The following is a 127,846-nucleotide window of genomic DNA, read 5'->3' as shown; positions in this document are numbered from 1 at the left end:
TTCTGGACAGTTTTCCATTCAATTTGAAGTCTGCCCATCTAGTTCATAGATGACTTCATATGACTTGGCCATAGGTAGAGTATGGCAGACGATGACAAAGTGCATGCTAACCATCCACTGCTGTCCCCACATCATCACAAAATGCCACCAGGTCGGTCAGGCTCCACTGGATATTGATCCACGCACGGTGGCTGCTCCTCGTCACCTTCTGGTCCTGAACTGCCAGCACATGGGCTGAGGGATGAGGAACACCAGGACCAGCACCCAAAGCCATGGGCAGCATGCACAAAAGTTGCTTTCTTTCAGACATCTCACCTGCCATTAGGAACATAAATTAGTTAATATACAATTAATATGCAACTTGTAAATTGATTACTTAATATGTAACTTTTAATATGCAGGTGATTAATATGCAAGACTCATTATTTGGAGGTGCTAAGTGTAAGAGGAATGCACCTGCATCAGCTCCACGTCGCAACCCTGTGATAATAATGGCACAAAAATCCCTTCCAACCCCCCAGCTCTGTTCCTGTTCAATTCTGCAGGCATCAGCTGAAACCACCCAGCATTGTAAGGGTGCTGACACTCCCCTGATGTGAGTGGAAACACAGGGGCATTTTTTGGAAGGGCATCCAGCTGTGCACCTTCATTCACCAGAGAGATGGACAAGGAATGCTCCTTTATTCTGGCTTTAGGGTGCTTTTTTGGTGGTGGTGGTGGTCTGTTTTATGGAAGGCTTTTAAACAGACTTTGGTCAACGAAAGTGTGATCCTTTTATTTTGGGAGAACAATGGGGGAAAACACCAAAACTGGGTTTAGAGTTCCAGCAAATTGTCACATATTTTCCTAATGGGAAAGAAGATCCTTGTTTGAATTTAATGGGAAAGAAGACCCTTGTTTGAATTGCTCCCCACCTTTGCACATCACCAAGCCCCAGAATGGTCGAGGTGGGAAGGGACCCCTGGAGATCATCTAGCCCAACCCCCTGCCCAGCAGGATCACCTAGAGCTGTGCACAGGATGGCAGCCAGATGGGTTTTTAATACCCCCAGAAAAGGAGACTCCACAGGCTCCCTGGGCAGCCTGTTCAGTGCTCTGTGACCCTGACAGTAACAAAATACTTTCTCATATTCAGCTGGAGGCTCCTGTGTTTCACTTTGTGCCCATTACCTTGTCCTGTCACCAGGCATCACTGAAAAGAGACTGATCCCATCCTCTTAACACCCTTCCTTCAGATAGCTACACACGTTAAGACCCCTTCTCACTTTTCTCTTCTCCAAGCATATTTCCATGGAGCATTTATCCCATCACTTAACTCATCTCCTTTCAGCTCCTCTTACCGTGCCTGCCAGTACTCCGGAGTGGCATTCCCAGGCACCACAGAAATGAGTGATCTCTCTCCATGTTCTTGCACTAGCAGTTGCTTTCCTGAACTCCAACTCATTGCAGATCTCTTCATTTGAGTGGATTTCCTGAGATACCCTGAACAAAGGTCTCTAAAGCGAGATGAACTGAAGTAGCAAGGAGTTATTTATCTACCTAGAAGCTACAGCATTGCAGATATAAACTAAAGGAAGAGCTTTATATCAACTAACAAATATTTGAAACTATAGAAATAAATTATTGATATACTGATTAATAGGTTGAAGTGACCTGCATTTGAATGAAAACACAAACCATGAGTATCAGGCATGATACCCGTCCCTTCTCACCCTTTATGAAGCCAACAGCCAGCTCTTCCAGAAGGATGTCTTCCTCCCTTCAGTCCCTCCAAAGATTAGGGGACTGTGCTTTAAGGAGCAATTTCTATTCATGTGATTTTAAAATAGAGAAAAATCTTTGCTCGTGCTTGAAAAGTTTGTATCTTTGAGCTCCAGAGTTGTTCATCTAAATTCTAGGTTGAAAGCAAAAGGATTCCAAAGTGATTTAACCACAGCTTGCAGAAAACAAAATGAGCTGTGCTTGTTTTTCCTTCAAGCAATCAATGAAATTCTTTGAATTGCTCTAACTGGCAAGGCCTAGGGCATTAAGTCTGATTGCAACATTCCTCTTAAGTGCTACATATTTTGCATAAAGAGGCAGGTTTTCATCAAAAAAGAAAAATAAAACAACAGTAACAAAAAGAAACAAAATACAAACCTCTTTCTCCCTCCAGGAGGTTTTTGTTTTTTCAAAGTGATGCTGCAACAAAAGTCTTAAAAGGTGTCACCTTTTTCCTTCTCAATGTATTTAGCTTTCACAGAAAATGACCATAGTACAAAGGGAAAATTAAGTATTTGAGGAAAAAAAAAAAAAAAAAAAAGAACAGAGGTACTGGATTAACTTTTTTTTTTAAAGGCATCTTTCCAGAATTTGAGAAAAAAATAATTTGTGGACAGACAATAACAAAAAAACAAAATTGACACATGCTTGCCTGGCTTAGTATTAAAGGCTTCAACAACAACAACGAAATCATACAAAGGTTCCTATGCCATCTTTTTCTGTCTTTTCCTGCCCTTAACATTAAACCTCTTTCTATGCAGAAAATATGAAACATCTGCCCCATAACTTAACCTTATATGCCCTGAATAGTGATTCTGTGAATAAGAAAGACACTTCGTGCCCTTCTGTTCTGGCAGGAAGCCGTGACGTGGCTGCAGACTGCCACCTCCACTTACCTTCTCTTTGGCCTTGGCAGACCCAGTTCTGACCCACCAGTGATTTTCCTTCCTCTCAGCTGGACCAAATCCATCTGTCTGCATGAATTTTATGCGCGATGGCCAAAGCCAGGCAAAGCCCCTGGGGAAGCAGACCAGCGGGATGACTTGGGCCTTGCTAGAGACTGCCAGTCCCTTTGGGCATCCCTGAATCACAGAATCATCTAGGTTGGAAGAGACCTCCAAGATCACCTAGTCCAACCTCTGACTTAACACTAACCAGTCCATCCCGGGATGGACTCTGCTGTTTCACAAGAGCCGGGCATTGCTGATCCCAAATCTACTCGTGCTTCCTAGTAATCCCCAAATCCTTCACAGAACTGCACCTAGACAAATATACCCATGCTGTCACTGAGCACTCAATTGTTATTAACGCCTTCCCTCTCAAAGAACTTCATATATTTCTCAGACCTCTTCTCAAATCCGTGATTGTGGAGCTCTAAATCTGACTTGCCAAGGTCATGATACACCCTGTCAGAATCAGGTTTTCAGAAAAATGTCAGCGTGCCCACAGCAGAGCCTGCTCCATAAAGCCTTTTGTTCTGACACTACGTCACACATCTGGCTGCAGCCTCCTTTTACTGGGTAAAAATAAAAAGTTTCGAAGATGTTTTTGACACCTCCCCTACTTTACTGAATGTTCAGCCAATCCTTTCCTCAATCTTTTTTTATCATTCATGTAATTGTAAAATGTTTATCATCATTGAATCGCTTGCTCCTTGCATCTTTTTCACACCACAGCTTTTCTTGACTATTTCTCTAGGCTCATTCCTGTTCAGGCACACGCGTACATCCCAGCTAGAAGCCTGACCTTACAGCCAAGCTCTGTTTCTAGGTAGCCTACAAACCTTCCTTGATTACCTTGGCTCCATCCTGAACAGGGGTGCCAGCATTTCTCTATGCATAACTAAAATCCTTCTGCACACAGCAGCCCCATCCATTATACCTAAACTTCTCCCAGCCTCCTGCATATGAGCCCAGGTGAAAAGCAAGCAAGGAAGTGCCTCCCTGTACAGCTGTATGTAAAGTGCTCCCACTAGTCTTGGTACAGCTGATAAACTTTTGAAGGAACATTCCCCAGTACCCACTTTCCATTACACAATCTGACATTCCTCCTAAGCTCTACCGACACATACCAGAACCCAAAGGGTAGGGAGACAGAGCTGTAACCGACATGGCCAGACTCTTCTGATAGATAGAGGAAAAGGACAAGACACAAAGAAGAGTCACAAGGAGAAGCCAGACTGGATACAAGAAAAATGAAAGCCTTCCTTATGAGTGGTGCAGCACCCAGAGAGGCTGGGGGACCTCCATCCATGGAGAAATGCAGAATTGGAGTAGACAAGGTCCCAGGGTATGAAATTGGCCCTCCTTAGAGCAGGCACAGAAGTAGATACCGTAGAAGTCTCTTCCAAGCTTATGTATTTCATGATCCTGAGCTAATCAGTTCTTCTCTTAGGTTTTGTACAACACTTCTGTCCCTGAAAGTTGTCTAATACTTCCTAGATGTTACATGGATCATTTTTGATGTAAAGGGAATAAGAGGAAGATTAGGCATCATTAGTTTCTAGACTGATTCATAAAGAGGACAAAAATGCACTACTAGAGACAGGCACTGGATATATTTCTTCTTGTACACCAAGGGCAGTGCAATTGTCATTGCTAAATAATATTATTTGTAGAAAACATTCACTTCTGAAAATAAAATTGTCCTCATAAAACATTTCCATTGCTTTTAAGATCTCACTATGTCTTCCATGGATGTTTTTCTTTGTATTTTCTCTCATCCCTTCCTTTCTTTTATAATTTCACCTCTTCAAAACACTCCCTACCTCCTGAAAACATGCATTCTTGAAGAGCAGAGGTAGTTATTTATTACCCTTTTTTTTCAAAAAGCAGCATTTATTTCTAAGCACCTGACATTTTCATGAAGGCAAGGGTCCAAAACATTATCATAGTAAGCTCCTATGACTAAGTGTTTTATCACTGAGTGTCAGTAGTTCACTAGCTCTTGCCTTGCCAATATAGCAAAGTTAGAAGCTTTTACATTGGATACATTAAAATTTAATCCTGATGCAGGTACGATTTTGCTTATCAACAGCTTTTGAGTGGTGAAGATCTTCAAGAATATGCAAACACCTTGGACCATGCACAGACAACTGAAGAGACCATACAGAAGCTGGTCAGAAGCTTTTGTATATAAATATTCAGACAATACTGGACTATCAGGAGAAATTAGAAGCTGATTTACTTTATGGGATGCCTGTCCCATGAGAAGTTTAATCCATTTCAAAGTTACCCCAAAGTAATGTCTATTTTTAAGCATTTAAGTAGCACCACTGATGTCAATGGGATGAGTCAGATGCTCGAAGCTAGTCGTATGTATAAAGCTCTTGCTTGATAGTGATTTCAATTAAGAGGTGTCAGCATTGATAAAATGGTCTCATTTTCTCATCCCAAACCTTCTTCAGACCTTACCCAAGGCTTGTCCCAGTGCCTCCAGAACACTGGTGTTTGACCATCACCTCATTCCTTCTTCTGCCTCTCCAGCTCACCCAACTGTTGTACTTCATCATTAGCTGAGCTTGTAGTGACACAGACACCATCATCCTCCTGCTAATACACTGCCTTGTGATAGGTGACCATGAACATTTTACTTAAATATTCTGATAAAAACCTCTGACACCAGCAAGATAGTTTATTTCCCTCCTCAACACCTGCAGTTTCATATGGCTAATCCTTCCAACTAAGCTTTTTCTTCTTCTGGACATTTGAATCTTGATGTAATTGCCCTACAGGCTCTGTTATGGTGACCTGACAGGATAATGTAAAATCATCTTTTGCACTACAAGCCCTATGCAAACAGGCTAGGCATTACATATTGGTTGAAAACGTGCAGGTGGATCACAGAAACAATGAAGTGGTGCTCCATCAATTCAGCTAGATTGCTTTTCTAAAACTTTTGATATTGATTGTCCACACATCTTTAAGGTTCTGATAAGTCTTTTGGTGAGAAATCCTATTTTTCACCTTGAGTGATTCTGCATTGCAGTATTAACCAGAAGCTTTTAGTGTCACGCTGATACAACTACACTGACTTAAACTCAAGCAGAGCTTGTGTCCTCCCATATTTACATCAAGAATTGTCATGCCAGCCTCCCTACCACAGAAACCAGAAGGAACTCTTTCATTCAGTAAGTCTGTAACACTGTGAGATGGAAGAGGGAAATCAGAAGTGGGTCCTGAGAGTTATGTAATATATGAGCTTCTAGAAGATTAGACAACTACATATGCAACACTGCCTACATAAGAACTGAAACTCACTCTTACCTACAGAAGCCACTCTTTTCTTCTACTTATTCATGGAAACATAACCCTGCAAATTTCAGAAGCCCTTAATCTCATCTACATTTCTCAGAACAGCTTATAAGCAAATTTAAAGCTCATGCCGTAAGGAATTATTTCAGTAAGTCAGGATGCCCATACAGCTCCTCCACATTGCGTGTCTTGCATGCAGGGCTCTGCACAAAACCAGCTAGCTGCGAGTGAACAGGCAGTGGGAAGCCTGGCCTCTAATGCAATCATGCTAATAAAGAAGGAAACAGAAAATGAGAAATATTATATTTGTTTCAAACAAGCTGTAAGCTCTGTGAAGAATTGTCACTGAAGATGTATTTAGGGAATTTCCAGATTGTCAGTCACTTGGTAGCCAGTTGTTCTGACACATGTGCACTCTTGCACTCACAAAACCATACAGAAATTTAAAAGCGGATTTTTCCCAACAGTGATTTTGCCATTAGAGCCCATATTCCAGCTACCTCCATCTATAAAGTCACAGTAGGAACTACACTGGCTCCTGATTTGTGTGCAGACCTGTGAAAAGAAAATAAATATTTGAATATTATGTATTACTATATTATATGCAATATTATACTGTTTATTTTGCTTTCTTGAACAACAAAGTGAAACAATAAAACGATGGGACTGAGTTAAAAATCTTATGTTATGTTAAAAGCAAAAACCTACTAGCCTCACATTCAAGTTCACAATTTGTGAAAGTTTTTTTTTTGTTTGTTTTTTAAAATGCAACATCAATGGTTTGCTGTGACAGATTCTTTGACCACCACCAAAGACTTGAAAAGTCACAAATGGAGGTGGAGGCAAGGAAAGGGGGGTGGAAGGAATAAGGGAGAGGTGGTGAAGAGCTGCATTTGAGTTATATGTTATGTACTACCTTCAGTAATGGCTTACCCAAGGCAGAACTATCTGGGAACTGTATATTGAAAAAAAAAAAAAACAACAAAAAAAAAAAAACAGCAGAAGCTACTTGGCAGGCTGAAAGGCCCATCTGAAATAATGTTTTGTAATAAAATTGATGAGGCAGTCAGTGGCTCTATTAGGAGGAAAAAAATCCCAACAGCTGGTACGCTGGTACTCCTATTGCTAGGACAAGCTAGATCTGTTTCTAGGACAACACATTAGTGAGGAAATTAAGACGACACTGCCACTTTTCTGGTTGGTCATTACTTCCCTTTTAACAGCTAGACTGAGGTCTTTATGCCAAATCTGTTTTCTTCATTCAGCACATCCATCTTCTGCTTTCCAGGCACCAATCCTAAACAAATAAAACAAATATTTCAGTTTTCCGTTTGCTTATGATCTACTTGCAGTATCATTGAGCGCAACAATTTTTATTCCTTAAGCAGTGTAAAGGAATGATGCTTCTTTTAGGAAAATATACAGTGTAACTGAATTCCTCACTTACTGGGCTGTGTTTATCTTGCAACTCAACACTCATGAAACAGAGATCTAACTATCTATACACATCATGATTCATCAGCTAGAAGTCAAAGGTCTTCTCAGGAACTTTTACAAGCTAGTACCGTGGAAAGTGTTTTTTATATGAGACTATTACTCAAATTCTAACAGTAGAACAAAATTGAATGGCTTTGTAAAATAAAAACCAAGCTACCAAATGCATATTCCACATACTTTCAGTTTACATTATTTAACGACCACCGTTAGATAACCAAACGTTATCAGACTAATAGGGGGGTGAGTAACAGACCAGAACATTTCACTGTGGTTGTTTTCCAAAGTATCTTCCCAGGCAAGTTGCCAGCATGGTTGTACTGAAATAGCTGCGACTATTCCATTACAGGTGTTTTGGAACAAGCATCAAAGCAACCCAGCTGTACTTGAGCAAAAGTAGAGATACTCATCAGCAGAGGCACGTTCCTCTAAAGATGTGATAAATAACAGTGCTTTGGAAATCCTGTTCTCTATGTAAAAGGAAAAAAAAAAAAGTTTCTTTTAGTGACCCCAGAGCAACAGAAACCTGCTGAAAATAAGTGAATAGAGCTGGGGTCCAGAACCCAGACAGCTGCTTCCATTACCTCAGTAGGCATTTTTATAGGAAGACTTCAAATGTTTCTCTTACGTTATCATGCAAGCCATCACAGCTGTAGTGGCACTGAGGTTGTTTAGTAACCTAAATTCCTATGGCTTGCCAGAAGTGACATCCCTTGATCAATCCCCAAGCAAAGACTTCAACCCAAACCCACGCAGGTGCAGCGGGATGCCTCAGGAAACCACTGCGACCTCCCTCCTCAAGCCACATCTGACACTGCTGCTGTCATTCTGAGCCTTCACGTACATGCCCTGGGTGCCACAAGAATCTGTGCAATACAGGAAATGCAAGAATTTGGGGATTTCAGAAACAAGAACCAAATTAGTTTGTAGAGCTTTGGTTTTGGTGGAACTCTTGCAAAGCTGAGCTATGGAAAAAGAGCTCAATGACTTCATGTTAAGGTATCTAACATACATAAGTCATTTCAATCTAGAGATGTGCTGCTTGCAAATTGCAGATTTGTATTATTCAAAGCACCATCAAATCTTAATACAATTGTTTTTAGTGGAACTTTTATTCTTTTCCTGCATGCCACCAGCAAAGAAAATGCTGTAAGAAAAAGTTTTAAACTCTAAACTAAGGAACATTTATTCCTTGCGAGGTTTGAAATTTCACACTAGACTCCAAAAGACAAACAAGCTGAATCCTTACATTGGCTGTGCAAGGCTTGACTTGCTACCAGTAATATATCCATGAAGTATGCAAGACAGGATTAATCTCATCAGCAACATAAGTAACAAGAGATAGTCAACTTATGCCCCATCTCTAACTAGGGGAAAAAACATGGGCCCTTTCAGCCAATGTGACCTGCCAGGCTCACATTACATGTCTACGTGTTGTCGAGAGAAAATCACCCTTGACCCTTACAAAGTGTTCAGCTATTATATGCAGAATAGATAGGATCCTTGAAAACCCGTAAAGAACTGCTGACCCAGTGTGAATAAAGAAAGTGTTCATGATTTAATAAAGAAAGTGTTCATGATTTAATCAACAATATATATATATTTTTATTTTTTAAAATGTTTAAACTCACCTGATGTGCACACACAGACACCCTGTCAATGAGTAAGCCCAGAATTTAAAGTTTCCACGTACCTGAGATTTGCCAAAAGTCATCTTGCTGAGGGCACAGGGGGAAGTACAGATCTGCGTGTCCGTGACTCGCAAAGCACAGTCTTTCAGTGCCTTTTAGGATATTCAGCACACAGGAATTGTTGCTGCTTGTAACTATTTCAACACACCAAGACAACCACGACACTCGGTAGTATGGTTCGAGAAACGTGCCAAATTCATCAGCACTTCCCACCCAGCCCCACCCCAAGTAATGCTGTGTGAAGTGATGAGTACAATTTACTGGAAGTACAACTAAAGATTATTTTATTTTCAACTCTTTGATGCAATTCTACATTCTGAGAAAAAGCTGTATGTGACCTCACATACAGCTCAAAGGGTATTCCTTAGACCCAGGCACAACAAACACTCAGAACTGCCCATTCTTCACCCACAGAGTTTGCTAAAGGAGTAAGATCAGTGTCATAAAACATGAAGAGTTTTAATTTTTGTAACTGTGTTAAAGCAGAACGCATAACATGTCTTTTTTGTGACAGAATTGCCCAAAAAATAATCCCCATGGAGAGCAGCAGCTGATAAATAGTGTTGAACTAAACGAAACAACGAGCTGTAACTATTTATTAGGGACATCCATACAACACAGTTGATTTTTTAAATAAAAGGAATCAATCGTGTACATAAAAAGACTAGAAAATTACACTGGCCATGATTTATTACAGAATTCTCATATTTCCAAGACTTTCACACATGTAACACAAACCTCATCTCTCGACTGCTATACCTTTTGCTCAACAGAAACGGTGCGTGAATGTGCACAGCTTGCCTGAAGCTACTTTACACGAGTGAACAGAACCTAGCCTCAGCCACAAGGCATCCTAGTGTTCCACGTGAAACTACTAACAGGAAAAAAAAAGAGAAAGCACATGAAATTCACAAGTTCAGGTGTACCAACTTTCTGTAACGTCAAAGTACATCCCAAAGAGATGTGTGAAGTATAATTTTAAGAACATCACACAAGAGGTAGAAGTAAGATTTCTGCAGCGTTCATTCAACATCCACAGTTGTTTTTACAGAAATACTTAAATAAGCCAAAATTGGCCAACGATTAAAATCTTTTATAATCAGCAATTGACCTTTTTTTTAAGCTAAATTATACTTTCACATATTTCTGTTGGGTCTATCGCACGGATCAACTCACAAAACCCTCCTGCAGTAATACAACACCAGCAGTGTAAAATTTACTACTTTAAGTAAATGAGTTTGACCAACAAGCATGTAAAAGATACTTCAGACACCAAATAGTATATTAAAATATAGACACTATTAATCTTTGTATATCCGCCATAAAAAATAAAAGGAAACTTATTTTTCCCATACATATCAGAAATAGCCTAATTCTGTGAAAAAATTACGCTCCTTAAGTTATTACTGTGCATAAACAAGTTTTGAACTGGTTGTATTTTATACAGTAAAAAAATGTAAAGCAACTTTCATCTGGCAATGATTTTATGTTGACTCTGGTTGATTCTTTCTAACAAACTTTTGACACACTATTTGCAAATAATTTCCTTTTTAACGCTCATTTGGCAAACAAGCAGAGAGGATTTATAGCTCCAGTTCCTCAAGTTTTTTAAAAGTTGCTCCTAACCCCATACACTTCCAATCTGTAACAGCACAGACAAACATTAAATGCATCTTTTTTTTTTTTTTTGCACCTTTGATTTCAGTATTGCTAACGAAGAAAAATAAACGACCTTCCATTTTATGCAACTGATAAAATCGATCAGGAAAGTGTTTTTGTTTTCTTAATTAGAAAGTAATCTACGAGGAGGTGCCTGATTTGTATAGAACATTCCACAAGACAAAAAAGTGCTGGTGACAGAGACCAATAAACTGCACAGGAAATAAATCAAGGTCTTGGTATGCTTAAGGCTCTATTTTCCATCCAAGCGAGTCGGGATAAAACAAGGTGCAAAATTCTCAGAAACCCACAAATTCAACCCAGCCAAAGCTTCAGCTGTGGGTACATTCCTCAGCTTTAAAAGAAAGCAAACCAACCCTGCTAATCCCAAGTTTGTCAGCAGAGGGAGAAACCTTATCAAAAAGGTCAGGAACACATCCTTCCGGAGTTTCTCAATATCAAATGTTCAAGGTGAACTACTAAGGCTGTATTTACAAAGAGCCTACCTAACTCGAGCTACCATGCCAGGAGAGTGACAAAGACAGATAAAGACAAAAATCTGTTAAAGCTGCTGGCTTCAGTGGAAGCAGGACTGCACCCATCCCCTCAGTAGCCTAATTGCAAATGCATCTACTTAAAAAAAATAAAAAATATATATTCCAAAGTCATCTGCTCTCATATATTCACCAAGGTGCCATATACCTTATTCGTGTCCAACATAATGTACAATCTTGAAAAGTTAAATAATCCCGAACTCAATTTTTTCCATTTTAATGACATTATTAGAAAAAAAATCTATAGGATATCATGGCAATAAAATTTTTATCATATATACTCTCAGAGCAATAAAGATACAAAGAACAAAAAACTCAAAGCCCTACTGCTTTGGGTTGCTCCAAAATGCAGCATTCTGACATCACAGTTCCCAAACAGAGAATAAAACAAAAAGTCGGCTCTCAGAAAAGGTAAGAAGGTAACTTTTAAACAAATACATTTTACTTTAAGGTTTGTTAGTTGCATAATCTTCACAGCAATTAGACCAAAAAAGTCCCACATCCTAGATCTAAAGCTATGACTTCATATAAATCAGATACCAGATACATCGTGCTGAGCAGAGCTGAATGCTCTCACTTGGGGAATAGCTGCTTAAAAAACGAACCCACAACCAGATAGCTCAAGGGAAGTCTCAAGCTAAACCACACAGTGATTTTCTCCTCTGGAAGGAAGGCTTCCAGTGGCTCAGTGTTCCCTTCCTTCTGGTGGCTCCCCTTTCCTTCTGTATTTCCCCAAACTGAGCATGAGAAGGCCTGGACAGCAGATCGAACAGCCCCAGGAAAGTGTGCTCACTGTCACTTCTGGACAAGTGCATAGGAGTAAGGCTAGGAAGCTTTCCACTACAGTCTAGAGCATTTCCACACTGCTCTGAAGACACAGTGAAGGCCAAAAAGCCAGCAAGTTCCTCAAAAAGCCTTCAGGTCAACCAACCTACATCTGCCGTGCGTTTGCTACACTACTGGGAAACATTAACAGGAATCCAAAGACTTCATGAAGCCCAGAGCAACAGTTCCTAAGCTGTAAGGCAAATTGTTTCCAATTATACACATCCAGGCAGGGAGGGAAAGAGGTTAGCAGCAGTGGTAAATACCAATACCAACGAAGAAGAGTCAGTCTGGGAAGAAAAAACAATAGGGCTGGCTTAGGAACTACACAACCTGACACACGCTGCTCAAAAAGCCCTGGCAAAACAATCTCCCTGTGTGGTGTTCTAGTAAGTAATGACAAACTAATACCGACTTCTTCAGTTTTGGTTTATGTAAATCCCATCAGACTAACTTAACTGCCATGGGGACTCCGTGGATACAGAAGAAAAGCAGAGGTATGAAATGTTACCAGAAGAACATTTGGTCTTTGAAGCAAGACCAAATCCCCTTTCTTCTGGGAAACCGTAAGGTCGAATCATCAGAGGACTCCAGTTATTTACACAGGCCACAAAGTAACTTGAATTCTTTAAATCCACCTTGTATTGGAATATGAATCGGAGATTTTAAAGCATTAAGGATCCATTGCTAATTTTTTTTTTTTTACCTGATTGCTTTACAAATGGAAAAAAATAAAAATCAATCCCAAGTCCAAACCAAAACCATCTCTGGCTGAAGTGTAACCTAGCACCTCAACTCTGCTCCCAGCAAAGTCAATAAAACATGAACAGGATTGGCCCCTAAAAGCAGAAGTGTTATACTCATTCATACCAACAATTCAGTGCAATATGTACACAATTTGTGCCTTGTTGCACAATTAAACACGAGGCAGCTAAAAATATTTTATGACTGCCAGAGCTACTGCAACTCTAAGTGGCAACTCGATAAAATAGAGAGCTACTTCCCCTGAAATATAAAAGGGTGTGAAAACAATGGAACTGAATATTCTGAAATAGGTCTTCATAGGTCCAGTGCTATCTATATTTGAATAATTTAAAGAAATGGCCACAAAATCATTTTGATATGAAGACCTGGGGTTTCGAGGAAAGCAGAGCAAGGCAAAGTGAAGCTTGAGCACATGGTGCTTGCATGTGTGGGGCATGATGAGGGATGTCCCGTACTGAACACATTTGACCCCAATAATTCTCTGCAGCCATGGAGCTTTGTGCTGGGCAGTCCCACGAGCAATGGGACTGAGCGTGCCAGGTGCTAGCTGCAGCCAAACGCAGCCACCGTAACCCTTTTTAAGGGAGGTTTTAAACTGCAGTGGAAAAAACAGAGTGAGCACAGTTACTGGTTTTGAAAACTGAGACGGCTGAAGGCACATTAACTATGGTATGAACCAATTAAGACCACATTCCCTCACAATAATAATTAACACACAAGCGATACAGTATAGGACCTACCACGCCCTGTACATCCACCACCACAAAGCAATCCCGCAGGACCACGATTGTTCTGTAAACAGAAAAGCAGATCAAGGCTTCCAAGTTCTGACTTCCCGTCAGCACAGTAACCATAATTAAAGATTAGTCATTAACTGAAATACTGCAGACTCCACTTTCTAAACCGTGAAGTATAGTTAATTAGTTTCACAAAAGCAAATTCTGAAATTAATTTGTGCAAATAAACTGCACGCACACAAGGAAAACACTAAAAATAACTCTTCAGTACCTTTTCTTTTTTAGGCTAAGGCTGTAAATATTCATTTAAGTTGAATTCACTTTCTTTAGGAAAAAGCGATCTTGCTACACTAAGATTCTGATTTCCGTCAACACCAGCTTTTGAGCTTTATTCAGTGCATTACAAAGGGGCTCGTGTAACCTTGCATCTACGGGGTTCTGTGGTTACTGCCTCCTTCCAGTTAAGGATGGGACTACTGAGTCTGTATCTGTTCTAGAAACATTCACAGATCCAAAACTACTGAACATTTTGCAAGTGCATATATATGGAGACAATTCTATTTATCCACAAAGTGTTGAATTTAACATCGAACATTATGGAACACAAATAAGTCCTTATTTTTGTCTTTCAACCTTTCTTCATAATTAATAGACTTTTAAAACAAGACCTGCTCTCCAAAACCACCTGCCAATATCCCAGCACCCAGGAGCCGCAGCTGGTTACAAGCGCATGTTAAGAGATCCTGTCCCATTAAGACAGCTGTTAAAGCATTAAAATATTGACGTGCCCTATGAACAAAACTGGAATTCCTCTTTCTAGTTCTCACCCTGAACATCCACACTGACACACGACACTTCTGATTGTCTAAGCCACAAAACGGAGACTAGTTAACAGCAATTAAGTGAAAATCTTCCATGCGGAAAATGAATTAAACAGCTTTGGTAATCTAGTACATAGTTAGCTTTGCGTAAATATTTTGCAAACATCCCTTCCCACCCAAAATCCCTATATACCACGTGTGTATTTATATTATAATATACATATTTCCTGAGTAAATTGTTAAATCTGATTATTCGGAAGGTTTAGCAAAAGATGCAACATTATATTACTAAAATCAAATTTTAAATAAACATTCAATAAACATATTAAAATAAATATGGAATGTTTCTGAAAAATTATAGTACCACGAACTTCCATTAGTAACAAAAAATATTTTCTAATTAAGTGCATATTATGTTCTCTAGTTCACGGGTCTGAACCCAGTGAGAAATCAATACATCTAGTTTTTAATCCTGAGTGACAATTTTACATTGCCTACTAATGCAGTGCTTACTGCACATCTACAAAATCTTTTTTTTTTTTTTTTAAGATGTAAAACGTTGTTATATGGAATAAAGGATATGAAATCTCAGTCTACATTGGTCTAGGTAGAAACTGAATCAGCAGCACAACTGCTGAAGCATCTCATGGAATCACCAGGAAACACCAATTGTTCTCGTTAAATTCAGCAATAACCTGAATGATCAACGACTCCTGCTCACAGAAACACTACAGGAGGTGGACTGCTCTGTGACAGGATATAAACTACTTACTGATCACTTTGGCACTTCAAGAAACTACATCATGGTGCAAAAGAATCAAAAGAAAAAAACACCTGAATTAAATACCTTTCAAATGTGTTGCTTTTTCTTCTTTTAAGTATGCTAAATTAAATCATTAACAAAAGAATTAAGTTTGGTCTCACTGGTTTCTCGGGTCATGGCTTGAGTCACAGCTGATACAGAGCTTTGGATAAGCAGACAAGGAAATGCTCAGCTACTGTTTAGTTCCTCTTAATAATAAAATTCTTATGTAGCAGACATTGCAAAACCAGCAATATTAAAATTGCATTAACACTATTACAGGATGTGTCTCTCAACACCAGAATCACAGTAATAGAATTGCAGCACTGATTGGTTATTTTTAACCCTTTTGCTTTCCGATAGCCCATCAAAATGCCCCCCTCAGTACTAGGCAGGCCTTTTGCCCTTCCCTCTCAATCCTCATCCCTATTCCTCCCTTCAAGTATTTGTTATTAATCCAGAATCCTCATGGGTTCCTCAGGTTGTTCTTTTTCACTTCCTTTTTCATGCTCCACGCTGTTTCTTTCTTGTGTGCTTGTGCTTGGGGGACGAAGCTCTTGCAAGGCCTTTTCAATGTCATCCTGTTGTACTGGGCCGCTTAAAGAGGTTTTTGGCAAAGTCATCTGTAGTGCACACCACAGCGCAGTACGAGCCTTGCGCGTGGAAGCAGCCAACTCTCTAATGGCAGCTGCCAGAGCCAAAACATCTGCAACCAAAAAATATATTATGGGTAAAACTAGCACACAAGCCTGATAATATATTGAAAATACACAAAAGTTGACCAAGAAGCAGCTAACATTGCACCCTGTTACTGCAACAGTTGAATTCCAGCAGTTATTCCCCCTCTTGCAACCGATAGCTCTAACATCTCACACTACGAGCAACCATAATCATGTTTAAAATTCACTGGCATAATCACCATGCCTGCGATAGTCTCCGTTGATAACATTAATTAGGCTTAATTATTCTATCTACAATGATATTAAACAAGTATGATAGTAAAGTACCTAGTTCAGGCCAGCCAGAGGAGCTGGAGGCAATCCCTTTTTCCTCCTTTGCCTACCTGCCAGCAGCACTGACCTGCTGCCGAACTTTGGCTACCTAATCAGCAGCAGAACCCAGGGCAAAATTATTTCACAGCAGAAAACAGACCTGAGGCTTTTCTATGTGCAATTTAGACTAAACTTTGACAAGCAACAGCAGCACAACTCTTCTTCAGAACCATATCAACATTAGAAACGTCAGTGTTAGCGACAGAAGTAATTGCAATTCTTAACTACAAGTGCAACACAGAACAGCTGACATAATGGTTCCACGTAATTTGACTGTGTTGTCAAAAAAAAAGTGTTACAAAAACATGGTTGGTGTTGGGTTTTCTTTGTAAGATGTTTACTTCCTGCCCTATACTTGCATTTCAAATCATATCATACAACTTTCAGAGTATTTTTTTTTAAAAGTGGTTTGCTTACAGGACTGTTACTTTTAAGTATATGACATAATTAAGAAGATGCTTGACACCTAATTCATGAAAACTAAGTATTTTGACTCTTTACAGTTAAGCTTTCCCCTCCTATGAGGAAAATTATCCCACAAAGCCGCAGGCCAGCGCTGCGCATGGATCCATATGAGGCCAGGGAAGTGGAGTCCCCTCTGGAAACCTTTTCCTGAGATGGGTATTTTCTGAAGAAAAGTAATGATCTGCACCTTTAAGCATTGAGGTTTTGGAGGTAGCAGCTGTACAGTCATTACACTGAACAGCAGTTACCATGTACCCTACTCTATTAGAAGGGAATACAACTTCTCCTCGTTGTGCCTTAGTACTGATAAATTAGTAGTAGATGAAAATGTTTGTGTTATGAGCACATTTCCTCCAATTAATATGCCACTTTAGCAAAGTCTGCTTTGTCCAACTCGCAGAAAAATTAGTATGTAAAGCATAATTCCCTCAGTTCTATATCGTATGGCTACTTTCTAAGAATTGCTTGCCAATAGCAATTTGTAATATGTAACGAGATACAGTTTGTTAACTTTTTAGCAATTAATATGCTTTCAAAGTCAGTTAGAAAACAGACTTATGGTAAATTCTTGAAGTTAATCTTTTAGTTAAATAGCAGCTGTGACAGTTGAGAAAAACACTGCAGAACAGCACACAATGTCTCTACAGAAATACATGTTTCTGCTGCAAATTATTCTGGCTTTACTTTAACAGAAGTTAGGAATTAGAAAGTCTAATTTCTGGTGGTTTTGTGACATTGATAAGGTAAACACCATGAAGTAGCACAGCACCAACACATTTTTTATCTTATAAGCTAAAGAGAAAAAGATTTAGTCAAACAGCACTTATAAAAAAAATAAACTTAAGAACGAGTACATTTTGATTTAAGAACTACATCTGGTTAGATAATATCACTAATCAGATTTTATATCTGTCTTTTATTAAAGAGGAGAAGGCCTCAAAGTGTTTAATGTAGTAACAAAAAAAAGCTCTTCAAAAAACAATTTTACCTAAGTGGCAGGTTTAGACTTTTTTTTACAACTGTTTTTTTTCCCCTGAAGATAAAATAATTGCTGCATAATTCAAATAATTTATTTTCATAGTTAAATCTTTGGAAAATATTTTCCAAGAACTACCAGATGGAAAGTATTTACCTTTCTCATTATTATAGCGCAGCGCTCCTGGTCTCTGCGGATTAGCAGCATTAACAATCTCATCCTTACGCCTCGCTTGTGTTACGTGGATGGCTTCCCTGTGGTGTTCCAACGTCGCGGGTATGTTACCGTGCACAGGGGCACCACGAAGCCTTTCCATTCTCCCTATCAAGGTGAGCACCTACCAGACACATTGAAAACACCAAAATCGCTAACTATTTATAACCCTCTATTAAAATTAAAAAAAAAAAAAAAAAAAAAAAAAGAGAAATGAAGCATTTAACCAGGTATTAGAACTCACCAGACAATATTTCAAGAAATCTTACCCTGGCCTGTTCTCGAAATTGGTCAACGATCAAGCGATCGACGCGGGATGGGTTAGCAGGCAGCCGAGACACAGGAGTGTTGTTTGAGCTAGATACGCGCTTTCCTGGGAAGTTTCTTGCGAGGTCAGCCTCAGTCTGAAGGGGAAATGAATACCCATTTTAACTGTCTGAAAGCAGCACAAAATTACAACCAAGGTTTTCATTTAAGAGCTCTCAAATGCATTAGAAGATTGCTTCCTATCTTTGCTTCTGACTGCATTCACAGCAAAAACACTCCCAACTATGGCTAGATGTACAGCCAGCTACAGAAAAAGAATACTTCTCTAATTCAGCTCAACCTTAGAATAAAGTTCTCTGGGCAGCTTTATTTTAACCAACCTTGAGCATAGGCTAAGGCAGAGCCTTTCTTATTCTCTATACCAGTTATTTAAACTCTGTCTCTCACTGCATCTATCGTTGCATATTATGATCATAACAAAAGAAACAGATGGTCACAGGAGCACAAGTTGCATCAGAATTAAACCAGATTTAACAATCTGGTATTGGCTCTGAAAGTCATCAACACAGCTGCCAGACTCTCTGTTGAGAAAGGAGCTGGCCCAAATGGTATACAACACAAGTAGTGACTAAGCACCACCAAAGCTGGTCCTGGATAGGAGCTTCTTGTACCTGGAGTATAAAAAGAGCTAAAACTAGCAGTGGATTCCCTACCTTGGTCTTTCTTCATTGTACAAAAGGGACTGAGGACAAAGATCAGGTATCATGCTGCAGTTCAGGGTAAGGTTAAGTCCACATTCAGACTAAAAACATGTGCTGAAGTCTCTTCCTTCTTGCTTTACTAGCATCCTTACCACTGGGTGTCTGTTTTCTCCTAACACAGGATCATTAAGTATAGAGCTTAATGACTGCACTTACAGTCAACTCTTGAAGTCTGACATTCAGGAAAAAAAAAGTTGGAGAAAGGGTCACGAATTTACAAAACCCCACCAAGTATTCAAGAATAACACTAAAAGTTGTTTCTTAGCTGTCAATCTATAGCCAATTTAATACTGCAGGCAATTCCAAATGGGCAATTAGTAATATTTTGTTGACGACAGATCCCTAGAAGAGGGAGATGTAGAAGAACCACGCTCGCTGTGTCAGACTTTAACACAAGTCCCACCGCAAGGAGTTTGTGCCTACCCTCTTCAGAGAGCATGCAGGCTGAGAACACCAGAAGGGCGAGAACCTCAAGAGCAAACCCTTCTTACAGACAAAGGAAAGGTGAGATGAATATCCTAATGAGCTAAACAACACTGACACAGAGGCCCCAGCACTGTCCTAGCATAGTTCAGACTGTCAGGAGCATGAGAGCAGTTGCTGACAGTTTTACTCCCTGCCAACCAGCATTTGTCCAAACAAGAGCCACAACCAAATTCCTGGTTGACAACTGAACAGGCAGAGAAGAGTTAAGGGCATCCATGAGCAAACAAGACAAGCAGTTCTAGGTAGATCTCCAAAGCTCTAGAAAGAAAGAAGTGCCCTCCAGTGAGCCAGCTGGGTCAGAAGCCTGCCTCTTCTCCAAGGGTTGGGAGACTTCCCTACCAGAGGCAGAAAGCAGGTGCTCAGTGTATCTGCTGGGACTGTAGATAAGCAACAGGGCAGCTGCCAAGACCTGCTGCAGAGTTAGGAGATTTGACTCTTCCTGGGGAAGCAATTCCTGCTCCTTCGGAGCTCAGAGCTTTCACTCCTAGAAGTAAGACATTTATTAGGAGCATGGTCCCCTCACAGACAGAATTTCTTAAAGAGAATCTGAGGTACAAATGGGAACCTCTGGGAGAAATCACATCCACTCAAGACACTGCAGGTGTCTTCTACAGCTGTGTACAGGGTGCCCAGGATTATTTTCCTTCTTTTTTTTTTTTTTTTTCACTAAGCCAAAGATTTAGTAAAAACAAGAAACAAGAAGAAACAAAAACACTTGAGGATGACTGTTAGCTTAATTAAATAAAAAACAACACAAGTTTATCTTGTTTCTCTTTAAGTGACTGCGCTAAGGAAAAGGAGAACCTGGGTTTCAAATACATCACTTAAAGATCTAGCTGTGGAGAAATAGGGTGGGACAAGAAAAGCAATTCCTGAACATAATATAAACATCTACACCACGGAGGTGCATAAAACACCAGTCTACAAGAATCACCTGTGCTAGCACTGGCCCTATTTATCATCACATATGGTCAGTGGCTCCAGAATCATAACAAAAGCGTACTGAATGAGTATCAAGCAGCTGGTGATCTCTTATTGACCATAAAACTAAAAACCAGCATCCAAGCTAAAGATAATTCAGTGCTTTGGCCAGTGACACTTATGTTTGCTGTAGTAAATATTGCAGGTTAATGGAGAAAAATGTCGTGTCAGCAGCCCTGTCTGAGTGGAAAGGGAAAATAAATGTTTCAGATGGCACCTGAAGTATTTAAATCTAACAGTGTGACAACAGAACCCTCTGCTCCGCAGAAGTGCCAGAGCATCTGCTCTCTGTTGATTGTTTGATCCCATCACCAGCTTTGACAGAAAGCTATTTATTTATGGCTTACCTTTTTTCTCTCCTTCTCCAGAGCTCTCCACTGCTCGTAACACTCCTCCAGGTGGGTATGAAGCTCATTAGCGGGTCCGCTGCGATTTCTTGGCGGCCTGTACTTGTTAAACGGCGTCGGAAAGGCAAAGTATGGTGTGGTTATTTCCCCACAAAACAGATCACTGATGAAAGGGTTCAAGCGGTTAAAATCGTCATAATGAAGAAGATCAACAAGTTCTGAGAACGGAAAGGGCGAAGGGGGGAAGTTGAAGTTATTTGCTGATGAAAACAGGTGGTGATTAAACGGAGGGAAGCCGGGATTTTGCTTAAAATCAGCCATCAGTGGGAAGGAGGGGAGAAAAGGAGGACTGATGAGATCTGACATGCCACCACCATTCTGTTCAGGCTTTTTTTGGAACACGCTGAACTGTGGGCGGTTTGGGGTTGCATATCCAAAATGGGGAACCCAGTTCCTTCTGCCTCTTCTATCATCTTTATTACCGTTTTCTTGCGTTTGCTTTTTTTGCAATCTGTGGAATAGCTCGGGGTCTTCGCTCACAGAATTGGGCTGTGTTAACCAGCTGGATGAAAAACTTGTGGGGAATTTGCGGTGCTGCCACTCCTTACTGGTCAAGGACTCGTGCTGCGAGCGTCCAAAGGGTTTCAATTGCTTCTGGTTTTCTGAGATGAAATTAGAAAGTCCCAAATTATTAGAAACACCATTTGAAGGGTGTAACCTTCCATCCTTCCTTGAAGGGAGGACGGGGGAGAGCTGTGAGAAGTAGGAGGAGTGTGTTACAGAGTGATGGGTGGGAGAACCACCAGACATGGTTGAAACCCCAGAAGATGACTGGGGGCTTGTTATCAGCTGCTTTCCATACATAACATCCGATGCAGCTGTTGGACCTGCAGTTTTTCCATCCAGCCACGTGTGGTATGACGAATAACTCCCATTTTGCATATTTATGACAGACAAATCATACTCCGAAGTTTTATGAGAGCACTCTTTAGGACTAGCATGGATCTTAGATTCATTGTTATTAAAAGCATCCCCCAAAGTAAAGCTCTGATGACCATTTTGCATGTGGCTTTCCTGTGGTTTTCTGTTTGTCACTCCAGAAAAATTTTCTTTAGATGGTTGATTGAAAAAATATAGTGATGGGTGAACAGATGACTGTGATTCATGAGCAGCTGTAAAGTTCTCATATCTTTTAGAAAAGAAGTGGCTGTCCTGGGACACTTTATCCCAGGAGTCATCAACAGGCTGGTTGGAAAGATCAGAGGAATATTTAGTTTGTTCATGTGTGTCATTATTCGTGATGTTGCTCCTTGTTCTTTCGATTTTCCAATACTCTTTCTGAATGCTAGCATCGTCTTTAAGTCTGTTTCTAGAAGAAAAATTAAAACGGGGACTGATTTTTTCACAGTCCCCATTTAACCTCGTGTGGTTGTAACTGCACAAGTGCTGATTATAGTCGGCACTGGGAAATGAATACCCTTCTTGGTTAATTGAATTATTGTTCTGGAAAGAAGAGTTGTCAGGATAACTGTTCTTCAGCATGTTATCAGGCTGAGTGCAAGGGCCAGATGGAGAAAGCCAAGACTCTAGGAGATGAAGGTCTTCTAACCCTCTGTGCAGCATCTCCACATCACGCGACTTCTGCAGCTGCTCTTGGTAGTAGTTCTGTGTGCACATCAGGTTTGAAAGATCCTTGTTTTCTCCAGAGTGCTTAGATGAAAGCCCTGAGAATTCACCATTGTTCCCAAGATCAGGTCCCCACATTGGTGGAAACAATCTTGAAAGAGAATTCCTGTAACGAAATTAAACAAAATTCCAGCAATAATTGAACACTTTTTTTATACAGTGCAATAGTTCACATCTCAGGGTTCGTTTCTGCCCCTAACACAGTCCCCCTGTTACATTCTAGTCACACAGAGCTCTCCTACAAAATTTCAGGGCAGGGAAGTTCCTGCTGTAGTTCAATAAGAGATCTGACTGCCAACATCGTCCTCTCATGTTTATAATTATTTTATTTATATATATGTATATATATATATATATATATATTCAGCACTGGAGGTTTTAGATTCAATATTTTAGATTTGACTCTATTTAGTCAAGTACCTATTATTTTAAAATGAAGTTTTTCCTCCAAATGCTTTGAGATGAGACTACAAGTTTTTAACAAGTGGTCAAGGTAAACTGTTAGAAATGAAAAAAAGAAAAAGCTTTCACATCTAAGGACATTTATAAGACCCTTACCTCTAAATTCTATGAAATCATCCAAAATGTATATGGATGATAAAAGAATGCAAGAGTGATATGCAACATAAAAGAATTTTCAGAATAAACTTACCAATCTGTAACTGGTTCTGCCTTGTTTGGCTCTTCTAAAATGCTCGACACGAGCCCAAACATATCAGGGCCACTGCCAGAATAAGGGAGATTTACTTGTGCCCTGAAAAAAATACGAAGTCTACATAAGTATGTCTTTCTCCTACACAAAACATGTAAAAGAAAAAGGTAAAATATTATTTTTGATCTTTAACTTGCATTAGCAGCATCTCTTAAGTGTTCTGAATTTAATATATTCTCAGCAGCAATATACAGAAATCTCTTCCTGCATTTGTGAATTCTATAGCCTAAAACAAGCAAAAGAACCAAGTTCTTTTGTTGTTTCCTAATTGTTAAGTTCTTGCCTCACTGCAGATTTCTCTAGCTGTTACATGAAGAGACAGGAGCACCAAAAGACCTCTTCCCAATCAATGCAACTATTTCATTGAACACAACATTTCTTCAAATCTTGACTGTTCGCTTTGTAGGGTGAATACAATCATCATTCTCAAAATCTTGAGGGTTCTGATTTATTCAATTTTGATATCAAAGATCCACTGTTTTAATCTTAATCACTTTTTAAATGAAATTTTATTTTTAAGACCTATTGAACCACTTTGTAATCCCATGCTGGAAAACTCAGAATTTTGTTAAGTGTTTGTGACAACACCAAGTGTTCAACTATCCCTTCCCTTATACAAACCCAACTCAGGACGTTCTGTGACTCTAAATACAGCGAGATTGATACTAGAAACGCTAGCACCGACAGCAGCACTGGTAGCAAGTGTCAAGAGCTAGTCAGTCTGCACCAACCAGCCCCCAAAATAAAGCAGCATTATACTGCCAGCACGTGTTATTAAGAAAAAAGGAGTGAGAAGCCTAATATCAATTCACTGTTTAAATTATTTCAACTTTTGAAATGGATCAACATTCCAATTTTAATTGTAGTATACAATAAAACCACAGTAGCCACCCTAGTTTGTATACTATGAACTCATTCCCTACTCCTCACAATCCTCATATAACTCATGATTTTACAGAAGTCATGATTTTTTGTCTGCCCACCTGACTTATCATGACCAAAAAGCAGTTTTATTTACTCTCTACTGACATGGGGTAGTCAGTGGACATGGTAGATTTGCCCAGCCTCGTTCTGTCCCTTTAATAATTTTACTGCATTACTAAGACCAGATGGATCACAAGTGCCTGCAATACTCAGGACTCAGAGTGAATTTCTCCAGAGGAATTAAATTGTTTCTGGTTTTGCCTTTTTTCCTTGATAAGTTTCAAAGTGATGTATGTGTCAAATGCTAAAGAATTATGGTGATCTTTTCAGAGATCTACCATAGAGGACTCCATAAGACATCCAAGGGAGGGCTATAACGATAAAATAGCTTTGGTCTTAAGGTTGAGAACCCAAGAGAAGTGCAAATCAGGAAGCCTGTTGTAATTTACAGAGAACTCAGCGATCCTCCCCTCTCTGAGAGCATTTTAAAGCTGTCTGTTTTAATTAGGGGGAAAACAAGGCTTTTAACCTCAGAAGAGAACATTAATCTTTTCCATCAAGAAAAGGAAATTGTGTAGTAAACCAGCTAATTTTAGCTGACTTGAAAGTTCACTTATTTATTCTTAATACATGGTTCAAGTTACTGCATGATGCAAGCCAAAAAGGGCTTTGCATTCCGCCAGCATTCGAAACACATTTTTTAATGTATTATAAAATGAAAACCTGAGTGCATTAGTCAAGGGCACATGAAGACAGTAGGCTGCGACAAGAGCAGTGCTGCACGTATTTCTGCTTTCAGAAGCAAATGGGTACCACTGACATCTGATCTGTGTCCAGCACCCTCCGTACTGCTCATGTTCCATGACACTGCACCACCAGGCAGGATCGTTATGAGCTGCAGCACTGAGTGATGGGGCAAGGAAGGAGAGGGTTTTTGTGTTTGTTTTTAAAGGAGTTCTCATGGCAGTTTCCCATTTCATTCCCTAGCAATGAAGTTGTACTATCCTTACCAAACTTCTAAGTTTTTACATAGATACACGTACACAGACTCCCTCATCTTTTCTCACAAACTCTACACCAACTACTACACAGTAATCTGAGGGTCTATTGAAGACAGAATCACAGAATGGCTTGGGTTGGACCTTTAAGGGGCCTTAAAGACTGCCCTGTCCCACAGGAAGGAGTGCCATCCACTAGACCAGGTTGCCCAAAGCCACATCCAGCCTGGCCTTAAACACCTCCAGGGATGGGGCACCCACAGCTTCTTTGGGCAGCCTGTTCCAGGGCCTCACTGCCTTCTGAGTGAAGAATTTCCTCCTAACCTCTAATCTAAATCTCCCCTCTTCTAGTATAAAACCATTCCCTCTTGTCCTAGCAGCAACTTCCACATAAAAAGTTGCTCTCCATCATTTTTTAAGCCCCCTTCAAGTACTGAAGGGCCAAAATGGGCAAGGTTATCCCATAACCTCTTCTTGAAACAACCCAGAATCCCACTCGTGCTGCTCAGGAACAATTTCAGTGTTGCAGAACACCATCGTAAGATTATGCCAAGAAGGTTCATACCGTTTTTTTGTGCAGTCTTGCAAAGATGTTTTTGTGCTGTTGTCTTCTCCACGTGCTGACCAGTCGCTATACAGCTGGGAAGATTCCAACGAAGGTGGCGTGCTAGTAATTGCCCCTAGTAATGGGGAAAATATTTGAGTGTCCATTTTTTGTTTCTTGCTATTTACCTATGTTGAAAAGGGAAAAATTGTTAACATTAGATGTTTATGCCAGAGAGCAGTAAGGGCAAAGTTAAACTTGTCTTTTATACGAGGAGCTAAATAATTTGTCAGGGAAATGAAACGTAAGTATTATAAAAGGATACTGTCTAAAACTTCTTCCTTTCCCTGCCTTAAGGTAGTCCAAATCTGACAAGATAATGCATCTCCTAAAAATAAGAAAGTAAGAAATAAAGATTACTTACTGTACAATAACAGGAATTCTCTACAGATTTCACACTGTTGGTTTTTGAGTGTGAAGTTGACAAGCTCAGAGTCTTCTAGCCTATATGACTGGAAACGCACATGTCACAGGCATCCACATCCCTTCTGGGAAAACAGTACAGCAGTTACCCCTGCTATACACCCTGAGAACCGAAATATTCCTACAGAGAGCCCCATGTAAGCAGGGAAGGACATCTGTAAACCTCAGAGAAAAGTGGGGTTAAGAAAAGTAACCTCTCTTCGAGTACTGGTCCTGGAATAAAACCTCAAGCTTTCCTGAAAAAAAATATAAATTCATATATAATGTTGTACTGAACTAGGTCCCTTCAGTTCTCCTAAGTAAAGCTCCCCAGTCAAGACAGGGTACTGACTCCTCTTCTGCAAGTGAGGTTTGGGAGTCTCAAACCAACACCAGCAGAAGCAGCCAGCTGTAGCAGAAGCTGCAAGAGGCCACAGGAGGGAGGGAAAGGTGTAAACCAAGGAGAACATTTAGCTGCCTCTTTTCCCCAACCATTTCTAGAAGTATTTCTTAGTAAGTGGTGATTTTTCAAGCACAGAAAAACACCAACATCTCAGCTTAAAAAAAAATCTATCAAGGGGCTTTCCTATTTCAAGATGCGTTTCATTCAAGATGCCACCTTTCAGTTTCTGGAACTCAACCCACCTTCCTGAAACCATCTCAGAAATTCGTGTTCTTGGTAAGTGAACGGTCAGTAGGTAGACTGAAAAAAAAAAAAAAAAACCTTGCTGCATAAAAGGAATCCCTTCCTTACACTAATCTCTCACCACCTTCAGCCCCTCTGTGTACAACCTGTCAGCAGGAAGAATTCGAGAGGCACCACAGCCGAAAGCTTCATCTGAAATCCTAGCACTTAAAAGCCATGCTGAACTCTGGCTACCTGGCTGCAGAGGATGGAGAGCAAGAGCTCTTTTAAGACTGAGGATAAAATACACTTCACCTCCTCCATTTCAAATGCAACTATAGAAAGTACAGAAAGACAGATTTAACTTTTTTTTTTTTTTGGCAGGGAAGCTTTAAAAAACAGAAAAACACCTTTCATCAGCATGGCCAAACTAGCCTTAGATCACACAAAACAAACTGTTTGCTAAATCCTTTTTGAATAACTGTAGAGAAATCTCACCTATGTACTTAAAATCCTGAAAAGTGTTAAAACCAGAATATGAAAGGAAGAAACAGTGCTACGACGACAGGTGGGTCCTCATATTTAAAAACATTTCAACAGATTTACTAAAATCTCATTTTATGGCTTTAAGATTAAAAACTGCACTGTCACTAAAGTCATAGTTACGTGGCCAAAACTGCCAGCTCTGCGAGACTGGCACTTGCTATGGGAGAAATAGCTCTAAAGCTCTCAACAAGCCAAAATGAAACAAAGAGCTTTAGAGAAATTCACATTGTCTGAATGTGAAACTGTGTTTTAAGTCTCTCTAGAGTCACTGACAGGCTTTTTAAAAGTCAGTTTAAACTAAATAATATAAAAATAAACTCAGTATCAATCACTACCTCATGCCTCATCTGTTTAAAAGAGAAAATACCAAGTGAAATTATTTTTTCTCTCTTTATGTGACTATTTTTCAATAGTAGACCAGTGAAACCTTGCTTACTACAACTCTTCAGCCAGAATTTGATTTAGTGAAAGCTGCCAGAGCCTCAGAAGGCTCTCTTCCTGACTCTAAGTCTGAAAACGCAGAGTTACCTGGCAAAGCCTGCTCCTACTGGGAGCAGGACTGAGCAGCCCTTTGACACTGCAGAACACTTGAATGGAAAAAAGCTTAAAGTGAGGGCTTATCAGTTGCTACAACCTTGCCTCACACACCCAAACAAACCCCTATTAAATAACAGGTTATTTTAGAGGTAGTATCATCCTGTAGAGTGGACACTTTCTGTACTGTTCCATTCACATCCCATACAAGACATATTTCATCTCCCAGAGACCCAATGGCCTCTTGTTTAGTCCCCTCGGAATCAAAGCATGGAGATAAATCACACTCCTTGGCTAAAGTATAAAAATACTTTTGCATAGGTTAAAAATAGGACCTGTAACTATTGGATGTATCTTTTATTTTCAGAGCCATTAGTCATTGTTAATGGGAGTTGTGCAGGACAATGTGACTACAGCTCAGCAGAGGAGGCATTTCACGTACCCCACACACATCCCCATCAGTCTGCACTTCCAAAACGCTGAAGTCTCCTTTGATCTGGTTCAACAAAATTCCAAACTAACTGGGAAATCTCACCTGGGCTTTACGTACAAACTAGTAGCAAGTTAGAGTAAAAAATAAAGAGGAAAAAACGTGCTGCCTGATTGTTTTATTTTCAAGCTTCTCTGCTGAGGTTCAGACAGTGATAATCTCCCTAACAGGCCTTGCAATCAAAGGGCTGTCTGCAGAAGCACAAATGTCTTTCATTCCAAATTTCAACCTTAAAAAAAATGTATGAAGTAAATCAATGAACAAAACGCTGTCTCCAACAAAACCAAGTGGCAACTCCTGCAGTCTGGTTCTTACTTTATTCTTCCCACTCTGCAAAGCATGGGAAAACCTCTGCTCCCACTCAACTACCTCTCAAAACAACAACAAGGGACTTGCCCTATCTAAAACCTACACAGACTATCTCAGGGGATTTTTTTTTTTTTTTTCCAAAGCATAACAAGACAGAGCTTCAGTTTGTTCCTGGAAAATGGAAGCATGTATATGCTAAGCTCTCTCTGCAAACATAACTGGGCACACTGTTTTGTTTTCGAGACATCTAATATTGTATCTTCAGATGCACACAGAGGGCTTTCAGCTTCCAGGAAGCTCATCACAACTGAGGATTAAGCAAACTCAAGCATTTACCAGAAAAACATTTGAGCTAAATCAGGAAAAAGTCCTTTTACAGCCATGGATCCTAAAGCTGCAGGACTGGCCCACTGCAGAGCACTGCTCACAGATGCATTTTGTGAGCAGCTGTCAAACTTTATCTGTGATGCCAGTAAGTGACAGCACCACAACAGCATTACTGCTTCTATATCGAGTGTATTCTTCTTTGATTTCTTGGCAGGATAAGCGTTTAGTGTTTATTTCTTGTTTTTCCTGGCAAGAGAAACCAAACATATGATAAAGTATTGTGGGTTTTGTTTGTGTTTGTGACTAAGAACTCTAAGAACTCTTACCTACAGCACACAAACCAGTTAACCGTTCGGGAGGCACTGCTAGTAACTCTCTGAAACAAACTAGTGAAAAAATCAGAATTCTACAAGTTGCCTTCTTGTGATACCTCAAACTAAACAGCAGGGATGCAAACAGGTGACCGGGATACATAAGAACTACAAACGGGGGAGAAAATAGGTCTGTTATTCAGATCTCATGATATTAGGGACAAAAAAAACAACGATGGCAGGTTACTGGAGACTTCCTTCTAAATCTCAATTTCCTAAGGGCCTAGTAGGACAAAAGGGAACGCTCCTTCCCAGCAAAGCATTGGAAACTTTTTCTGAGAATAAGAGAGCTCTGAAAGACTTGCTTCCTTTGACAGCTGGATCAAAATCCTACAGAGAGCACAGCACTGAGATGCTTGCTCAATACAGGGGTCCTATAGCCCCATTAACATTAAGCACACTCAAGGGCTACTGTGGAATTGTTTGTTTGTTTTAAGCACTGACATTTAAGCATGTTCACTTCTTACGGTCAAAGAACTTTTATCCAGAGTAATTTCCAGTAATTGTTCTTCAGAAGACTTTGTGGTAAGTCTCACAAATGCCCTTGAATGTCTCCTGTCAAAGCCCAGCTGGATGAGGAACTGCTGACTGCCATGAGCAGAGGATTAATCTCCTGCACTGACACGCAGTGAGATCTGCTCTGGCTGTAACAGAGCACTCTCTTCATTTTCTGTGTTGGAGGAGTTTTATTTTTTTGTATGCGGTTATTCAATACAAGTAGTTAGAAAAAAAAAACATATTATAGAAGTATTTATTTCTGTTTCCTTAAGCAAACTTCGTCTTTGGACCCACCTGTGACTTGTAAGGACCAACTGTGGCACTTGGCTTGACCATGTCCTTGGTAGCAGAATGCCAGTTCTCTTCTCTGCCGTATGCAGCATTGCCAGGCAAGCAGAAATTTAGATTCTTACGGACAGATTTAGCCTATTAAAAAATATAAAAAAGAACAACCATTACCAGGTCAATGTATTTCTTGTTATGCATAAAACTCTTTTCTAGCCGCCCCTCACTGCTCCTCCCACCACCTTTCCATGCCCACAGCTCCTCCACGATCACCTACATCTCAGATGCTGGCAGAACGATGACAATATCCCTTTCTTGCTGAGATCCCCCATGACAAAATAAGCTCGGCAGCCATGAGCTGCTGACCACGGGTCACATGGAGGCCCAGACGGGGCGAGCAGCACTTGCATTCACACACGTTAAGAGTCTACCCTTCTGTGCTTCCCTTTTGGGAAGCAGATTGTCAAGCTGCTGCTGCTTACTGACACGCCTGCGTCTGTATGTGAGCATCAGCTGCCCGTGTTATGGGATGCAGCAGAGCAGAGCCCACATTTAAACTGCACGAGGCTTGAAATCTCATCTTTTTTGACACAAAGAATTAGTTGGTGGAAGCAACAAGTGGTGCTTTTTGTCTCCATTTAGCTCATTTGGCTGCTGGAAACAAGCAAAGAACTGGATGAATTAATCAGTTGTCAGTAGTCAGCTTTTTGGGGATTCCTACAGCATTTCCATCACCTTTTAGCAGAGAAACATGCTCAAACAGACAGCAAAGTCCACAGCCAGCAGCGGAACAGTGCTGGGAAGCATCCAGTAGGCACCTCGATGCTTCTAGGAAGCACTGAGCTTGCAGCTCTTGCACCAATTGGCCTTCAGTGCACGTTTGATGCACTGATGTCCTCTGAACTCCTGAAAAAAGCTCCGTGGCCCCTACGATGCAGGGTTTAAGCTATGATAGGAGACTGAAGGGATTCAGGTGCACACAGCTGCTCCTGGTGCTGCCTTTCCTGCACATCTTCCTTTCAGGAGAGGTGATGAGCAGTCTCTTTACACCACCAGTGATGGTCAGTACATTTAAGCTGCTAACCTTTACAAAGCTTTTAACTACTTGTTATTTATTAGCTGTTCCCCTGCCAAAGCAGACCTAATGAAACCTGCAGTGATTAGCCGAAATGTTCTCCTCTGTGACACACTGCAACTACATGCAGCTTTAAAAGTGGGATTTCCACAGGCTTGGCTTGAAACACCCAAGTTTTAAATTCATACAGCTGTCCAAAAGAGAGGTAAGAGTGCAATCTCTGTGCCCCAGCCAATACATCCTCACAGAATCGTCTAGGTTGGAAGAGGCCTCCAAGATCACCCAGTCCAACCTCTGACCTAACACTAAACTTTTTTTTTTTTTTTTTATTTATTTAAACTTTTTAAACTTTAACTTTTCCTTTTTTCTTCTGACACTGTTCAAGAACTATGAGCGAAAAGATGAACGACGACAAACACAGCACCTGCAGGAAACCACTCTTCCATCAGCAGAGAACACCAAAGACTGGCTTCCTTCTTTCAAAGACTGGCTTCCTTCCTCCACGTTTGTGCCCTGCCCCAAGACCCCTGTAGGAGCAGCATCGCCCCTACTGCAGCCTTGTGACCTCCCCAATTCTCCTCCTCAGGGCCACCAGCACAGAGCTCGTGGTAATAGGGCTGCATTAGCAGGCCACGATGAATGCCTGAAGTTACTCAGAAGCCTTTCTCTGTACAAGGACGCTCTCTTCTGTGTAAACCTGTCAAATTCTGTAGCATTTACAGAAATCCATTATTGCCGAGACACCTCACCACCTCTCCCACAATTTCAGAGCATTTAATTGATGGTTCAAAGCTTACCAGAGGAAGGACGGGTTCCCCAAATACATAACCTTCAGAAACCTGAAAGAACAGTCCCCCAGCCCTTTATGCCAGTGTAATGTCCACCAGCACTTCTTAAAGTTAACACCAGAAACTTCAAATGAGCCTGGTAAATAGTGAGCCCAGTAAATAGTGAGACCTCTCAAGATATATGCAGACAGTCTGGTTTCTGAGCTTCTGCCCCCACGTGCCCTGAACCTTGGTGAAGACAAGGATAACGTGATCCCCGCTATAATTATATACACGTCTGGCCACACGCTTCGACAACCTTCTTGTGCTGACTGAACAAACTTTGAGGGTGAAGCTTAACTTTGAGCTCCTCCTCGATGATAAACGTGAGCTCTGCCAACCTGAACGCCTGTTTTTCAAAAATAATACAATACAGTGTCTTCTGAAGGATTTACATCGCCCTCCTAGAGAGGCTTCGTGCACATGCACCCATGTTGATGTCAGCATGGAAGAGTATCAGCATCAGGGCTACATCTAAAACAAACCATAGGGGGGAAAAGAATTTGAAACATCACTTTAATATTGTAAGTAGATCATGAAGAGGGCATAAAAGCTTCCACTTCCCCTACCTGAGCCTTTACAGGTTGTAGAAATCAGTTTCCAAGGGTAAAGCGCTAAGTCTGAAGACCCTCATTTCTTTTTTTGACACACCAGGTTTGGACTTTTTAATGTTTAGGCCTGTCTGCTTTACAAAGCCACAAGACTGAAATTCTGCTGCAGGATGGATCTCCCATCTGCCCCTCAACTGCAACTTTATGAAAAGATCATTCCTGGAATAGTATGCCACTACCTCTGTGAGGTGCTTCTTCCTTGGCCAAAAAAATAAATAGAAAATAAAAATCAACACGGAGAACATTTCTACAAATGAAAATAAACACTTAAGATTGTCAATGGCAAGAAATGAAGCCAATGAAGCACCTGGGAAGCCACACAATACAGATTTATCCACAAGAAGTGGGGCTGTGTAGGTGCAAGCGCTGTAGCTTCAACCTTCCCAAAGTTTTCAATTTCAGAAAGTCAGATTTGTAACCTCTCCACTTGCTGCAATTTTTGCTTTATTAATTTTAAAAAATAAGGAATTACTTTGCCGGTTGGTAGCTAAGAAACAAAGTCCTAATCTGCAATTCATTTAAACAAACAAGAGTTACCAGCGTTGTTTTTAATGATCTATAAACTCTAGAACCCCAAGTACCTCAAAGAGCAGAGCCCTACTGATTTCCAAGTCCATCTGCAGGCAGTGACTTAAGCTTCCCATCCTTACCCTGGAGTTTCAGAGGATGTTTTTGTTTATAAAGTCTTACCACACCAATCCCCAATTAAAAAAGAAAACCCACAACTCACAAAGCCCTGACACGAAGTTGCCAGCTGTAAGAGCAGCAGGCACAACTCAGCTGTGGGATGTCCTTAGCCAGAAGGTCAGATTCGGGACTGAGAAGGGAAAGTTTTACAGAAGTAGTGAGAGTTTACTCTAACACCTTTATCAGTGAGCAGGCTACGATACTCAAAATATTTGACAAATATGCTTAAGTATTTTAACTAATAAAATATTAAGCCCACTGTAGGCTTCATGGAAATATAAAGGAACTTAACAGCAGCTACCTCTATTTATTCGCCTTCAGCTCAGTTTTTACCACGTGTCACAGCCATCACCTCCTGGTGGAGCAGGGAAACACAAGGCACTGCTACACAGGCACTGGCTTTTGAACTCCTCACGTCACAGCTAACTAACCCAAAGGTGGTTTAAGCACATTAAAAATAAAAGGCAATATGCAGATGATATCCTTCCAGACATGCTTCTGCAGAACTGCACTGTTGGTACTGACATACTCCCAGTAAACCTCTTTGTTTAGGAATACAAAATTCCTAATGAAGTTAGGAAATATTTTTCCAGATTCATTTGGACAGGTGGACTGTCCACTACAATTTAAACTCCATTAACTGAAAATGCCTTTGCAAACGTATTTTTTAGAGTTATTTTTAAACAGACATATAAATGCTCAAGTTGTCAATTAGTTCATGTATAAAAACAAACTTTCTGAAGTTACAAACCAGCATATGTGGCCAAACTGAATTTTTAAGGTCAGCAGTACAAGGAACTGTAAACACTATATATCATTATAGAGAGATTTGTCTCCTAATTTCATTAGACTGCTATGATTAGATATAAAGCTGCTTTTCCCTCTTGGCCACATCTTCTGTCTGTAAAATTCAAGTAGTAAACAGTCTTCAAGCCTGCAGACTTCAGCAAATAACATCCCAAGGCCATTTAACAGCTTTAAATTGTTAACAGGAATTAAGGGAAAACTATTACCTGCTTGAAAAGTTAAGTGTCTCAGAGTAAGGGTAACAGTAAGCGTTCCCAAGTTTCCGACCCACTTTGTAAGTCCCTCACTGCCACTATAGAAAGCTCAGGCGGTCCACACTGCACAATGTTTGTGTTTGGAGAATTGTTTTTGCCAGGCAGTCGTAGTGTGGGATCTCCTGAAAGGCTGGGCACTGCCAGGCGAGCAAGCGATTAAACTGCAGCATTCGAGCAACCCGAGCAATACTACACTGCAAAGCTGCTTTCCAGCTCCCTAAAACAGCAGCACGACTTCAGACAGAACAACAAAACCCTCTTAATTCTCTCCCTGTTGCGAGAATCAAGCTCCCCGGAGACAAACCTGTGGGAACGGTCCCCCCAAGCCGCTCGTGGCAGCGTTCCCAACCCCGCCACGGGCCACTGAGGACGCGGTGCAGGTGCTGGGATGCTGTGCACCAGCTGTACACGCTGCAGCAGCCGATCCCTGGGCTTGTGAGTCCGCTGGTGTAGCTCAGCCGGTGCCTCCGCTGCACCTCGTTCCCCTTCCTACCAGTGCTGCCATGGGACCGGCGCCGCGCAGCCGGTTACTACACGCAGACGAAGCCGTTGCCAGGCTATGGCCAGCGTCTCCTCTCCACCCGTCAGGAAGAGTGGAAAGCAGAGGGCAAGGCGACGGCCCACCCAGCCCAACTGGCAGCCCGGGCATCAAGCGAGGACTCCACGCAGCTGTCCCGAGACCTGGGGAGTCCCAGAGCTGCAGCAGCACCGCCACGAGCAGCACGGGTGGCTTGCCCTTCGGTGTCACCTCAGGTTTTCTTCAGGTATCAAGCACCTCCGCAGCAAGTGAAATCTTCCCCTGGCAGGCAAAGATTTCTACGCTGCCGAAGGCCCCTGCTCCAGAAGCGAAAGAAACACCGAGCTTACATTTTTGCTCTCCTCGCTTTACAACCAGTCCCAGCCATGCAGCGTCTGATGTCAGCGGAGTGCCAGTATGTGGAAGTACTATGGGAATTGTAGTCTCCTCTCCGTCGTGCGGCAGCCACGAGGCGCAGGAGCCAGGGCTGCAGCCTTTGGAGCAGTCTCCTTCGCACAGCACCTCCCAGGAACTGCCTGGCAAACACAGATGAAGTATTTTAGCTGGGGACTGCTGCTCAGACAGAAAGGAAAAGGGGTCTGGTGCTTGTGAAATGCACCTTATCGTATTGCCCACAGGAATAGCAGTTCCTAGGCAATTGCTTTCAGGTGATCAATACCTCCAAATGCCTTTAAGGTGTAATGAGGAAGTGCTATCACTGAAGAATTAATTGCTATGGGGTATAGTAAAATCCTATTTAACAATACAGGAGATCCTATACCAAGTTCGTTGCCTCTTATACCTCTGTGTTTTTTGCTTCTCCACATGAAAAAATAATTCCCTGAAAGTTTTGTCAGTGGCTATTGTTCACCTGCAACTCCTGTTCTCCCCACTGAAAGCTACAGCTCACTCCAGCTAAATAACCAGGGAAGGATGCAGTGTGAGCAAGCAGAACCCTATATTTTTAATTCTCATTACAGGAAACAAAGGCTATGTTAGGCAAAGGTTTCCTTGCCAGCTAAAGTGCCGTACCTGACTTACCTTCTCCCCACTTTCTGTCAAATTCCTCTTAAACAGTTACATATTATCACCTTTTACACATTTTTCCTTATAAAGATGTTATTTTTCTACAAGTCCTTGCCTTAATTCAGACAAACGGTGAACCCTGATCCTTCCCTCACACCATGTTCTTTCATTCCACAAAAGAAATAATTTGAGCAAATTAAGAAATCCATAGAGACAATGGGAAGTGCTAACAGAGCCATTTTCATCTCTTTTTGGGGAAAGCAAACCAACAAAGCAATCAACTTGTCAGACAGCTATAAATGAAAGCAGCTCAGTGTCTGAGTAGGACAGTCCATCACCAGCCAGGTATTAGTACAGACTCTGGAGACTGGAATAAAAACAAGAAGTAAAGAGCCAGCAAGTCCCTAGCTTTTTTTTTTTTTTTTTCCTAAAAAATCTCAATCTATCCTTCAGCTGAGTTACAATTAAAAATATACATTGCTCACCCCAAGCAATAAAAATGAAGTGTTTGCCATGCCTCTAAATCCATCCTACAAAATCAGAGAAAACTCCTATGACAGCCACAAGCGTTGCATCAGAAATCAGAAAATTGCTTTCTTGAATTCTTGAACAACTTAGTGCAGGCAGACTAAAAACTAAAAAATGGTGAAAAAAAGAGAAACTTCATCCAAAGATTTTTGTTCCCAAGGCATTTTCACTAAAATCCTTCACAATCACCATCACCCTGGCACTTGCCAGTGACAGCACTGCTAGAACACACCCCAGAATTTCCCGCAGCAAGTAACTTTCCCCAGATGTGATTTAAGTCACTCCATATGGTTTTCCTGACACAGCAGCACGTAGGAAATGAGGGCTCCCTTCCTAAAAGCCTCAGCCCCTCATGATGAGGCTGTCGCTGTTCCCCTATCACAAAGGGCTTCGAGGAGGTGGCTGTCCTCCTCCACCCTCCCCAACAGTCGGATGGGGGCATGATTTAAGACCAACAGTGTACATAAATGTGATATAGGAAGCTCTAACAGCCACTTCCACGTTTAGGCTTGTAGAATAACGTATTTGCACTAACGCTGCCAAAAGTACAGGCCAAGCTCGATTGTTTCACCAAGTCTGATCTCAAGCCAGGGATTGAGATCTGACCAAGGATTAAAGAAACAGACAAGGTCCAAACAACTCCAGTGCTACGGCAACACAAACAGTGCTGAAGTACATGAGCTCAATTTAGTGATATGGACACCCCAACGGCTTCAAATGAAGTCTGACAACAGAATTTCACACTCATTTGACCTGGACAAGAGAGGGGACAATACAGAAATCCACACACAAATCCACAAAATCTACTTGGAGGTAAACTATTTCTACTAGCTTCAGAACTGCATGGTATGGCAGAATAAGATGGGCTCACAGTCTATGCCAAAAACAAAAGGTAAATGGTTGATAGGAGGAGTTTTAAGTCAAAACGTAGCAGATCTCATTGCCTCCAGGCAGCAGAACCCATGCTCCCATGAAGGTAATGAAGGAACCAGCACTGGTAGCTGCACCTACACCTCCAAGCAACGCACTGAGAGCCCCTTCTGCCTGTGCAGATGCATTGGCAGAGGTGGGTTTCAGCAGGGACAGCTATGAAAAAGTCAGCATAAGCTGTCAAACTGCTGTGTATTGAAAACTCTGAAGAAAACGTGCCTGTTAGAAAGGCAGGAACACCACATGCTTTGAGGAGGAATGCGTGGCATTTACAACTCACCTGCGCAGCACTCCAACTCAGTAAAGATTTAAAAGGTCTTAGTAAAGTATCAACAGCTGACAAACATACTCTAAATGTTAATAAAGCTATCAATAAGATTGAGCAGGCCACAGCAGTGGATTCATTCAAGTAATGATACGTTTTACAGGGCAGGCAGCAGTGATTTCAATAACCCCACAACCACCTGCATGCACAGCAGACTCAGCACCAGCACTCCTCCTTCGGGACCCCTCACCACACCTTTAGGCTTTTTGTTATGAGAGGAAACTTAAAAACCAGAAACGTGAAACTGAGCATTGCTTCCAGAAACAAACAGAAGAAAAACATAAAAAATAATTAAAAAAAAACACCACTTTTTTTCCTGAAACCAGACATTTCAGGGTATTCCCCTCAACAGTCAGAAAACGACGCCTGCCTTACCCTGCTGGGGTTTCAAGCGATAACGTTTGCTTGCTTCACAGCTCCGTCCTGCTCCCTATCAGGTCAGGGACATCACCCCTTGGGGTGCCAGCACCCCTCACAACCCTTTAACTTCCGACAGATCCCCAGCAGGGCACACGACGGACAAGAAACCCTGGTGCTTTCAGAGACAGTCCTTTATTTATTTACACCACCACAGGGGTTCCCCTCAGCTCTAAGGGAGCCCAACAACCCCACTGCAGTGACACCGCTGCTCCTCACAGGGAAAAAACCCCTTCCTCCCCTCACAACCCCCTCAGCCCCACTGCCCGCCGCCATCTTAGCCCTTCTCCCCCTCCCTCACAGCCCGCCCCGGCCCGCCCACCCTTTGCTGCCACCGCCCACTGAAATGTTCATTTTTTGTATATTTTTTTTTCCCAGAAATTATACGTGCCCCCTTCTCCTGCTGCCCACTGGTCCTGGATGCTGTCCCTGCTCCACCTCAGAAAGCCCAGAAACTTCTCCCGGGCAGGGCCATCGCGATTTTTAAATAGCCACAACAATGTCCCGTAGCTGCGTGTTTACAGATGTAATCTGCTCTGGCTGACGTTTTCTCAGCTATATTTAGTCTGAGACAAGCACCTGGTGTGGGATTCACCTCACCTAGCTTCTGGGGAGGTAAATACACGCAGCTGAGCTCGGTAACCTGGGGCAATGCTCATCCCCTGCTGGCAAAAGCACAAAAACCAGATGACTTTGCACCATAAAAGCGTCTTGTTTCCCTGCAAGGCCATGCTCAGGTGTTTCAGGCTGTCTACAGCTGGCTGGAAATTTCAGAGCAAGCAGTTTGATAAGGATTTTGGCAACTGAGAGCAGTCTGTAGGGAGGCAATCCTCTAATACGTGGGCTGTGCCTAAACCCTGGCTAGGAAGGCATCAGATCACACAGGCAGTGGCCCTCCAGTGATTTATTCCCCAGTTTTTCCTCATTCATGCTGAAATTGCTCATTAAAAGTGCCACTTTGACCCCTTAGTTTATGCAGCTAACAGAAAGGTCAGTGGTTACTCCGTTTTTGACTAGCTTGTATTCGATAGCTTCTTCATTCAGCAGTGGATCTTTATGCCTCATTCAGTTCTACCTTAGCTGAATGAGATTTTCCTTACCGAAAATCAATAGCAGAGTAAATGCCACTGCAAATGCAAGCTCATAGTTATAAAGCTGCGTTGCTGACCTTTCAGCCCAAGCTTGCCCAGCCAAAGCTCTCAGTGATGGAGCAGGCTGTGAGGGAGAAAAGGAAGAAAAAAAAGAAGGTGGCAGGGATGGGGGCTGCCCTCCCAACTTCTGCCACATCCCTTCTCACCTCCAGAAGTGGTCTAGTGCCTCTGAAAATCAGCCTGTGGGCGTATTTTGTGCCTGTATGTTTTCAGTCTGCACTCTGAAAAATGCAGCAGTGGACAACAGAAAAGCCTTTCAACTATTTGGGAGAGAAATGTGTGCGCACCAGGAATGAGCTATTGGGCTTCCCCAGACAGAAGAAATGTGGTGTTTATTCGGGCTGTTGGTATGGCAGTGCAATATAACTATTTTGAGAAGGCTTTGCACAGTGGGTGGCTGAGAGGAAAAGCTGCTTCTGTCAGACTGGCATAAACACAGGCAGCACAGGCTCTCCTTTGTCGCCTTCAGAGGATCCTGAAAGTGTGAAGCATCACAGCTGAATTTATTTTTCCGGCGCAGAGACTTTTTAACAATCTCAAACCCATCAAAGTGTTTTAGGGCTGTGTTGAACTTGTTTCTTGTCGGCAACCAGCCCTAACAGCTCTTCTGTTGTATATCCTTGCACAAGGTAAACAACAGCTGATGTCTCTCTCTCTAAGAGAAGTCGCATTTAAATTACTGATACAATAAACTTTTAATGAGATATTCCACAGATTCATTTCACAGCAAGCTTAATGAGCTTTAAGCAATATGGGCATTTTTTTCACAGATAAATTCCCTTCACAGTAATAGAACACGCTTTGGACGGTTTTTTGTTACAAATATGCATACAAGAGCTTTTTTAGCCACCCGCTAAACTCTCTCAACACCCCCTTCATCACCCATGGAAATACAAGACTGAACATGTAATGGATTTATTGTAATATAAAAATACATAGGGCTCCTATAAATTACCACAGGTTGACAGGCACAGATCTGTCTGGCTTTGGGGCACAGAGAGATGGATGCATCGATTGCAGAAGCAGGAACAAGCTCAAAGAAGAGCAGCAGGAGATAGCAAAAAGCAGCAAAGACACCCTGAAGTATTGGGCTGCTCTGAAAACCCAGAGGGGACAGTGGACGGAGAAAACCTCAGCAAGGGATGGCAGCAGGAACTCGCCCATAACGGGCTTTTTGTATGAGGGACACAGAGAACTACTGGAAGAAAAGTGTGGTGATGAAGCAGCCAGAGAAGTGAACATGGTGAAAATCCAGCCCCAAGCACCAGGCTGAGCACTAACCCCTGCCCCAGAGACTGCAGCTAACGCAGAGGGAAGAGCGAGCACCTCAGTGTGACGTGGGGGCACGCTGTCCCTTCACCAGCTGTGTTACTCCTGCCAAAGCCTTCAGGAAAGTTCAGAGGATTTTTCTACAAGATTACGAGGCATGTGGCCTTAGTGTTTTTTGCATTTAATCACAACACCTTCACCTGGCATTACCTTCATTTGCAATGACTGTGATTCATGTGCAACTACACCAGCGTAACTGAAACACAGCGAGGAATCTTTCCTCCTGTGTAACTGTGCACACATTCATGTACAAATTACAGAGGTGCCAAAAAATCCCCCCCCTCAATTGTTGTTGGCAACTCAATCAGTAACACTGGAGGGAAGGTGCTTATAGTAATAGATTGTTCAGCCAAGCACCAGTACACCAATACAATGGCCACTCCAGGGTGTGCCCCTGCACACCTCATTTCCATAAAATATCACTTTCCTCTCTGAACAGTTGCTGGAGTGAACAAAGCACGCGTGGCCAAGGTGAGCAATGGCACAGGAGCTCGGTGCAGGTTGCTCTGGCTGTGCACCCTCTGCTGGCTATGAGGCAAGAAACAGGACAGGGATACTTCGAGAGCTTTCCCACATTTCTTGCATGATGTATTAAATGCAGATTTGAAAGGAGAAGTACAATTTATTCCTCTTCCTGAGCACAATTAGAAGTTAGAGTGGTGGGAAAAAAAAAAATACCCACCCAATCAGCAAGTTTAATAAGAAGCTCAATGCAATGAGTGTTTTGCAATGAACACTTCAGCCTGAGTATAGCAACGATACATCCTATTCAAGGTTAAGTGCAGCATGCTCTCCAATGAAAAATTATAATACCACAGATTGGTAATTCTGAACACAAAACTTCAGTGCATACAGTGGTGATACTCCTGCCCCATCACTCACTTTGGTCTCTCAATACACACAGCACCCCGTGCAGAATGCAGCTTGATGGAGCAAGCGGTGGACTAAAGATTCAGCAGGAGTCCGAATAAACAAGGGGCACCCTCAGAGAAAGGTGTGCTTCCCTGCGTAAGGGTCTCTGCACAAAGCATTACAGTCAGCAGCACTCACTGTTGGTTTGGGCTCCTGCTGTTTAAGCCCAATTTGAAGCATTCTGCTGACACACCCCCTCACCGAACACCACAAACAACAGCTGAAGGCACAGTCACCTTCCCAAGCTTGTCACACACAAATATTCTCAATAAGGCAAATGTGCAAGCGGCGCCTCCTCATTTATTTGCTAGCAGTTTTTGGCCACCACTCAGGGATCCTTGCGGTGAGCTTCACCTTATCACCCGCTACTTTTAGGCAGAGTGGTTCGTTTATATTAGCCAGCCTCAGCAAAGCTATGCCGAGTTCATCTCCTCCAGCCCGGAACTTGCCAGCTGACTTTCCCGATTCAGTCAAGATCTCGGCACCCTCAGGAATGCTCTCCTGGGGAAGAGGAACTGCGAACTGCACCGGCACCAGACGTTTGCGAATGACACCCATGTGGTGGGTTCTGGCTGTTAACTCCTGTCCCACGTAGCAGCCTTTGGTAAAGCTGACGCCGTTCATGAAGGCCAGGTTGGATTCCAGCGGGAGGGCTACTCCAGGAGGGAGATCCTTCACACCTTCAGGAATTCCTAGGAAAGGAGTAAAACCAACATGTAAACACAGCAAGATCTTCAGTATTTTAGATTTCTGGAGTATGTTTCCTCTGTGTTATCAAATGAGAGGTGAAAAGAAGCAATGTGAAGTAATGAGCTTGCCAGTAATCTGGTCTGGGCCTTAATGAAACCACTACCCATAAATGATCAGGGTTAGCAAAGATTATTTTAAAAGATAACTGGAAAAACTGCACTAAATCCTCATCTTGTGAAGCTTAAAGCACTTCATAGGGATAGTGGTGGAAATTCGAAGCAACCAGAGCAATACAGGCTCCCATAAGAAGGCATCAACATACATTTACTGCTTATGGCAAAATTCTCTTCTCCCACAGGAGAAGAGAACTCATCAATGAGTTATTTTCTTCAAAGCTAGCAAAAGTAATCCAGCCAACTGTCAAACGCTGTATGGGTAGCTATGACTGCTTCTTTTGTGAACAATGACATATCTTTATTATTTTTTTTTTGAAGCAGTGCTGGGCCTGGCTTTTTGTAGTAGCAAGCAAGTCTAGTGCTGATATTTCTGGGAGGCAGCACACCACCGTGGTCCAGCCCACTGTGACCCATTCACAGTTTGCTTTTCTGTACCAGACACTCAGGTTGTGATCATTGTTTATTAGCAGAGGACCCACATCTTTCTGTCTGCTGATTATTTTATTCCACTGTCTATGCGGACATAGGGAAATCAGTGGGAGCTCTGCACAGGCACAGAGGCGTTCAGGACTGAATTCCTTCTCAAGTCAAACATACGCTCCTTGGCCCCCAAAATAACTGCAAATCCAGTCATACATTTCTAGGAAAGTATGTCAGGGTGTTTCCTTGTCCTTCCTTAGCAACAAGAAAAACACGTAGATTGTGGATAACTCCAAAATAATCAAAATGACTCAAACCACAGAAATTCCCTTCTAAGAAAATGAATAATCCCCTTTATCTTTCGCTGACCCACAATCCCACAATTTTTGTAATGGGAAACTGGACTCAAATACTAATTCTGTCACAGGCCGGAATTGTAACTACTGGATGAGTCTTATCCTTAAATTAGCAAACAATTCCTGCCTTTACTAAAAAGTTAAGCACACTGAGGCATTCCCCTGTGGCTTTTATAATTTATTCCACCGGTCTCTGATAATAAGACTCTCATCATAAAGAAATGTATTTATCTAAAATCCAGAGTGCAAAGCAGGTTTTGGCTTTACCTTGCTTATACCTGTGCCTGTGGTAATCCTGAATGCTCCCGATACGACTCCCAGGGATGACCTCTGTCAGATTTGCTCCTTTCTTTGTAACCAGTCTCCACCCCATGACTTCTGTCCTGGGGTCAGGAGTTAAAACCAGAGCCTGGTCTGCACATTGTGCAAGGGAGCCAGAGATGTCTCCAGCCTGCTCCCCAGGGATGACGGCCCACAAAGAAAGGTCAAGGCAGGGGACGATGTTTACTTTCCTCCGGATCTTGTACAGTTTCAGATGTTTCTGTATGGCGTCCAGCACGCTGCTGTCACACTCCAGCAGGATGTGTGGCTCTTCTTCTGGACTCTCGTGAAGCCTAAAAAAAGCAACACCTACAAGGTCAGGGAAGCAAACAGGCATTATTATCTTGAGCCTGGTCCGAAGCCAGAGATCTGGGGAATGCTGCTGCAGGCAAGGACAGCACTCAGCACCCTGTAACAAAGTAATCACAGAACGGCTGAGGTTGGAAGGGACCTCCAGAGATCATCCAGGCCAACCCCCCTGCTCAAGCTGGGTCACCTAGAGCGTATTTTTGACACATATTTTTCTTGTTCTCTTCCAGACCATAAACAGCTCAAGAAGCAGACTGCCAGTTCCATCTTTTGGCCTTCATTTTTGGGCCTTTCATTACTGAGCGAGTGACCTGGCGGTATAAATGGGATGTTTATTCACTGGCTTACACATTTCCCCTCTCACACCTGGTTCAGGTGGCAATGAAGTGTAATTAGTGCCGGACACCCTGCTTGTGCTAATGACCCCGTTAATTGCAGTGAGTGGAGACCCTGAACCCCTTGGGCACCATCCAGACAGATCCTCAGGCACTGGACCTGCTGGGAGGGATGCTTTAAAAAATCAGGTTATTGTAATTTGCTGTGGGATAATTCACAGAACTGACAGCCAGTGAGGAAAATCAGACAGAGGAGCTGCTTTTGGTACTTTTTTTTTTAATTTTTAAAGACATAACGTACAAAGTTTCTTACGGGAGGGTGCGTGACCGCCGCTGACAGGACTTATCATTGTATGATAATGATAAAATAAAATAAATAAATAAATAAATTATGATAATGATAGAATAAGAAATATTGTTTTAAAATAATGATAAAAACTAAAATTTTATGATGGTAAAGTACACTAAAATTATCATTTTATAATGACGATAAAATAAATATCTTTTTGTGGTAATGATCACTTTCTGATGATAAAATAAAACATATCATGTTTAATAACGGTAAAACAAAATAAAATAATTATACTTGTGGTAATGATCATTTTGTGATGATAACATAAAGAAATATCACTTTTAATAATGATAAAATAAAATAATTATAGTGTTATGCGAATGATAAAATAAGATACATAATTAGAATTATTAGAAGAATAACCTTTATTAGAATTATTAGAATATTTATTAGAATATTTTTTAGAATCATCACTTTATTAGAATTATGCCACCACACACCAGGCCGCGCGCCCCCGTTTCCATGGCAACAGCGCAGGCTCCGAGGCTCCCCCCCCCCCCGAGACCTGGCAATGGTCTCGCCCATCTCCCTCAGCCCCCCCCCCGGGGTTGGTCTCACCTGTAGAGGATGAGGTCGTAGAGGCAGCGGCCCTGCACGTTGAGCGCATGCGCGTAGAGCGCCCGCGGGAGGGGGGCCGCGGCGCCTTCCCCCGGCCCTGGCCCCGCCCCCGCCAGCCGCGTGACGTCATTGGTGAGCAGCCCCTGCAGGAAGATGGCGGCCTCGGCTCCCCGCACGCTCAGCAGCGCCCGGCCCGCCGGGAAGCACCAAGCGGCGGCGGCGGCGGCCCCGGCCCCGCTCCCGGCCCTTCTCCCCCCTCCGCGCCCCCACAGGCGCCGCAGGCCGGGCAGGCCCGCCCTCACCAACATGGCGGCGGGGTAACGGGCTGTCAGGGCGGGCCGCCGCCTCCTCCTCCCGCCGCCGCCGCCATCTTGTGTGTGTCCGCCGGGCGCCACCTGCCGGCGGGGCGGGGAGGGACACGCCCCTTGGATACAAGCCACGCCCCTTAGCTACAAGCCACCCCCCGTTGCAGGCCACGCCCACCGATGATTCACGCCCTCGGCGTGTGACCACGCCCCCTTCACTGCCCTCACCCATCGGGTAGACCTGGCCGCCGAATCCCCTAGGGCCGCCAGGTCAACCCAGCGAACTGCTCGCCCACCCTGGTGGCGTTCCTTGGGGTGGCTCCCAAGGGACGGGCGGCTCTCAAGGGCCTGGTGTGGCCCTGGTTGGTCAGCCTGGGGCTCGTCCACCAGCTGAGGGGTGTCTGTCACTTGTGGTTGAGTCCTTTCTGCTGCCCTGGGTATGGCAGGATCAGCTGGCCCCAAGTAAATGGGGTGGCCCCAAGGCACAACACACTGAGCCCTAAAACACGGCTGATGGGGCTGGTGTTTTGGGGGAGCTGCACACAGGGTGGCTGAGCCAGCTGGGGATGCAGAGAAGTGATGCCTCTTGTTGCTTTTTGTTGTGTTTTTAGAGCTGGGCTGAGCCCCCAGGGGTAACAGGCACCGTGTACCCACAGCTGGATCCAGCTTTGGCCCCATGGATGAGGCAGACATGGGGAGCCTCTTGCCCACCCTCCACCTCCCCAGGGACTCCAGGCTGCCCCCAGCCCCATCCAGCCTGGCCTTGGGCACTGCCAGGGACGGGGCACCCACAGCTCCTTTGGGCAGCCTGCACCAGGGCCTCACCATCCTCTAAGTGAAGGATTTTTTCCTCATATATAATCCAAATCTCCCCTCTTTTAGCTTAAAGCCATTCCCCCTTATCCTGCCACTACTGCTGTGCCCACAGCAGCTACCCCCAGCCGCCCACCTGTGGCTCAACGCTGCTGCCAAACATTCATTTGCTCCATTTTTTTTTCCTCAGAGCACACAAACTCCCGTCCACAATTATTTGTTCTGCTGTGTGTAGCACTGCAAAGTGGGTGCCCTACGAGGGGCCTCTGACCACCGGCCGTCCTCAAGGACGCCTCACAGGGTTCCGTTCCCCTTCGTCTCCTGGGGGGAGCGGCTCCTGCTCTGCCGGAGGAGTCGTAGAGACAGCCCAGCTGTCAGAAAAACAGCAAAAAATGCACGTTTCCGCCCCAAATCCGTTTCCTGAAGACTCTTTGGACGGCGGTCGTGAGTGAATGCTCCTGCCAGTTAATGGGAGGGGCGAGGACCGAGGGCTCTCCAAAAAGCAGGTTTTCTCACAAGGGCTCTCCCAGCGTTTGCTCAGCTTCGCTCCTGACTTCTCCCAGCCTCGGAGAAGTTTTCTCACTTTTCGGGGTAGAGGCTTTTTCTAGGCAGTTTCAGCTCCACGCCTGAAGGAGCTGCAGGCAGTGATTCATCAGAGAGAGACAACACATCCCAAACAACCCGAAGGTCAACTGCTTCTTAAGGCAAAAATATTTTGCGGTGATTTATGGCCGTATCTGGGAAAATAGAGGTCTTATATGGTTAAACCGGGCAAATGAGAGGTTGGGAAGAATGTCTTCTCATCAACAGTCAGCCCCCTTCACACGGAAACATCACACGCTCTGCGTACTGTAACAAAATGTAAGTTTTATTCCATTTATTAGTAATGGATGTGGAATAGCCGGTTGAAGAGGCGGGCTGATGTATCCCTCCTTTGCCCAGTGCTTCGTTTTCTAACCACAGCCCAGATGGAACATTTACACTGAAAAAAATACTTAGAGATTCAACCTCATACTCAAAGGTTTTCTAGTACAAATACAGTTAGTACATAAAAAAAAAAAAAAAAAAATTGACAAACCAACAACAAAAAAAAAAATCCCAGAAACTTCATAACAGCACAGACTGGTTATGGCCTCGAGTTAAGTTCAAGTATTTCCCAGAGGAATGCGATGCAAGCAACAAGGTAATCTGGCTTTTACGCGGGACATTCCTGGCCCTGAATAGGAAGAACAGAAACGCGAGGGCGGGCGCTTTACCCGGCAAAGCTTAGCGAGAGTGTCAACATTTATGATTAGTTCAGCTACAGAGCTAAACCCGTCCGGAGCGTGAACAAAATGACCTGCAGGAAGAAAAGCGAAGCGTTAATTATTCTCCTGGCGTCTCCTCCGCGGCCGACGCTGCCAGTCGTCTACTTGAAATTCCTCCGGCTGCCGGTGGGGCTTGTGAGGGTTGTTTTTTTTTGGGCTTGTGGCTCTGTTTGTTTTTTTTTTTTTTTTTTGCCTTCCTTGCCTTCTGCTCCCCAGACGGAGGTGGGCTTGCTCCTCCTGCCCTGGAAGGAGCCGCTCAGTGCGCGCCGGTTGCGTTGCTGGTGGTGGCTCAGTGGAAGACACAACGTCCTGAGGGCTTCAGGGGCCAAACAGCGGAGGAGGAAAGGAGGAAGTGAGCAATACAATAATAATATTATTATAATTATAACCCTCTATGCGTGCCTGACTCAGAGTGAGAGGAGTTAATGGGGCCTGGCAGGATACCCTGCGTCCCTCTCCGGCACTGAGCAGTCCTGCCATGGACTGTGTGCTCTGGTCCCTGTCAAAATGTTTGGAAAAAATAAATAGGGAAGTGAGATCAGCCCCCATATGCAAAGCCTTTGATGCAAGAGAAGGTTTCAAGCCCTGGAGATGAGCAGGGCTGGCTGGGAGGGCGGCCGAGCGAGCGGTTGCCCTGCCCGATGAGGAGCTGGTATCGATCCCCCGAGTGTCTGCCCCGGCTCCAGCACTCGTCAATATTGCAATTATCGGCTCCCACTATGGAAAACAGCGTGTGCGTGTTGCACGGGGTGAGGAGGAGGCTGCGGATCTGCTACAGGACCAAGAGCATCCCAAAACCCCTCTCCTCATGCTGGATCCATGGTGTGAAAATAAAAAATAAAAATAAAAATAATAAAAAAAAAAAGAGAGAGAGACCATCTTCAGGCACCCCAAACCTTCTGCAGACATGAAGGGAAGAAGCAGCTCTTTGTGTCTGCTGAGCAGAGGAGAAGCCAGGGGTGGCAGTGAGGGGTTGGTGCTAGCCTTTGGGGATGTGTTTGATGCTGGCAAGTTGGTGAGAAGATCCTTGTTCCTTTCCAGCCCCATTGCTCTGAGCATCTCTGAACCTGCAGGTGTGGAAACAGATCTATCGTGGGCTCCTGAGAGAGCCCCACGACCTCACCCCATCGCTGGCAGTGACCACCAGGGTCACCAGGACGTGCTCAGGCCACACGGGGGATTCACTCAGTGAGGATTTCCCATCAGTGTGCGGGACAGGTTGGTGTCTGCTGTAATTGCCTGGGGGCAAATGTCCACCTGGAGCTCCTCTTGTGCCTTCCCTGCACCTTCAGGAGCTCACCCACCAGCACCCGGTCCCTCCAGCCGTGTGATATGTGTGTCCTACCACCACGGTGTGAACTCTATGAGCCCTTCATGGAGAATTCATGGCACAAAGCATCCCTCCACGCGACCGGGGTGTGCTGCTCCTGCCCCTTGCTGCTGTGAGGAGGTGCTGATCCTCCTCCTGGATTCGTTTGGGCTTTTTCAAGGGGAAGATCTCCAGCAGCGAGAGCAGGCAGCGCTCCGGGCATTTCTCCAGTGCCCTCAGCGGGACCAGGAACAAGCCTGAAGCTGCTCCCCAGACTCTTCCCCAAAAGCAAGCTGAATATTTGCAGCTGGATACCTCATAGGATGTTTCTTTGCATCTTTTTGATCTCTTTTTTGCTACCAGCACTGTTCCCCAAGGGCATTGCACAGCTCTGGTGCCGTGACCCGGTGCTGACGGCCACCCTCAGGTCCCCAAGGGCTGTCCCATGACAACTGGCACCCGTGAGGCTTTCAGAGACTGATCTGAGGGACAGGAGAAAGATGCCCACCAAGAAGTTACACCCATCCAGTGGATGAGAAATTCATGGGGACTTGCGTGCTGGCACAGCCATGAGGAACAGCACAGCACAGGGATGGTGCTGTGCTCAGAAAGGATTCGCTTCCTTCACGTCAAACATGACCTTGGCCATGGTGGTGAATCAACTGTTTGAGTCTTGCAAGAGCATCTGCCAAGCCTCAAGCATCTGAGGGACGTTTCAGCTCCTGGCATGAAACCATCCTGACAAAGCACATCCAGCACTAGCAGAAGCCTTGGAGCTTAGCTCCTCAAACTCACCCTAAAACCAAGTGAGGCCAAAAGAAGCTGTCCATAAACCAGGGGAAACCTTCTTGCTGCTGGCCCCCAGGGAAGCAGGAGCTGCTGCTGAGCCCCCAGACAAGTGTGTGGAAACCTGCCCGTGGCCCGGTGAGGCTGGAAGGCTGTAAAATCACCAGAGGGTTGATATTACATTTATATCTCTCTCTCTACATCTATATTCACACAGACATGTTCATGGGTCCATGTATATACGTGTGTGCACGCACACCCCATGTACACGCGATGCATAGATCTGCTCTCTGCCACTAGTTAGAAGGGTTTGATTAAACAGAAAAACAAATCTGCCGATGCTGATCTTCCCATCTCTGCTCGAATTAGCAAACCACGTAGTCGAAACCCTTTGCGATTTTGTTTTCCTGGTTGCATAAAGGCACTTTCTGATGATGTGGAGCAGCGGTTTGCTGCAAACACCCTGACCGCAGAGCTTCCCACCGCCTCTGCGAGGGTGGTCAGTTGTAGTTGCTTGTTGTTTCAGCCCAGGGGACCAAAAGATGAAAACCTCCCGTGCTGTGTTTGCGGTGTGGGTGTTGGGCCCTTGCTCGCAGCACGCGTCTCTGCCACCCTTGGCGATGCCTGAGGTCTGCAGGTTCAGGCAGGGCAGCATGTCGTCGAAGTTCACGCCACGGACTGGTCGTTTTCCCTTCCCATGGAGGGATCGGAAGTTAATTTTGATTAAGGGTATTTAGTAATTAAACGCTATCTGACCTACAGCGCTGCGTCCTCGCGCTGCCTGCTCATGGCCGGTCCCGGCGGGATGCGGCGTTTGCGGTTGCTCGCTGGAGTTTCCCAGCTGGAGAACGCGTTGGGAAGAGGAAGGAAATGTCTTTTGTTAATGCACCGGAAGACAGCACTAAACTGGTCTGAATTTTCTCTCTTGACTTCTGTATCAAAGTTGCGTCTGTGCCCTGCGAAATGAACTCAAGACAATACCGAAAACCAGAAACAAAGCAAAATAAAACCGCACGTACGCTGCCCTCTCAAGCTATATCCATACAGACGTCTTTCCATCTTTACTGCTGGAGCTCCCTTTCTCCAAGGAGGCCTTAGGTTTCGCGCTTTGTTTCTCCTGGGCGGTGTTGGCCCTGTTCTGCTCCACCACCGTGCCCCCTGAGGCAGGGCTGCTGGTTCGAGAGGGCTGCGTGTTGGCCTGGGTGCTGCTGTAGCTCTGAAACGCTATGTCCAGCTGCTCCTGGGCCACTCGCAAGTGTTTGTGGAGGGTGGACAGGTCTGCGGGGATATTCTCGTCCGGGCTGGTGCACTGCTGCTCCTGGGCGACGTTCGCCAGGTTCTGCTCGTGAGCCATCAGGCTGTTGGGGATCTTGGTGGACTTCTCAGATTTCACCACCAGGTTGTACTCGGGAGGGCAGGAGATGTTCTTCGGGTAGGCGTAGTTGTAGGGGGGCTGCCTGAAGCTGTTGATTTTCCGGTTGCGAATGGCGTCCCGGATGGTCCCGAAGCCCAGGTGAAACATCTCACACATGTTGAGGAGTAAGCACAGGCAGCTCACGACGTACATCACCAGCAGAAAGATCGTCTTCTCTGTCGGCCGGGACACGAAGCAGTCCACGGTGTGAGGGCAGGGGAGTCTGTTGCAGACAAAATAAGCTTCCACCTCGAAACCATAGAGCAAATACTGCCCTATCAAAAAGCAAACTTCAAACGAAGCCCTGGTAAGTAGCTGGAAGACATAGATTTTCATCAGTCCTTCTTGCTGGATGCGCCTCCGCCCGTCGTGCTTTTGTGGCTCTTTGCTCTTGGGCTTGGCTTTGGCTTTCTCGTGGTCTGCCGTGTCGTCGGAGATCATGGGCTCCTCCTCGTCTGCCTCCATCGGGTCCTCCATGTTGCGCACCGCCTGCCAGTTCAGAGCAAACTGCTTCTTCTTCTTCAACCCCTTGAACTTCTTCTCCTCCTCCGCCGACCGGGCGATCCTGTGGATGGCGTAGCCCAGGTACATGACCGAAGGGGTGGAGATCATGATGATCTGGAAGACCCAGAACCTGACGTGCGACAGCGGTGCGAAGGCATCGTAGCAGACGTTGTCGCAGCCGGGCTGCTTGGTGTTACAGGTGAACTTGCTCTGCTCATCCGAGTAGATGGACTCCCCGCCGACCGCCGTCAAGACGATGCGGAAGACGATGAGCACGGTGAGCCAGACCTTCCCCACGAAGGTGGAGTGATTGTGAATCTCTTCTAGCAGGCGGGTGAGGAAGCTCCAGCTCATGTTGGTCATAAGGGCTACTCAGTTATAACCTGCAGGGAGAAGGGGGGAAGACAACAGAGCTGTAAGTAAACATCCCAGCATCCCAGCTTCACATTTTGTTGCCTGTTTCAAGACATTGCTCAGCTGTAGGAAGGGCTTGGGTGACTAAAAATGAATGCAGTGCACCACGGAGGCCACCTAGGTACCCAAAACATCCGTAACTTGGGATAGTCTCTTGCTTTCATCCCATGGGCTGAGCGAGAGCAGGGGATGCTGAAATGTCTTTCATTAGCAAACCCAGAAAAATGCAAAGAATCAGCGAAAGAATGGGAATATTTATATTTACAGGCTGATGTCCCTTTCAAGTTCCGTTCGAAAAACAAAGCAAAACATGCCTAAATCAAATGCAGACTGCTTTAAAAATAAACCTTCAAAAGCTTGCAAGGAAAACCACGCACGTTTCAAAAGACCTGGACAGCTGGGCAGGAAGAAGAACAGCTTTGTGTTTAGCTTCATTTGTGGGAGTGAGGGCTCAGCCCAAGCAAATTGGGATGCCCCAGGCATCATTAAAGGCAGGCGGTAATTGCAGGAATTTCTGCACCCCTGCGTCCCTGCTCCGGATCACCCCCAGCCTCGGAGCTGTGCCCCTGATGGCAGGTGGTGAACTGGGCACCAGTGAGCCCAGTCCCAGCTGCAAAATGGGAGCGAAGAGGGGATGGTTGGTGGTGGATGACGGAGCTGAGCACGTGAACGTGGGCACAAGCGGGTTGGTGTGGGGTGTGTGATGGCTCCGCAGGTGGAGAACCAAACCTTCCCAAACCTCCCTGCTGCTCCACAGCCCTCATTTACGGGGGTGAATGTCCAGGAGGGAGACACAAAATCCTCCCCTGAGGTTTTCAGGGGAGGCTTGGACCCCAGCACCCGCTCGGGCACGGGGTGGGAGCAGCCGCGAGCAGCAGCCGGCACAGGAGCAGGACACGAACGTGACTCGCTCTGTTCTCCACGTTTTTGCCTTCCTGGAATGTTATTTTGCTCACGCTGCTTCTTAGGACGGGAGCCAAGCAGCTCTGGTTTGCTCAGCGCTCGCCTTTGCGCGGCCGGAGGCATCGAGCTCCAGCTCAATTCTTCCAGGGCTCTCAAGAGCCGGCAGATGGAATTTTCTAACCCTGCTATTTCTAGATCAAACAAAACCTCTGCGAACCCAAAGCCCCAGGTCTTCACACGCCAGGCTGGGACTGCGGGAGCAGCGCAGATGGTGCTGGGGGCTGTAATTCCTGTCCTGCAGCTGGAGGAACCAGGGCAGGGAGCAGGGAAAGAGCTCAGCCCAGCCAGCAGGGCTGGGGATGGTCTCCTCTCTGCCCTCAGCTTACCTGGAGAAGCACAACAGCTCTCAGCGCTACTGGGAGCAGAAATCCTCATCTCCTGCCCCAAAAGTGGCGCCTCGGACCTGATGGTCAATACAGAAATGCTGCCACGGATACAACAGCTGCAGAATAATGTGGAAAGTGACCCCACAGAGCTCTCCTTGCTTTATTGAAGAATTTGGGTTTATCATCGTGTTGTTTATTTTGGGGTGAGATAGGAAAGCGTCCCCTTTGAGCACCTTTTCTTTCTTTCAGGCACACTTAAAAGCATCTCCAACCCTCCCTCTGCATTGTGTCCCTGCTCCTTTAGGGCAAGATGGGGCCTCAGGCAATTTGTAGGATTAATCCCAGTGCTTAGCCAATCTCCAGCTGACAGGGTGTAGGAGGGGAAGGCACCAGGGTGCTGATTTCTTGCTGTGGGACACGGTGCCTCCACTTCTGGAGCATCTGTGTCCGTCCAAGGCTGGGCTGGGGGCTGCACGGAGCACATGGGGACCTGGCCCCATGGTCCCCATGTGGGTGCTCAGCCACCATCTGCTTCCCCAATTAGCTGTGAGCCCCAAATTGGGCTTGTTCTAAAAAAAAATGGACATCAAATGTCCCATAGAGCAGTTCGTTTGTCAGCTCGGTGCTCGCCAGAGGTGGGCCCTGGGGACTATCCAGCATTTTGCAAGGGTCACTCAGGGACTGGGGGGACCTCCCAGCGGCCTGCCAGGGCCTGAAGGGGCTGTGAGACAGCTGGGGAGGGACTCTGGGTAGGGATAGGACAAGGGGAATGGCTTTAAACTAAAAGAGGGGAGATTTAGATTAGATATAAGGAAGAAATCTTTCACTCAGAGGGCGGTGAGGCCTGGCCCAGGCTGCCCAGAGGAGCTGTGGGTGCCCCATCCCTGGCAGTGCCCAAGGCCAGGCTGGATGGGGCTGGGGGCAGCCTGGTCTGGGGACAAGGGGCCCTGGGCATGGCACAAGTTGAAATTAGATGATTTTTAAGGTCCCTTCCATCCAAAACCATGCCATGGTTCTGTGACATGATCCACACAGACTGGAGTCCCCTCCCAGCAGCAGTTTGGCTGGAGCAGCAAGGGCCTGCCCCAGGTAACGGTGGATTTTGGAGCAAACACTCAACTTCGGACCCTAATTATAATAATCCTCTTAGCCAGGATTGTTAGCAAAGCACCCACTGACTCCTCTGGGAGGCAGATTTCAGAAAGGAGCACCCCACAAAGTTGGCATAAAAACATTCACAACCCCCCTGCATCAGGGAGAGAGGCCACAAACCATCAGAAATGGGGCTGGGGCTTTGAGGAGGTGCTCAGAGGATGCCAGCTACGGGGCAGAGCTGTCGGTGCTGTCCCGAACCCTCAGAAACATCTGCAGGAATCAGCTCCTGCAGCCCCTGGACCAGGGGAAACGAGGGCAGAAACCCTCATAGGGCCAGCTCGGTTCTGTTTGCCATGCTTGGCCTGCGACGTGTCGGTGGGGAAGGCAGTGCCGTGGGATTTCAATGCCTTTAATTGCAGGGGGAGAGCATTATACGAACATTTTTAAACCAATTCTAACACAAGCAAGCTTCTGAGGAAGGATTCATTCACTTTTGCTGCTGGGGAGGATAACAGGCAAGGACTGTATCTCATCTCTGCACGCTGCTGGCTATCGAAGCACAACAACTGGATTTTTGCATTTTCCATGTGCTGCAGCCCTCATTCCTCCACTGAGTGGAGAGGGCAGGCAGCCGAGCCCCTGGGGAATGGCTTCCCAGGTCTGCAGCAGGTAGATGGAGGGGATTTGGTGGCTTTTGTAGCTCAATTATCTGCCACGGACATCCCCTGAGAGGACCTCCCATCCCTCCGGCTCGGAAATCCATTCATTCACAGCCACCCGCCTGCACATTTCTCCAGCCCTGCTGCCGTGCACGAGGTGCACACAGGGCACACGCTGCACAGTGAGCGGCTGGACCTCTCCTCCTGGCAGCAGCATTTTAGGATAGCGACAATTTTAGCCAGGAACGAGCTGCTGGCTCCACGTTCCCATCGTGTTTACGTCCCCAAATCCACTGACCCCTCTGTGCAGTCACAGGCACGACTGTTGCGACTGGGGAAACTTGAAAAGCCGAGGCTAAACTAAGCAGAACAGGGAGAAAAAAAAAAAAAAAAAAAAAAAAAAAGAAAAATAGCAGAACAAAACAAGAATAATAGAAGGGAAAAAAAAGAATTTTCTTCTTTTTCCGTGCTCGCTGGACGTCCTTCCTTTCCGCTCGCTTCCCACCCAGTTGTTTAAACTGCAGGGAAGACAATGGGAAACGTACTCACGGAGACATGGTGCTTCTTGCGGCGGCTTGCCCTCCTCCATCAGCATTCCTGCGCCTTGCCCTAGATAAACTCCTGCCGCTGCCACCGCCGTGGTCAAGCCATGCCCCAGCCTCTGGAAACCGGAGCTCCGGGGACGAATTTAAGGCGCTGAAGACCCCGCCTCTGGGGCAGCCCCGCTCCCACCCAGACCTCCTGCTTCCACACCTCGCCGGGTTCTCCCCAAGCCTTGCGAGAAGGTGGAAGTTGTATCCCGGAGGGGAGGGGAAGGAGGTTTTAAATCCAAACAAGCCGCCGGGTCTGGTTTTAGGAACGCTGCCTGGAATTTTGCTGCCGAGCTCTGGAGCCGGCTGGAAGTAAATTAATAGCATCAGCTAGCGGCGCTGGTAACAGATTTGTAAGACAGAGAGCATGACTAATAGGGAACATGTGGAAAACGCGTTTTGGCCAAGGTTTCTCGGGCAGAGAGCTGGTGGAAAAAAAAAAAAAAAAAGTAAAAAAAAAGTAAGAAAGAGGCGAGGCTCAGCAGCAAGGAAAGGCAATGTGAAGGTCCTGCGTTGGTGTTCCTTGAGGCGAGGCTTTCTCTGAAAGATGTGGTGCTCCCTCAGAGCAGCTGGATGGGGGCAGAGGGTAGAAAAAGGATGGGGAAGGGCTTTGGGATACACATTCTGGCTTCGTTGCAGAAGGGAAAAGAAATAAGTGTGGGAATGTGCATAAAGCCTAAGGGAAGTGGAGAAGAAACCCTCCCTCCTGGTGGTCTGGGGGCACCTCTCGTCCCTGCTCTGCCCATGGGGAGTTGTTGGCAGCGGTGGGATCGGTGCTGGGGCTCCAGGTAGCTGCTGGGTGAAAGCAGAGGCAGAAATTCTCCCCAGGAGGAGAAGGAAGCAGCAGCCAGCAAGTCACAAAAAGGATCTGACTCAGCCTTTGAGGGGGGAAAGTGCGGGAGGAGGCACATTGTGATCGAGGGTAATGACATTAGAGAACATGTGGCTCCTCGGGAACTTTTAGCCCAGGAAGGTCCTGACAAAGCAGGATATTTGCTCCAGTTTTCCAAAAAGCATTTCATTTAATTAATCGGTCACTTAATTTGTTGTTCAGAAGTAGCCATCTCTGATAGGCAGGTGGGAAAATCCTTATATTCCAGAAAGTTTGATGTAGGGGTGAACGCACCCTTGAGGGGTGGCTGCCATACTAGGGGAAAACAGGTCCAGGGAGGGATTTCGGGGGGAGTGAAACCCTAAAGAGGTTAAATGGTCATGACCCTAGCTTCATGCTTCAACTTAAGTCCTTAGCATGCCTACAAAGCTTGCACTCTCAAAGGACTTGGGGTGATATGGACCTGGTTCCACCAGGGCTGGAGAGCTCCTCCAGCAATGCCCCGACCTCCCTGGACCACCAGGACCCCACGGAGAAGGAGAAAATTCTCATGGTACCCCTGAGAACATCTCAGGGCTGGGTCTGGCCTCCCGCAGGCTGGAGGGGCAGGGTCCTTCACGTCTGGGGACAACGTGGTGGGACACCTGGTGGGCACCTCCACAGGGGCCACCGCGTGGTCCCTGGGAGCCTTCTCCCATCCGGCTTCCAGCGCGTTTCACACCAGCGACCTCGGAAGGACCGTGAGACCCAGCAGACCTGAGGGATGGCCACCAAAACCTCATTCCCACCGCGGAGCGTGGCAAGACTTCCACCAGCCCCAGCGGGTGCAGGATGGAGCCGCGGAGAAGTATTGTTAGTTCGTTAAAAATAACCAGCTGAGAACAACTTCCAGGCTCTGCAGGAGCGCAGGCAGCGGCTGGGAGATAAAAGGCAGCTCGGCACCGTCCCGGTCCCATGGGTCCCACAGCAGCCTCTCCAGACCCTCTGCTTTCAAACCGTGCGGGTTATTTATACACACAGCAATCTCTCTTGGTGGACGTCTTCTTGGGGCGGCCACACTTTGGGAGAGAAAGGCACCGGCTGCTCTAGTAGCTCCAGCAGCCACACTGGTAGGGATTGTGTGGTTCCCATCTCCCCGAGCCAAAGCATCACCTGGGGAAGGAGGCAGAGAGCTGGAGGCTGAGCGTTTTCTCCTGCATGCTTTAGTTGGGTTTTCACCCTCCGAGCAGGTTGCATGCATGCCAAAACCTTCGCTGCGTGTAGCCAGGGTAATAGCAGAGAACGGCAGGGATATGCGCCCTCATAAACTGCTTGTGTTTTCTTCCTTCCAAGACAGCCACTGGAGACCAAACAGAGCTTCTCTAGCCATAAATAAATGTTAGAGGCTAAAGCAGCAACAGGCACCTCCTGACTCGCTCTGCAGCGTCCCGTGTCCTGGCTCCACTTGGTGCTTGGCACCAAACAAGACACAACGGTGGGGATGGAGGGGAGTGGAAGTAATGCAAGCTCGAGCGCTTTTGGCTGCTGGGAGCCACCTCTCCAGCCAGGCGTTGGTTTGGATGTGTTTCTCTTGGACGTCCCATTAAAATGAGTAACTGCTGCCACTAATTACAGTAATATCTGCTGCTACGTCTCCCTGCCTGCAGTGGTGAGCAGCAGCTGTAGGTAGCCAGCCTGGTCCTGAGTCTCCGAAGCTCTGTGCTGCATTGCACGGGGTTCCTTTTCTTCCCTAATTTGCACCTTTTGGTTTTTCATTTGATCTGTTTCGTGACTGCGCAAAATGAAGAAAAGCGTCTTTGTTCAAATAACAAGCCTGCTCTTTAAAACAAGACCTGGGAAGCAACGTCACCGTGTTGAGACAAATATCGCAAAACTTAAGAGAGAAAAAGGGGTGAGAATTGCAGAGTTACCACTGAATGACACTGACAGGCTGAGGTCTTGTCTTTGCAAGCAGAGGTGACGCTTTAAAACATTGCAGCTAAACAGGGGAAAAAAAAAAAAAAAGAGGCAGGTTTTGATTTCGTTAATGCTTCTGGTTTGTCTGGGCTGCTATTTGCAGCCCCGTGCCTTGAGCAGAGCACCACGGTTCCAGAAACAGCTTTCAATGGAGATTTTTGTCAGATGTAAACATGCTTCAGGGAAGGGCAACCTCCCTCGTCAGTGCTTCCTCCTGTCTCCGATTCCCTTCTTCCTGCCATTAACCTCCTCCTCGTCTTCTGCTCGTCCTGGAGTGGGGCACTGGTGGGGGAGGAGGATAAAGAGGAGGAGGAGGAGGATGAAGAGGACAAGGACAAGGAGGCAGAGGACTGCCTCACGTCTTAGGGACTCAGCCAAAACCTCAAAACAGTCTTACCAGAAAATGTACAGGCGAGGTAAAATGTTATGGCAGTGTCTGTTGCTAAAATCTGCTCCATCACAAATCTCTGCGTGGACTTTTCAGAACTATGGTGAGGTGTAAAGAAGAGAATTTAACCCCAGAGAGCAGAGGCCTCTACCCCTTCATCATTGGGCTAGGTTTTTGGTGATTTTGCTCCCAACTCTTCTTGTTGGATCAACCTGAGAAGGTTTCGATCTGGACCAGGACACTGCGGTGGGTCTCTGCCTCTTGCAAGGACCAAACTGAGAAAAAGAAAACACCCCTTGGCAATGTTGGCTGTGTAATATAAAGGTAACCTTGAAAACAAGGTGGAAGCTGATTTATTTAATACACTCAGAAAATATAAACTCTAGCTCTCAATCACCACAGAGTTTGAACCACGCTTTGGCCTCATTTGGCCCAGAAGATAGGTCAGAAAACAGAATTCCTATTAAATTTGGTTTGGTTGGTAATTGGAGGAAAAAGCCAGATGTGAGCAGGATGAAGAATGTTTCTGCTGCAAAGTGGCGAAATGTTTCCCTGGGATTTCACTGAATCATAACTGCGGAAAGGTAAAAGCACTTCACTTTGAAAAGGAGGAGAAAAATCCAATAAAGGAAAATAACAATAAGATTTAAATCACAAAGCACAAAAGCCCAGAGGAAGCATCTAAGTCTGGGCTGAAGCGCAGAAGTGATTTATTCCAGCCCTTCCCAGCTGAAATTTTCACTGCGATGGACACATTCCTGAGATAAAATTTGATGTTGACAAAACCACTTTTTTTTTTTGGTCTGTCAGGAACACTTTGGTTAATTTTTAAAGGCCGATGTACCAAGAGATGGCAAGAAAGGTACCGTGATGGGGACCTGTGGGGACACTGCTCGGTGAATATCCTTTATAGGATATTTCTCTGCGTCTGTTCTTGCTCCAAAGCAAGCAGACCAAAGGCGGAGATCTGCCTCAACAGCCAGAGGTCCCCGCAAAGGCCAAAGCGAGCAATTATTCCCTTTATTTGCTTCCCTTTCCTGAAGCAGACGGAGAAGCAAAGAGGAAAAGGGGCCATTTCCAACCCCACCCCGTGTGCCGGGGCAGTACCTGGTGCCGGCGCTGAGCCCACGTCTCCCCCACCAACCCACCACGGCACATAACAGGAAGCAATAAACTTCCCAGCCGGCGTTCCCAGCGCTGGCTGGCCGACGGCATGGCCCTGTGAAGCCCCGCCAGGCTGGGCTTGTTGGAGACCTTCCTGAACTTGTAGGAAAAATATTCCAAAAATCCATAAAAATCAGAGGAAGTGGATCTCCCCCGGGCGACAATGGATGTGCAAAAGTTCGCGGCGCATCACCTCCGCCTGTCCTCGCCCCCGTGGTCGTTCCTTCTTCAGCGGTTCACCGAGCAGAGCTGCATCAAGAGGAAAAAGGCCAGGGTGCACGGGAAAGATGAGGGAATGCTGGAAAAAGTCAAGCTGCACCAAAAAACGGACGCATTTCTGGCTGTTCCAGAAGGGTTTTGTTTCCCCTAACACCTGTCAATGGGCAGCGTGTTAGAGGGGAGCTTGGAAGAGCCCCAGGAAAAGGGAGGAGGAAGGTGGGGAGCACAAACACGGGTGGGTTGCTGATGTTGAGAGTTTGCCTGTTTTTGCAGGAGCTCCAACAAGAAGGACGGTGACACCTCCATCACCACGTGCCTCCTCTGTCAGATGTCCGCCTGCCCCAACCACAGCACAGGAGGGAAGACGGCTCTGGAGATGGGATTTGGTGGAGATTAATTAACCCCTGAGTGCAGGAGAAGCCCAGAATGACTTGATCCAAAGTTATCTTTGCCTCTTCACCACCCCAAAAATAACTGTGATTTGCCAATGAACGTATTGTGGATTTGAGGAGCTGTACCACAGCCCTAGTGAGGACAGGGACTCGTAGTGAGCAAGTCCCCACGAAGCTGTGTGGGAATGGGACCCGTGAGGGATCCAACCCAGCTGTGTGAGCCAGGTCCATGCTCTACATGTGGTCACACCTTCACCCAACCTGGTCTACAGGCCACCAGCAGCGAGCCAGGTGCCTGCCCTGTCCCTTGGGCAGGCCTCAGGTCTTAGTGCCTTCAGCAGCAGTATGGCTGAAGGCCCCGTGGGTTGGTTTGGAAGAGCTGCCGTGCTTGTGAGAAGGTGAAGGTCCTTCTGGTGTGGTGTGGCACCTGCTCGGGGTGCTGAGACCCGCTCAGAAACCGGCGGTGGCCTCCTAAACACAGCACCTCCATGAGAGGCCTGTTTGGAGGAGCTGAGGTGGAGCCCAGACCGTCCCTCCCCCCGACAAATCTATCCCTGCTCCCTCCTTGGTAAACACCACACAAAATGTCCTCCCGAGGCCTTCTACACCTGGAGGGCTTGGATCTGGAGCAGTTATTGACCGAGGGATCTCGGCAAGGACACCGGGGCCAGGGAGGAACGGATGGCACCTGCCCCTCCAGAGGAGCAGGGACCCCCCGGCATCCTCCACACACACAATCCATCAACTACATTCAACATCAACATCATCAACTACATAAGGATACTGAAGACAACAAAGTGAAGGGCAAAGCAGAAGTGCCAGGCACCTGGACACGACTTTGTGATGTCTTTCCATCACTATTAAGATTTAAAGATAGTTATAAGGGAAGAGAGTGAGAGACTCGAACGTGATAAATGAGGAAACAAACGGGTTGGACGTGCTCTTGCCAGCTGTTCTTAGATAACAGACAGCACAGAAAATACAGAAGAAAAAAAAAAAAAAAAAGGAAACGTTATTACTACAAGTGCTTTTCTACCCTGCTGGCCAGGGTCCCAGAGTGACCGGGGCAGGTTTCTACTCTCTGACCGAGATTTACAGTCACCCCAGTATCACCAGTAAATATTTAAATGAGTGCTTAGATAATTATACACAGAGATGTTTAAACTGTTGTGTCTACATGCCAAAAAGAGGAATAGAAGAGAGAAATGCCCAAAGGAGTGCCCGGCGCTGGGCGAGCTGTCCGGTTTCTGCCCTGGGGCACCGTGAAGGATGGGTGGTGTGATCTGAAGGAGAGCACGGGCTGGGCAGGATGGGGAAGCTCCCTGGAGAGGTTGGTGGTCCCTGCATGAGGGATCACATCAAAATTCATGTCTAGACACCACCAGGTCCCCTGTGCCAAAGGGAAGGGCCCCATGGCCTCAAGCTGGCATCCAGGTGGGAACGGAGCTGGTCCCATCTGGCTGTGCTGGTTCCTGAAGCACATTTTGGCATCAAGGAGATCTTCAGAGCCAGAGGTCTGAGCCTTGAGCACCCACCTGCCTGTCTGCTGCATGGGACAGTTATCCAAACCAGTGCCAGTGCCACCAGTGCCACCAGATCATACACCAGCACCACCAAACCCTATACCAGCACCACCAAACTGCATGCCACCTCCACCAAGCCCTGCACCAGAACCACCGAATTGTACATCAGTGCTACCAAGCCCTACAGCAGCACCACCAAACCCTACATCAGCACCACCAAACCCTACACCAGCACCACCAAACCCTATATCACCTCCACCAAAAACCTCCACCACCTCCACCAAACCCTACAGCACCTCCTACACCAGCATGACCAAGCCCTACAGCAGCACCACCAAGTCCTACACCAGTACCAAAAACCCTACACCAGCACCACCAAACCCTACTCCAGCACCACCAAACCCTACAGCACCCCACTTGGTGATGTCCCCAGGCTGGTTTGGTACGGCCCCCTCCTACCCCACACGCGGACACCCCACCTTGCTGCCTACCAAAGGATGGACCACGCTGCTGGGACGCCTTCACCCCACGTGGTGCCCGCAGGGAGGCAGCCAGGTCCAGATGGATGCTCTCAGAGGATCCTCCTGAGATGGCACCTTCCTCACTGCAGCATTGCCCTCATGGGCACAGGACCCCAGGAGGAGACCGTAAATCTCTTAGGGGATTAAAATAATCCTTAATGAAGACGTGGGGCCGTGTGGGTGGTCGGTCCCGAGGTGGGAGCTGGCTGCCCCCGGGGAAGCCAGCGGCGGGTTGTGCTCCACGCTCCCGCTCTGCTCTGCAACAGGTTGCTCGTGGGCAGGGAGCAGCTATAAAAAGGCGGAGAGAAGAAAGGGCGATATCGGATCCAGCTGTGAAAACAAAGATTAAAACCCTCTGAGCCTACGACCTCCCTTGGCCAACGCGAGGCAGAGGAACGCGCCAAGGCTAATTCCTCTGTCCGCGTCCGCCCAACAGGCATTTTTTTTTCATGAATGAGCGGGTCTGAGGCGGAAGGGGAGGAGGGGGAGATGCGGGAGGAGGAGGTGGACAGCCCTTCCTCGCCTTTGGCACGGGGGAACCTCTGCATCTGGCAGGGGAAGGGCCGTGGGGCTGAGCCAACGCCGCTCCGGTGCTCGGGGCTGGGCCAGGTGGGAAGCCAAATGAGGATTTCTGCTCTCTGTGCTGATACAACAGGATGCTCCCGGAGGTGGGGATCTTCCCAAGAGAGCGCCAGGTGCATGGTGCAGGTTTGGTAGAGCAACGAGCAGCTGACACCAAACCCTGCACCACTTGCTGGGATGCAGAGGGGCCCGTGGTACCCACAGCATCGCTGGGATGGGCACAGGCCCCAAACACCTCCCTGCCGGGTACTTGGCTGGTCCCCAAGCAGGTTTTCTGCACTGCGAGGCTGAGATGGGACACAGAGGATGCTGCAGTCACAGTTTAATCATCAATAACACTGAAGTCCCCCCGTGACATTCACCGAGCCCCTTCCTGGGCTCCCGGTCTTGTGCTCATGTTTCTTTTCTTTGAAGCTCACTGCCCAGAGCCGGCTCTGTTGATTTCAACATTGCTTAAAGAGTGAAGCAGCATGGAAAATACAAAGCAAAGAGAGTACAAAAGGAAATAAACCCCGATCCTCCTCCACTGTGTGATAAACAGCTCTCAGAAATGCCAGGCCAGGGCACCAGTTACACCCACAGGAGGGTATTGGGATGCTTTTTGCTGCTGGCTGAGCGAGGTTTTCTTCTTCAGCAGGGCTCCAGCAACATCTGGATCCCCCAGCCCACCGTGCTTCGGTATTCCAGGAAACCTCCTGAAATTTTTCTGGAGTGAGCAGCTGCGGTCAGTGACCTGGCCGTTACCAGGAGGTGAAGGAAGATGAAGCTGTGGGAAGATCTTCCTGAAAATTCCCTCCTTCTACCTCTGGCCCTTTCCCTCCCTTCCTTTTCGAGGCGTCCTCCCTTTAGCCTCCGGAGAGAAAAAATGAAGAAGCCTCCACACCTCCTGTGTTCCTGAGAAAGGCTCAGTAACAGCACAGCTCCCTGCCCTGATGGGAACCAAACCCACAAGTTGCTTTCCAGCAGGATGATCTGCACGTGGACGGGCGAGGTAGAGCCCTTCTGGCTGTGCGTGCAGCAAGGAGCTGGAACAGAGCCCCAGAGCAGCATCCATCCCGCTGAGACGTGAGGAGCACAGAGCCTGTGAGCTTCCTTGCATCATTTTCAGAACTTCATCCATCACCGTCTTCTTTCCTGGCTGTTTGTTGGGTCCCTATCGCCCTCAAAACCTTGGAGCCTTCACCTCAACCCTCTACAGCCAACCTCAGAGCTGCCGTGCCACCTCTGTGCCACCTCTGGGGTGACCCCAAGAGGTCCACCTGCCCCATGGTACTATCCCACGTGCCCGTCTTGCCCCAAGCATCTACCCCATTGTGTCCAGCTTGGATGCGCATCCCCCTTCTGCCTACACCCTTAACAAAATGTCACGGCATTGCTCCACCACCATCCCTTTACCTCCAGCCCCAGCAGATTTATCTATTCCACCAGCTCCCATGACCATAGCTCACCAAACCCGTGCCTGGCAAACCTGATGCCACATCTCCCCACCCTCAGGACCCTGCTCTGCTGCTCTCCATTCAGACGTCCTCACTCCATCCCCATTTCAAGAATTCAGCTGATCAAGCATGATTTTTTTTTTCCCCGTTGGCCGGAGCCCTTCTCCTCCTCTCTGCATTTAATCGTCCGGCTGTAACAGCCAACAATTTCCATAAACCCGACGGAAAATTAAAGAATCGGCGCAGGAGCAACACCACCCCTGCCTTGGAGAACAACGCTCTCGTTTCCTGCCGGCCATCCTCTTTCAGGCCCCGAGAGCGAAAAAATGTGGTGCCTTTCCATCCACTAAATCACCCCCTCGGACCTGGAGCGGGGCAGGACATCTACACCTAGTTCCAGCTATTGAAATGACGGCAGCGCCTCCAGCCCACAGGAACTGACCCGCCGCTGCGGCCGAGGCCGGTGGAAGCGCTGATGACATGTGAACGTCAGTGACCCCCTCAATTTTCCAGTGGTGGTGGCTGAAGTTGGAGCCAGAGCAGAGCCAGGGGTGGAAGGGTGTGAGCTCAAGGGGCCGTGGGCGATGCTCAACCCTACGGAGGAGTCAAGGGTTGGGTGGAAGGGGAATTTTGGCTTTGCTCGGGGTAGCCCCACCACTACAAGCCCTACCTGTGCTCAACCAGAATGCTCTGCACGTTGGTGTATCCAAACCTGTGATAACAGAGAAATCCTGAACTCAGAAACTCACAACAGGGTTGTTGAGCTTCATAGGATCAAGAAATGGGGTCATCACCATACCCTCGAATGGGCTCCTCTTGTGCTCGCAGCACTTCACCCTGCAGAGAAGTCCGTGCACGTCCTCAGCCCATCCTGGCCAGCCCCAAGAAGGGCTCATCGCTCCCCCACCAGCTCCCCAGGTCCCTGCCTGGCCCCCACTCGTGGAAGTTTGGGTGCTTTTCCCTGCGATTTGGGGAAATGACCAATTTCGGCATGCCCATCCGTGCAGCAGCCCTGCAAACGCCGTGGAAAAGAAGAGGAATTGGGGGCGCTTTGGGGTGTGAGATGGAGGGGGCTGGGTGAAACGTGCCCCCCCTGGGCAGGCCTGTTTTTAAAAAGCAATTAGTGGCAGGGAAGAGGCCAAATCCTGCATTCCTCAGTGAAGGAATCCGGGTGATGTCACCTCCTGCCCGGGGACAGGAGCGGTCCTGCCGCCGCGGCTCCCTTCGGGCAGCCCCTGCCCGTGCTACAAATATTTGTGTTGGCCTCCCCGCTGGAAGCGTCCCGTTACAAGGAAGAACAGCAGGATGGGCTCTCCTACTCTACGGCTCATTCCTGCCCCCGCACATTAGCAAGGGCCACAGGTTAATAGGATTTCACACATGCCAGACGAGGTTTTACTGATTTTTATTTATTTTTTTTTTGCTGCCGTGCAGTTCGAGATAGCAGAAGCTTCTTAAAATAGAAGGCTGCTTGCTCCAGAAAACCAGTTTTAACCAAATTCGCTCCATTCTCCAGTATGCACACCTAGACTGGAGGCACGTACGTGTGCCTCCAGTCCTCTGGCTTTCTCTTTCCTCTTTCTAGTAGGGCACAACGGCACAAAGCAAGTCAAAATTTCCTAATCGAGTGGCCTGCAATAAAGTGCCTTTTTCCCTGGAAAGGGAGTCCCTGGAGATGCTTCCAGGGAACAGGGTTGCAGGGCTATGGGGCAAGCATGGGGTGACGCGGAGGCAGGACCACGTGCCCGGGGTGGCTTTGCCTCACAAGGGAAAGAGCGATGAGATAGGAGGACACAGCTCAGCTCCCTGCTTCTTGTGTCCATGTCAGAAGGGATAAATTGGCTCCTTACGCCCCAAGATGACCCACTGCACCTCAAGAAGTTTTGTATTTGCAGACCTCAGCTGCAGGTCTAAGGAGAGGGACAGTCCTGCCTCCAGCAGGGAGCTGTAGAAGGGCAGGGAGATGCTTTTTTGTGGGATGTTTGTGAGCTTAGATTGCTCCAAACCCCACAGATGTTGGCGGGATCCCACTAAAGTCACCGATTTTAGTACAATATGAACCGTGCCACTGGGATCCTAGCACTGTGACAAAGCAAGGAGCAACGGGAAGGGAAACGAGCTGAGATTTTCACACCAGCAGAAGGTGCCCTGTATCTGAGCGGCGGATGAGCTGCTTTGCTTTACAGAACAGCACATTTAAGCAATCGCTTTTGGAGGTTTCCCAAGCCAGTATCTTTTCTGCTGACCACGTTGTTCTGCCAGGCCAGGGCCACGGCCCCGCTGGGAGCGGGACACGGCCGTCAGCAGCAGTACGGCCACATCGGGGCTGATCCCACCCCACTGGGGGTGAAACCCTCCTGCCAGCGGGGCCTCCCATCCCTACAGCAGCCTCCCAAGCCCTACAGGAGCCAGGAGGTCCACCCCATTGCCCCACAGCCTCAATCAGCCCTTTTATAATTAGTGCAGGTCAGTCACCAGCACTCCTTTGCTCTCCAACTCCAATTACGAGAGGTTCCAGTGAAGGCTTCAAGCCACAGATAAACCACACCCTGCCAAGATAAACACCGTGAGGCACTCTGCGTAAATCAGAGTTCATCCTCACTCAAACTGCTGCTACAATTTTATGAATAGGCCAAAAAAAAAGTGCTCTGAGCTGCCAGGGGGCTCGGGAGCCACCCGCCAGGGGGAGAAATGCCGGTGGCAGGCGTGGAGCAAAGCTGCTGGGAGCAGAGCCTCCGCCTCGTCCTCCTGCCTTGGGAGCTCGGGGCGAGCCCTGCTCGTGGAGTATCAAATAAATCAGCTCCACACCCACGCACATCCTGGCCAGCACGCAGAGCCTCGCTTGTTTTTTGCTGTTTTTGCACAATATTTCTTGCAGAAAGCTGCCTGCTTTCCTCCGCTGCTCTCCTAGCCTCGCTGCCCCGAGGAGCAGGGGATGTCAGCCTTTTTCAGCCATCTCCTCCCGTTTGCCAGGGCAGCCCTGTCTACAGTAACAGCTAGGAACGAGCTTCTCCTGCAAACGAGCTTCTCGTGGGGTCCTCAGAAGTGCCCTGTTTAACCCAAGCAGCTCCCGCTCATCTACAGGAGCAGAGCAGGAGATCAAAACCTTCCCGGGGGCTCCTCGGTTCGCAGCTCACACCGAGTACAACCCGGCACGGACTCACCAGGCAGTCCCGTCCCGTCCTCCCGTGTCTGCCACCGAAGCTTTCTCCCGTCTCAGGGCAGAAACATCCTCGGTCAGACCCTACAGCTGCGTGGGGAGCCGGGAGGCTGGAGGTGCGGAGCAGTCCTGGTGCTCCAGCCCCAGCTCTGGTCTCTTGGTCGTGGGTTTCGCCCCACAGCGCGCTGGAAGAGCAGCAGCGTGGACGATATCAGCCGTAGGACATCTGGCAGGCCAAAGGGAAGGACACGGTGCTCCTCTCCATCTCCTGAACTCGTGGGATTGTGCAGTCCATCTGCCCTAAGGACGTCTGGTGGAGCTCTGCCGGCCTGCTGGGGCTCCTCATCTCCCTGCTCCCACCCGGGCAGTGGGGTGGCTCATGCCCAGCCAAACTCCAGGTCCATCTCAAGCAAAACTCTGGCTGTGTTCAATTACCAGCAGTGTTGACCTCCTCAGCAAAGACCTCCTGCATGGGGCAGCACGGAGGAGAGCAGAAAGAGGGGTTTCACACACCCCTACCCCACACGCAGCTCCCTGAGTGCCTGGTTCAGCCTCACTCACACCCAGGAGCTCCTGCTCTGTCCCCGCTGCATGAAAAATGCTTTGTCCGTGCTGCTGGGGGCCTGACACCCTCCAAGCGCCTCGTCTGCTCGCAACAAAGCCCCATTGACAGGCAGCCTTCCTTCGGTGCCCTTGGGGAAGTGGCTACATCGGGGACACGCGGCTCCTCCCCAGCCCCACATCGCCTTCGTCCCCCGGCCGCTCGGGCAGCTGGAGGTCTGTGTGAGCCAGCAGCCTTCCCAAAACGGACGGGTTACGGCGAAAATATCTCAAGTGGCTGGAGGTTAAACTATTTCCACCTGGAATCTGTGTTTCTGAGGGAAAGCATTCTTTTTTTTTTTTGTAATGGTGACGTGGCAATATGCTGGGGAGTCGGTCTTGGAGGCTGCCCCAGCCCTGTGCCTCCGCTGATGTGCCCGAGGCTGGATTTGGGGAGGGAAAATGGGGTTTAGGGGAAAACAAGGGGTGTAGGGGCAGAGGGATGGGATGCTTGGGAAGGGCAACGGGGCTGGTGACTGCAGGAACCAGGGCTTGCAGGTTGAAGCAGCTCATCTGGGGGGCTGCACGGAGGCTTGGGGGATGTGGTGTCCCCAGCAGAGGTGCTGGGGTGTCCTGGCTGCCTCCCATGCAGCTACCCCAAACACCTCAAATGGACCTGAACGCTTGTATTTGGGCAACCAAATCCAACCTGAGGTGGCCTGGAGCTGCTCAGCCCTGCTGGTGTCCCACCATTTTCCTAGTGGCTCCATTTATTTGTGCTCAAAACTCTCCTGACCTGGCTCACGCCGTCCCCAGAGCCAGGAGGTGCCGTGCCACTGGCCAAAGCCCCAGGGATGTGGTCACTGACACAGTACCAGGGTGAAGAAAGGCACCTCTGCTCCTGAACCCTGTCACTAAATAGTCTCCTGGGGGGCTGGGAAGGGAAATTGGGTCTTGTAGTAAACCTGGTTAACTATTTCTGTCTGGGAGAGCGGAGGAAATGGCTGGAGAGAGCAGCCAGCAATGCCATTGTCCCCGGCAGGAAAAAGGGGATGATAAAAACGTGCCTGAAGGAATTTGGCTCGGAAACCGGCAGCAGGTTTCCAAAGCAGAGACCGCTGGGTGCATGTTCAGGGGGTTTTCGTGGGTTGAAAGCTGGGGACATCACGGGGTTGTGGTTGGATTGACTCTGCCTCGGGCACCCAGAGATGCTCCTGTGGTCCTCAAGGTCCTTCTCAGCCGTGGTGAGGGAAGGCAGCATCAGCCTGGGGGGCTCGGGCGCTTGCTCCCAGCTCTCCCATTCCCCCCAGCTTCCCACCCTGCAGCTGCAAACTGCCCCGGGGCAGGAAGCACGGCAGGAACATCCCAGCCCTCCTGCTGGGAAGGAAATGGGAGATGCTTGGGGCCAGCAGCGATGCTCCAGCGCGGCGGCTCGGCCGCCCGGGGATGAGCTGCGTTTCCGGGCCGCGTTCCCAGGTTTTATCTGTTTATATCCCGCTGGTGGGAGAGCACCCGAAGCTCTCGCGTGCCCTCTGCGGCCCGTTCCCTGGTGTAGGAAAGGTCCCTGGCACGAGGCACATGCTGGTGAACCTCTTGGCCAAGCGTGTGCCGGAGAGGGCATTAAAAAACTGCAGCCACAAATAACAAGGCAAAGCAAAACTACGGCCTTGGGCGATGCCAAGATCCCTCCGTCCCCGCTGTGTTGAAACAGACCTAATCCCAGCTCAGGTGGCCAGACTGTCTTTAAATTCACCCAGAAATGGGGCGTCACTACAAGGCTGTTGACCACCATTAATGGTGGGGGTGATGGGACCGAGTCTGTGGCTGGTTCCAGCTGGAGGAGAAGCAGCTACATGGCAGCACCACCCAGGGGGACCTCAGCAGGCTGGAGAAAGGGGCTGAGGGGACCCAGGTGAAGCTGAGGGGACCCAGGTGAGGTTCAGCAAGGACCAAGGCAGAACCATGGTCCCAGCAGGATGCAGGCCAGCTGGGAGGAACTGGCTGGAGAGCAGCTCTGCAGGGGTCCTGGTGACAAGTCCTGGTGACAAGAAATGTCCAAAATGGTTGTCCAAGGGGAGGCCGAGTCACCCAGAGAAGAGAAGGGGGAGGTTTCACCGGCAGCAGCTGCCTTACAGGAGGCTGCAGGGAAGATGGACCAGGCTCTCCTCAGAAGCACGCAGTGAAAGGACAAGTTGCAGCCAGAAACACTTCAAATGGATGTGACAAATAAGCATACATATATTTTTTCCATGACAAACGCTGGCACGAGGAGCTGGCGGCATCTCTACCCTTGGAGATAACTCATTTGGACAGAGCCCTGGGCAACCTCACCCACCACCACCACAGGACAACCACAGCCGGCCTTCCCCCGAGGCCTCCTGAGGTACCTTCAGCCCCTGTCCCCTGGGCTGCAGATGGCTCCCCACCATCCCCAGGGGATGGCAGAGCCTCTGCTGGGCCTGAGGACAGCCCTCAGGCCCACACAGAGCCATCTTGTGCCCTAGGGGCAGCAGGGACACCTGAGGCTGGCAGCCTCCATTTCCACATCTCATAACGGGTACACAGACAGCATGCAGCAGCCCAAATCCTTATTTTTTTCTTTTTTTTTTCTGGCAAGGAGCTGGAACGACAGAGGTTTATATGGCTGGTCACCAAGATCTCTGAGCAACACAGAGGGTCAAAGACCTTCACAGTGCCCCAGGGTGGAGGAGCCGGGGGTGGGCGAGCCCCAGAGGAGCTGGAAATGGCAGGGGAGCGGCGCTGAGGGAGCGGAGCCCTTGGGTTCTCGCTGCCGTGTGTCACCGGGGAAAGGGGGGGTCCTCATGACACACACCGATAAACATCCTCTGGTATGTCGGGCCTGGAAAGCGCCCAAGCATTGCCTCAGAAATAGCTCTCGCGGCTCGCTGGAGGACGAGGCGGGGATCCGCCGTGCCCCTTTCCCCCGTTAAATCGCGTTTCCTTCCTCAGGACAATTCCTAAAGAGGCTTTTGGGGGAGGACAGATTGCCCTCCCGTGGATCTTAGAGGTAATTGGGGTGAAAGGAGAAGGTGCCGGCGGCCTCCTGAGCCTCAGAGGGCCTGGGGTGTTTGCCCCCATGGCAGCACAGGACGTGGTGTGTCCTAAAGGAGGCCATTAGGTGGAGATGGAGCCCCCAAAGAGAATTGGGGCCCGGAGGAGTTTTCCAGCCCCCAGGGGACCCCGGTGGGCACCAAGGTGGCTCTGAGGGGACCAGAGAGCTGGGGGTCACCCCTGATGAGAGGGGAAAAATTGTTAATGAGGAGATGAGGCCACCAGCTGCTGCCCTCCCCCTGCCTCAGTTTCCCCAGTTGCTCCAGACAGCCCTCGTGAGGTGCTTTGAGGTGTGAGGATGACAGGCGTGCTCACATCCTTCAATATGAGTATTATTTTAAAAATAAAGCAAACAGCAAGACAAAAGCACCTCACAAAGAGCATCATCATCTCCTCAATGGACCTTTTGTCAGCGGTTAGGGACGCCAGCGGCGAAACCGCAGCTTCTGCTGGGGTCAGCTCGGCCCAACGCCTGTCCCCATCAATGCCCGGGCTTAAAACCCTAAATAAATCCAGGAAAAAGGCCAGCCCGTGCCCATCTGCGAGGGGCCAGGTCCCCACAAACCTCATGGCCAGATCTGCTTCATGCTCTGCAAACATCTCAAGGACTCCATGCCTCGCACTTTCTTAAGTAGCACCGCCATACGAAACCGCTCAGAATAACTTATTTTCCCCATTTTGAGGGGGAGGAATGTCCTTGGGATGGGGGCAGCCAAATTTTCATCCTCTTCTTTTATTTTCCCAAGACGGAGCTGGGAGCCAGCCTGGCCGTGCCGGAGGGATGCGCTCCCAGAAGGGGATTTTGGGGGGAAAGGAGCTGGCAGCACACCCCAGGACTGCAGCAGGAGGATGAGGAGGGTCTCTGCCGCCCTCAAACTGATTCAAAAACAAACTTCAGCCCAGCCTGGAGATTTCTGAGTGGGTTTTGGGTGAGGAAAACATCCTTGCCAGAGTTTAGGGAAATACTCTTTTAAGGGCCCAGCTTGAACACAACCTTAAATGCCTCTAAAAATCTCAGCTGAGTTCCGTCACGGACCTGGAGCAACATCTCTTTCTGCCTTGTTGTGTAACAGTTTCAAGCAAAGCCCTGGGTCCAATTTCCTAAGGGTTGCCCAGCCCCTAAGCAGAGTTTGATTTCTCTAGCTTAAGCCCGCATTTAACATAAAACATTTTATAACCGCAAAAAAGAATACAGCATCCACAGCTCCCAACATCACACGCATGACCAAAATCAGCGAAGGAGTGAGCTGGTCCCCTGCGGGACGAGGACCAGAGCATCTTTTTGCCCCCCAAACCGACACTCCCTCTGAACCCAGGGTCCCTGCCGTACCTCTCACAGCCAGGAAAAAAAGGTGCGGGTCCTCACCGCATAACCGCAGCCCCTGGGGGGAAAATCCCTGCTGCGCCGCCGGCCCCAGCCCTGCAACAAAGCCAAGGAGGAGGCGATTATTGCCGGGCATCTCTCTGCCAGGCACAATGCAGCCGCGGCTTGGCGACGCGCTCAATGCTGTCATTGTCCCCTCCCGGAGCTGCGGCTCCTGCACGTGGCGCGGCTCCTGGATAACATGCTTCGGAGGCACAGGGGTGGCTGGAAAATTTGGGTTGTGACTCACGGCTGTTAAGGGCTCGCTGGTGGAAAGGAGGGATGCTCAGGGTGGTGTTCGGGAGGGATCCTTGCAGGGACTGAGCATGGAGATGCTGTGTCCAGGGAAGGACCCCACGGAGAGGCCACCAGGATGCACAAGGAGAGGATGAGTGGGGTGGAGAAGAGAAGGGGAGATCTTACTACTAAGTGTGGCCGAGCAGGAGGCTAGACGATGGGGAGATATGAAGAAAGCTCAAACCACTCCTCTAGGAGCACCAGGAGCTGCTGCAGGACCAGGAGGTTTGCTTCTCTCCAACCACGGGGTGTGGGATGAGTTGCAAAGGGCTCAAAACGCAGCAAAGGGGATTCATGTTGGATTTCAGCAAAAAAAAACATCAGTGAAGAGCCTGGAAGTGTTATCACGGCCGGGCCACCTGCTTGATTTCTGCTCCTCCAACCCCAGCCCCGGTGCCTGGGGTTCAGCAGCAGGTCCTAAAGCTGTGGTGATGGCTGGGAGCACCAGCGCCCATGCTTGGCAGAGCAGATAGAGCAAAAATAAATGCAGTGCATTTTGAAAAAAAATATATATGAAAGCAAAACAGATTTGGGAGAGCTGCTGTGATGCAGGGGGCAGGGAGGATGCAAGAGCAATGAGCCCAGCGCTCACAGAGCCCAGGTTGAACATCAGGGGCACAACCATGATGATCAGCAAGGACTTGGCTGCTGGGGGTGAGCCTGCCCCATCCTTCCCCTCACAGCAGGATCTGGGCACCAGCATCTGCCCTTTTCTACCTCCTTTCTTTTTATCGCTTCCCCCACCTCTGGCAGCCGGGATGGGGAAAGAAAGAGCCGGGAAAACATCCTGCACCTCCCTCCTTTCATGCCCGGGGAGGAAGGAGCACGGAGCCAGGAGGGGACCGCGTCCCGCCCGCACGAGCATCCTGTTGTACCAGCGGCCGCCCCGCACGCAATCTGAATTGCAGATGGCTTCGGGCGATTCACGGGGATGGAGCCACGTCCTGGACCAGCAGAGGCACAGCTGCTGTTGTCAGAAAAAGCTGAGGCCGGACTGAATTCCCCGTTTGTTTGTGTTTTGTTTTTTTTTTTTTTTTTTTCCTCCCATTTTGAGGAAAATGGGTACCGGCGCCCAGCCGAGCGGCGTGGGCAGCGGTGTCCCCGGGCTCTCCAGGGCTGACACAGCTGCACGGCCGCTCGATGAGGATGACCCAAATACAGCCTGGTGGGGTGGGCACGGCCACCTCCCGGCCCCGCTCTCCTCCTCCTGCTGCGGGCGGCTGCGCCAGGGGCCGTGGGGTCTCCGTCTCCAGGCACCCCGGAGCATCTCATCCCCTGGGTGCTGGAGAGAAACCCGGCCTCCTCCTGAGGGAAAGAAGAGCCCCGGAGGAGCAGCATCCTTTATGGGGACAAATAAGGTTAATATCCCAAATGAGGGTTAATTAGCTGGGGTTTTATGGCACCTACCTGCTCTCTGCGGCAGTGCGGGCGGGTGGCTCAGGGTAAGGCGGCAGCAGCCAGCGCGCAGTGGTCCCCTCGCTGTCCTGCGGGAAGCACAGGAGGGCATCGGTGTCCCCAAGGGGGGGCACAGCATCCCTTGGGGATCAGACACCATCCAGCATCACCCCCAAACTGTCCCCAGTGCTCCCAGGCACAGCCGGCTCCCTCCCGCTGCAAATGTGGGCTTGCAGGTGCTGGATACAGAAAATAAATTTATTTATTTTGAACTTCATTGATCATGAAGTTTTTAACTGGTAGTCTCAGAATCACAAAGCCATCCAGCTTTTAGGATCACCAGACCTTTAGGATCACCAGGTCCAGTCATCAGCCCGCCACAAACCCACATCCACAGCCACCACCCCAAAACCCCGTTCCGGGCTTGTTTTGGGGAACCCGCAGCCCCTTTCCCCGCAGCCTCCTGCCCATTTCTGCCCCCGCTGCCCGATTATTTCCCGGGACGCCTCTGCCCCGCGGGGCCTTTTTGCAGTCGCATGAAGTGAGCCCGAGACTCAGCGCTGCCTCCAAAGGCACGGACGCCGAGAAAAACCTCGGCAAGGACAAGGCTCTGGCCCGGGGGGACACGAGGAGGGGAAGAGCCACGGGGTGGTGGATGGGCCGCGGGCTGATTTCGGCTGCTCGATGCCATCCCCGAGCGTGGCTCCGGCATTTCTTGGCTCCTCCCGGGACGATTTGGGCTTGGGGGCACCTGAAGCGGGTGCCGGGGCGCTGCCTGCCCTCGTTGTCCCTGCCGCCAGCCCCGTGCCACCACCCCGCTCCCTTCCCAGGAGGGATTTGGGGCTGGTGGCCCTGTCATCACCCCAAAAGGAGGTGAGGACACCTCTGCCATCACACACCTAAAGCCACCGACCTCACATTTGTCCCTTGAAACAGGGGCTGAGCCCTGTTGGGTGACTTGTCACACGAGTCACCAGGTGTCACTACTTGAGGTCCCCAGGTGTCACCCCAAGCGGCCAGCAGCATCCTGGAGAAGGAAAACCCCAAAAGCCAGGAGGGGGGTTGGTTTTGGAAGCGTAATTATTAGCACCCCGGATGCTCCCTTCTGAAGGAGCAGAGGGGAAACATCCCAACAGGTGCCTTTGCTCCCCCTGTTGGGAGGAGCAGCCCCAAGCCCGGCCTTTGGGGTCACCTGCACGCCCCAAAACGCCCACGATCCAACAACACCTGCCCCAAAACCTGCACGTTATCTTTTTTTTTTGCTCTTTTTTTTTTTTTTTTTTTTTTTTTGCCCCCAGGCACATCCCTGCCCTCATAACCCCAAACCCGCTGCCACCCCCCTGTCCTACTGGTGGCCCCCCACAGCCAGAAAAGGACCAAACCCCAACCAGCTGCTCTCCCCGTATCGCCACCACTCCTTTATCCCCCAGCACCTCACCCTGGCATCCCGGCAGAGCAGCCGAGGAGCATTTCGGCACGGATAAGGCAGCGCAACGCCCTCCTTGCCCCTGGAAAGGGGGCACCCCGCACCTCCTGGCGGCTGCCGCGAGACCCCAAAAACACCCCGCAGCCCCCCAAATCCCACCTGGGTGGACAGCGGGCAGGCTGAGCATGCAACGCTCGCTTTTTTTTTTTCCCTTCCCCGTGTATTTAGCTGATGAAACCTCCTCTCCTCCACGGAGCCGAGCGCCCAGAGGCCCCGCACGAGCCGCTCGCCGCCGTCCCGTCGCTTCGCATCAGCACGGGCAGCGAGGCGCTGGGTGCAGCAAGCAGAGGCAGCGGCTAAAAGCAGGTCACCCCGTTATAGGGCAGGTTATTTAGGATTCCCTCCCTGCTCCCACCAGGGAAAAAAGGAGCAGCGGGAGTCGTGGAGGCGCAGCTCAAGCGCTCCGCGTGACTTTTCCCCCCGCGCGAAGCAGCGGCTTTGTCCCTGCCTGTTCCGGGAGCCTTCGCTTACCTCTCCCGCAGCCTGGATTTGGGGCTGGCAACCCTACAGCTCGGGGTGCCTCGGGGCTCCGGCTGCTGGGCCCGTTTTTCCATCTGGTTTTCCCATCTGGCCGCGGCTCCTCGGATCCCGAGCGGTGGCCGTGGGGACCCTCGGAGCTGGGCGAGCGCCGCAGTCGCGCACCTCCGCGTTTGAACGCTCCGCAGCGTGGGCCCCCTGCGTTTTCCTGCTGCCCTTTCCGCCATCTAGAGGGGAAATTTCCCCACTGCAAACGCAGCCCACGGAACGGGACCGAGCTCTCGGCCCCCCGGGGAAATGTCACGCAGGGCCCCAGAGCGCTCGGCAGCGCGCCCTTCGCCACCATGGGGACAGCGGGGATGCTCCCAGGGAGGGGAAATTTTAAGGTAGCGTTTTCCTGGTTATTTAACCAAATCCTAGAAACTTGCCCCTTGTCAGCAGAGAGGATTGCACCCTAGACTGCAGAAGATATTTAAAATACCCCAGGAGAGGTAAATGAGAAGCTAATCGGCTTTAAAAAAAGGGCTGCGGGAGGTCAGGTCCTGCCTCACGGGGGGGTTTCAGAGAATTAGGAGGGGGCCAGGAGCAGGGAAAAGCAGAGAAATAGGATATAAAGAGGGTAAGCGCCAAGGTAATTGAGTTAAAAGCATGAGCCTGCCATGGAAAGGCAGTTTTGGTGAGCAAATGAGCACAGCCTGGTGCTGTAGGGTCTGTCTGCTCCTCGTGCACAGCGCAGTTGGTCTGGGTTTCTTTTTGGGGAGGATGGGCAGAAGTAACCACGGGGAGGGTGCCAGCTCTGCAGGATTCACAATTTCTCAAGAATCAAACCCCAAAAGTGTCCGTGGCTTCCAGGAGAGGCTTTGGGACAGCAAGGCTGTGAGCGGAGCCTCGTGCCTGGTGCCTCCCGCACTCACCTCTGAGCAACGCAGCTCAGGGAGAGACTGATCCTGCCCCTGAGGGCCAGGGCACGACGTGAGGGAGGGATCAAAAGGCTCCAAACAAACCTGAAGGCAGCAAAGTTAAGGCTGCACAAAGGCAGGGAAGCAAGGCACAAGGCAAAGCTCTCCCTGGCTCGAGCCAGAGACTAAAATTCATGGATCCCTGCTAGGAAAGCAGATTTATTTCTGCCCTCAAGAGAGCATTTTATGCATCTTCCAAAAAGAACAGGCTGCACAGCTTGGAAATCTTTTTTTTTTGTTCCTTAGTCAGTACATACGTAAGCAACCAAAAACCTACCAGCACCTAAACTGAAGTGGAACACGTGCATTTGAATTACATCACTGCCAAAGCACGTTTCCCCCAGAATGGGGCTGTGGATAGATCCCATCCCACAACCTTTCCCCTTCCCCTCCTGCTTGTTAAACAAACCCGAGCCGTGCCCAGGTGCTGCAAGAGCAACGGAATCAAACGCCAGGAGGCTGGGGATGATCAGAAAAACCTGGAGGAGCTGTGGCCGGGTCTGCACGAGGAAGCAGAGGCAGCAGGAGGCAGCTCCCAACAGCTCTGCCCCTCAGCAGGTGCTGAGAAGTCGCTTCCAGATTGTCTGCGTGAGGTGTGAACCCATGGGAGCACAGCCCGAGCACCCCCAGCGTACAGAAACAACTGAAAGTTGTGGTTTTTTTTTTTTTCCTTCCTTTTAATAGAAACATCCTAGGGGAACTCTGGGAGGAGGGTCGGCCTAAAGGGGAATGTCTCTTGAAATGCAACGCCGCGATGTGGTTCGGGAATGATAAGTTAAAGGGTCCAAGCGGGCTCAGGACTTCCTGGATTCTTGGGTCTTCTGGATTTCCTGCAAGGAGACGGGGAAAACAACTCAGCATCCGTCACTCCCGGGAAGCAACGCGGGGTCTGGCAGATCTGGAGAAGGCTGGGCTGGAAGAGCACTGCACACCAGCACGCCCCTGCAGCTTAAACAGGGCACGAGGCAGAAAAAAAAAACCCCAAACTCACCTTCAGGAGCACCTCCTTCAGTTCAGAATAGGCTTTTTCCAAATCATCGTTAACGATGACCAAGTCGAACAGGCCGGGTTCTTTACCTAGGGAAGGAGCCAAGGGCAGGGGAGTTAGAGGAGGCCGCGTTCTTTCTCTCCCTGCCTCGCCGCTCATGCGTGAGCTGAGCTCCTGCAGCCTTTTCCCGTTCTTATTTCAGCCACTGCCAACGCGCTCCTCTGCCCAATGCCCTCGAGGAAGCCGCGATGGGAAGCGATGCAGCACGATGCTCAGATCCAAGCCAGCTCATGCCCGAGCCCTGCCAGCGCTCCTCGGGGAGCAGAAGCCAGACGTCCGTGCAGAAAGCAGCTCCTCGGTCACCAGCGCCCCCCTCCCTGCTCCCCGGGCACATTGCTCAAAGGCCCCCGGACTTACTCAGCTCCAGATCGACGCGGGCCGCGCTCAAACGCTTCAGTAAACTTTCCTCTGTCTCAGTCTGCCGGTCACGTAGCCTCTTTTCCTAAATCCAATGACAAACGTGTTAAAAAAAAGGAGCATCCCGGGTGCTGCGTGCAGAAAACACCCCCACACCAAGAGCCAGGGCTGGGAGCTGGGATTTGTGGGCCTCCCTGCCACATACTCCTTGCACGGCTTCAGCAAGTGGCACTTGTGCATCTGCATCCCCTTCTGAACCACGTCGGTGGTTCCATTCTGCCAGAGGTACAGCGTGATCGGTATTTTATAGGGCCACAGGAGGCCAGAAGGTGTATAGGAACTCCAATGCTGCAGAACCGGCCTCCTTAGGGTTAAATTCAGCAGCTGGAAGCAGGTCTGAGCACAAAACCTCCCCACCTTAAGCACATCTAACGCGTTTACAGCCTGGCTGTGCTGTAACAGAGCCTAAAATCAACACAAGAAATCTCACTTCAGCATGGAAACCGTGCAGGAGGGCCCCAAACCCAGGGCACGGGAAGGTTTATCACTGGGGTGAGGGCCTGGAGAGTCAGACCGGGCAGGAAAGGAGCGTGCTTGGAAACACCTCCCTGCCCCTGGCTGTGCAGCCCTTAAAATACGAAGATAAATCAACGTGGAGATAAATCTAGAAGGGGGGAAACTGCTCGGGGGATGTGGCTTGAGAGCAAGGCGCCGATTACCTCTAACCGCTACCGGCAAGGGAAGGCAGCCGCTCACCAGGACGTCCATGGACGGGGGCTGCACGGAGATGTAGATGGGGTTCAGGTCCGTCCTCTTGATGTTCTTCACGCCCTGGATGTCGACGTCGAGGACGCAGATCTGGTTCTGGGCCTGCACAGCCTGCACCGCGGCTTTGCTGGGGACAGAAGGGACGGGGAAGGGGTCAGAGCCTTCAGAACCAGTGCTGGGGGCTTGGTTCCCCCAACAGCAGCTCTGCCACGCTCCTGCTGCAAGCACTTCGCCGAGAGCCAGCAGCTCCCAGCGCCCCGAGGAAGAAACCCCAACACCTCCCCTCTGCCCGCAGCCTCTAAGTTAAATAAGTCCTGGCTCCTTCGGGAGCCTTTCAGGGAGCTCTGTCCTTAAAGAAATTCATTTTGGGGTTTTAAATGTTATTATTAGCTGGTGAGACTTCGTGGCATTTCATCACCAAGCTCTACTCTTCCAAAATTACCATCACCAGGCAGAGAAAAGCCAAACCATGTTCCTGCTCTCCTGTGCTGCCTCCCCATCACTGACCAAATAGTCTGAGATGCAGATGAGCACGTGTACCCCTCGCCCCTCTCTGCTTTGCAACCCAAACCCCAACATAATTTAGTTTTTATTTTTGGACAGCGTTCAGGTCTCCGATTCCTTCCTAATAACTCCTGATCCTGTCAGCCCTTTCCGCCCAAGCTTGATTAAACGCCGAAATCTGCAAATTTCGCAGAAGCCAGCCCCAGAAAGGAGCCATCCCCACACCCACCCCGCGACCAACTCGGACCGGGTCAGACATCGGGGAGCTGCCACCTCCTCCACGTGGCAGCCGAGAGGATTAAGCAGGGCACGCAGGAAGGCAGCCAGTCCTATGCAGGATGTACCCGGGGATTAAGGAGGCTGAACTTGGCTTCTCCTTGGTGCCGGGTGTTTGAGGCACGGGGAGCTGCCAGGTTGGGTTCCCCTTGCACAAAAAAGGCACATTCAGGCCCTTTAAATGCAAATCTTCCCAAAACGTATTTCAGGTGACTTTAAATTCAACTAAGCATCCCGGGACACATTTACCTTTCCTTAGCAGGTCCCGGGCTGTAGCGCCACAGTTTCCTCCCAATAATTATGTAAGATATCTGACTTCTAATTAACATTGCAGCTTAACGTTTTATTGATCGCCAGCTCCGAGGCCGGGAGCAATGCTATTTTAAAATCCATCCAACTCTTTAACTCTAGTCAAGAGTGGCACTCAAGGCATCTATTTACGAGTCTGCAAGCACTTGGAAAATATTAAGCAGTGCAAATAGATTGCGAAAACTGCCCCTCTGCAAGGAAGCGTTCAGCACACGAACGACTTCAGCAGCCCCACGGCCCACAGAGGATCTGGTAAGGCAGCGAGGAGCTAATTATAGCGGGGTAATTCTTTGCAGGATTTAACTTTGCAGTCTAATGGTGAGCAAATCAATCCGACGAGTGCCTTGCTACCAAAAGGAAAGGCTTCGTTACAGCAGGAATCTGTGCTTTGGGGAAAAAAACGGTGTCATTAAGTTAAAATTTCTTCTCCTTCACCCTAACCTCAGCTCCACCTGGGTTTGGCAGTGAGCACCCAAGTCGCGTACCTCGTCCCGTACATATTTCCGGAGAACTCTGCGTGCTCGAGGAACTCCCCAGCATCGATTTCTTTCTTCATTTCCTCTCGGGTCACAAAGTGGTAATCTGGATGGGACAAAGAGGAAAAACACCCAGGAATTAACAATTTTGAAGGTAAAGATGATCTTTACCTTCAAAAATGCAGGGATGGGTGCTCAGGGGAAAAGCACCTCAAAACCTGCTTAGTACAACGCTGGCTGTCTGTAGATATCTACTCTCTAATTAACATTTACAGCATCCCCTCGCCACCCCAACCAACCAACACCTACTCAAACTATTCTGGAACTCTGTGGGGCCAGACGTGTTGCTGTGCCCCCTTCTCCACCCGCCTTCCCCCTCCTGGTGCAGTGAGAAACCCGTCTGCAAGCTTCAAAGCCACTACAACGGGACTGCCACAGCCCTTGGTGGGAAAACATTTATGATTAAAGACTCGGATGAGAATGAGAGAGACCGGGATATAAAAGGGAAGATGAAATACAAACAAACATCAATGTCTCTCTATCTTTTGTTATTTTTTTCCCCTTTCACTTCAGAGTGAAAGCTGCCTAAGCGCAAGCCTCATTTGATCCTTCCCTTTTTGTTTCTTCTCTCCGCATCTGGCGCACGCTGCGGAGCAGCAGTGACTACGGTCTCGTGGCCAGCGAGATCAAAACCAAAAGTAAACACATCCAGATGTGTCACTGCTCAATGCTCGCTCCTCCTGCCTGCAGGAACACACCCCATAAACACGTTTGTGGGGCTACCTTATCTGCCCATCGGGATTCGAGCATTTCACACCAAAATTTAGGAGTGTTTGGGGCAGCAACATGGTGAATCGGGCGAGGCACTGATCCGTACCGCACTCACCTTTGCCATTCACTTCTCCAGGTCTCGGCTGCCGCGTCGTATCTGCAAGAAACGGCCTTGATAATTGTGCAGGCTGGCAAGGAAGTCAGAGTACCAAAGAAATAAAAGCACACGCAGCAGATTAGCCCAACCATGCAGCTGCTTCTCTGTTTAAAATGATCAAAGGTTAGGAAACAGGCAGGGTAAAGCACCACGGCATCGTCAGTCAGCCTTTAATTGGAGAATCCTAGATAATCTGAAAGCAATCAGCTGAGATCGTTAGGGGCTGAGCTGTCAATTTGGGATTTAGGAGGCTGGGCTGGGTTTTCTGCTCTGCTACAGCCCCCCCTGTGTGATCCTAAACACATTACTCAAGTCCCTGCCTCGGTTTAGAGGAATAAGTCATTTGGAGTCGTATTATTTTAAGAACATGCCCACAATAAGGCGATGATCACCTCTAGGTTTGTATAAAGCACCAACTACCAAGGTTGGAGCTGCCTACAGAGATTTAGGGAAAAATATATACCACAAGACAACCCTGGAGGAGACAAGGTTTAGTTTGGAGTGAATTCTTTAGCGAGATATTCAGTTGAATTAAAAAAAATAGAATGAAATAAAACATCTGTCATTTAGTGTAAAGTTTTTTCTACCTCCAGTACCATTAAATTCTTCCACAATCCAGGATTTGCTCTTTTATGATTGAGTGAATCTGGATTTCACAGATCTGGAGGCAAGGATTCCACCTGCGGCACCCGAAGGATTAGGGCAGTAAAAAGCATTTTGAAGCGCACGTAATGCCTTGCAGAGCCCCAGGGAACATCAGGTGAATGAGCCATGCGTGGCTGAATAATCTTCAAGGTGTCACCCGAGACAAAGGAAACAATATTTTGGGCAAGCTGCCCAAAGAAAATCCTGTTCTGTGCTGTGATCAGAGAGCACAGCGGAATTGGTGACCCCGAGGTGTGTCATTATCAGCCTACAGCCCTTACAAAACATCCCAGAGGGCACCACGCTGTTTTATAGGATTCAGCAGGAGGGGAAGGGGGTTTTTATGGTGCTTCTCCACATCTTCCACGGCTGGGGGAAGATTTCTCCTGGGTTCTTGCCAAATGGCTGCAGAGCAATGGAGGAGGACTGAGTGTAACGACGGGGGAAAGTGCTTCGTTGATTAACCCCGATACCACGACTCAGCCAGCCCTGGGCCCACTATTTTTGGGACAGGATCGCAGCTACAGACTCGGGTTCTGGGCTAGCGATCCCAAAAATCCCCTACCCCAAACCCTCAGGGATACTCACGGGAGACGCTGAAGCCGAAGATGTTCTCGTAATCCTTAAACAGCTTCTTTATCAAGGTGCTTTTTCCTGCACCCGACGGGCCGCTCAGAACCACCGGCCTTGGTCCCTGCATGGCTGGAAAGAGGAAAAAAAAAAACAAAAAACACAGAGCTGCTTAGAAAAACACAGGATAAAGCGTAGGGGGACCTGTGGGCTGCCACCCACCCGCAGCCTGTAACCCAGAGGTGTCACCACGAGCAAGACGAATCCCTCGGCTCTGCTTTCCCCAAGCAGCAAAACCCCGAAAAAGGCAAAATTTTTAAACCTCGCCGGCTGGGTCCGGCCCCGGAGCCTTTCTGCTGCTAATTAGATCATGGCAAGGGCATCCTGACCTCCCAGATCACTGCTGAAGCATCCTTAAGCCGAGCACGGCCTCTTACAGAGCTGGCCATGGCCCCGCTGCCTAATCCTGCCTCGCTGCCTCCCTGACCTCAGCCCGTGGGTGCCAGATGCCTCCTTATCCCTAAATCCCCTTGGCACAGCTCCGTGGTGTCACAGGCAGCTCTCAAGCCAGCAAATTAGGGGAGTTTTTCACCCTTACCCTGAGGAATCTCGGTGCTTGCCTGACCTGTGCTTATCCAGAGCGAGAGGAAGAGGCTGGCGTGGGCATAAACCCACCCGAGTTCAGTCGCTGGCCAAAAGGGACCTGCTTTTTGGGATATTTTTTTTTGGGTGCTGTAAGATTGGCCCCTCTGTGCATTATTACATTGCTGTTTTAGGCTTTTTCATCCAAAAAAAATCATCAAGGCTGGGCAAACCGTTAAGAAGTGCCCACGGGCACGGCCTGGCGCCGTCCTTCCCTTCGCTCCTTGGCAGTTCCCAAAGATCCGAGAATTATCCCCAAATATCCACAAGGATCATCGAGTCCAAGTCCTGAAAGCGCAGCTTTTCCCTAAATGCTCAGCCCCCAAAAGCAGGAGCACACCCTCTGCACCTCCCCACACCCCTCCTACCTGCCCAAATCTCCTCTCCCTGCTTCTTCCCCTCGCCACAAATCACCCAGGGGAGCGCTGGGGACCCAGTTTATCCTCCCAGTCACTCCAGTATGCCCCAGACACGGCTCCTCGTGTGGCACCACTGCCGGGCATCCCTACCTCGTCCTTCTGCTCCCTTCCAGCTCCTCACGATGGGCTCGCGGGCAGGACCCGGGCTGTGTGTGAGCTGTTAATCGCCCCGGGATGATTTTAAGACGGCCGAGGAAGACCGCCCGCTGCTCTTTAATCTTCTCTCCTGGCTTCTGCTCCGGCAGCTGGCCAAAAGCAGGTCTGGCTGGGGCAGAGCAGCGAGCCTCAGGGAACGCCAAACCTGGCTAACCACGACCTAGGGTTCCTGCTTTGTTGTTTCTAGGAGCCTCCTTTAAATCCTGAAGCTCCCAAAATCCTCAGTGAATGGGAACCGACTGCCCCAAGCTCTTGTTTCAGAGGGTTTTGGCTTCGCAGCACCCCTTTCCATCACAAACCTCCTCTCTGCCCAGCCAGGACTCACACCGAGCACCTTTCTTTGGGGAAAAAAAAGGCTGAGAATAACCCAGAGGACTCACAGACGTCCCCTCCTGCCTCCTCCTTTGCTGCAGAGGAACACACAAGGTAAATTACAGCAAAAAAAAATGTGATTTCCACCGCCTTACAAAGGAGCCTGGCAGCAAACACCCAGCTGGCAAGCTGGGAACCGGGGCCAGCAGGCGGCAAAAATAGCTTTTGGGGCCGGCCTGGCACAGCAAAGCCCCCTGCCCCGACGTGGTTGCAGCTGTGAGAATTCCAGGGATGCTTTGAACAGAAGTTGAATTTGTTTTTTTCCCCCCTCTCCGCTCAGATTTTGACGTTTTCAGTGGGTGTGAGGTGAGGAGAGGGGCAGGGAGCTGCCACCAGGGCGAGGAGCATCTCTCGGGCCAGCCCCGCTTCCTAAAACCACCCCAAATTTCAGCTGGCAGGCGGCACGGAGACAGTAAGGCCCAGGACAGACATCCCAAGAGCTAAACGAAATTAATGCTGATTAGCTGGCAGCCCGTAAGGAGGAGGCAAAGCCCCCCTGGCCGAGTCGAAAAGCAGCTTACAGGACAGTTTCTTTGGAGCCCCGGGAAAGGTCTCCCGGATTAGGGATGTAAAACGTAAACCTGTTCCCTATTTTTAGCAGGTTCTTCAGAGGTGCAACTCTGATTCTGTAAGCGTTGGGACGCTTCCTGAGCGGGCGGCGACAGCTCAAGGCTCACCACATCCAACCGGGGAGCCCCAGGGGCTTTGTAGGGGAATCCTTCCATGCACCGGGGCAGGTTTCCATCAATGGGATGCTCACACAGCCGTGGTCACGCATCCAGCCCCTCAGCCCCTCAAGGGGATCTCACAGGATCCCCCCCAGCCCCTCAGAGCCACCTCCAGACCCTCATTGCCCACCCCTGGACCTTCACAAGTCACCCCTCCACCCCACAGGGGCCTTGCAGAATCCCTACAGCCCCTCACAGGGACCTTACAGGACCCCAGCAGCCCCTCACAGTCCTCACCCCACCAAAAACCCTCAAAGGACCCTCACAGGGACCTTTAGAGCCTCTCGCAGAGTCCTCACAGGACCCCTGGCCCTTCACAGGACCCCCAGCTGCTCACAGGACCCCCAGAAGCCCCTCATAGGATCTTCACAGGACCCCCTGGCCCTTCCCAGGACCCCTCAGCCCCTCACAGGGACCTTACAGGACCCCAGCAGACCCTAACAGCTCCTCAAATGACCCTCAAAAGCCCCACAGGACCCCAAAAGCCACCCCCAGCCCCTCTCAGCACCTGACAGAAACCCCCTGATTCCTCACAACCCCCCAGGCCCCTCACAGGGACCTTATGGGACCCCAACAGCCCCTCAAATGACCCCCACAGCCCCTCACAGACACCTCACAGGATCCCAGCCCCTCACAGGACCCCAGAAGCCCCTCATAGGACCCCCCAGTTCCTCAAAGTCCACTCTAGCGACCCCCTCAGCCCCTCACAGGCTCCTCACAGCACCCCCGACCCCTCACAGCCCCCCTCAGCCCCTCACAGGACCCCAGCAGCCCCTCATAGCCCCTCAAAGGATCCTCACAGCCCCCCAGCCCCTCATAGGGACCCCACAGGACCCCCTCAGCCCCTCACAGGACCCCTCAGCCCCTCACAGACTCCTCACAGCATCCCCGGCCCCTCACAGCCCCCCTCAGCCCCTGACAGGACCCCCCAGCCCCTCACAGAGACCTCACAGGACCCCAAAAGCCCCTCACAGCCCCTGACAGGAAGCCCCTGGTCCCTCACAACCCCCCAGCCCCTCACAGGACCCCACAGCCCCTCACAACCCCCCCAGCCCCTCACAGAGACCTCACAGGACCCCCAGCAGCCCCTCAAATGCCCCTCAAAGCCCCCTCAGCCCCTCACAGGACCCCAAAGCCCCTCACAGGACCCCAAACCCCCTCACAGGACGCCCCCGTCCCCCCTCACCCGCCGCCGCCCGGCCGAAGGCTCCGCGCAGCCGCCGCCAGCTCATGAGGGGAAGGGGGGGGGGGAGGGAGGGGTGGTAGGGAAGCGGCACCGGGAGGGGCGTGGCCTGCGCCGCAGCGAGGCCACGCCCCCCTCTGAGTGAGAGCACGCCCCTTCGAGCCAGGCCACGCCCACATCGCCGAGGCCACGCCCCCTCGCCCCGGCGCGCGGGGAGCAGGGGGAAGGCGGCGGCGGTCGGGGGGGGGTGGGCACGTGAGCGGGGCGAACCACTGGGGGGAGGGAAGCGCGGGGAGGGGGGAGCGCGGGGCAAACCATTGTGCGGGTGCGCGGGGGGGGAGCGCGAGCGCGAGCGCGGCGGGCGCCATTTTGGAGGCTTCTGGGCGTGAGGGCGCGGGCGCCATCTTGAGGCTGAGGGGCGGCGGGGTTTGGGGGCACGGGTAGGGGCTAAACTCGTCGCTGAGGTGTTAATAGGGCTCAGTAGGGCTTTATTTGTGCCTGTGACCGCTGTTTTGGTCCTTAGGTTGTGTGAGGGAGCGGCTTCACATCTCCTCGCACCTCAATGCTGTGCCTGAGCCTGGCCCAGGCCGGGATGGCAGCCCTGAGGAGCTCGCTGAGGTAAAAGTGGAGCCCTCAGCCCTCCTCGCGGCTCCCAGAAGGGCTGGTGCTGACCTGTTGTGTCTCCCTTTACCTCTCCAGCCTCGTGCCACCTCGCCGCCTGCACACTGCCTGCAGCCTGGCCAACTCCAACCGGGTGGCTGTGTCCCGCCTGCAGCGCCAGGCGTACGGCCGCCAGTACCCGCTGCTGCTGGTCAGGACCGACGGCTCCACCGTCCACATCCGCTACAAGGAGCCCAAGAAAATCCTCATGGTAAGGCGCTCGCCTCCCCAGGACCACTTACTGAGGAACACTGTGACAACTGTTTATTGATTTGAAGATCAAAACCAGCTTTTGGATGCTCTGATGCTTCCCAGTGTCACTTTTTAATGTCCTTTTTTTCCCCCTCAGTTACCCCTGGACAGCAACACGCTGCCCGAGGCGGAGAGGAAGGCCCGGCTGCGGCGGCAGTTCCCCACCAAACTGAGGGCCAGGGAGGAGGAGGACGCCTTCGACAAGCTGGATATGGAGAAATACAAGAAATTCTGGAAGAAATGACGGCGTGAAGCCCTCCTCACAGCGTGAGGCAGCGCCTCGGGGGGGGTCACTCCCTTTGCGACGGGGCGGCCGATGGACTGTGACCTAGCAGCGACAAGGAAAAAAACAATAATAATATTTTGTTGTGGAGAATTTTGGGCTGGTTTTGCCTTATTTCTCTCCCTCAGGGGGAGCTCCCCCCGCGGTGGTACAGCCCGATCCCCCCCCCCCCTTTATCTCCCCGGTGGTGGAAGCCGGGCGGGGCTGCGGGGTGAGCGGGGCCTGAGCGGCGCGGGAGGTGCGTGGGGGTGGAGGAGAGGGGGGAGGGGGGGACACCGGGAATAGAGGGGGGGATCCGGGCCCTGCCACCGCCTCCGAGCCCCCAGCGCCTTGCTGCTGGCGCTGCAGCCCCTCTCGGGTCTCCTTGCTGGGTGTGGGGGGCTTCTGGGCTTTGCTGACACCCCCCCAACTCGTGTAACCGCCCCCCCGAGCAATAGCAATGCATCCCTTTGCCCTCCCTCTGGGTTTTCTCCCCGATCTTTGCACACAGGGTTTTGGGGCTTTTTTTGGGGGGTATCCTTGCTTTAAGCCTCCCCCCTCCCCTCAATTATGGGGTGTGGGGGGGTGAAACAAAGGGGGGTGACTCTTGCAGCGCACCCCCGGCACCATGTTCGGCTCGTCCCGCGGCGGCGTGCGGGGGGGCCAGGACCAGTTCAGCTGGGAGGACGTCAAGACGGACAAACAGAGGGAAAACTACCTGGGTAAGGATCCCCCACACCACCTTGGGGGGATGTTGGGGTGGAAAAAAAGGGGCAAAACACTTTGTGCCCCCCCCACACTAATTTATGTCCCCATAGGAAACTCCCTGATGGCCCCGGTGGGCCGCTGGCAGAAGGGCAAGGACCTGACGTGGTACGCCAAGAGCAAGAAGGAGGCCACCCCGCTGTCCCGCGAGGAGGAGCTGGCCGCCGTCCGCCTGGCCGAGCAGGAGGCCATGATGGCAGCACTGTGAGTTCCCCCCCCTCACAACCCTCCCCCAAAAAAATAAATCCTTGGGGCACCCCCCGGCACCCTTTGTCCCTTTTGTTTTTTTGTCGTAGGGGCTACAAGAACGTGAAGAGGCAGCCCACGGGGCTCAGCAAGGAGGTGAGGGGGTCCCCACGCCGTCCCTACAGGTTGGGGTGTCCCCCCCAGCTCTTTTTCTTTATTTTTTTTTTGGGGTGGGGGACGCAACTTGGTGCTCTCCCCCGCAGGACCTGGCCGAGGTGTGCAAGCGGGACGGCGCGGAGCGAGCTGAGAAGGACGTGGACCGGGTGGTGGGCTTGGGCAGCTCCAGGTGGGCACCGAGACGCCGCCTCTCAGAGCAGTTTTCTATATTTTTTTTTTATCCTTATCATCATTTTTCACGTTTGTTTATTTTTTTTTATCATCATTTTTCACTTTTCTGTCCCCAGCGGCAGTGCCGGCCGGGTGATGCTCTCCAAAGAGGACAAGGAGGCGGCCAAGATGGGGCTCTCCGTCTTCACGGTACGTGCGTTTCCCGTTGTTCTCGACAACAACAAGTGACAGCTGCGGGCGTTTCAACTTGATCCCAAAGTTAATTTCCCCCTTTTAAGGGAAAAAGCGCCTGTTTTGGGTAATTCAGAGCTTTGGGCAAGCCCGTGGACTCGCTCCACCTTTTTTTCTCCCCAACCTCCAGCACCAGAAGGTCCCTGGCAGTCCTGAGGCGTCCGGCTCCAAGAGGAAGCAGGACAAGGAGGAGAAGGCGGAGGAGAAGCGGTGAGGGCTGGGGAAGTCCCAGTGCCACCCAAGAATCCCCAAACCTTTGGAAATCCACCCCCAACCCCTCTGCTTTGACCCCAAAAGCCCTTTTTTTCCCTGCAGGCCTCTCCTTTACCGGGGGACCTGCAAGGGGAGTCCTTGGAGGGAGGGTTGGGGATGGGTTTTTGGGGAGAGGAAGGGGTTGGAGGGTCATGGCTGATTTCACCCTGACCCCACAGGACGGAGAGCGGCAAGAAAGCCAAAAAGGAGAAGAAGAAAAAGAAAAAGAAAAAACACAAGAAGGAGAAGAAAAAGGACAAACACCACAAGCGGGCGGCCTCCCCTTCCTCCTCCTCCTCCTCTCCAGATCGCGACGAGAGGTAACGGGGACACAGCAGGGCCGGGATGTCCCCAATGGGCGTCCCCAGCTCTGACCTTGCCCCTGTCCCCACAGACACCACCGCAGGAAAGCCCAGGAGCGCCCCGAGGTGTCAAGACAGCGGCGCCGCCACGACACCATGGACTCCTCCTCCTCCTCTTCCTCCTCCAGCAGCGAGGAAGGCTCGGGCAGGAGCCCCTCGCGCCGCCCAGCCCGCAGGAGGGCAGCGTCCCCGCGCCACAAGAGCAGGAAGAGGAGCAGGAGCCGCTCTCCCCGCTCCCGCGGCGGGGCCAGGCAGCGCCACGACCCTGATTTGGATGACTGAGGGGCTTGGGGGGGGAAGAAACGCCGGAGATTTTCTATTTTTTAAGGTTATTCTGGAAATTAAAGCCACGGCTCTGCTGGCACAGCCTGCTCGGGAACTCCGGCACGGGAAAGCGGGTGAATGCTGGAAAAAAAGGAGCAAAACACCCAGCGGGGGGACCCAGGCGCCCTTTTCCTTGCTCCACGGGTCCGTTACCCCAAATTAAAACCCCACAGGCCTGGTGTAGCACTGGAAGCAGCACATGCGTCTTGGGGTTACATAGAGGGGATTTGGGTGGTTACTGTTTTTTTTTTTATTTTTTTTTTCCCCTTTTGATGCCCTCGAGTGCTGGCAAAGCCTTTTTTAAGTTTACGAGCTGCAAAATAAAGGTGAAGCAGAGGCCGAGCAGGCTCTCTGATGCCGTGGGTGCTCGTTGGGGGTGCCCCAAGCAGGCTGCTGCTAGGAGAACCCCCACCCTGACCCTAAATTCTTTGATTTGGGGAGGTTCAGGCACGAGCCGCCACCTTCCCAGCAAAGGAAAAAAAAAAGGAGCGAGGGACGTGCCTTTTTTTGGCTGAGAAACGGCCTCTTTGGTTAAAAAGGAAACTACACAAATTAGAAATACTCCCTCTGACGGAGAGGAGGAGCGGGATGGGGCTGGGGCGTTTTGCCCCTGCAGGATTTTAAACCTCAGACCCCAACCAAGGGGGATTTAGGTGAATCTGTGGGTTTTAAATCAAATCCTGGTTGCTGGGGAAGGGCTCATCTCGACAAGGGCCTCGTTTGTTTAATTAACGCTGCTGTTTCTGCTGCCCAGGATGGGGCTTTGGGGACAAAAGCCCCGCGCCCGGTGCTGTTGGCAGCGTTTTGGGGGCTTCGTCATCCCAGCGGGGTGCTGGTGCGGGGTGGGACCGGCCTCGCGTGCACAAGGGGCGCATTGAGCATGGGGGACACTCGGTGATAAAGCCCTTCTGTCCCTGCTGCCACTGCTTAACCCTGCTGCTGCTGCAGGGTTCTGCGTCCTGAGATGCTTTTTGGAGTGGAATCCCTATCCCAAACCTGTTTTTTCCATGGGATCGCTTATTTGGGGTCACCCCTTTGGGGTTTTCGGGGTCTGGGTGGTGCATGGTGCCTGCTGGGGGTACCCTGATGCAGGGTGGGGATGGTGCAGCGTGGCCACGCTGCCCAGGGAGGGTTAACAGGAACACGGTCCTGGGAGCTCCGGGCTGAAAAGGGAACTTAAAACCCCAAAGGCTGCACAGATCCCAGTGTGAGGCCCTGCAGTCTAGGGTGGAAAGGGGGTGCAGGAGCCTCAGCCCCTCCCCACCCTTTTGGAGCTGCCTCCTCCATGGGGGACTGATTCCCCGAGCTCCCCCAGCTCCGATAACATCAGCACCTTCACATCCATGCCCTCCTCTTCCTCCTCCTGGGCCCTTCAGGTTTTTTTAGGGCCAAGCAGCCCTGAATACCCATCCTGCCCAGCAGGGCGTGCAGACATTGTGATTCAGAGCTCCAAATCCCAGGTGGGACGAAGGGTTTTGGAGGAGTAACCTGACTTACCAGAGTTTTGTAATTCCCTGGCAGTGTTTGCCCAACACTGTTTACACTTCACCACCGAGAACACAACCAGGGCTGAGCCCGGAATAAACCTGGAGCTGGGCAGAGCAACCACAGCACTCAAAACCTGTAACAGGGCAGCCAGGACCAGAATGAGCCTGCACAAGGCAGGAGGGCAGCCCCAGAGCAGGCTGTGGAAGGGGAAAAAAGGAGTTTTAAAAAGACAGACTTTGTCCCCAAAACCGTATCAGCCCCAGAGGTTATTGTTAAGGAAGAAGCTGCTGGGGGCTGCTCAGGAAGCTCAACAGATGACCTCAAAGGACGCGAGAAGCAGCAGACCACCACCAGGCACCAGGTCACACAAGACTGCCACCTGCTTCCTCACTTAAAAAAAGGAAGAAAAAGGTAAATATGAGATCTTAAGTTTTTGTGGAGCTTGAAATGTGGTTCCAGTTCCATTTAGCCCTCAGCCAAGCCTAAAAGGGGTGATACAAAACGACGTGATACCAGTGCAAGTTTCATGAAACTTTTTATTCAACAAGTATTTCATTATGATTCTGCCAAGATGATCAAATGAACAGCCAGGCATAAAAAACATGAAATAGTTAAGAGATTTTATTCTAATAGCTTTAATTACAGTGCTTGTTTGTCGAAATGAAAACTGAAAACAAGTATACAAAACAGTTGATTACTAATCGTGTATTGAAAGCAATAAAGGTTTCCACAACACTAAACAAACCAGTTCTGATAGTTCCTCAAGTTAAAGTTTTAACAGCTCCAGCTTCTTCAGTGTTTATCAAAATACAAAAGAAAAAGTAAAGAGGTCTTTTTTTTTTTTCGGATGGCAAATCTGAACCTTGCAGTATGAGGGATGCCAAGGGTTTTCACACATATACAGATATGGGATTGTTCCAAAATGGGATTGAGTACTTCTAGAGTGGAATGACTCTCCTAACTCTCATGCTTTTTTTTGTTTTCCCCTAGACACTATACATAGATGTTTGGTGTTTCTCATGGCAATTCTTACTTAAGTACAGTACTTTCCGACTATAGAGCTTAGGACTAGTACAGGCTGTGCTTTCTGTGGAAAAGTTTGCCTTCTGGAGTGGTTTACACACAAGAAAAGTACAAAACACTTTTTTGACAAATACAACAGGCTAAAAAAATGTGACTTCCAGAAATGATTCAAGTTCAATGGAAGTGGTAAATCTCACCTGAACCCAAAAGTCAGAAGTTTAGGATGAGTCTGTGTGCTCAGCTAAACCAGGTCCGACAAATCTTTTTAACGAGCAGGAACAAACACGAGCACGTCGGATGAGCTACAGAAAGCGCCAGAGATCTGTTAGCTACGAGCTGTGCTTTGACCAGGTGAAGCCAGCCGGGTGTCAAATCGCTGCCTCACCGGTTCAAAAGAATCAAGAGTCACCGCGTCAGAGCTAGAACAGCAGAAGCTATGTCAAACCTTTGTGTGTTCAAGTGTTTTTATACTTTTCCTCGACTATTTAAAAAAGAAAATACAGAATTCAGGTTAAAAACCAGCCACCAAAATGGATCTCACAGATCTCACAACCCAGCCGGGATAGTATTCAGCTCTACTGCACGAGGACCGCTGGCAACCCTTATGGTAATCCACTTAATCCCTTCCAAGTACTAAACAGTGAGTTGATTTTTTACAATAAAAAAGCTGAGTAATATTGCATAGGAGTACCAGAAACTGCCTCATTGGAAACAAAAACTATTTACATTAAATAAGAAACCTAACTGTTTTCAGGCTTGGATTTGCCACATTTACAGCATGATGCAATATATACTGTGACAAAAGAAATGAAAACAGCTTCCGGCACTCGATACCACAAAGTAGCACAGTTTGCCACATTAGAGTAAAGCGAAGGGCGAATAGGAGGAAATAAGAGGGAGGGGTGGAAAAAGAGGGAAGAGGAAGGTTTATGGTTTCATTTCTGGTTTCGGAGCTGATTGGACAACCAGTCCAGTCCTTCATAGAGACCGTCTCCGCTAGTGGCACAGGTTGCCTGGATGTACCAGTTCCTGTGACGAAGAGAATGCAGTCCAAGTTTGTCTGTGATTTCCGCTGCATTCATCGCGTTGGGCAGGTCCTGGGGGGAGGAAGAAGAGTCATTTTCTCTCCTAGCACCAGAGGAGGAACGCCTACCTTCCTAACAGTTTGATCATCAGCTTTAAAGCCATTGAAATAAAAAATCTAAAGCTTCTCAATTCATCTTTCAGAAAAACCCAGAGAAATAAATTTATATTCAAGCTATTTTGCCTATACCAAAGTTTTCAAAGGTTTAAAAACATAACCAAGGGCACTGCTGGCAGCATCACCAAATACTGCCTTCAGAAAACAGAAGCAAACTGGCTGACGCTTGGATCAAGCCCCCGGGCCCTTCTGATCTGCCCCCAGCCTGCTTACAGCTCACGGCCCTTTCATTCACTTTCTTTCCACTCAGGAAGTGTTTTCTGCAACTGCAGTAATGATTTCACCTCAGCTTTTATCACAAGGTGCTCGGCTGAGCGCTGCTTCTGTTTATAGCCCGCCTTTCGTGATCCTAAAAAGGCTCACGCAGGTTTTTCGCCCGTCACATCTGAGCCTGCACAAGCGACGTCGCAGCATGCTCTTCCCTCTCTAAGCTCACTTACAGAAGGCGCCCTGCAGATACGCAGAGAGGAGTTTGAGAGGGTTTGTTGTCTTCTGCAAAGCTGAAGAGACACTTACTGAGCGTATCTATTACACCAAAACCACAAATCTGAGCTCACTCACAGATATATCCCATGTTTTCAGGGTTTCTTACAAAGCCACCCTCCTCGGGCATACCTGTTTGTTAGCAAACACTAATAAAACGGCATCTCTAAGCTCATCTTCTGCCAACATTCTCATGAGCTCTTCTCTGGCCTCGTTCACTCGTTCTCTGTCATTGCTGTCAACCACAAAAATCAGACCTAGGAGCAAGCAAAGAGTGGGAATAAGCACACACCGAATGCTACTGCCAGGGGACACCCGCTGCTGGAGATCAGAGCTAAGTTTTGAAGGAGTAACGCAGAATATACCTGAAAAAGCAGTTTGTATTATTGCAATCTCATGTCTGAAAGCCTGCTGCTGTTGAGAGCTGGTAAAAGCGAGCAGCTCACCGCTTTTGTGTTTTTGGAGCTCGTGTGCTTTATCTACATAACCACTCGATACTTTTCAACGAGTAGCAACTCTTGAAATCCTGTGACAGGGCTCGAACGCACGCGCGCTACAAAGGCAGAGCAGTGAAAGAAGTGACAAGCTCTCGGCTCACGGGGCTGTTGAAGTTTGTAGGAACTGACAAGCAGTAAAGGCTGCTTTGAAGTGCAGGCTGAGAGCAACGATGCTTATAGAAGAAGAGCAGAAATTGTGAGTTCTGATTCTGATGGACAAGATTGGTCTCTGCATTTCCTTCCAGCCCTCTTTAAACAAGCAGGAGCTTAATATAAGAGGCACACAAACACACCCTGTTGTAACCTGTACTCCCCACCACCCCAAGAAGCAGACAAGATTATTATAGCACGGACACTAGAAGCTTTATATCCTGGAAACCCGTGAATTAGGCGTCAGGACTCACCTTGTGTGTTCTGGAAATAATGGCGCCAGAGCGGTCTGATCTTATCCTGGCCGCCGACATCCCACACTGTGAAGCTGATGTTCTTGTATTCTACCGTTTCCACGTTGAAACCTAAAATAGAAATCGTGGCAAAGTCCCGGTTAAACATAGGTGGCCTGTACCTGTTTTATTTACCAAGTCACACTCAATGTCGTTACTAAAAATGTTAACCTTAAGCTTTAGATCTACTTTAAGCAGGCAGTCTCTCAGTGCATCCCTTGTAACATTGGGATGGGGGTTCTCTAGAACTTCTAGAACCACCAGCCCATCACAATGAATGAACTTAACAGCTGGACTGCTACCTGAGCAGCTAAAAAAATGCAGAACAAACTATACTATGTTGAAAAAAAGGCAACTCCAGGCTTCTGAGGAGAACAAATGATGCATGGCTCAGATATTCAGTTCTCAGCTGACTACCCGAGGCCACGGTGTGCCTTGAAGGCATGCAGCCCAACCTGCTGCAGGCCACGAAGGGTCATTCCCCAAGGGACTGAAGGAAAAAACAACAAAACCAGTGTAATCCCCTCCCATGCCGGAAGATTTGGCAGAGATTTGTTCACAGAATGAGATTTAACCATGTTTGTTCTGGCAGTCAGGGCTCAGCACCCGGTCCCTTACATCGGGGTGGCAGTGGGGTAAGGCACTGCTGCAAACAGGACCCAAACCTCAAGGCAAGCCTTTAAATACACGTAAAAGTCTTACCTATAGTTGGGATAGTAGTTACTATTTCACCAAGTTTCAGTTTGTACAAGATAGTAGTCTTTCCTGCAGCATCCAGACCAACCATGAGGATCCGCATTTCTTTTTTGCCAAAGAGGCCTTTGAAGAGGTTTGCGAAAATATTTCCCATGGCTGAGATATGTTTTCACTGGCCAGTGAAGTCTGGAGAAAAGAGACCACAGCATCACTCGTCAGTTACCGACGGCGTGCTCTGAGCAGGGCACAGCCACCAAAATATCCCCAGGCCATACAAACCCTGAGAGATACCCCGACCCGAGCACAGGGTTTGTTCCCCACATGAAGTTTTCAACATGTTCTTCTCTTTTCCCTGTTTAGCTGTGCCTTCTTGGAGGAGGAAACTCCGAGTACAGCTTGGATTCCCTCCTACTCAAACAGTTTCCTTCCTCCCGAACCCTGAGGAAGTGCCCTGTGAGCACAATGTGAGCGCAATTGCTTTCATTAACACCACCGACCTTCTTTACGGAGCAAATCCATGGGTTTTGACACAACTACCAAAATTAAGAAGTCCATTACAAGAGCCAGGTTTAGAAACAGATGCTTCTTTCTTCACTTTGGATCCCAGCATGTCCCGAGTTGGAAGGGACCCCCAAGGACCATCGAGTCCAGCTCCTGGGGCCCCAAGGGAGTACCCCAAAATCAGACCACATATCTGAGCGCCCTCTCCCAACTCTTTTTCTTGCTCACAAGTGATTGATGCCACCAGGATCTCCCCGGCTAGGCGCTGGGGCACTGCCTCACCCTGCCCACACCAAGCCCTTGGGACGGGTCCACCCTTACCACCACTTCTCCACCCCAAACCTTGCTCCTGCAGAGTTGGAACCACCCAGAGCTGTCACTCTGCTCACCCAGGAGGAGAAAATCAGCCTGAAAGCTTTACAGCCAGATGTAGCTGGGACATCACATTTTTCTTGCTGCTTAGTCTAAAAATTCAGATGTAAGTTGAAGAGAAAAAGAGAAAAGACCGAGGCCAACTGAAACCCAGTGCTTGTTGCGTGCTTGAAACAGAATTCTCACTGCAGTGTATCTCACAGCACATCTGCGTGAGACAATTAGATAATATTGAAGTGAGAAGTGCTCTCCAGACCAAAATTTTGCCTTTTTAGCCCTGTGCTGCAGATTTCCCAAGGCTGGCTTCCTCGCTCAGCGCTGGGGAAGGCCCATGGAGTTTGCTGGGACCAGTTTTTAACCCCGAAGTTAAGCCTGTGCCACAAAGCGAGTCACGTGCCTGAGAGCAAAGCAGCCTCGCAGCGAGGTCCAGAGTCCACTCCAAAGTTCCCGACTGACATCAAGCACTGACTCGCTGGAGGAACTCGAGTCACAGATTCGTTTATTTTATGTGACTGAAGTTCAGCGGGATTGAAACTTTAGCACTGAGCTCCTCTCTAACCCAGGCAGGGCAGCTTGCAGATGAAAACCAAGTGAAAAATTTAGAAGTAAAATTTCGGGATTAAACCATTTCCGTCGCATTTCTGAAGCAGCACGGGGAATATTCACCTGCCACATCCATCTGTGGAAGTGATATAAACAGGAAAGTTGAGGAGGAAGCAGAGAAGGCAGCTCTGCCCCAGTCCCTGTTTATCCAAGCCGCTCACACAGAGGCAAACCAACACAACGCCCCTCCTGGGACACGCTCCCTGCCTGAATTTGTCACTTCACACCATGACGAAAAGCTCCTCGAGTTCCTTCCTCTCCTCCTCGAGGACATCCTCAGCCACACCGGCACCAGAACCCGACCTGCAGTCCAGGGCTCTGCTTTTCAGCAGCGTGTCTGCCTCGTTTCAGCCCGTTAGCTGGACCAGGAGAACACACACACACTGAAGATACGGGGAAATTTAAGACCCTGGTAGGTTTACCAAGCGATCCCGTCACTTTTCAGGCATCTTCAAACATTTCCCATCTGTGAAGACCTGCCAAAATGTTATATGCATGCTATATACAAAAATACCTTCTGCTTTTCCTTAAATGTTGCCAATAATTAGTGAACTGATTGTTTTAGAGGCTCAACAAGCCCAATGAGATGCCTGAAATCATAACGAGAAACCTACTGCTTGCGAGCTGCTTACACTTTGTGAGCCCATCTTCAGAAGAGGTCTCCAAGCAGCTGCCAGAGCAGGCAGCCCAGTGCCTGTTACAGCGACGCAGCTCATGGTAAGAGCTTGAATTCGCCTTTATTAATTGCAGAGGGTTGAATAAAAGCTCTGAGGAGTATCTCAAGACCTAAGATCATTCAACATTTAATCTCCTGGAGCAGTTTGCACTTAACCACCCGTTAATGCCTTTCAGGGCTGTTTCATTCAGAGCATCTCTCTCGCGGAGCCACCGCATGATACAGGAAGCGCGGCTGCATTGCCACAACTCTGCTGAATCTCAGTCCTACACCTCTGGAAAAAGTTTTCTGTGGGTTAAATTTCACGAAGCCAGGAGTTGCAACATCCTCTCAACACACCGTAACAAAGTCAGGGCTTATTTTGTTAGGCAAAGGACAGGATAGGAACATTTATCTCTCTCATACGTACCAATGCTTCCCACAGAAGGCTGCCAAAGCAGAATAAATTGCCAGCACAGCGACAAAAGCTGCTTCACGCCATCATTTTGGCACCCTGGTCTCTGTAACTGATAACATCAGCAGCAAGATCAGCCAAGACAAGCTCGATTCTCTGAGGTGCAGAAGGCAAACCACCAAAACCTCCTTATCGAGGACATTTCCATCTTTTTTCAGTGCCCCCTTTCCACAAGAGGCAGCCACGGCATCACAAAGCTGGACCCCCTCACGGCACTGACCCTAAATCCCACCTAAAAACCCAGGCAGTGAAATGGGGACACCACAGGCACAGGGTTACCAAAAAGCTGTCCCCGGGCAGCTTGTAGGGCCGGGGTTTAATGGGCGATGCTGGCTGGCCCTGATGATCTCTGGGGGCTTTTCCAGCCTTACTGATTCTTTCTGGACCTTGTTCTGTTTGCTGAGGGACCCGTGGCAAGGAACGCTGGTGCGCTGACAGCAGCAGCCTGTTTGCCATCCCAAATACGTCTCCATTTCGAGGAGGCTGCTTGCCACTGGGCTAACCATTAACTCCACCTCTAATTGAAAGAAAAAATAACCAAACCCATCTTTCCTAAACTGGGATTAACAAACAGATCACATCACTCACAGGAAAAGAAAATCCAGTTTGTTACTTCACAGAGATTTGAATTTAAAAGCCAGCCAGGTCTTACCAGTTAGCCAGTATCATCTTTTCTGCTTTGTCACATTCTAGAAGATGCTAAAAGCAGCAAGATATTAGACACCAAAAACATCACCAAGGCCACGTGTGAAGGGGAGGTGAGAAAACTTCTTAAAATTCGGGCTGAGCAGCTGTTGCTGGTGTTACACACGAGAACAGGTGAAGAACAGGAACACAGATGAACTCAGCAGCTTGTTCCTTACAACACAGAGTGTGATTTAATCACATGAGAAGCAAGCCAAGAAGGAACAAACCCCTGCTGGAGGTTTAGGATCAAGCTAGGCCCACAGCAGCTCAACCCCGCAGGCACAGGCAGCTATGTACAGCTGGAGTTTTTACATCTGGAGCCATTTCTTTACAGATTTAAATTCTCTGTTGCTCAAAATTTGGGCAAACTGTGATCAATCCCTTTCTGTACACAGCCAGGGTGGCCCCGAAGCCAACTGCTCACCTCCAGTTGTGCCCGGCTATTTTTAGGCGCTGTTTGCTGGCCCTCCACACGTGATGACCCGAGGGAAAAGATGCCCCAGTGTCAACAGGAGCCCTGCTAACGGGGCCTTCACGCTGGGATTTGGCTGGGTTTGGGTTCCTCAAGGCTATTCCCAGGTCATCAGGCACAAGATAGAGGGGTAGCTACCGAGCCTGCGGGGTTCTTTCACCAACAGGGAGTTATCTGGACTCAATATCCCTAAAATAAAGGCAGCCCCGAGAACTTCTCAGAGGTTTTCATTCCTAAAAGGTCCCAATGACCCCATAGCCATACCCGTTAAAACCAAGGGAGTGTTTGAGGGACCTCAACCACTGCAAAGGTTTCCCCCACTGCATATTGGGGGTATTTCTGCCAAGTGTGAAGTGGACCCAACGTCCCCAAGGGGCAGAAATTTGGTGTTTGTCCCTCAGAGGAGCTTAGTGTAGGATACGTACCCTGTAGTGCCATGTAAAATAGAAGTTCAGGGCTTGGAACCGTGCCGCCAGGCAGAGGAACTGCTGAATTTGGCCTCCAAAGGCTTCAACTGATCAGCTAAAGGCGGCCTTTGGGGCGATGACATTTCCTACATGCCACAAGAACTCACTCCTGAAGGACCAGGAGGAGTAAAACAAGAAGTCTGGAGCAAGCCAGAGGTCACAAACCAAACCCATCACCTTAAGCTCACCTGGATATAGGGAACAAGCTACTTCTGTTGCACAGCAAAATCTCCACCTATTTTAAGGAACCATACACGACCCAAAAACACGCAAACCAACACAGAGGAGAAAACATCTGACCTGAAAATTATTTTCTTGAAGGCTCCGCCAGGTGCTGCTCATGGCTTTGGATAAAGCACATCCATCATCTCCCTGCAGACTGCTCAGGGAATAAGGTGGTGCCAGCAGCGTGTTTGTGACACCCCAATTTGATCCTAACCTCACGCTCCCCCAATAAATTGAGGCCGTGCTGCTGGAGGAGGGAGCATCACAAAGCATTTCTCTGCAGGGCTTAAGGCCGAACTGTTCCTGAGTATAAAACCCTTCAGAGCTAAGCCAAACACCCCGTTATTCCTTCCTAGCAGCCGGGCAGTAAGTCAACATTTATATGGGAAATGGCAAGAACTCACAGGAGAGCCCCGGTAATGAAATCGGCTTTCGGTTTGGGGGAAAAAATGTCAAAGCAGAGCCTACACAGCAGGCTGGGTATGAGATCAGCGCCAGCGTGAGAGTTTTAGACGCATTTCATCAGAACTGAAACGTCAGCACAAGCAGCACCACGGTCCTCCAATGTCTGCACGCGCTAGAAAGAAGAAACAAAAACGGATACTTGCAAGCCGAAAGGAAAATATGCTGAATGACACAAAAACCAGCTGCTGTAGTAGGAAGCTGATTCTAAACTTCTTTACTCATCAGTTAATAAAGGGAGGAACAGCAGAGGAGGGTGCGAGCTCTGATACAGGCTCTACGGCACCCCAGCAGCAGAAGTTTTGAAGGATTTCCAGAAGGAATCGAACTGTTCCTTCGAAGAAAAAGTGAACTCGTGCTCACCGACTTCAGCCACTGCAAGGAAATATCGATTCCTGGGAGGGCTGCTGAAACCCGCAAGAATTCTAGCATGAAAGTCCCTCCTGGCACATCCCAGCAGCTTTTATTTCTAATAAAAGCCTTTTCTTATTAAAGAGAGGGCTTTCTTTAAACTGCAGCACTGCAGATTCAGCTGGAATCTGGTATCGGGAGCTTCTCCTTTCACCAATTCAGGTAATTGACAGTTTATCTGATAATTATGCCTTGGTGAGATGTACGAACGCTGCTTGAAGCTGATTTTTAACCTGTGTAATGAGCGCAACCCAACGAGCTGGACGAGGACACCAATCCAGCCCCCACCCTGCTCTCTCTCAGCACCAGTGCAGCGCTTCAGCCCAGTCCCTTGCCAGCTCTGGGTTCTATTTCACCACCAGGCAACCTCCAAAATTGTGCCTCAGCCCCCTGGGGAGCTCCTTCCCCCCAGGTGTTTGCGCTGTAACCCTACTCCGGGCTCCTAAAGGTACAATCCAGCAGCTACGGTGTCCGCCACAAGCTGCTGGAGCAGGAGAGGCTGCTCTGAGCGGGGATGACATCTGCTTGAGTCATTTTGACGCCCGATGCGCTCCCGCAGCGGAGGAGTCGGTGAACTCGGCAAACCACAGGGGCGTAAGAGGTTCAAGCGAGGCAAGTTCCCTCACCCCATCACCCAGCGTCATTACCACAACACACAAAGCAGTCCAGCAGGGTTCTCGGGCACTGCTGGGGCATTTTAAGCATAGGGAACACGCAGCGTCCTACCAGCCTCCCGAATTTTCGTTTCCAAGAACCCCTTTCTGTATCTGTACGATTACCAGGACTTGTTTCGACAAGCTGATTACAAAATCCAGGAACAAAAGCCAAGAAGCAATCCTCTAGTTCAGCTGGAGTTCCTTTTTTCCCTCCCCTACATAAAGGCTTCAAATCAGGAGCAAAAAATAGCAATAAGCACGCCGCCGAGCGACCTTGAGCAAAAACTCTGACTCGATTCCTTTGCCTGAAAAATAAGGTTAATGGGATATGCTGCAAGGGGGTTTTGTCGGCCTCCCTGCTTGCAAAACAAAGTTCAAAGTATTAGATAAACAGTTCCCATCTTTGCTATTGACCAAGCTGTATTTCCAAACAAGCCCTCTGGATACAACCCTAATCAACCTGTGGAATTTGCTTTGGCAGGAGCCTCGCAGCACAGCAGCAAGGTCAATGTCAAACGCAACATTTGGGCAGTTTTTATGACCTGCCGGGGCTTTGTCACGCTGCAATGGGGCAAATGATGAACGAGGTTCCCGTTCCTTGCCTCTCCCTTTGTCGGACGGAGGCTGTCAGCCCCAAGCATCACATTTACTACTTACAGAGACATAATATGGTGGTTTTAGAGTATAATATCATTGCGCTGGGAGCTGCTGTGCCATGGAAGAGCCATCTCCCAAACCTCCAAGCCCAAGTGCTGGACGTGCACCACTTTCATGTGGTGGTGGCCAGCCCCTCGCAGCACAAACTCCCTCGGCCGAGCTTCCCCCGAGCTTCATCCACCCACCCACCCCCCTCCTCTCCCCGGCCCCACCTCTCCGAGGCCCCTCCGAGGAAGAGGAAGGGGAGGCAAAGCTCCTTCGGGCGGGGCCGGAATGCGGGAGCGTGGGGCAGGCAGGCCGGCCCGGTTAATCCCTCCGGTAGGGGGAGCGGCGAGGCGGTTCCCCCTTCCCTTCGGCTCCCCGGAGAGAAAAAGAAGGGGAAAAAAAAAGAGAAAAAGGAAGAAAAAGGAGGAAAAAGGGAGTGGGAGGAGGAGGGGGAAGGAGCCCCCCAATGGCCGGGGGGCAGCTCCGGGCTCTGCCCCGCCGCTCCCCGGGCCCAACCCCGAGGCCTGACTGCGGAACCTGGAGCCGGAGCCGTGAGGGAAGCGGGGCAGAGCGGCCGGGAGCGGCCCCGCCGAAGCCGTGAGGGAACGCGGGGAGCGCGGCCTGAGGCGGCCCCGCCGCCCCCCCTCAGCGCCCAGGCCTCAGGCGCCTCAGGCCCCCCTCAGGCCGCAACCCCCGTGCGGGCGGGCGGCGGCTGAGGTGAGGAAAAGAGGGGGAAAAAGGGAAGGGAAAGGAAGCCGGGAAGGGCTCGGGGACCCACCGGGGAAGGCCGGCGCTGCCGCGGGCGCTGCGCTCGCTGTCCCCGGGCCGTGCCGCTCGGAGCCGCCCGCCCTGCGCCGCTCGCCGCCCAGGCACACAAGATGGCGGCGCTCGGCGGCCACGTCAGTGCCAGCCCCGCGCGGGGCACGATGGGAAAAAGGCGGGCGGGGAGGGGAAGGAGGAGGGGCTTGGGGTGTGGACACGCCCACTCGATGGCACGCCCATATATGGGTGGGGTGGACACGCCCACTTTTTTGGCCACGCCCCTTTTCGGGGCCGGGGGGGAATGGGGGAAAAAGGGGGGAAATGGGGGAAGGGAAGGGAAAGGGGGGAAAGGGGAAAAAAGGGGAAAAAGGGGAGGAAGGGGGAAAAAGGGGAAGAGGAGGAAAATGTGGGGAAAGGGGGAAAAAAGGGGGAAAAGGGGGAAAAGAGGGGAATAGGGGGGAAGAGGGGAAAAGGGGAAAAAGGAGGGAAATGGGGGAAAAGAGGGGAAAAGGGGGGAAGGGGGAAAAAAGCGGAGAAATGGGGAAAAGGGGGGAAATGGGGAAGAAGGGCAACGAGGGAAAAGGGGGAGGAAGAGGGGAAAAGAGGAACAAGGGGGGAAAAGGGGGGAAAGGGGAAGAGGGGGAAAACGTGGGAAAAGGGGAAAAAGGTGGAAAAGGGGGGGAAAGGGGAAATAAAGGGGAAGGGGGGAAAGGGGAGGAAAGAGGGGAAAAGGGGGCAAACGTGGGAAAAGGGGGGAAACTTGGGAAAAGGGGAAAAAAGATGGAAAAGGGGAAAAAAGATGGAAATGGGGGAAAAGGAGGGAATGGGGGAAAAAGGGGGAGAAATGGGGAAAAGGGGGGAAATGGGGAAGAAGGGGAACAAGGGAAAAGGGGGGGAAGAGGGGAAAGGGGGAAAAAGGGGGGGAAAGGGGAAGAGGGGAAAAAGGTGGAAAAGGAGGAAAAAGATGGAAAAGGGAGGAAAGGGGAAAAAAGGGGGAAGGGGGAACAGGGGAAAAGTGGGGAGAAAGGGGGCAAACTTGGGACAAGGGGGAAAAAGGTGGAAAAGGCGGGGAAAGGAGGGAAATGGGGAAAAGAGGAAAAGGGAAGAAAGGGAGAAAGGGGAGAAAATGTGGAAAAAGGGGAAAAGGAGAAAAGGGGGGAAAAAGTGGGAAAGGGGGAAAAAGGGGAAGAGGGTGAAAACATGGCAAAAGGGGGAAAATTGTGGAAAAGGGGAAAAAGGAGAGAAAGGAAGGAAAAGGGGAAGAAAGAAAAAAAGGGGGAAGAGGATAAAGGGAGAAGTGGGGAGAAGGGAGAAAACGGGGAAAAGGGGGGAAAGAGGGAAAAAAGGGGAAAAGGGGAAGAGGTGGAAAATGTGGTAAGAGGGGGAGTAAGGGGGGAAAAGGCAAAAAAGGAGGGGAAAAAGGGAAAAGGGAAAAGGAAAAAGGAAAAAAGAAAAAGGGGGGAAAGGGGAAAAAAGGGGAGAAATGGGGAAAAGGGGAGAAAATGGGGAAAAAGGGGGAAGGGGGAAATTGGAAAAAGGAGGGGAAGGGGGGAAAAGGGGAACAGGGGAAATGTGTGAAAAGAAAAAAGGTGGAAAAGGGAAAAGAAGAGGGAAAGGAGGGAAAAGGGGGGAAGGGCGAAAAAAGGAAAAATGGAGGAAAATGGGGGAAAAAGAAGAAAAGGGGAAAAAGGGGGAAAGGGGAAAAGGGAGAAAATGTGTAAAAGTGGGGGAAAATGGAGGAAAAAGGGGAAAAGAAGAAAAAAAAGGGAAAAGGAAAAAGGGGGAAAGAGTAGAAAGGGGGGTAAGGAGGAAAAGGGGCAAAATTAGGGGAAAAGGAAGCCTTGCCCTCATCTTCTGCTGCTCAGGGATGCGCCTGAGGCTTGGGCACGTACCTGAAAGCTGCCCTTGCGCCCCGCCATGGGGGCTAAAAAGGAAAAAAAATTAAAATTTTTGGTTTAACAATACAAAAGCTCGGAGGTTGGCGTAGCAAATGCACGCGGTAACGTCAGGATGATTTCCTTTCTGTTTTGGGTAACCTCGAGGGAAACCGAGGTCGTGTGCTGTCCCAGGTTGACTTCTCGATAAATCCTTTATTAAAGACAGGCTGGGGAGTTCTGAGAGGCAGCGAGAAGCCACAAAAATGGCTTATTTCAAGATCTTTCCCCAGTGGTTATAGCAAATGAGCACCCCAAAGCCTTCCATTCGCCTGCCAAATGGGGCTGAAACGGTGCAGCAGCCAAAAACCTTACACGAGGGAGGACAGAGGGCCTGGATCCTACAACCTCTTTCCCTAAAAAAATAAATAAAAAAAATTAATCAGGTGATGCAGGAGAGGGCGATGGCAACGGTGGTGCTGGAAAAGCAAAGCCACGAAGAGAAAACAAAAATATATATTTTTTATAATTTATATATATATTTTTTTATATATATAAACAACCTTTCCCATATGCACATCCTAAAGTGACAATAGGGGATAGCGCTTCTATCGCCAAGCCTTTGAGGAACAGTCCATATGTCCCATCCCACACCCACAGAGATTACGGCAAGGCTTTCACGAGCTTGCTTTTGGCACATCCCCTTTTTTCTCAGCTCACATTTTTCTTCTTCAGGCTCCTTGTGGTGCCCGAAGCTGAGCGCAGAAGCATCCCCAAGCACCGCTGCTGCCAAACGGGGCCGGGGACTCGGTGGTGAAGGACATGGAAAAAAAAAAAGCCCCAGATGCTCAAATCCCCCTTGTTTGTCCTGCCAAATTCTGCTGTCAGGAGAATTTCCTGCAAAAGGTTGAGAAGTTTCACCCCGGGGCAGCAAAACCCCACTGGTGCGCGCGTCCCCCATAGCCAGCTCCCCCTACAAGCTGAGCACCCGCTTGTTTCACAGCCGGGTCCCCACGCCTGGACTCTGAACCAGATCAGGACGATGCTCTGCACTAAAAATAACTTTTTTTTTTTTTTTTTTCTTTTTTCTTTTTCTGGTGGGTTATTTTTAACCCGGAGCAGCTTCTCGCTCTAACTCAACGCGGGGAGGAGGTGCTCACCCCATCGCCTCTCGCCTGTCCTTGCAAAACCCCAGCTGATGTGGGGGGGGGTCAGACCAGGCTGGGTGCAGGGCTTTTGGGGTTTATTTCATCCTTTTCATCCCCGAGAGAGCCCGTGCCTTGCAGAGATTCCCCCAAGAGGAATTTGTCCCCTTCGGTCTGAGTCACGGCTGCTGTGATGCAAGCTGAGCGCTCTGCCCGGTGACTCATGGCGTTTGGAGGAAGAAGGAGGCTTCTTTCTGCTGCTGGCAGGGCAGGAGTGTTGGCACCTTATTTTTCTGTGAAAAAAACAGTTTTGGGAAAAAGACAAAATTGAGAGGGGTTCCCTGGGGGGCACGCTGGGTGCTCTCAGGGTGGCTTTTTTCACGCAACCCCCTTGGGGCTGTTCAGTTTTCCTCCCCGCCGGCAGCCTCGGATGACACATCTGCTGCGGAGCTACGCCCTGTTCTCCTGACTTTTTGGGGAAAAAAAGTCTTAAAATAATAATAAAAAAGTATGTAAAAGGAGATTTTCTGAGGTTATAAAAACATCACCCCCAGTGTTTGCTTGAGCGACGCTTTTCCTTTGGCATCTGTCCCAGGAAAAAAAAAAACACCATGGGTAGAGTTTACTTTAACTCCAGGTCCCCCAAAGTGATCTTTTTCCTCAGTGTGAGCACCTTGTTTTTATCGAGATATTATTGAGATATTGATATTTTTTTATTATCTTCTGCTTGTGTCCAAGAGTGGTGGTGTGAACACATCCCTCTGAGCAGGTGGCAGTGATGTCCAGCTGGAGAATCCCTCCTGGTGGTGATGGTGAAATCATTTTGGGGTATTTTGGGGTGATGCTGGGGCAGACACCCATGTTCTGCTCTCTGCTCTGCAAGGCCATGTTACTGGGTCAGGGATGTCTCACCTCTGAGTCTCATTTTGGGGTGAGAATCACACTTACAGCAGCTGAGAAATTACTCTCCAACAGCTGTTTGCTACCTTACCTACTAAAAAAATAATCAGTATGTGCATTTGGAGGCATTTGGTCACCTATCAGTGGGGCTGGGCTTTGAAAAGCCTCAGATCTACCACACTTTGCCATCCTGGAAGGTGGAAATGAAGAAAAAAACAAGCAGAACTCTACTTTGTCCCCTCAATAGGCAGCAGAGGAACAAGAGCTTGCAGCAAAAGCTTTCATTTTGCCAAGGTTTCTCCCTGGCAGAAGGACCCACGCACCTGAGAGCATCTCAGATGTGGGGAGCTGGAAGCAGAGCAGCTCTCCGCCTATGACACCGACTCCCTCGGGATGGTGGGCAAGTGACTGCAGCTCTCTCTGCCTCATTTATTATTTTTTTTCTCTCCTTATTTCAGAAATAGCTATGCTTCGTGACTCGGGGACGTGCAGTGCAACCTGCTGGGAAGCAGAGCTTTGTGTAATGCTCGTGCTGCTAATTTTTGGTGCTGCTGCTGACACCTCTGGATAATGCTCTCAGTTGCTTGTGCAAGGGGATGATGCCTCGTTAAGCAGCCTTGCGGTGTCTTTTGGTACGTGGGGAGGATGAGTTAGGCAAGATAAGTTGGTTCTTCTGCTGTCATTTGTTCATCCCCCCTCCCTTCAGCTGCTACAGGCAGATGTCCCTGCTGAGCCAGTCCTTCAGCTCTTGCTCAGGTCAGTGGAGATAAAAGGGAGTGATTCACCCCTCCTGCTCCAGACATCAGCTCCAGGAGGTCTCCATCACCTACCATCAACCATCCCTACCATCAACCATCCCTTCCATTGCCTCTCCATCCAGCATCCCCAGGAAGGCTCTGGGGAAGATGTCCATGACCAGCCTTGGGTGATGCGTGAGGCTTTGCCGTGCTCCCGGCATCATTTAGACCCCAAGCACTTCATTTGCTCAGCATCCGGGCTGGAAAACACTCTCCAGCAGGATGCTTTGCCTGGGAAATGCTTTGCAACCTGCTCAGCCTGCACCTGAAACTCAAAGGCTGTGGTCGAGAGGTGCTGCTGGCTGTGCCTTCTCCACAGAGCACGTTAAATATAGAGGTGCCACCACCGACACCAAGTACATCTGATAACATTTGGGGCATCTGCAGTGGCAGCAGAAACATATTCCTGAGTGTGCACCTGGGGTATCTTCACACACTGCCACTGTCCTCCTTTCTGCTCCTTTTTTTAGGCAGTCAGACCTCCCTGTGAAGGGCACGAGGTGTTGGCAGATGAGCCGAATTCACCGATATGTCAGCTGGGTGCGTGCAGGAGATGCTGTGGCAACAGCATCCCAAATGCTCAGAGCTGTGTCCCAGCTGAGCCTGCTTGGTGTTTAGGAGCATGCAGCAGTGTTGTTGTTGGGCCCATAATGGCCTTTGGGCTAGGACTTGAAAAGCGGAGACTCAGGTCCTGATAATGGCGGTGGTTGGTGCCATGAATGGTCTCTCTCTTTCTTCCTCATATTTAATCTAAATCTACCATCTTTAGTTTAAGGCCATTACTCCATGTCCTGTCACCACACCCCCTGACCAAGAGTCCCTCCCCAGCTCTCCTGCAGCCCCCTTTAGGCCCTGGCAGGCCACTGGGAGGTCTCCCAGGAGCCTTCCCCTCTCCAGGCTGAACAACCCCAACTCCCTCAGCCTGGCTCCACAGCAGAGGGGCTCCAGCCTCTGAGCATCCTCGTGGCCTCCTCTGGACAAACAAAGTTGTCTCTGGCCTTAGGGTGTCCCTGGTGCCAGCCATGCCACACCAGTGCTGCCAGTCCTTCCAACCCAGAAACGTGGCTGGTCTATGTGATTACTTCTGGCACCAAGTATTTAATGGGATCGGCTCCTGAGGTCTGCTTGGTCTTCCTGGAATCCTTGAGTCTCGTGGATGAATAGATTAGCTCCTGTGACCTGGATAACTTGGGGCTGCTGTGGGGATTGAAAATATGCTCTAATGGGGAGACCTGTGAAGATCCCACAGCCTGCCCCACAGACACTGGCTCCCAGAGCTGGGGACGTCCCTCTGGGCACTGCAAGGCCCAGAAGAGCAAGGAGACTGAGCTACAGCCTCACAGCACGTGTGGGACCAGGGCTTCCTAAAACTTTGCTAGAAGGAAGAGTTACAGCCATTTGGGGAGGTTGTAGGCCTCAATTTAAGTCTCTGGGCTGCTGCTGGTGCAGCGTTGCCCATGAAGACTTTGCTCTCTGCAAAGGAGGATCTCAGGGGAGATGCTGTCCCAGTATAAAGTCAAAAGATAAGAGCTTTAAAATGTCCCATTTGGAGAACTTTGCACAGTTTTATGGAGCTCCATCAGGGAAAGCTGTCTGCCCACCACCAGGGTACCACGCTGTTCTGATGTAGCACGTCCTCATGCTTTTAATGACCATGCACAGCTGTGATATTTCACCTCTAGCTGCACAATGCCCTGAAATCCCTTTGCTAGCAAAACTACCACCTCTGAAACACTAATATTGTCTTCTGCCACCCCTGGCTTCTTCCAAAATTATCCCAGTTAATTAGCTGTAACGGAGAGAGCCCCAGCTCTCCTTCTGAAGTCACTTGGCTACGAAGGTATACAAGAAAATGTCACACCAGAGGTATCAAGGTTATTATAATTTTTATTTTTTTATTTTTTTTCCTGGACGGGAATGAAATTTCAGCTGTTCTCCATCATCAAAACCTCATTAAGTCACGCAGCCACTAATTGAGATGCCCCAACCTGACAACTTGCGTCAAAGGGGAAGGCAGCGGTCGCCCTGGGACCCGCCGATCAATGTCGCAGCCGTCCCAGGCCCACGCTGAACTTTGACCACCTGCAAGAATGACGGCGATTGTTTCAGCTGCGAGGAGAAAGATGGAAACCTGCCTAATTATAACATCAATGTCAGGTCGCATACCCTCACCGGACACCTGCGGGATGGAAAAAAAAAGCAGACAGAGACTCTTGGGGTCCGGCTTGTGTGAAACTACTCGAGTTGTCGTGGCTGCTCTGGGCTCTCCAGGCTGTAAAGCTTCACCTTGTGGAGTTTTGTTTGTCCAGCAACTCTTTTATAGAAATATGGAGCTACACATTGCAGAAAAATTGCAATATGAATGACAGCAGGAGTGAGAAGTGACGATATGCAAGGGAAATCCTGGGCCTTGCAGCAAGATTTGCAAAGCAGATGGGTTTGGGGTTGGTGCAAGGAGGCTGCCGGAGGAAGGACTGCAGAGAAGGTTTTGGGGTCAGTAATAAGCTACATGTATAGTATGGGAAAAGAGGTAAAAAGGTGTCAGATACCTAAATCACTGCAGGATGGGATCATTTCATTTTGTTTTGACTGCCTGCAAGGTGTTCATCCCAAGCTATGTTCATTCCCTGCTCCCTTTTACAGTCACTGCAGAGAACCATTGATCTGAGGGTGTAATTCATCCATCTTCCAGACACCTGAGATGATCACTGGACCAGAGACCTCCAGAGGAGCCATCAGCCTTCACTTTGGTGCTGTTGTCTTCATTTAATCAAATCTCCTTGCATGGCAGGAGAAAGATGAGCAGGGTTAGAGGTGAGAGGCCCTGGGCTGATGTTCTCCACCTGGCATTATGCAAAGATCAGGTGAGATTTGGGGGGGTCTCATAGCAGTCCCTAAGGAAATCTTCATCTCAGACCCTGGAGCCACAACGTCCCTTCCATGGAGGTGGCTTGCCTGTTCCCCATGCACATTTTGGGTCTCAACCTCCTGCATTACCAAACAGGCCCCAAAATCTGCAGCAGGTTTTCTACCTGATGAATGGGTATTCCTGGCCTAACCCCTGCAATGTAACAGGTTCCCGTGAGTTTTTAAACTTTATCACAGTTTTGGCACTGTCTCAATAAGCCCTGAACTGCGGAGTTTTCCCCCTTCTTGCCCTGACCATGGAGAGAGCAGGGTCTGTGAGGATGGTATGAACATGATGGGCTCACACAGCAGCCTCCAACACTTGCTTGGAGCTCAGCAGACCTCACTTAAGGGTTCCTTTGAAATGGATCACGAGTTTTTTCTCTGGCCCAAGGCAAATCTGCTGAAGTCAAAGACAGTTTGACCTCAGTGGAGGGGCTGGGCTCGCAATGAAGAGAAGAAATCGAGCAGACAACTGCTCCCAAGGTCCCATTTGCTGAAATTCAAATAAATTAAATTAAAATAAAGTAAGCTCCTGGCTTGTATGGCCCAGTAGTGCCTGAGTGATCCTCTGTTTCACTGCAGATGAGGGAATCCTTGCTGCAGGATGTTTGTGCTGAGAGTTCACAGAGGTCCACTGAGTTCATGGAAGGGAAAACCCATCGTGAACTCTTAAACCAGCTGTGGCTCTGGGCAACCCTGGCAGAAGTGGTTGGAGACTGGGCTGGATCTTGTGGTTGGATAGCGCTTGGCCGGCCTTGGAGTGGTTGTAATGTCCATGGGTAGCCTCCTGTGGTATCTACAACCTCACAAATGAGGACTTTAGGAGGTCTTAGCTAGGGGATCATCTGCAAGACCTCTTGCCCAAGATGTCTTGGGGTCACAACAGCAGGGCAAGGACTTGATCTACCAGCTCCCAGGCATCCCCTTTTTATTCCCCCCAGGACTTGGGGGGAAAACCTGTGCTGACTCCGTGCTGTGATCAATCTGTCCTCCAGGTTTTCACCATCCCTCGGGCAGAAGCCCCTTTATTTCTGTTATTCCTTTTCCTTTGCAGCATGCGCACCGCACTTATCTCTAGGGAAACAGCTGTGACTTATCCTTGAGAATTAGATTGCAATTAACATTTAAGCCCATACCCACGACGCGGTTACAGAGGCGATATAATGAATCAGCCTTTTAATAAGCTCCGTAACCTTTGAAAACTCACCCGGGTGGGAGCTGGGCATGTGCGTGTGCCAGCAGATAACGCGTGGCTGATGCCGAAATCGCTCCATCCTCCCCTGATCTGCTGAGCAGCACCCGAGGAGCATGTGCTGCTCACTAACGAGAGCTGGTGTTGTGAAAATAAACCAAAAGAGTGGCTCATTTCCTGATTTATTCTTCAGGCACTGCTCAAGCCACAGGCTGGTGGCTTGAGCAGAGGAGCAGACACAGGTCTGGGATGTGCCACCAGGAAGGCGCCCGCCCTTTACACACCTCCCGGGAGAGAGCTGGGCCTGGATCCTTTTTTTTTTTTTTTTCCAAGGAACAAACTACAGCAGTGAGTTTCCTTGGCTCAAAATCCCTCCATCAGCTGCTCCAGGATGTGCTGAAATGAAGATTTTTCCCAAACACTTGTCCTCGCATCATCTCCTGAACCAGAAACCACCATCCTGATTTCTTCCCTGGTGCCCCTCAAAGCCCCTGATTTAAGTTTTGGGCTCCTGGTGGGTCTAATCCTGATCGCAGGGGACCAGAGGCTGTGCTCAGGTGATGCTGGCTGCTCCCCAGGTTTTAATGAGGTCCCTGATAGTTTTTTCAGTCCTCGATCCAACCAGGGCTGCTCCTTGCATCAAAGCAGGGTGAGGGCAGGACTTGTTTTTGTTCTAAGCCTCACAGTTTCACTTTTATTTATTTTTTTTTAGTACATTTTCTAAACTGAAATGAAAGCAAAAGCACAGCTCCAGAGAAAATTAAGAACTGAAACAAAATAATAATGAATAAAACTCCTCGACGTGCTGGATCAGGTGGCAGATGCCGGCCACCGCTGGCTTGGAGCCAAGCTGGAGACCATGGAAAACTGAGCGGAAAAAAAAAAGTGAAAAACAGAAAAATGAGCGGTCTCTTCCAAAAATGCAGACACTGAAAGTATTACTCACTGCTTTGGGAAAAAAGGGCACCAAAAGCAGCACTTTTCTGCCCATTTTGGTTTTGTCGAGTTGGTGTGCCCACCGCAGCAGCAGTGGAAACAGCTCCAAAAACCTCTTTGTTTTTTTTTTTTTTTTCCTCTTTTTTTTTTTCTTTATATTTTTGTTTATATTTTTTCTTTTTTTTTTTTTTTCTTTCTTTTCTTTTCTTTTCTTTTCTTTTCTTTTCTTTTCTTTTCTTTTCTTTTCTTTTCTTTTCTTTTCTTTTCTTTTCTTTTTTTTCTTTTCTTTTCTTTTCTTTTCTTTTCTTTTCTTTTCTTTTCTTTTCTTTTTTCTTTCTTTCTCTCTCTTTATTATTTATTTATTTATTTATGTGTTTTCTCTTTGCTGCTGTCCGAGGCAGCTTTCCTGCAGCAGATGGCAGCAGCGGCTTTCCAAAAACACTGTGGCCCCGACCCGCTGGGTGCTCAGCTTCACCCGCACCCGGCACCCACTGCCCTGGGTGCCCCCAGTGACCAGGACAAAACCAAAACCCCCCACCCATGACCCAATCACCACTGCAGTCAGCAGCAAAACATCAAAAACGGATTGCCTGGCTCTGTTGATCCGCATGGATTCTCTAGTGTCTGATAGAGGGCTTGAGCATCCTTCCTTTTCCCTGGGGCCCCGGTGTGTGCAGCTTTCCTCCCCCCAAATATCACATTTTAGAAAGTCTGTAGGATGTAGACGACCCTGGAGACCTCCGTGTGTTTGCTGCTGGAGCTGGATCACCTTCTGTGGTATTTCAGAGCTGGGGTAGATGGACACAGACAGAGCCTGGACACTTCATCCTTCTTTCTCTGCAACAGCGATTCCCACTGGAAAATCAGTCTCTTAATTGGTTTTGGCTTCCTTTTTTTTTTTTTTTTTTTTTCCCATTTTTATTGTATTTTATTTTTATTTTCTGGCTTAATTTCCAAAGTCAGGGATGCCTGAGTGTGTTTCTCCTCTACAGCTCAAGGGTTATCGACCTGTAGGCTCATTTCAGCTCAGCTCAGCAGCGGCTGGAAAAACCCTTTCCCCAAACACCGGGTGAAATCCTTGGGGGAGCAGCCACCCTGCTTACACCCCCTGCTTGGTGCTGATAGGGGACGAGAGGGGGACAGGGACTTGCGATGTGCCCAAGGCCACGCAGGTGAGACATCGGTGGCAGAGACCCTCCTGCCGTGTGGTGCTCGTGCCAAGCATCCCCGCTCGGGGATGGGGCACATCACTTCTGCTGCCGTTAATTTAGGAACTGCCATTAATTTAGGGACGTCCTGCTGCACGTGGGTAACAACACACAGAAGCAAAGGAAAGGACTGATGTTATTTTTCTCGATGGATACGTGTTTGTATGCATAAATTTGCACGCGTCAGTGGGGAACACCTCTGCAGCTGGTGCACGAGCGCAGCTTTGTCCTGCTGGAGCCTGGGTGATCCCCTTGGCACCGGCGAGTGAAAAGGGCTCTCTTTTTATGTGCTGCTTTATGGCAATAACTGCGGGGAGTTATTCTCCCCGGCGTTAAGTCCATGACCAGGGGAAGGGCGTTAAGGTAGCGCTGAGCAGCTCCAATGATCCCGGCCACACGAATTAAAAAACAGATTGTGCCGAGGGACAATCTGTTTTCTGTGCAACTTCTTGTCTCGAAGCATTCGGAGATGAGCTGCTCACATCTCCCCTGCTCTGCCCTTTCGCAGCCCAGCATCAGATGCACAGAGGGCTTTGCACAACAGAACCCTGCGAGCCCTCACCCTACAGTTTTTCCTCCTTTTCTTCCATTTCTAGAGCAAGAATTGTTGGTGCATCACGTGCTGCTAAACACCCACCCCTCCGGCTTGTGCCAACAGAGGTGGCCAGGTAGAGGGCAGAGACTGTGACTCGTCCACAGTGGGAAACCACGTTGATGGACACCAGAGGAGCCACACAGGGCAGTGCTACCATCTGTTTTCACACTTTCCATGGTTCTCTGCACCCTTTAGAGATGTAGGAGGTGCCTCTGATGTTGGGTCTGGCAACAGTCTGTGCTTCTGGGCTTTACTGCAGGCTCCAACTCCCCTGTCTCCCACACAGGCATTAATATTGCTATAACCACATCCAGTGTGACCAGGAGGTAGATTTGCAATCCTCATCCTGGAGCTGTTTTATACGTGTGCCCCAGACCATGCTGTAGAGGAGGAATGAGGATTTTTCTTTGCCTCTAAGACCATGCAGGGCATGGAGCCAGGCTGCCCTATGGCTACAGTGAGGGGCACATCCTGGCCCCTGCTTGGGTGCTGAGTGTGCTCTGGGGGCTGGGGAAGGTCCTGCCAGCCCACCAGGAACCCCTTGAGCATCCAGTAAACATGGAAACTCACCATTCCTCCATCAAACTTTGTGGCAGCAGCTTCTGCCAGAGCCTCAGACATTTCAGGTGCACCAAGCAGCCGGGGGCTGCTGACACCCCTAGCCACCAAATGGCTCGTGCGGTCTGTGCCGGTGCCTGATTCCTACAGACCTGCAAAAATCTTGCTTTTGGGAGCAATAATTTAGAGCAGTCCCTTCCCTGGGTCCCAACAGGCCCAGATATTTAAGAGTTGGTGTTTAATTAAAAGTGCTGATAGAGGTGGGTGGCCTGTGGGCAGCTGCTGGGGAATGAACTCCCCAAAAAACACCAAGGTGTTGGGCTGGGCTCCCTTGGCCCTCAGCTCTCCGAGGGCACTGGATGCGCCCTTTCTCCTCCCTTTCCTTTGGCTCGTGGCTTTCTGCAGCTGGTAGCCCAGGAGGGACCCACCTCACAGACCCAGCTGGCCCCAAATAGCTCACCCTGGGCTGGTTCATGGAAAGGACCTTTTTTCTGCTCCTTCACCCCAAGACTTGAGAAGGTCGCAGTCTGGGCTGAGATAGCAGCATCCCAGCTGGCCCCACAAATGTCAGGCTTAATGGACACGCAGACGTTTCCCCGATCTTATATTGGGAAAGCAAATAATCCATCCTGCTGCATTTCTTTTCCCTCTTGCAGTGGTGCTGGGTGCCCACTGGAAACGCGCCCTGCAGCGAAATCACGCGTCGCTCTCCGTGTCCCCCCCTTCAAAGTGCTTCTTTCCCTGCATCCTTTTAGCTCACCTCTACATTTATTTATTTATTTATTTTAGCATTTGGGGTTTTATATGATGTTAGCAGGTTTCTTACAGCCTGTAGCTTTTCTAGAGCAGGCGAGCCTTCGGGAAGTCGACAAATCTTGAAGCTCTGACGGATGCGCTTATTTGGAGAGATTTGGGATTTGCTACAATCGGAGGTTCTCCCGGCAGAAGAAAAGAGAAAACTAAGCAGAATAAAATCACCAAGGCTTTGTTTTTCCTCCCCAACCCTTTCATGACCTTTTTTTTCTGGGCTGTCCCTCCCCGGCAGTGACACCGCCGGCGGCGAGGCAGCGCCAGGCGAGGGGACACTTCCAACACTAGATGGAGCAGTGGCCCTAGACATGAAGGAGCAAACCCATCCCGCTCTTATTTAAGTCAATCCTCTCCTGCATCTGGGCCTGGAAGGAAATTTGGGGCAGAACAACCCTCTTATAGCATCCAGACAGTGTCCACCTGGCTTGCCCGTGGTGTCCTGTGGCTGTCCCCTGGGGTGGCCGAGGGATCGGGGTCCGGCTGCTGGGGACGTCTTGGGTGGGTGGGAGGCAAAATGCAAGGCTCAGGGGGATCAGACTGCGGCTCATTTCCTTGTTGCCTTAATGCCAGCGATTTCTCCTCATCCCCCCAAAGGCGGAAAGGTCAAAGGCTGGGGATTAAGAGGTGACGGCTGGTGATCCGGCGGCGGTGGCCGTCCTTGGGATGCACGGATGGGGAAATGGGGACCCATAGGGGAGGATGTCATGGTGTGATTGAGGCAAGGAAGGAGGGAAGCCCCTGCTTTGAGGGAAAAGCTAGTGATGGGGTTTTCTCTGGAGCAGAGGAGCTCAGAGGGCTCATTGGCTTTCACATTGGCTCGTCCCTACCTGCCATATATGCTCTGAATTTGAAGAGCCCAGGGGAAAGCCCTTCCTCACCTTTCCTCCATCTCCAACATGCTTCCCAGCTCTCATCCATGTAGGGCACCTGTGTTTGGACTTCTTGGGACAGATTCAGCCAGGAAAATACATTTTGAGGGGCACACACCTGGCTGTGTCTGCAGGAGACCCCTTCTCCACCAGGTGAGCCTCTGGGATGGAGCTGCAAGTTGGTGCCTCAGTTTACCTCCGAGGAGGAAAGCCACAGGCAGACAGTGAGGCTTTCAGAAGGTGCTGGGGGACTCAGGACATGCTGAGAAAGTGCTGGGAGCTTGGCTGGTGCCTTCCTTTTGCGCCCTTCCTTCTTGTCCCATGGCTGGGGAAGGTTTGCCCCATGGGGACTGTCTCCTGTGGTTGGTATCTCCACGGCGTGAGGTGCTGATGTGAGTTAGAGGTGAGCCTTTCGGTCCACTCTGCTGGTGGCTGGGCCTGAATTCAGCTCCTATACGTCCTTGGCAATCAGTGGAGGGCTGCAGCTCAGGTGAGGGCTCGGTCCTTGGGGTGCCTGGACTCAAGAAAATGCCAGCTCCCAGGCGGGGCAGCTGAAATCCCTGCTTTTAACGGGGTGGATTTGGGCATTGGTACAGCTCGGAGAAGTCTTCACGTGGGGTCAGTGCAGGAATATGGCAGGGAGCCACCAAGCAGGGGATCCTGTGTGTGACCCTAAAGCATGGGTTGTAGTGACAGACCCAGGCTGAGCTCCAGCAGACCCTACAGGAGATCCAGCCGCGTGTTCCTCCTCGAGGGAGCCCTCCCTGTGAATGCAGACATGGATTTGCCTTTTCCACCCTGTTCCTACCACCCAAATCCTTCCTCTGGGGTTCAGGAACACGTTGGGGCCGCCAGGTTCACCACCACATCTCCAGCACGCCGGTGGAGCATCCAGCCCTCAGCAGCATCACCATTTCCCTCTCTCCCTAAATCCTCAGCCGTGGGGTGCTTGGGGGACACGCTGAAATACCAGAGGGGTGCCGAAACCCTGGGGCACCCCGAGCTTGGGTGCTCACCTTAACGGAGGCCCTGAGAAGTCTCCTGCTTGCTGGGAAGGTGGCTGAGCCCCGTAATGACCAAACTGCAAATACCTGAGGCTTGAGTCACGGCGCGGGGAGGAAACGTGCATAAACAAGCAGCGAGCCAGGAAACTCCACTTCGGGATGGACAAAGGCAGAAGTCAGTGGCTTGGTATGTCTGCGCGATAGCAGCGAAGCCCCAGGTAGCAGCTTTTAGCTGATAATCGCAGCACCCCGGGGCTGTGCTCGCATGGCAGTGCTGCCGAGGAACACCCAGGCTGCCGGGGGCCGCGGGCTGGGGGCAGTGGGAAAAAATCCCAGCGCCTCCCTGGCACCCGATGGGGAGGAAAAAAAAAAGCAAAGCTCATCCCCCAGGAGGTCAGCGCTGGGGGAAACTGAGGCAGGGAGCGTGCCCGAGGTGGTTTCTTGGCCCCATCTCCAGTCTGCTGCAGGGTTTTGAGACCCCGTGTCTTTTGCATGGCTTTACCTGCAAAAAAAAAAAAAAAAAAAAAAAAGCTCCTTCCCACACCCCCGAGCCCTCGCCGTGACCCTGATCTCTCTTCCCCCTGCCAGACTAGCACAGAAAATAAACAGCCCCAAACCTCGGCTGTCAGGGCCGGATTCCAGCGGGGCTTTTTTGCATCCCACCCCCCTGGATTCCCCCTGCAGCTTGAGGCACGATGGCGAACAAATCTCGCCCGGCTGCCTCCTGAGGAAGGTCGGGAAAGCCGCCGTGTGCTTCCAGCCCCAATTCAGGCGAGGATGCGCGTGGAGCTGAGCCGCACGCTTCGTGCCTCAGTTTCCCCTTATGCAGAACGAGACCTACGGAGCTGCCCTCCTCTGGGGATGCTCTGAATCTGGTTATGCCACGGATAATTTTCATCCCGGGGCAGCAAGGGGAGTTTTTCACCCTTTGGGAGGGAATTGGGAGTGTGTTGGGATTTGGATGGAGGAGACCTGGGGCACCTGGGGAGGATGGAGAATTGGTGACGCCCCATCATTGCTGGTGGCTCTGGGACAACCAGTGATGCAGGTGGGCTGGTTCTCCACCCTGCTTCAATTTTGGGGCTTTATCCGTGGTATCAAGCCCTGAGCAGGGACGATTCCTTGGTTGAGGGCAGCCGCCGAGTGATGGCTGTACGCCGAGCCAGCGTTTCTGGCTGGAATGCCGCTTATCACCCCGCCGGCGTTTCCCATTTCCCTCGTGCCACACTTCAAGCACAAGGGGCACATTGTCACTCGTCCCCCCGCCGCACCGGGGTGGGGGAACACCCTCCTCTGCCTGCGTGCCTCTATAAATCAAGTGCATTGGGACGGCTCCCCGGTCAAGTATGGGCATTCGAGCTGCGCTGTGAAGTCATTTCAGCAATGCGCTCCCAGGAATGTGCCTTATCTGATTTCCCTCTGTAGTTTTTTTTTTCCTTTTCTTTCCCCAAACAGGGGCTGTGTCTCCCCCTGGGTCCCACAACGGGCTGAGCCGGGTGAGCATCGGCATGGTGCTGGTGGTCTCTTGGTGTTGGCCCCGGGATCCTTCCCCACCTACGGGTGCAGCTGCCGGCTTTTGGGTGCTCGACACCTTCACAGGCTCAGTGGAAGACATCAAAATCACCCTGGGAGCTATGCATGCACACAGATAGATCCCCCTCCGGATTATTGCAGAGGGGGAGCTTTCCGTGTGCTGGATTTCTTTTGAAAAAGAGCTTTTCCTCTGCTGGATGGGGAGGGGGCCGGCGGCCGGGGGAAGCACGCCTGGAATGTGACAAGCCTGTTCTCCGGCTTGTTTGTGTAAACGAGTTGGGTCCGTGCCCTTCTTCTCAAAGTGCACGTTTTAAGCCTCCTTGCAAAGCAAATTTACTTTGAGAGCGCATGGATGCCGGCACATGGGGGGCGCAGGCTGGCATGGCGGCTGCTGCTGATAATAGTCATTAATAACATATATCATTAAATATAATAAAATCTCTCTCTCATTTTATTTTTCCCTCCAGAAACGATGACTGGTGAGCACGGGCTCCGTCCAACACTTCCCACCACCTTCTTGCCTGTCTCTATGAGACCATCAGGGAACTCCCAGGTGGGAATTTCTTGGCAGGATGGTTTTCCATCAGGAAAAAAAAAAAGCTTAGCTATCCCCAGCCAACCCTTTTAAAAGTCCGGGTGGCAACAAAGATCTCCTTGGGATGGCCACCCTGAGTCTGAGAAACACCAGAGCTGAGATGATGAAGTGGCCAAGAGTTTGCTGTGAGCCCTGGAGCTGTGGACCCTGAAGGCTGGTGGCTGTGATGTCCCTGATGGGCAAGGGACTTGCTGAGCTCTTGGAGGACACTCAGCCCTGCTGCTGTAGCAGGAAGAGCATCTTTTGATCTCCAAATGATATTCAGAGACCCCAAATGCTCCTCAGCCATCTCCCTGGACATATAAGATAAAATCCATCAGCATCCTCGCTGCCTTGCCTCGCTCCTGAGGAAGGCAGCCAGCTCTGCTTCCCCTCCTTCCCCCAGGACACCTGGTTCTCAGACCGCCTTGCTGCTGCTGGAAGGGCTGGCACAGGGCCTTGGCAGCCCCTTATCACGTCCTCCCAAGCAGCCTTTTAGCTGGAGGTGTGCAGGTGAAGACAGACACGTGGAAAGGCGCCTTCTGTCTTCAGAGGGTGCGAGGTCGGGGATGTACCTTGTGCTTGCAGCTAGGGAAACTGAGGCTGCAAGGCAGCCAAAGGCAGCTTGTTGGTTGGATTAGCAGCCTCGTGTCTTGTGCCCAAACCCAAGGACCTTCTGTGTGTGTACATTTTCCACGACCAGGTTCACCCTGGACCAATATAGCAATATATCTCCAATATATCTCTCCCTGTGGATCACCAGTTCTGCTGCACATGCAGGATCCTTCTTTTCCCCTTCCTCAGACATGTCTTTTGGTGCTGTCTTTCATTTCAGCACCTCAGTCCCTCTGTGATGACAGGCAATGAGCTTGGATGGAGGCAGCAGTGTCCCTTGGGTCCATCCGTGGTGCACCAGGCTCAGGTCTCCAACAGTCGGTGGGGCTGGGAGGCCAACGAGGTGTGTTGGGACCTCTGTGGCGAGGCTGGTTGGGACCATCCCCACCTTTCCTCTTCGCACTGGCCAGTTGCAGGAAGGGAGAGGAGTCAACGACCCTGTGCTCTGCATCAACCAGCACTTAAAGGCTGTGGTTTCATCCTGTTGTAGAGCCTCAGTGTCCCTTTCTAAGTGTCCTGGGGGAAGCGTGTGGTTTGGGTAAGTGTTTTGCTGGCTGGGGTTTCAGGGACATGTTCAGTCTTTGCAAAAAGTTCAGGTCCAGCTCTAGGTTCAGGCCTCCTGGAGGTTCGGGTCTGTGACAGCATGTCAACAAACTTGTCATTTTGTTATGTTAATGATGAGTGGATTTTGTTCTTCCTTTAGAAAAACCATCCTCTGTGTGCCTCAGTTTCCCTCCCTGAAAAAAAGACGACTTGTGACACTTAAGACTTCCTAGAAAAAGTTGGGTGCATCTTGAGGAAGAGTCTGCGGGCTGGGAATTTGGGAATTTTGCTTATTTTTTGAGGAAGGGTTGAATTCTGATGTGTTCCTCTTCAGTGACCTAAACCAGGAAGGTATCAACAGGCTGCAGTCACCAGAGAAGGAGAGATGCTTCATAGCAGCTGCACTTGGTGTGCAGGAAGATCTTCCAGGCTGCCCAAATTACCCAAATAATCAGCTTATTTTAGGAACCAGGGAATAATCCTCCTTTTCTCCTCCAGCTACATTTCCCAAGAGATGTCCCCCACGCCACCGAGTCCTTGTTGGAGCAGTCAGGAATTTGCTGCTTGGTGAAACAGGGCTCTTCACCCCGTGCTGTTGGCTCTACAAAGATCTCCAGGGATTTGTGGGTGTTGCAAGAGAGACAGCTCATGATGTGGAACAGCCCCCTGCATTTACACTCAAAATACCACCACCACCCAAAATAATCAATGTATTACAGGGCCATGGAGCAGGATACAAGGTTGGGTGCTTGACCATCCCCATGATGATGACCCATCCCCAAAAAACGCCTTGATCCTGCCCTGCAGACACCCATGGGGTGGTCCAAAACGAAGTCAACACTAATTAGCTTCAAGTTCAGGATCAGCCCCTAAGCCTCATTTTCTAGCAGCATCAACACAGCCTGTGTGGTCACCAGAGCCTGGGGGCATCTTCTGCCTCAGCTAGGACCTAGCCTACCTTGAGGGAGGCACTTCAGTAGTTCCAGACCCAAACTACCTCCATGCATGAAGGATTGCTTTGTCTTCTTACCATTCAGTGCTTTTAAGCTGAAAAAAAATTAAATGCAAACACTAATTTTGCTGAACCACTGCAGGGTGGATCTCAAAGCCTGCCTGCCTCTTTCCTGCTCCAGGGCACATCCACCGAGGCCCCGGTTCACGCCCTGAGATGGACACAGACCCCAAAGCCATGGCCAACGGAGAGAGACCCAAGGAAGATGGTCCCTTCTGATATCTGACTTCTTACCTGGAGATGTTGCTGTCTTGGGATGCAGCACTCCCAACCTTTAACCCCCTGATTTATGTGGGATTGGTTGCACCTGACGATCCCTAAAGATCCCTTCCAAGCCAACCCATCCTGGGATTGTACGATCATGGGTTGAGCCATCAGATCCCTTTTCTTGTGCACCATTTAGGCTCCCAGATGGAATTCCCCAGCTGCAATCAGTTTCGGTGGCCACCACTGGTCCAACGAAGTCTCTCCAGTCCCCGACCGTGGTGCTAAACTCTCAGAAGCGTGTCAGGCTTCCAGCTCTGTGTCGGGACATGTCTGAGGCATTAAGCTCCGAATGCCATGCGAGGATCGGGAACATTTTTGTGGCAAGCTGCCATCTTCCCCCGTATCATTTACCTCTGAGTGACAAACCCCAGCTCCGAAATGCTTCTAATGCTTTGCAGGGCTGCGGCTTCTCTCCTGCAACGGGCTCCAAGCGCCGTACAGACGTTATCTAATTACGGCCCTCCCTGGAGCAAAATGAGGCAATTCCTGCCATTTTCAGCATGCTTGCATTTGTGCCACATGGAGCCAACCTAGGCAGCCAGATGATCCCAGATAGTTGAGCCTACCTCTGTGGGTTGCAGGCTGCTGCCTCCTTGAGTAGTGGCCAGAAAGGAGACACGATGGGTCCAACCTTAGCACATGCATGATTTTATGAAGCTGATCGCACCCAATTTGAAACTTGGGCAGAGTTTTTCAATGTATCCTTGCTCAGGAACTCGTGTTAGTATGGCAGAACTCCCTAAGCCTGAATTCAGTGGGGTTTTGGTGCCCAGATGGAGCTTGGCATCTCCACTGGCCTCAGCAGGAGCTCAGATGCCAGCTGGCCAAGAAGACTTCTACTACAGGCACTTGGGTTTGGAAGTCTTAATTTAAAACTGGCTTTCATCCCTAATGTGAGGTTGGATCATTAGTATTTTCAATAGTCCCTGACTTGGTGGGTGAACTGAAAACCCACTCCTGAAGCTGTTGAACAACACAGTTATTTAGGCTTGAAACCAGGAGATGATTTTTTTCCCATTCTTTTCCCCAACCCTTTTTGGCCAATACACTCGGATGATTTACTGATGCAGGATTAAGTAGTTGACCTCATGTCTCTTGTGTTCCAAGAAAGAAACACTCAGCGTTAAAAATCATAAAAAACTTGCCAGAAAATCCATCACAAACTAAAATTTAAAGTCTTCTGAAAAGGCTTGCTTGACTCTTGCAGACCCCCCAGGCTCCTGTGCCCCCTGCCCCAGTGCCCTGGGATGATCACCCCCAAGGCTGAGGGCAACCTTTAATTCCCACCCCTTTCAGGGGCCCTTGGGTTGTGTGGGGTACATAGGCGCCTTCCAGCTTGAATAGGGTGGGAAATAATTGTGAGAGTAGAAATTTTTCCATTCCTCAGCAAGGTGAACTCCAGGCCACTGAGCAAAGAGCAGCTCCATGAGGTGGTGACCCTCTGGTGGACAAACCAGCCCTTTCTAAAGTCAGAGATCTGAGTTCAACCCCCTTTTCCACCCTCCATCTCACTCTTATCATGAACTCTTTAAGGAAGGAAGCAATTTGATAGTTTGAATAGTTAATCACTCATTATAGCAAGTGTAAATACTGCTGGGATGGACATTATTCCTTTGTTTTTAATTAGAAATTTTGGGGCAAAAGAATATTTCCTGGCAAGTTCATTGTGGACAGAGACGTGTCTAGGAAAGCTCTGTTACTTTATGAAATAAAAATCTCAAAAAATTGCCCCAGACAAAACTTCACACTTATCTGCTCTCTGAATTGCATTTTTGATGGGTTGAACTGGGTCAAAACTTTGCCTTGTAAACCCAAATGGAATCAACTAGCAGAGAATAGTACAAAAATATTTCAAAATTCCTTTGCCCCTTCTGGATTTCTGCAAAAAAAGGTTTGACTTAGCTCATGGCAGAAATATTTCAGTGGGGACCTTTGGTGGGGATAAAATTAGGGGAGGACAAGAAGTGAAAAGGGCTAGGAACATTTTGCAAAGATAGTTTCAAAGATAGAAATGAGAATGAAGTGTTGTTCATGAAAACAATTATAAATATTAATTTGGTTACTGTACAGCAGCCCTCCCTGAAATGCAGAGGTAAGGATGGGAAATTCAAGGGCTGGCTTTAACCCTTGTTGATGTCACTGCACTTTGCACCAATTTCTGCTCTTGAAAACTGTTGGCTGGTGCTAGGTGCTTGTCCGAAACTGAGCTTAGACAGCCCTCCCAAGGCAAGTCCTAATGAGAGCAACTTCCCTTTGGAGAAATCAGCAGCCCGTAGCTCACAAAAAAGCATGGCAGATGTTGAGATGCCACAAATTCAAGTGAAAGAAAAGGGTTGCCTCCAAAATTTAGATGGCTAAACCGATTACAGGAGGCACGTGTTCCAAATCTTCACTCTTATTCATCCCATCCTTGTCACTGCTGAGTATTTGAGTTGCCAGATGGTTAGGATTGGGTGAAGAAAGCTGATAGCTATTAAAAAAATAATTGTTGCATCACTAGGAAAAGAAAAAAAAACAACAAACCAAAACCAAAAGGAAAAGAATGGTGTGACAATCTCCCAGCTTGAGGTTGGCATGTTGTTATTTGGCAATGTATCTTGCAGGCTATTTGTTTTTTTTTTTTTTTTTGGAGAGTCCCTCAGAGAGCTGTTGAGCGCCCTTCATGGTCAGGACTCTAATTAGCCACTCGTCTCTCCCTGCAGGCATCTGGATGGGCTTCCCTAGCACGTTGTGTGTCCCTCGGTAGGGCACGGAGGGGAGGCTGGCAGCCTGCGGGCTTCACAGGGGGAGGAATTTGCTTTGGCTTAATTGGAGGTAGCAAAGCTGGCCAGTCTCTATTTTTCTCCTTTTCCCCCCCTCTTTGTTTTGCTTTGTGATGGGTTGCTGAATGCATGAAGTGACACAAATTGGTTTGGTTTCATTAATCTGTTTAAAAATATAGATCTGGTGTTTGTACATTTCCCCTCCATCTCTCTCGACAGATTGTTGGCTCTCCGCTCCAGCAGGCTTGCGAGCCGGCAAACTCCCTCTGCTGGCACCACTGCCTCCCATTTTCTCCTCGCTGGAAATTTATGATCCAATCAGGTCTTCCCCAACAGCATGTTTGTCTTTATGGGAACAGCTCAGTGCATTCATTTTGAACAAAAGGTGTTGTAGGGTCTTATCATCATGGGTGCCATAAACTCCCATCCCTAATGAGGCAATGATGGACAACCCAATGTGGACATCCCCTTGCGAACAGGGCTCTGCCAAGTGGCCCCTCTTGGCTTGCTGGTGCCAGCATGGTTCCCTGATCACTCATTTTAATTATCCAGCACAGACACAGGTCATGCATTAGGGACCTGGGTGCACTTAATTAAATTATTACTTAAGTAACATGAATGGGCATTTGCCCAAGAGGGGATGAGAGTAACTTTCTGGACAGATTCTGCCCTGTCTAGTGTTGGAACCTTATCAAGACCGGACCATGCTGAGGAAGGATGTTTGTCTATTCAGATAATTTTTGTTGAAGAGATTTCTCCTCCACCAACCAAAAACCCCGTACTCGTGTGAAGAGCTTCCTCTTCTGCTGCGGCAAATGTACTTGACGGCGTGTACCTAAGCCTGGCTCTGAAAGCAAGCACTGTGCTAAAGTGTTTGCTTGGCCTCAGAAATGTTAAGAGAGGGAATTTCTCTTTAGGAAGCGTGAAAATGTAGGTCCTGAGTTCATGCTGTGCCTAATCCAAAGCCTCTTGAAGTCAGTGCACAGCTATCGTGGGTTTTGAATCAGGCTTCAAGGCCACAGACCCATACCTATGCAGGAAAAAATTGACAGTGGATATTTCTGAATGAAGAGACCTGTCATTTCCAAAATACCACCATGAAATGTGTGAAAGAGTGACATTGCATGAAGTGGTCAGCTGAAATCTTAGACTTCAGGGGAAGGTCCCTTCTGAGGAACAACTGCTGTTTTTGCTGGTGTGACCTTGCACATTTTGGGGACAAGAATTTCTGACCCAGTTATTAATGGGTCTGAACACCTGCCCAGCACACAGCCACCACCAAGTCCTGCACCAGCCCTGAGATGCCGCTGATCTGTCCATGAAGTTTTCACTCCCATGAGCTGGCTGCTCAGGGAAGCCCTTGAGATAAGCAAGGGCTGGAAAACCCCTGAGAGAGAGACATCAGCTAGATGGTGCCCAGGCCCTGTAGATTATAAGGATTTTTTTTTTTTAATTATTATTATTATTATTATTATTTAACTCAGAATAGCAGTTGCTGTAACTGATGTTTTTCATCTGTGCAGTTTCTGGACTGAAAGTGGTTTCTCTGTGCTGACCAGAGCCCGTGGCATCCACCTGCCCTGCACAAAAATCACAGGGACTTACCTCTGTTTCGTTCACCACTAGGAACCAGACCAGGACCACATTGCTGCTTGCTCTTCTGAGCCATAATGTTCTTTCTTTCTCTCTTTAGGGCTGGCTGGGATGGAGCAGCCACTGATGGAGTGGCTGCTGCAGGAGCTGCTCATCTCCTGCCAGATCAGCTTGCAGGTATCAAGCCCCACATTCCTGCGAGCAGCCTGACACCTCAGGCCAGCAGTGGAAAAGCAAGTTTTCCTTCTAGGCATGTTTGAAAGAAGAAATTGGAGAAGAATTTCCAGTGGAAAAAATAAAAAAATAACCCTCTCCCCCCCAAAAAAAAACAACCTCCCCCAACAAACTCTTGCACTTGACTAAGAACCAAAATAGATTGCGACAGTGTTTTCCTCCGGGAGGAATTTTCCTACCTGGGGGCAGTGGGGGGGGGAAAGGACTTGAAAGGACAGGTATGAAGTAAAAAAAAAAAGTCAGCTCCTTTCTTTGCTCAAATGAAAGGGCAGGTCCACCTCGGCAGCTGGC

At 49.2% G+C, this 127,846-nt stretch overlaps 7 protein-coding genes across 11 annotated transcripts; 2 read left to right on the top strand and 5 right to left on the bottom strand.

The window, feature by feature from the left end:
• Positions 1–15,089: 15,089 nt before the first annotated feature.
• On the bottom strand, positions 15,090–35,364 carry LOC116486815 (meiosis-specific coiled-coil domain-containing protein MEIOC-like). Its single transcript, XM_032183297.1, has 8 exons — positions 35,349–35,364; positions 30,230–30,361; positions 25,795–25,961; positions 23,248–23,349; positions 20,910–22,701; positions 18,337–18,471; positions 18,011–18,191; positions 15,090–16,067 (listed from the first exon to the last, which is right to left on the bottom strand). The coding sequence occupies exons 2-8, from the start codon at positions 30,269–30,271 to the stop codon at positions 15,814–15,816; spliced, it is 2,673 nt and encodes an 890-aa protein (XP_032039188.1). The 5' UTR covers positions 30,272–30,361; positions 35,349–35,364; the 3' UTR covers positions 15,090–15,813.
• A 5,517-nt stretch (positions 35,365–40,881) lies between these two features.
• IBA57 (iron-sulfur cluster assembly factor IBA57) lies at positions 40,882–45,489 on the bottom strand. Its single transcript, XM_032182811.1, has 3 exons — positions 45,134–45,489; positions 43,526–43,872; positions 40,882–42,308 (listed from the first exon to the last, which is right to left on the bottom strand). Exons 1-3 carry the CDS (start codon positions 45,439–45,441, stop codon positions 41,917–41,919), a joined length of 1,047 nt encoding a protein of 348 aa, XP_032038702.1. The 5' UTR covers positions 45,442–45,489; the 3' UTR covers positions 40,882–41,916.
• Positions 45,490–47,098: 1,609 nt separating this feature from the next.
• Positions 47,099–74,486, bottom strand: GJC2 (gap junction protein gamma 2). Of its 4 annotated transcripts, XM_032182439.1 has the most exons (3): positions 74,471–74,486; positions 72,734–72,823; positions 47,099–51,954 (listed from the first exon to the last, which is right to left on the bottom strand). In XM_032182439.1, the coding sequence occupies exon 3, from the start codon at positions 51,932–51,934 to the stop codon at positions 50,687–50,689; it is 1,248 nt and encodes a 415-aa protein (XP_032038330.1). In that variant the 5' UTR covers positions 51,935–51,954; positions 72,734–72,823; positions 74,471–74,486; the 3' UTR covers positions 47,099–50,686. The 4 variants fall into 4 exon arrangements, with proteins under 4 accessions (XP_032038330.1, XP_032038328.1, XP_032038332.1 ...); XM_032182437.1 differs by lacking the exon at positions 74,471–74,486 and having other exon boundaries at positions 72,734–72,860; XM_032182441.1 differs by lacking the exons at positions 72,734–72,823; positions 74,471–74,486 and adding an exon at positions 67,796–67,820.
• A 3,550-nt stretch (positions 74,487–78,036) lies between these two features.
• GUK1 (guanylate kinase 1) lies at positions 78,037–86,810 on the bottom strand. 2 transcript variants are annotated; one of them, XM_032181882.1, is made up of 8 exons: positions 86,765–86,810; positions 83,280–83,393; positions 82,005–82,046; positions 81,128–81,224; positions 79,542–79,680; positions 78,786–78,870; positions 78,372–78,457; positions 78,037–78,210 (listed from the first exon to the last, which is right to left on the bottom strand). In XM_032181882.1, the coding sequence occupies exons 1-8, from the start codon at positions 86,808–86,810 to the stop codon at positions 78,175–78,177; spliced, it is 645 nt and encodes a 214-aa protein (XP_032037773.1). In that variant the 3' UTR covers positions 78,037–78,174. The 2 variants fall into 2 exon arrangements, with proteins under 2 accessions (XP_032037773.1, XP_032037774.1); XM_032181883.1 differs by lacking the exon at positions 86,765–86,810 and adding an exon at positions 84,413–84,816.
• A 350-nt stretch (positions 86,811–87,160) lies between these two features.
• Positions 87,161–88,049, top strand: MRPL55 (mitochondrial ribosomal protein L55). Its single transcript, XM_032182183.1, has 3 exons — positions 87,161–87,379; positions 87,461–87,632; positions 87,771–88,049. The coding sequence occupies exons 1-3, from the start codon at positions 87,324–87,326 to the stop codon at positions 87,915–87,917; spliced, it is 375 nt and encodes a 124-aa protein (XP_032038074.1). The 5' UTR covers positions 87,161–87,323; the 3' UTR covers positions 87,918–88,049.
• A 116-nt stretch (positions 88,050–88,165) lies between these two features.
• Positions 88,166–90,745, top strand: C2H1orf35 (chromosome 2 C1orf35 homolog). The gene is made up of 9 exons (XM_032182160.1): positions 88,166–88,194; positions 88,549–88,657; positions 88,754–88,904; positions 88,997–89,042; positions 89,150–89,232; positions 89,351–89,423; positions 89,596–89,675; positions 89,897–90,037; positions 90,112–90,745. The coding sequence occupies exons 2-9, from the start codon at positions 88,564–88,566 to the stop codon at positions 90,359–90,361; spliced, it is 918 nt and encodes a 305-aa protein (XP_032038051.1). The 5' UTR covers positions 88,166–88,194; positions 88,549–88,563; the 3' UTR covers positions 90,362–90,745.
• A 1,749-nt stretch (positions 90,746–92,494) lies between these two features.
• Positions 92,495–103,745, bottom strand: ARF1 (ADP ribosylation factor 1). The gene is made up of 5 exons (XM_032181918.1): positions 103,641–103,745; positions 96,241–96,420; positions 95,500–95,610; positions 94,731–94,855; positions 92,495–94,011 (listed from the first exon to the last, which is right to left on the bottom strand). Exons 2-5 carry the CDS (start codon positions 96,386–96,388, stop codon positions 93,850–93,852), a joined length of 546 nt encoding a protein of 181 aa, XP_032037809.1. The 5' UTR covers positions 96,389–96,420; positions 103,641–103,745; the 3' UTR covers positions 92,495–93,849.
• Positions 103,746–127,846: the final 24,101 nt, after the last annotated feature.

This window comes from Aythya fuligula, chromosome 2 (genome assembly GCF_009819795.1).
Source record: "Aythya fuligula isolate bAytFul2 chromosome 2, bAytFul2.pri, whole genome shotgun sequence".
Taxonomy (NCBI): domain Eukaryota; kingdom Metazoa; phylum Chordata; class Aves; order Anseriformes; family Anatidae; genus Aythya; species Aythya fuligula.
This window is presented reverse-complemented; position numbering and strand designations above follow the sequence as displayed.

Coding starts and splice junctions, on each gene's coding strand:
- C2H1orf35 (XM_032182160.1), top strand. CDS start 88,564: ATGTTCGGCTCGTCCCGCGGCGGCGTGCGGGGGGGCCAGGACCAGTTC. Junction 89,233..89,350: donor GTGGGCTTGGGCAGCTCCAG/GTGGGCACCGAG, acceptor TTCTGTCCCCAG/CGGCAGTGCCGGCCGGGTGA. Junction 89,424..89,595: donor TGGGGCTCTCCGTCTTCACG/GTACGTGCGTTT, acceptor CCCAACCTCCAG/CACCAGAAGGTCCCTGGCAG.
- MRPL55 (XM_032182183.1), top strand. CDS start 87,324: ATGCTGTGCCTGAGCCTGGCCCAGGCCGGGATGGCAGCCCTGAGGAGC. Junction 87,380..87,460: donor GCCCTGAGGAGCTCGCTGAG/GTAAAAGTGGAG, acceptor TTACCTCTCCAG/CCTCGTGCCACCTCGCCGCC. Junction 87,633..87,770: donor AGCCCAAGAAAATCCTCATG/GTAAGGCGCTCG, acceptor TTTCCCCCTCAG/TTACCCCTGGACAGCAACAC.
- IBA57 (XM_032182811.1), bottom strand. CDS start 45,441: ATGTTGGTGAGGGCGGGCCTGCCCGGCCTGCGGCGCCTGTGGGGGCGC. Junction 43,873..45,133: donor TACGACCTCATCCTCTACAG/GTGAGACCAACC, acceptor TGCTTTTTTTAG/GCTTCACGAGAGTCCAGAAG. Junction 42,309..43,525: donor CAGGCACAGGTATAAGCAAG/GTAAAGCCAAAA, acceptor CTCCTTTCCTAG/GAATTCCTGAAGGTGTGAAG.
- GJC2 (XM_032182439.1), bottom strand. CDS start 51,934: ATGACCAACATGAGCTGGAGCTTCCTCACCCGCCTGCTAGAAGAGATT.
- ARF1 (XM_032181918.1), bottom strand. CDS start 96,388: ATGGGAAATATTTTCGCAAACCTCTTCAAAGGCCTCTTTGGCAAAAAA. Junction 95,611..96,240: donor AACTACTATCCCAACTATAG/GTAAGACTTTTA, acceptor TTTCTATTTTAG/GTTTCAACGTGGAAACGGTA. Junction 94,012..94,730: donor TAGTGTTTGCTAACAAACAG/GTATGCCCGAGG, acceptor TCCTCCCCCCAG/GACCTGCCCAACGCGATGAA.
- GUK1 (XM_032181882.1), bottom strand. CDS start 86,810: ATGAGCTGGCGGCGGCTGCGCGGAGCCTTCGGCCGGGCGGCGGCGG. Junction 83,394..86,764: donor CTTCGGCCGGGCGGCGGCGG/GTGAGGGGGGAC, acceptor TCCTCTTTCCAG/CCATGCAGGGACCAAGGCCG. Junction 78,458..78,785: donor CCGCGTCGATCTGGAGCTGA/GTAAGTCCGGGG, acceptor CTCCTTCCCTAG/GTAAAGAACCCGGCCTGTTC.
- LOC116486815 (XM_032183297.1), bottom strand. CDS start 30,271: ATGGTCAAGCCAAGTGCCACAGTTGGTCCTTACAAGTCACAG. Junction 23,350..25,794: donor CAAGACTGCACAAAAAAACG/GTATGAACCTTC, acceptor TATTTTTTTCAG/GGCACAAGTAAATCTCCCTT. Junction 18,192..18,336: donor AATTTCGAGAACAGGCCAGG/GTAAGATTTCTT, acceptor TGTGTCTGGTAG/GTGCTCACCTTGATAGGGAG.